Raw genomic sequence first — 103,372 nt, forward strand, 5'->3', positions numbered from 1 at the left:
TTGGGACGAATTCAACTATCGTCTCGATGTTGTCCGTTACAGCAGGTGGAGGGCACATAGAGCATTTATAAAATGGTTAGTAAAACCTGATAACTCATTAAACCGTTCGTAACTTTTCGTGTAATTGTAACATGTTGCCATCGTGAAATATACTGCTTTGAAATTGGGTCCATCTTTTAAAAACACCCTCTATATCTGAAACAAAAAAACATATCAACTATTACCTACAGCTTTCATATCTTTTGAAGATAACGCAATTTCTATGTGTCTTCGGCCCGAGGCTTGCAGCGTGTTCGTCAATCTCGCTTCTTGAAGCAAACACTTTGGGACACTTTCTTGTAAGCGCCCCAAGCCCCTGCTGCTGCTGCTGCTTTACTGTAACTCACGCGTCCAGCGAGAGCTGCGAGGGTGCAGTGGGCAGTGCTCCGGAGGTCACCGGTGCGATCGCATCCATCCGTCGCACAGCAGTGGAAACGGCGGTCCAAGTCTCTCAAATCCCAAACCCACCGCCGCCGGTCTGCCCAACAGCGGTACGAATGGGGTGCGGTGCAGTAAGTCCAAGACAACTGGCCACTGTGGAAGAGTAGACCAAATACGCTCCAGAGTTTGTTCTAGCAGAGGCGCAGCAGCCAGTGGTGGCCTGAGCAAGCGGTGGCGGGTCTGCACCTTTCCCTTTCATAGCACCACCGGTAACATTCCTCCTCACGGCACGCTCAACTTCATCAGAGCGCACACAAATGCCTCGCTGATCTCGTCAAGGAGCGTAAACCATCAGACGGACTCCGGTCATCCTCACAGCAGCAGCGGCTTCTGGTTGGCGATCGAACAAAGACGGTTACTGCGTCGCGCGCTTTAAGATGCGCTTCTCCGGCCGTCTGGAACGCTCTTCCTTCTGATATTAGGAAGTCACTGGAGCAATGCACTTTTAAATCTAGATTGAAAACTCAATTCTTTAGAACTGCTTTTTGTGTTTAGTTTATTGTCCTTCCCCGCATGTCTGATTGGCTATGTACGGTGCGAAATAAGTTCAACATACATACATACATACACACGAGTAAACTTAAACATCGCTGACGACGCAGGGCAGCAGGGCAGCCTCTGCCTGGCCACTGTGGTGGGGCCTTCTCGCGTCTGTTAAAGCCTCGGGACTCGGCGGTGGGGGTTGGGATTCTGAATTGTGTGTTGTGATCCTGAGCAATTGTAATTTTACAGACCATTGCCTCAGACAGGATATCACGCTGGATGAGATGGCACGACTCGAGCCCTGAAGTCACAACATAAACCAAACAGCATGCCCAGCATAAGGTCGTCATCATTGACAGCTTCGTGGTTTGTGTGGTGAGAATTTTTTGTTTCTGTCTCCACCCCTCTTTCTCTAATGGTTTAAACTAAAATTGTATACAAGAGAAGATGAACGATTATTTTAAATGATTAGTTTGTTTAATGTAATTTCAGACATTTATTTGCAAAGTGGGATGTTGTTTAATGCGCTTGTGTTGGTACGTTGGCATGCGGTTTATATTTTACAGATCGAGATATTCGTGAACCCTTCTTGCACATGAATCCCTCCACGCTGACGTCCACCATCGCTTCCCGCTCACCGCCACAGCCATCGCCTCCATCGCCTCTTCCTGTGTTCATAAGCAAAGAGAAATGCGTTCACTCTTAAGCAATCGTGCATCGAATACACTTGATGCCACTTGTAATATTCGCAGTGCCGGCCCGAGCCTCTTGGGGGCCCTAAGCAGAATTTGATTTGGGGGCCCCCCTCCCACCACGCAGACTCATCTGTGCTAGAAGATTATTGACACAAATGTCACACTATAATGTTATAGCGAATATTATAAACGAATACAGTGAGGTTATGTATTAATAAAAAATAAAAACAACACTTAAAATACTTCACTCTTTTATTAAAACTTCTGAATACAAACGGTCACAAAAAACATATTAAATAAATTATTTGCAAATGTGCATTAAATGTGCAATCTTTTAAATAAAACCAAAATAGACAAACATTAATCTAATCAAAAATAGAATGTTACAAAAAAAAAGATACTTAAATAATGAAAGCAAACATAAGAACAGCAAGGGTTCAACAATGTCAACTGTACAACAATGACCTCAAAATCGTTCCTTCCTAGCTTTTCTGGAGGCAAAGTCACTAATGACATCATTGTATGGTATTGCTTGGCCAACTTTGTTATTAATACTAATGACTGCAAGTCCACTTAGTCTTTCCTGGGCCATTGATGATCTCAAATATGTTTTTATCAATTTGAGCTTGGAAAAGCTCCTCTCTGCTGAGGCAACTGACACAGGCAGAGTGCAGGCTATCCTGAGAGCTACCCAAAGATTTGGGTAAAGCTCACACATCTCATTTTGTGAGAGGTATGTGAGAAGCTCAAAGGCAGTCATCATAGTTTGGGGAAGTTCAGGAAGACTCTCTATCTCTACTGCCAGTGCGCTACCATCAATATCAGCCTCCTCTCCACAAGAGAGTTTTTCCCCAAGAAGCTCACATTGTTCCCTCCGGACCTTTTGATCTAGCTCCCTAAAATTGAGCAGCACTCCAAAGTTCTCTTTAACCTCACTTAGAGACTTAAATCTATCCTCCAATGACAGAATACTACGGTCCACTACAGCATTAAAAAATGACACTTCCAGCCTCTTCATAGCGTCCACTATCGGCTCATCTGCAGCCTCATAGGCAAAGTGCCTTTTTGTAGAACGCAATCGCTTCTCTTTCAGCACTGCTTCTGTGTTCATCCGCTCACAAATTTCTTTAGCAGATGTCTGTGCATCACAGAAGCCTGTTTTTCGGTAACTGATAAGTTCGCCTTTGTTCTTTTTTACAAGGTTAACCGCTACATCAAGCTGCATGTTGGTTGACTGTAGAAGCTTGCTCGTGATGTTAATTTTAGACAAAATGTCACACCAGACAACACAACAAATCTGAAACCTAAATGAACCTATCTCTTCCGCAAGGGAGTTGGCTTCAACAGCCACTACAGGGTCAGTCGCTTTACTTCTCAGTTCTAGCAGGGCTTCCCTCACCTTCTCTGACTGGTAGCGCAAAGCTTCAATACTTTTTATCCGGCTTTCCCAGCGTGTCTCACTCCAGGACTTGAGGGTGATGTCAACAAACTTCCGTAAGATGGCCCACCTTTGAGTGGACCCAGCGAACAAATTGTACAGCTTCTCCACATTTCCAAAAAAACAAGAAGCATCCGTTGATGCTTTAGCCGCATCTGAAACGGTCAGATTTAGTGTATGAGAACTGCAAGGCACATAAAAAGCTCTTGGATTCTTAACTAATAGCCTAGCCTGCACACCTTTGTTTTTTCCCTTCATATTAGCCCCATTGTCATAGGACTGCCCCCGACAATCCTGAAAAGGGATGTTCAATTCCTCAAGCCTGTTAAGGATTAGATTGGACAAACCCAGGCCAGTGGATTCTGGAGCTATCAGAAATCCTAAAAAGTGCTCTTTTATTTCTGGTGTTTTGCCCAGAGTGACTGTGCGCACCACAACAGACATTTGTTCATGGTGACTAACATCAGGTGTACAGTCTAAAATAATTGAATAATATTTGCAGTCCTTGATTTCTGCCACCATTACCTCAATTATTTTGTCACTGACACACTCTATCAGCTCATTCTGGATAGTCTTACCCAGGTACGTGTTGTGCTGCATTCCACTATCAATTCGTCTGATGTGGTCTTTTAACACCGGGTCAAATTTTGCCATCAGTTCCACCTCTTTAAGGAAGTTCCCATTGTTGGCCTGATGCAAAGTATCGACAGACCCCCTGAGTGCAAGATTCCTCTCCGCCAAAGACTGAATGATACTAATCAAACGAATGAGAACATCTCTCCAACGATTTCTTTCTGCCTCCAAAAGGGCCATTTCTGTTGCATCAATAGTCTTCTGCTTAGAAAGACGGAGGGCAAAGTCTTTCCACTTCACCATATTACTGCAATGATCTTGACTATTCTCATGCTGTTTCAGCAAAGCACCTACATTTACCCAATCACGCTGTCCCTCTGTTGACAGTTTTGTGGACTTTCTTGTGAATAATTTGCAACAGAAGCAGTAAACCGCATCTTTTTGCTTTGAATAAATTAGCCAGCTTCGCTTGATTTTTTCCCCATTAACTAACTGTCTGTATGTGTAGTGGTAGTGAAAGCTTCGTCCATCTGATTTCTTGGGGAAGGTAAAGGTGTCACTTATTGGCACTGGCCCTCTTCTTACCAGATCAGTCCTTTCTGAGTCTGACAGGAATGCTGACCATTCAACTGGGTCAATTGGAGGAGCTGTTGATCTATCTTGATAGCTGGAGCTTGTTGAGGGAGTAGATGGGAAATCTATTGCAGTGGGTGGAGATGTAGAAGGACCTGTAGGGACATTAGATAAAAATAAAAAATAGAATTATAAAATAACATAACACAGAATATTTTATAGTAAAGCCAACACAAAACAAAAACTTTTAGATTAACTGACCTGTCATGCTGGCTGAGGTTGAAACCGATGTATCAGTGAATGTAAGTGCTTGTAACTGCTCCTCGCTTTCAGTCGCTTGTAACTGCTCCTCGCTTTCAGTCGCTTGTAACTGCTCCTCGCTTTCAGTCGCTTGTAACTGCTCCTCGCTTTCAGTCGCTTGTAACTGCTCCTCGCTTTCAGTCGCTTGTAACTGCTCCTCGCTTTCAGTCGCTTGTAACTCTGCAGTGGATGAACCTGCAATGATAAAATAAACAAACAAACAAATAAATACATAAATAAATAAAAAGCTAAATGTGTCATGTCATATTAACAGGCTATGTAACCATTTGCCATCAAGAAAAACCTCACCTGCTGTATCATCAGCTGTGGAGGCTCTGACACTCGATATGTCAGTAGGGGCAGGTAAAATTGGTTGTGCTCCAAAGTACTTCAACAGTGTTCCTGGAAAAAAAAAATAGCATTGCATAAATGCATAGTTGATCGAGCAGAATGAGTTTATTTTTCCATCATTACTAAGCAATTCCACACCACACCTAACAATTCATATTCTATTGGCAAATGAGGCATAATTGCAGTATGGTGAAAAATTAACATGGTGATCTACTGCAGCCTATAAATATGAGGATAGCACTGCTACATCAGTTGCCACCATATTAATAAAATTGAAGTCTATTTTCATTACAGAAGTCTCCCCACCTAACATGGCTTTGGTATATTTTCTCATAAAGATCAATACCATCGCTTGCCAAAGATCTTAAAGCAGAGACCGCACGTGCTTTGCCTATGAAGCTGGAATATTCACTTCAACACAAACAGCAATGCTAGCTAAGCTTGTCATCGCTGTTTTCTCCAACTTAAACCGATATCTATCAACGTGAAATACACACCTACTACCTAGATAAATGTATATTAATAACATTTCACTGTTGTGGCGGGGATTTAGCTCTGGTGCGTTATATTACCACTTTTATGGCTTATAAAAATATCATGAGTCATGACTAGCTAGCTGCTTCCTCAAGTGACGTGAGCACAATTTGTGCTGCTGCTGCACAAAACATACTGTAAATAATAATGCAAACATACCTTTATCTCGCTCTTTTTTCTCCTCCTCGGTCCTTTTCTTTTTTCTTTTTTCGGCACCAGAGGGATACGTCCTTTTTTGTGACATGGCTTAGGCGTATTTATTATCGTGACGTACAATTGCGCGCACCTGCCCGCGCCCGCGCCCACGCGAATTGTCAATGAGCCGTGACATCCGTGAGCCGTGACAAAGCAGCAGTTGTCGACAGAATTTTCTTGTCTTGAATCATTTATTCATTCATTCATTAATTCATTTATATCACTTGTTTAAGTTATTTAATTGTAAAAAAAAACGATTCGGGGGCCCCCTGGTGGCCAGGGGGCCCCAAGCAGCCGCTTAGTTCGCTTATGCCTCGGGCCGGCCCTGAATATTCGGCCATAACAAACGATGCCGCGATCGGCCAACGAACGCGGTGGACATTGGACGGCAATGAAAATACTTTCGTGACACAAGACAAAACACTCGATGGGAAGGCATCACGGGTACGCACGTGCAGAGCAAGGACAACTGAAGCCGGTCCTCCCAGCACACCTGCGCCTGTACACCTACCTGTACACCTGCCTGTACACCTGCCTGTACACCTACCTGTACACCTGCCTGTACACCTGCCTGTACACCTACCTGTACACCTGCCTGTACACCTACCTGTACACCTACCTGTACATCTACCTGTACACCTGCCTGTACACCTACCTGTACACCTACCTGTACATCTACCTGTACACCTGCCTGTACACCTACCTGTACACCTACCTGTACATCTACCTGTACACCTACCTGTACACCTGCCTGTACACCTACCTGTACACCTGCCTGTACACCTGCCTGTACACCTACCTGTACACCTGCCTGTACACCTAGCTGTACACCTACCTGTACACCTGCCTGTACACCTACCTGTACACCTGCCTGTACACCTGCCTGCACACCTGCCTGTACACCTAGCTGTACACCTACCTGTACACCTGCCTGTACACCTGCCTGCACACCTACCTGTACACCTAGCTGTACACCTAGCTGTACACCTACCTGTACACCTGCCTGTACACCTGCCTGTACACCTGCCTGTACACCTGCCTGTACACCTGCCTGTACACCTGCCTGTACACCTACCTGTACACCTGCCTGTACACTTGCCTGTACACCTACCTGTACACCTACCTGTACACCTGCCTGTACACCTAGCTGTACACCTACCTGTACACCTGCCTGTACACCTACCTGTACACCTACCTGTACACATGCCTGTACACCTGCCTGTACACCTGCCTGTACACCTACCTGTACACCTACCTGTACACCTGCCTCCCCGCCGGGCTCCTGCTCAGGCTGCCGAGCGCAGCGTGCTGGCGGCCGACTGCACGGCGTAGGTGGCGGCCGCCAAGTGCTGCCGCACGCGGTCCCAGGAGCCCGAGCCCGCCAGGATGTCACCCACGGCGTCCACCACCCCGGGGAAGGCCTCCACCCCGGACGAGCGTGGAGTCCACACCACGTGTCTGGAGTGACATGGAAGGTGGTGACGCACTGGGGTGGCGGGACACGAGCTTCCAGGGGATAAGGGGCCCCCCGGGGGGGAAGTGGCTCTGACCGCGCTGTGGGGGACCTCTCGGCATGGCCGGTGGGAAATGACCCAGTGGCGGCAGCAGCAGTGACCGGTGGCAGGTGGGGGTCAATATCTAAGACGGACAATGTGTGCCACGCAGGAGTTGTGCAAAGATTGCTGTACAAGCAAAATCTGTAAATTACGACAAACCCCCCCCCCCCCTCAACGCCCGTTTAACAGACGCCGGTGCCGGTGTGAATTCTGACGGGTCGTCATGCAGGTCACGGCGAGCGAGCTGGCGATGTGAGGAGTGTGCTGAACCTATCAGTCTTTAGAGGGCTGGGGGGCTCGTGGGTGGGCTAGTGGGTGGGCTGTACAGGGTTGGGTGGGATGTATGGTTGGGTGTAAAGTGGTGTCGAGGGGGCTGGGTGGGCTATGTTATCGGGTGTAGAGTGTTGTAGCGGGCTGGGCGGGCTGTATTGTAGGGTATAAAGTGGTGTCGAGGGCTATGTGGGCTATTTGGTGGGCTGTAGCAGGCTGGGTGGGTTATATAGTGGGCTGTAGGGGGCTGGGTGGGCTAGATGGGGGCTGGGCAGGCTGGACTCAACCCCCCACTGGGTCCCATGTAAATGCTTCCCACATAAATGGGTTTCTATGAAAACGGTTCCCATGGAAGCAGCTGCCATGGAAATGGCTTCCAAGTAAAACGTGCTGAACGCTTTAACCCTTTCAGAAGCGCAGAGACTTCATTAACTGCTGACTGCGGCAGCTGCGGGAATTAGAAAATGCAAGGCTGCTGCTGCTGCTGCGTTGTCTGAAAATGTGTGGGTTTGTGCAGGTGACTTATTGGGAGAAGGGGCGTGTGTGTGTGTTTGTGTAGAGCTGTGGGTGTGTGTGTGCTGGTGTGATGGTGGTGTGCTGTTTGCGTCCCTCAAGTAGAGCTGTGGGTGTTAACTTCACATGGGCCTCACTCATTCTGCGTTAATGCCCCGAAAAACGTAGAATGCTGTCACTTTAAAAACGTGCTCGGTTATTTTCCCATTTAAGTCACAATTTGTAGCTAAGCTGTGGATTCTTTATGAAAACCTCACTTGCAGTTGCATGATATCATTGTTTATGAATATATTAGTACTATCGTCACCGTACATCTAATTAATGTGTAATATTACCGTAGCTTAGTTTTCTCATTTGTGCGGTGTTCCGTTTGGAGGTAATCTGCCCGAGCCGATTTGTGCTGCAGGCAATTGTGCTTGCGATATTTTCAATCCCTCATCGTGATGATAGATGCATTCCTTTTTTCGTAATTTGTTCCCGATTTTTTTTTAGTGTTTTGCGCTTTTGTAATTTGTGTGACCCAGCTCACGAGTGCAATGGGACTGCAGCCTGGTATTCTCTCGCTCTCTCGCGGTAAAACAAAATTAAACCCGAAAGTTGCGCGTGTCGTTGCGTGGGCGACGTGCGGCGCGCACCTGTAGTAGAGCTTGTCGGGAAAGGCCACGGGGTCGGTGAACGCTCTCTCCAGGAGCATCAGCTGGTCGTTAATCGCACGCACCTTCATTGGCCTGCATCAACAGATACCACTTTCATCACCGTGCGATTTCAAAAGCGTCGCGGGTACGGCCAGTGAGCGCTAGCGCAGGAGCCGCGTGATGGTGGACCCGCCCGGCACCCAGGGACAGGTTCCCGAGAGAGGAGCTGCCCCTTGGGAGGAGGCCGCAAATCTCTCCCTCCTCAAGCCGGGCCGCGGCGGCCGCGGTACAAGGCCTGGCTGTGTGGCCACCAACTCGCCGCCTGGAATGGAGCCCTCCAGCCAGACACTCGACCCCTTCATTGTTTGTGGCCGCAGCGAGTTTTCCACTGAATAATTCATTCATCGGGATGAGGGAGTTTACTTTGATGGCAATCGTCTTGAAAGTAAATGCACTTACGTGTGTAAAGGTGGACGGAATATATGTGGCAGCTTTGGGAGGCTTTAATCCAGCAGTGGCCGATATGGGTAATATAATATATATTTCAATGTGTACATACAGTGTAATATGTGTAAGCTGCATTTCACTTGTGGAGGTAGTTTCAATAGACCGTGCATATAAGTGGTGGTAAACCGATTGAGAGCGTGATGCTGACGGGAGTCCCAACAGTGTTGCTGTTGGGCTCACTTTGCAGTCCTATCTGAATTGGCTCCTTGCGCACGTGAATGAGAGCGGTGTCATTAGGGCTTGCTGATCTTAATGATATTTTTGTGTAATAACCGAGTTTGCCTTTAAATTTCCCTTCATGCGTGTCCCATTTTATGAAAACATGTTGACAGCACCGCACGCGCGCGGTCACCTGGCGTGAGACGCATGCACAATCGCAATCTTTACTCTTTGGTTTGTTCGGTAAAGTCACGGAGGTGAAAATAAAATAAAAATGAAAACAACTAAATTAAATCACGACGTTTCGGGCGCAACACAAGCGTCCGTCACCAGGTGGGGACAACCACGGCGAAGACAGTTGCTATGCCAACAAAGATAGCTTTGACAAGGGTTTATATTTAACACGTAGGCTTTCGCGACCAGTGTTATTCATAATCAAGGTTTTTGGGTCAGATCGCGTTATTTATAAATGTGTCGTAACCCTCCACCCCCCGACACGGCCAAACAGTAAAAAATGTGTCACGTTTTTCAAAGGACAAAATAATTCACTTCTTTAGCCCACCGGTGTTTTGAAGAGATAATCTAATTATCACTGGCCAAGACTAATTAGATAATCCATTGAAATTGAGAGAAACAGAAATAACTTCAATCGCTCTGACGTCTACAGGCTTAGTGCGGCCTGGAAGCGTATTATTAAATAAATACAATTACAATTCCTTATAAGGGAAACAAATACCAATGAATAACAATTGCATGATTACCAATCTATATAATTACAATACCCACCCCCTCTTTGCCTCGAATCCCTGCACCAGATTGAATTAAATGATGACGTCACCCTGCTGCTCTATTTAAGACCGGGAGCAACAGGAGAGCTTCACCATTCTTGCCCGATGAAGCTGATTGTAATAACCAGCGAAACGGTGTACTCACATTTTAAAATGCTGTTGATTCTCTCGTCAACACACCGGTGGGCTAAAGAAGTGAATTATTTTGTCCTTTGAAAAACGTGACACATTTTTCACTGTTTGGCCGTGTCGGGTGGTGGAGGGTTACGACACATTTATAAATAACGCGATCTGACCCAAAAACCTTTATTATGAAGGGTTTATATAGCTGAGGAGGGTGGGGGGGATCTTTATTTAGACTGGAGGTTGGAGGAGGAATCCGATGAGCTATGAAGCTCTTTTTCACAGGTGTCCGGTATGGGCGGGTTCGCGAGTTAGAACAGCGAACGATACACAAACACACGAGAGGAGTGCAAAAATCGAGAAAACGATCAGCAAATCACAAAAAATAAGGGCAAAACGCATCGTTTATGAAAATTATAGAAGGGGCCGTCCATAAATGACGTCACGCGATTTTGGACGATTTTTGACCCCCCCCCCTTCGTCACACGGCGTCACAAAAAGTCAGACCCCACCCCCTCAAATATGACGTCACAAAGCTCTGCCCCCCCCATCGCCTTAAACTATTGTCATTGTAGTGCGTATTTAATGGCGCTGCACTCTGATGTTGTAGGAGAAAACATTTATTTAAAAAAAATATTTAATTAAGTGGAACGTGTTGTCTATATTGATTTAAAGTTGCGCATTTTGATGTGACGTCAAATTTCTCAAACACCTTCGTCACACATCGTCACAAATGTCTGACCCCCACCCCCCCTAGGTGCGTGACGTCATCTATGGACGGCCCCTAAGTCCGATGTATGAACCTTGGGCAAGGCAGCAAATACAACAACAAAAGCAGTCCCAGACCACAGCAAGGCAGCACCACGAAGTAGTCCCTCAAGGCGAGGAGGGAGAACTCACTCCGTGTCGGGGTTCACCGCGCTGATGAGGATGTTGAGCTCCTTCGCGGCCTTTGATAAATCCTCGACCGCCGACTTGAGGTCGTCTGTCGATCAGGAGCTATGTTAGGAACTGTGGATGGTTAACATTTAAACTCGCAATAAACTCGTTGTTTCTATTTTACCAAGTGAGGCCCACTGAGCTACATAGCTGTTTTTTTTCACAAGCGATCTGGCCACAAATGACAGCTCAATGAAGTCGCTTATCACGTGGACATTTTTAGCAGGCAAATAACCTAAATGCATGTTTCTAAATGTGGAGGGAAAAAACCGGAGGACCTGGAGAAAAATCCACACGACCAAGGGGAGAGAGAGACACGCCAACTCCAAATATACAACAGTCGTCATGATTGGGATTGAACCCACGACCTTCCTGCATACTGGGCGAGGTAACTAACATCTCGCCATGGCTGCTGGACTCAAGTTCAAGGTTTTGTTGCGTTTGTTAAAACAGGTGAGGACTCAGGAGAGGTCAGGATAAAAGTCTTCTTTGCTACAGGGACGTGTGTCAACAAAATTACAAAAAGCAAAAACGATCAAGTGCAGCGTAAAGCAACGGGGTCGCATGGAAAATCTAAAATATTACCGAAACAATAAATCGCTGTTAAAGAATGAATTACCGGACAGATTATGTTTAGACTGATCAGAGTACAATTACAAATATACTAAAGCTGAACTGCTGTGGACTTAGAGGCCACAGGCCCACAGCCTCAAGACAATTTGACTTGAAATATTTTACACCTTTTTTTTGTCTTTCATGCAGTCACTGCATATTTATAACGGTTATTCACTGTAATGTGAGAGAAAAACTTGTCTTACACGCCTGAAAAACGGCGTTTTCTTTGCACTTCTCAACAGTAGCCGTGTCCAGCTGCGGCTACTGTTGCTGCTCACGATGCTGGGAACCTTCTGTGCTGCCCTGGTCATAGTTGTGGCCAGGTCGCTTCTCAAAAATGTATTGATACCTCAGTAGGCTTTGCCTGGTAGGATGGGGATGGTTTAGTTTCATTTGTATGTGTTTGGGTGATTTATTCTTTGGTTCTTTCGGTAAAATCACATGAATAGAAAGTAAAAAATAATAGATTTTTATATAAAAAAAAAAGATTTATATTTTATTATTTTATGTCTCCGTGACTTTACCGAAAGAACCAAATAATATGAATTCCTGCAATCAAGAAAGTTGAAAGTCAAAGATGTGGGTGATATGTTTACCTTCCTAGCACTTTGCACAACTATCATGTTGTTGTACTGTTCGTTGTCGTAACGTTCTGACCCGCCCCGACCGGACATCTGTGAGACATTGATTGATCGCTCATCAGATAAATAAAGATTCTGATTCTACTCTGGTCGTGCTGCCTTGGCACGCTGACCACGTGCCTGCCGATCGCGCTGCCCCCGCTGTGCAACCTGCCCACCCTCCGCGCGACGCTCGTGCACCAACCGAGCGAGATGCCCTGAGCGTCGAGCAGCTGCCCGTGATTGGAGGCGAGCGTGGCGTGCATGGCGCGCAGAGTCTCCACGTAGTCCGTGCCATTGTAGGGCAGCAGCCGGGAGTCGGCGAGGCGCAGCAGGGTGTAGGCGGCCGTTCGAGCCACAGCCTGGTGACTCGTGAAGCCTGCGTCGGGGGGCAGAGGTGGTTCAGGGATGTGCACGTGGAATCACGCGCTGGTATATGCAGGGAGTGGAGAACGGAAAGACTGAATCCGGTACAGAGTGGGTTTTGATAGACGTTGAAGACATCGTACCCGGGTCGATGAAGGTGGAGGCATAGTCGAACGTGTCGTAGCCGGTGTGGTACGCCGGATATATGCGAGCCTTGGATTTACTCTGTGAACAAACAAAATAAGAACGCAAAGCTGTTTGGTTGAAGGTTCATAAAATTGCGGTTTCGAGTGCGTTGGCTGAGCGTTGTGTCGTCGCCGGCGGGCACGTACGCTGTCGTACGTGTACGCGAAGTCGATGCACGGCACGCCCAGGTAGTGGATGAAGGGCCCGTAGTCACTCCCATCACCGATGTCCAGCAGTCTGCACGGGGAGAGAGGGGGGCAGTGCCGGATTATCCGAGCAGCAAAAGTAGCTACATAATGCTCCGAAGCCCCGCGCTTTCAAGGGCCCCGCACTAAATGCTCTCAAGCTATCAATTCCGTTTCGATTTAAAGCTTTTGTGACTGCAGGGATTCATCTTCTTGGTTCTTTCGGTAAAGTCACGTATAAGGGAAATAATAAAATAATAAAAATTTTACATAATAAAATAATTCTCACGACGTTTCGGCTACAACGCAAGCAGCCATCCTCAGGTGAAGAATGAAACACCACCAAGCTTGGAGCGTATATTTAAGCTGGGTTGGAGGTGGAAGAAGAGCAAATTCTTTTGTCAAGGCGCTCTTCTTCCACCTCCAACCCGGTTCAGTAATTCTGCACTTGCTTTATTACTATAGTACTATACCACCTTCAACTTTTACGAACGACTGGGTGTTCAAGGTTAGCGATTTGTCATAATATCTGGCTGTATAGCAAATGAAAAAAAGGCAATTACTTTACTATGCAAGTAAACAAATTTGTGTTTAAATATTTACGTGTTTAAAAAAAAAAGAATTAGGGCCCCTTTATAACAACATATGCTATAGGCCCCGCACCGAGCTTCATCCGGCACTGGGGACAGTGCAGGCTCAGGCCAAGTTGGCAATGCCCTCCTCTGTGCCACGACGATGGCTTGCCTGCCTGCCTGCACCACACGCACAGCAGCTCCACGCCGCTCGCCTTTGACGCGCGCAATTTGTTCTGCACGGAGAAGGAGTCAGCTGCCACTCGGCCTGGGTTCCTGTTTTGGAATCTCACCAATTATCCACAGGGGGGGGTGGGGAGTCGTTTAAACGTGTGCGTCTGTCGACACGGCGAGCAATCCCAGGAGGGATGGCAGAGATCCCACGCCCCACGATTACCTGTCACCTCTCTTCTACCCTCGTACGCTGTTGTCCTTGGTGACACTGAACAAACACTGGGCCATGCCCGCCAAGATGAGTCCCGCGTGTGTCGGTGGTGGGTGGTGGTGTTGGTGGTGGTGTTGGGGGTGGTGGTGGTGTTGGGGGTGGTGGTGGTGGTGTTGGAGGTGGTGGTGGTGGTGGTGGTGTTGGGGGTGGTGGTGGTGTTGGAGGTGGTGGTGGTGTTGGGGGTGGTGGTGGTGGTGTCGGTGGTGGTGGTGTTGGTGGTGGTGGTGTTGGTGGTGTTGGGGGTGGTGGTGGTGGTGTTGGTGGTGGTGTTGGTGGTGGTGTTGGTGGTGGTGGTGATGGTGGTGGTGTTGGTGGTGTTGGTGGTGGTGTTGGTGGTGGTGGTGTTGGGGGTGGTGGTGGTGGTGGTGTTGGTGGTGTTGGTGGTGGTATTGGTGGTGGTGGTGTTGGGGGTGGTGGTGGTGGTGGTGTTGGTGGTGTTGGTGGTGGTGTTGGGGGTGGTGGTGGTGTTGGGGGTGATGGTGGTGGTGGTGTTGGTGGTGGTGGTGTTGGTGGTGGTGTTGGTGGTGTTGGTGGTGGTGTTGGGGGTGGTGGTGGTGTTGGTGATGTTGGTGGTGGTGTTGGTGGTGGTGGTGTTGGTGGTGGTGTTGGTGGTGTTGGTGGTGTTGGTGGTGGTGTTGGTGGTGGTGTTGGTGGTGGTGTTGGTGTTGGTGGTGTTGGTGGTGTTGGTGGTGGTGGTGGTGTTGGTTGGTGGTGGTGGTGGTGGTGTCGGTGGTGGTGGTGTCGGTGGTGGTGGTGTTGGTGGTGGTGGTGGTGTTGGTGGTGGTGGTGGTGTTGGTGGTGGTGGTGTTGGGGGTGGTGGTGTTGGTGGTGTTGATGGTGGTGGTGGTGTTGGTGTTGGTGGTGGTGTTGGTGGTGTTGGTGGTGTTGGTGGTGGTGGTGTTGGTGGTGGTGGTGTTGGTATTGGTGGTGGTGTTGGTGTTGGTGATGTTGGTGGTGGTGGTGGTGTTGGTGGTGGTGGTGGTGTTGGTGGTGGTGGTGTTGGTGGTGGTGTTGGTGGTGGTGGTGGTGTTGGTGGTGTTGGTGGTGGTGGTGTTGGGGGTGGTGGTGTTGGTGGTGTTGGTGGTGGTGTTGGTGTTGGTGGTGGTGTTGGTGGTGGTGGTGTTGGTGGTGTTGGTGGTGGTGGTGTTGGTGTTGGTGGTGGTGGTGGTGTTGGTGGTGGTGGTGTTGGTGGTGGTGGTGGTGTTGGTGGTGGTGGTGTTGGGGGTGGTGGTGTTGGTGGTGGTGTTGGGGGTGGTGGTGTTGGTGGTGTTGGTGGTGGTGTTGGTGTTGGTGTCGGTGGTGGTGGTGTCGGTGGTGGTGGTGTTGGTGGTGGTGGTGGTGTTGGTGGTGGTGGTGGTGTTGGTGGTGGTGGTGTTGGGGGTGGTGGTGTTGGTGGTGTTGGGGGTGGTGGTGGTGTTGGTGGTGGTGTTGGTGGTGGTGTTGGTGGTGGTGGTGATGGTGGTGGTGTTGGTGGTGTTGGTGGTGGTGTTGGTGGTGGTGGTGTTGGGGGTGGTGGTGGTGGTGGTGTTGGTGGTGTTGGTGGTGGTATTGGTGGTGGTGGTGTTGGGGGTGGTAGTGGTGGTGTTGGTGGTGTTGGTGGTGGTGTTGGGGGTGGTGGTGGTGTTGGGGGTGATGGTGGTGGTGGTGTTGGTGGTGGTGGTGGTGTTGGTGGTGTTGGTGGTGGTGTTGGGGGTGGTGTTGGTGATGTTGGTGGTGGTGTTGGTGGTGGTGGTGTTGGTGGTGGTGGTGTTGGTGGTGTTGGTGGTGGTGTTGGTGGTGGTGGTGTTGGTGTTGGTGGTGTTGGTGGTGTTGGTGGTGGTGGTGGTGTTGGTTGGTGGTGGTGGTGGTGTCGGTGGTGGTGGTGTCGGTGGTGGTGGTGTTGGGGGTGGTGGTGTTGGTGGTGTTGGTGGTGGTGGTGTTGGTGTTGGTGGTGGTGTTGGTGGTGTTGGTGGTGTTGGTGGTGGTGGTGTTGGTGGTGGTGGTGTTGGTATTGGTGGTGGTGTTGGTGTTGGTGATGTTGGTGGTGGTGGTGGTGGTGTTGGTGGTGGTGGTGGTGTTGGTGGTGTTGGTGGTGGTGTTGGTGGTGGTGGTGGTGTTGGTGGTGTTGGTGGTGGTGGTGTTGGGGGTGGTGGTGTTGGTGGTGTTGGTGGTGGTGTTGGTGTTGGTGGTGGTGTTGGTGGTGGTGGTGTTGGTGGTGTTGGTGGTGGTGGTGTTGGTGGTGGTGTTGGTGTTGGTGGTGGTGTTGGTGGTGTTGGTGGTGGTGTTGGTGGTGGTGGTGTTGGTGGTGGTGTTGGTGGCGGTGGTGGTGTTGGTGGTGTTGGTGGTGGTGGTGTTGGTGGTGGTGGTGTTGGTGGTGGTGGTGGTGTTGGTGGTGGTGGTGTTGGTGTTGGAGGTGGTGATCAGCTCACTTGGGGATGAGACCCAGCGAGGGGCTGGTTCTGTTGTAGTGCGAGAGCCACACGTCGTACACGGACTTGTGGCTGCCCGACAGGTCCGGGTGCTTCACCTGGCAGACAGAGACAGAGAGCGAGAGGACGGCAACGCGCACAATCTCGATCGACATTTTCGTTTCTGCTGCGGCAACGAGGCCCTCTTGAGCACGGGGGGGGGGGGGGGGGGGGGCTTAAACCCGTCAACGAAGGCAGCAGCAATTGCTGGCAGCATCTTTTGCACGGCAACATAATTCTGGTGACATCTTATTGGGTATGATTTGACCATAGAGGACGAATCCGTTACACAATCACGAGCACAACTCTTAGCTTCACCGATTTGGAATGCAATTCTCAAAAGTGCGAGAGACAATTCCGCAATTTGCCAAAAAGTGTCATGCCTTGCGGGCGTTTTTTAGCCCAACTGATAATGCGAGATGGGGGCAGTGGTGAGGCACTTTGCGTGGGATGGAGCGTGCATTTGCGTGAGTAGGAGGCGGGATGAAAGAGTTTGTGAGTTATGGGGAGCGGTCGCGTAGCGGTTAGCGCGCCGCGCTACGAACCCGGCGAATCGAGTTCGATTACCCGCTCACGGCCAACACCCAGTGACGATCATCTGAACCGGTGCCTGGGCCTCCCCTAGGTCGACTCAGCCTCAAACGAGTGTAAAACATCGCCACTGGGGGAGACAAAGGCGGCCGGGCGTGGTGTTGTCCACTCACCCCCTTTCGTGTTGTTAATAGGTGCTGCTCGCGCTAACAGCACCTGCCCCAACAGTCTGTTAGGGCTACACGCTGGGGGGGGGGGATGGAGGTGGGGGTGTCTTTGTTGTGTGCGCGTGGCGTGTCCATCCCTGTGCGCGCGCGCTGCCATGCGCGCGCGCGTGCGCGTGCGTTTACGTTGCGTGCTGCCTCCATGGCGACGCGCTGCATGGGCGGAGTTCCGCGCACTCGCAAGGTCGCATTGGCTTGTGCGGTCGGGGGAAACAACAAGAAGAAGAGGAGAGAGAAAGAGAGTCTCGTCACAACGTGGCCGGGGGCTGCTTGCGATGGAGGTGAAGAACGACCGTCAGCTTGTCTTCCGACGAACCGCTCGTTACGTCCCGAAATTTTAAAAAAGAAACACGAAACAAACGAACAAATCGAGGAACGCCGTTGTATTGCAGCTGCACGCCTCCGATTAGCGCGCTCGGTCTACGTGCGGCGAAAGTTCCACGTGCACGACGCCCTCGTGATGGGAACCGGTATGGGGTCACATTTAACCTTGAGATGATTCTCATTTGACGCTCAGAGGGAAATGTACGCGTTGCTGCCTTAAACAGCCGTCAGCATCCGAAGATGAATTGCAGTTTGGCCATGACAGTTTAAAGGCCTCTTATTCAAGGCTGAAGAAAATGACAAACCCGCAGCCCGCTCTCTCGGGAGAGGGCTGCAGGGATGTCCTCACCGAACACGGAAATGTCAACGTTGATGTAGCCCACGGCTCTCTCCATGAGAGTCTTGTAATACTCCTGTGAAAAGAGAGGAAGGCATTTCGGCTTGCGGACAAACACGTGTCTCCGAGTCTGCTCGTTCACACGCGGACGCATCAAGGCGCCACTCGGCTTCCCCCAAGGCCATTGTGACCTCAGCACGATGCGAGCGACTGTGGCGGCACCACACGCGGTGTCAGGGCCCCTCGGAATAAAGCATCCGTGAAAAATACCCCGCCTCTTGATGTGGAGCCCTTCGGACGAGGCTGAGGCTGACTCTGCTATGCCGCCCGATGTTGTGTTGGCTATTGGCCACACGAAGAGGAAGTTACATTAATTAAAATTACTCAATTTTTTTTTACTTTACCAGGTAAGGCCCCACTGAGCTAAGTAGCTGTCTTTCAGAAGCGACCTGGCCACAAATGATAGCTCAATAAAACGGCTTATCACGTGGACATTTTTCCGAGTATTTGTAAATGCAAGTAGGCCGGTAAATGCGAGTCAAGCTTTTTGTAGAGGATGCTAATCAAACTCTCGCACGTCCAAATGAGGTGCATCTCATTTGCGAACGTCTCTGCCCGGAACGCAGCGCCCAGTGACGGGCTCGGAAGGACTCTCTTCCGAGGCGTGGGCGGCTGCTGGGAACGGTGACAGCGGCAATCACTCACGAGCCCCAACCGAACAATGTGAATGATCAATTTGAAAGGGGAAAAAAAAGCTGTGGGGGAAATAGATTGTTACAAGGCTTTTAATATTTAAATAAGTGTCGTGACTGAAATGTCAGACCACGTTGGCCCTCACGCATTTAATCTGCAGAGGTTTCAAAGGGGTCGGCTTCCGGCTTGTAAAGCATCACGGCTGATGGCATGGGCTACATTTTTATAACGTTATCAGATAGACCTGAGGTTTTGTATTAACATTCATCAAAGTGACATGGAATCTATTTCCACGAGCTTGGATCTGGCTCCATAGAGCCCCGTTAACAATTTAAAACGTGACGCACAAGAACGATAAACTCGTGGCCACATTCGGGTCGGCGCGACCATTGTTGCTCGCGATGTGCAAGTCTTCATCGCTATCGGGGCAGTGCTTGGTTCAGAGGGCATGGAGGCAAGACGGCGGTGTGGATGGTGGGGCGAATAAGGGGGTGGCAAGGGGTGGGGGTGGTCGGGGAGGGGGCTCTGTCGTTTGTGAAACCTCGGTCCACTCGACGGAGCCGATCAGTCCGAACTCCTCCGCCCCCCAGCTGCAAAACACGATGGAACGCTTGGGTCTCCACTGGCCTGGGAGAGCGAAGCGGCCATGGGGGGGGGGGGGTAGGGGAAGGAGCACAATGGTTACACTGGGGGTCACACGGAGATCGGGGATTAGAGATTAGGGTCAGAGGTCGTGGGTCGGAGGCTGGGGCTGTGCAGCGAGTGGTGGAGGCTGACCTTCCTTGACGATGCTGCCCAGGGCGCGCGTGATTTCCAGCATGACGCTGGTGCCGCTGCTGGGGTCGATGGCGCCGTGCACCCAGCTGTCCCGATGGTTCCCGTACAGCACGTAGCGGTCTGCACGCCACGGCATCGGCTCCCTCGGTCAGCCACGGCTCGTGCTCCCCCCCCAACGGGTTCGCGTCCGCGACCGAAGCAGGGCGCTTCATGCCGCCTTCCCCCCCCCCCCCCATCGTCTAAACATTAAACCCCTACGCCGGCACGATGGATTTTGAGTTTTTTTACGAGCAACCACAGACACAGTTGAGGTATGAAGCCATGGCGATGTTGGCTTCAGGGAGGAGAATGCCCGCGGACGTGCAGTTTACACTCGCGTGTTCAATTTGTCCTGTCGTGGTCCGTGCGCCACGGTTGTCTCTGCGGCAGGGCTGCTGCCAAGAGTTTCCCTCCGCAACGTGTCAGGTTTCCCCTGTGCGGACACACCAGCTGATGTCTGGTGAACGCTGCTTCCACTGTTCCCCACCTCTGATGCGGCCGATTTCGACAATTTGCAAAATTCTGGTGTGGAGTGACATTGTACCTGGCTCTGTGCTTCCACGGATGACCCCAATCACGTTGTAGGATGTCTTGATCACTCGCTTATTGAAGGAATTGATTTGCACCTCACTGTACGGGGATATAAATAACACATTTTCTGAGGTGGAAACGCACTCTTGAAATATGAATGTGAAGCTGCGTGCAATGTGTACAGTAATAAATCTGGCGATGAGGATGGTGGAAGTGGGATCACTTCAGAATGTGTGATCAATGTCCATCACGTAGCCACGCTCTTTAGCCGGTGTACGTGGAGACTGGCCAATAATGTATCCCTCTGCCTTGGCAGGACAGGCAGCAAGGGGGGCTTCACCTGTTTTCCTCAGGGGCGGAGAAGCCGGGCCCGATGTTGTAGGGGCAGTCCAGGGCCCCTTTCCAGTCAACTGGAGCAGCCTCACCCGCCAGCTTCCTGGAGGCACACGATCATCGCGAGGGGGTGAAGTGGCGCTGCAGTGTTGTAAAAAATCCTCCACGATGCTCTGCTTGAGCATCCCATCATCAGAATCATCGTCTTCCGCAGACGGCCATTGGCAATAAGTGCCGCGTGTTTAAATACAGCACTATATCATTTTGAGTCTTTGACACCAGGATATGAACATTTGACTCCCAAGAAGTGTACATATTATAAATCATAACTTTCATGGATGAATACGATTAATATGGTTAGAAGCAGTGGCAGCCCAAATCAGCAGAGGTGGAGTCAAGATCCTGCCGATGCCATGGCTGAGATCAAAGAGACACTGCTTCACTAAAATCCTACATAGAACGCCCATGGATGCGTCGGGTTCACCCACAAGCCTTGGCATAGCGAGTACTGGAACGAATTCGTGGAATTCGATGAGCTTCCATCTCGTTTGCGAGCATTTCAGGGTGGCTCAGCAAGAGTAGCTTAATGAAGCTTCAGCCAGTTTAACACGTAGGCTTTTGCGACCAATATTATCATGATGCTAGCTGTAATTACTGGCGAAACGTCGTACTCGAATTGCAAATGTTGTGGATTTACTCTCCAACGCACCGGTGTGCTGTACTAGTGACGAATTGGCATGTTTTGTTTACGTGACAAACCTTACTAATTGGCCGTGTCGGGTGGTGGCGGGTTTAACGACACATTTTTACTTACGCGATCTACCCCCCCTCCCCTCCATTATGGAAGCCCAAGCCATTAGCGTGTCAGTGTTAAACGTGCAACGTTGCCATCTGCTGCACGAATGGTCGAGGTGAAGCATTGGGCGCCGGTGCCGCTGGAGGGGAGAAAGTGTCCCGCGATGGACTTCGAGCTCACCGCGCTCACCTCATGAGGAGCTCGGCATCTTCATAGCCAATCGGCTGGGCTGGGATGGGAGGGAATGACTTGATCTCGCTGTCGTTCTTTCGGAAGGCGTAAGCTGTGACACAACGTGGGTCACGCTGGTGAGAGACGGGCAAGCCCTATGGAGCCACACTCAAAACAGAACGCTTTCCCCCAAGACACGTCCAGCCAACGTGAGTGAAACCCATTCACCACCGACGGGTGTGCGTGAATTTTCACTTTGCTTGCAAACCTTTTAAATGGTTTAGTTTAAGTTACACATCTCCCTTCGTGATCCCCGTGTTTTTTTCTTCGTGACAATTCCCCTTGTTGTGGCCCCTCGGCTTTCAAACTCAGATCATGCTTTGATGTTCCGCGTGGCGCGGGGAGTCACAGCGTGAGGCATGAAAAGCACGTTTATTAATTCTCAGAAACGGCCGCCGTCCACGACTTTAGCCGCACGCACGGCACACGCAGCGCTGCGCTGAAACTCTGCCAGCACCTTCGCTGGTGCCAAGCGTCTGCCCACTGTCACATGTTACAATTTAAGCAGGAAAACATTCAGGAGAGAAAAACTACATTTGTAATGTTCTAAACGGATACATGCCCTCTTATATGTAATTTGTTATTTTGTCAACTGACACCCTGGACAGCCTTGCAAACAAGACGGTCCATTCTCAAGGGATGGTATCCTGGTGAAGCATATTTACAAACAGAATAAAGTAAGAACGTGAGCATCAGGATCTTCACTCACAACACGTCGTCCCGAGTCGGTTTGAGCTTTGAAGCATCGATGACTTACTTCGGGTGCTCAGTCTGCCAGCGAGCTGCGTCCATTGACAGGCAGCGTTGCCTTTGTGTGTGCCTTTGTCTCCACTGTGTGGGGAGCGGTGGTGTGAGCGGTTAGCGGCACTGCGCAACGAACCCGGCGACTCGAGTTCGATTTTCGCCCACGGCCAACACCGATGACGATTATCTGAACCGCTACCTGGGCCTCCCCTAGGTCGACTCAGCCTAAAATGAGTACCGGCTGTGGTGTGTACAAATCGGTACTAGGGAGACAAAGGCGGCCGGGCGTGGTGTTGGCCACCCACCCCCTCGTGTGCCGTGCCGACCTTCATAGGTGCTACTCGCTAACAGCCACTTTGCCCCAACAGTCTGTTAAGGCTACACGGGGGATCTTTGTCTTCGTTGATCTCCACTGCGTGGCGAGGGCGTTCCAGGTTTAAGTGAAGGGGGTGCGAACCTTTTGCTGGGTAGTACGGGGTCAAAGGGTCACCCATGTCCTCGAAGTAAGAACCCCTCTCCACGCCCGAGCGAGGCAGGCCCCAGGATTTGGGGTAGGCGTTGTCGACATCCCCGTCGTTGATGTCGGCCGGGTCGGTGTACACCAGAAGGCCTACGACGCCCACGCTCTCCGCGTTGATTGCCTGCGGCAACAGCGCGGCCGTGCCCATTAGTAGTGGGACAAACGCTGACGAGCGCTCGCCGCACACTGGGGCAGTGCACAGCATGCCGTCGATGTCGCTGTAATTTCCAAGCGTGTGTTGCCCGATGCGCTCCGCCACACAATTGCTGTGCTAGCGTTCTCTTAAAATACATGGGAAATTGATTTTGTTTTTCTCTTCCAATGGAAAGAATCGTTTTTATTGAGCTGGCCTCTTTTGAAATAAACATAACCTTTTCTAGTCAGTGGGAAAAATCCAATATGAATCCTCTTTCATTCCCTTAACCTCAGTAATGGTCACTGATGTGGCAGCAGTTTATTTTCCAAACCTGAACAGGTCATCTCACTGTCTGCGTTGGTGATTTGGACCAGCAGAGGTGGCATGGCCCATCGGTAGCCTGTTCGCAGTTTGAATCGGGATGGCCGTCCCGGTTAATACTGCGGGTGTATTAACCGTAAAATTACACGTCGTCTGCTCCACAGTCGACGTCGAAGATCCCGTGACATTCATTCGAAGAAGAACAGGCCATTGTGTGCCAGCATCGTGGTAAAAAAAATGGGCAAATATGAAAAAAACCCCACTCCGCTCATTATTTCATTGGGAAACACACAGCGGCTTTAATCGTCACGCTCTACTTGGAAAGCCTCGGCAGGACCCTGCTGACAAGCGAGTGCTGGCGCTCGGTGAGGCTTTCCTGGGTAGACAAGCCGTCAAAATAAGAGTACTGTAACAACACCAAAATGTATTACAGTAATTGCAACGCGAAAACACGAATGCTCGTTTGGCGTGTTCGTGGTGTGGCCGGGGCACCAGGGGGTCACGTGACGCCGCTTTCCACCTTTCTCGCGCGTCCCGCTTTGCCGTATTTGCAGATGGCGATGGTGCCCGTGAGGTTCACGTTCCTGGATTTCAGATGCTCGAAGTCCTCGGCTCTGCCGTAGTTTGCGAACACGAGCTTGCCCTGCGCACAGCACACAGCAGCATGCGAGCGCACCAAAGCGTGCGACGCTCAAGAAAGCCCCGCTGAGTTCTCTCTCTCTCTTTCTCTCTCTGCAGTGGTGGGGTTTCGTTGGAGTGATGCGTGGAATATTATTGGACTAATGTGACGTATAACAGCAGCACGTTGGGAAGAATGATTGCGGGCTCAATTATAAGTGAGGTGTTGTAATTACAGACGAATGCTCACCGACCCATGGCAAGGTGTATGTGACTCCACATTACACACTACAGTGTGGCTCTGATGGGAGGGGAGTGGGGCCACGCGTGGTTTGCTGCTGATGCAGTGGTGTGTGGAGCGGTGGCGCAGCGGTTAGCGCACTCTGCTAGGAACCCTGACTACACGAGCTCGATTCCCGCTCACGGCTAATAGCAGTGGCGGATATTTAATCCGGTCCTGGCCTTCCCTTAGCTCGACTCGGCATTAAATGAGTACCTGGCGCGGTGTGTAAACATCGCCACTCGGGAGACAAAGGCGGCCGGGCGTGGCGCTGGCCACCAACCCGCTCGTGTGCCGTGTCGGCCTTCATATAGCCGCCGCGTTACCCGCTAACAGCACTTGCCCCAACAGTCTGTAAAGGCTATACGGGGGGGGGGTCTTTGTATTTTGTGTGGGCAGAGAGTGTGGTGCGGGTCAAGCGTGGGTCATGGTCCGTCCCGTGGGCGTTGCGAGCTACGGGTCTTGTGTGGGAACAAACGAACAAACAATCGGTCAATATTAGAGGGTTTTTTTCGGTGGCGGGGGGGGTGTCATCCAAAAGAACCTGTCAAAGGGCACTTGTCGCCGCGTGTCACCTTCACCGCGGGCCAGCAGAGGGCAGGAGCAGCAGGGCGAGGCTCGGGGGGAGGCACAACGCAGCCCTCTGGCGACGGCTCAGAGCAAAACCGACCGCACGGAGAGGGAACTCCGCCGTCGATCGATAGCGCCGACTCAGTAGGTCTCCCCCAATACCGCACGAGTGCCGTGGGGCAGGCAGCCTCACTGCCGAGTGGTGGTGGTTCGAACGCTTTCCAATCAGCTTTTTCTGTTCGAACCCTCGTTCCCAACAAAAAAAATGAATGAAACCGAATTGACGAGCGGGCTTGCACGCATGTGAGAACAGTCGTATGATGAAACAAAGTCCACGGGCTGCTCACCTTTGGCCTCCCAGGGGGCGAGTAAGCGGCGTACGGTGGGACGATGCTTGAGTCCTCCTGGTCCGCGGTCACCACCTCCTCCTGCTTTCGGGCAGTGTAGGTCACCGCGCCGCTCGAGTTCACTGGCGTTGCGCGGCCAGGGGCAGGGGGGAGCAGGTGCAAGGTGCAAGGTCAGTCTTGGACAGAGCTCGCGCTAGCTTTGCTGGGGGCCAGGGCATCCACTTCAAAGAGCCCCAGCGGAGACAGATGAGTCATGGGAGGAGCTGTGCCCCCGCAGCGATGAGAGGCTGCTAGAGTCACCCAGGATGGGATGGAGCCGGGTCCGGATGTGATGGTGATGGTGAGATTGGTGGTGGTGGTGGTAGTGGGTTGATGGTTGTCTTGTGGGGAGCAGTGGCCTAGCGGTTAGCGTGCTGTGCCAAGAACCCAGTGACCCGAGTTCGATATCCGCTGATGACCAACACCGGTATCGATTATCTGAACCAGTCCTGGGCCTCCCCTAGGTCGATTCAGCCTTAAATGAGTACCTGGTGCGGTGTGTAAACATCGTCACTGGGGAGACAAACGCTGTCCGGCGTGGTGCTGGCCACCCACCCCCGCGTGTGCCGAGCCGGCTTTCATAGGTGCTCGCTAACAGCACTTCCCTAGATGTCTGTTAAGGCTTTGTCTTTGGTGTTGGTAGTGGGTTCATGGTTGTCTTGCGTGCGATGGGGGTGATGGTGGAGGAAGTGTTGATGAGAGTAATGATGATGAAGGTGATTGTGACAAATGCTGCATATGCTGTGATGTTGATGGGGGTGATGTATCACTGCTGCGCACAGAGGTCACGGCACGTAAAATGTCAGCAGAAGCACATTTTAAATGAACAGCGTGAGAGTCATTCTTGGGACGCGGCACAAAAGCATTCCATACACTTTTGGGAGCTGAGGTTTTAAGCTCTGAATACCATCCCGTTCATTACATGCACCGCGGGAGCACTTTGCATTTCAAATTACAGAAACCTTACGTAAGTTTGCATCGTTAGAGGCAACAAAAAATCACGGACATATGCGTTAATATCTATGACTGTGTACCCTCCCTCCTGTGTTTGTAAGTGTCTGGCGTGTGTCGAGTGCCCAGAGTTCCCCACCCGCTCGTGTGACTGACCACCCTCCTGGCTCCGTGTTCACCCATCGGCATTTGCCCCGCCAAAGTTCGAATGGATGGCCAGCGATTGCTGTGCGCGCCAGTGTCCCGCGACTCACGGCTGACGAAACGTCTCCTCCCTCTGGCCGCGTGGGTGCGTGAGTGTCTGCGTGGTCAGCGCCTGCCCGGCGTTCACGAGCGGCACGCACCGACCGTGACGCTGTTCGCGTTCGTCTCGTCGGGGAAGGAGAGGAGCACGTCGTAGGGAACGAGCTCGGCGTGGTCGAGGCCCTGTGCTCCGTCGGACCAGCGCGACAGGATGAGGTTGGCGAGATTCTCGTCGCCTGCCGTGCTGGCCAGGTGGGGCTTCGCGGACAGAGCCCTGCACCCAGGGAGATATCGCCAAACCCGTTCACACCCCCCATCCCCCCACCTCGGCATGCTCCAGCAGGAGCGAATGCGTCGTTGCCGGATAATTATGAAACTTTTTTTAATCGTATTTTATCCTCCCCGATATTGCCCTGTTTGTTCTCCCAGAGTTACGTCACGAGATAATTAATGAGACAAATAATCCATTCGCAACTCTCGCATAGGGAATTCACTCCCGAATCCCCCCCCCTCATCCGTGTTGGAAAATGGCCCGCGGAAGCGGGTATCACAGCACTACTTCTTAAATCGCTGCAAGTGATCTCTTATCTCCACGAGGGGGCAGAACTTTTCCACCCACCTTGCTTCAGAGTAATGCTCATGGCGTGACAACTAATATTTATCATTTCCAAAGCTGGAATTCGGACAAATTAATTGGAAAACCAAATTTCATATCGTGCGGGGTTTTTTTTTGCGTGCAATCATTGGTGGCTGGATTGACACCATCAACTCAGCTCATTTGTAACCCGGTTTAATCACAAGAGTCTGAACCTTGAGTTCTAACCTAGGATCTTAATAGCACTGCCAACTCAGCGTTCTGACATTTGGGTTCTCCCGGCCACCTCGTTATGAAACTTTAATGCAGTCGCAAGCATCTGCCTAGTCTGCTCTGCCTTCTTCAGCGAATGCGTCTCACGGCTTTACGTCGACACACGCTGATGCATTAGTTCAGGGTGCGAGTGTGTGTCTTTTGGTGCTCGTGATGTGTTCGGAATAGGGGAAAGGATGGAGTGTGTCTGTGTGTCTGTGTGTGCTTGTGTCTGTATGTGTGTGTCTGCGTGTTTGTGTGTGCGTGTGTTTGTGTGTGTGTGCGTGTTTGTGTGTGTGTGTGCGTGTTTGTATGTGTATGTGTCTGCGTGCTTGTGTATGTCTGCGTGTCTGTATGTGCCTGCGTGTTTGTGTGTGTCTGCGTGTTTGTGTCTGCGTGTTTGCATGTGTGTGCATGTGTCTGTATGTGTGTGCCTGCGTGTGTGCATGTGTCTGCGTATTTGTATGTGTCTGCGTGTTTGTGTGTCCACGTGTTTGTGTGTGCGTGTGTTTGTGTGTCCACGTGTTTGTGTGTCCACGTGTTTGTGTGTCCACGTGTTTGTGTGTGCGTGTGTTTGTGTGTGCGTGTGTGTGTGGGGAGCGGTAGTGTAGCGGTTAGCGCGCTGCGCTATGAACCTGGCGACCCGGGTTCGATTCCCGCTCACGGCTAACACCAGTGACGATTATCTGAACCGGTCCTGGGCCTCCCCTAGGTCGACTCAGCCTTAAATGAGTACCTGGTGCGGTGTGTAAACATCGCCACTGGGGAGACAAAGGCGGTCGGGCGTGGTGCTGGCCACCCACCCCCTCGTGTACCGTTCCGGCCTTCATAGGTGCTCGCTAACAGCACTTGCCCCTACAGTCTGTTAAGGCTATACGGGGGATCTTTGTGTGTTTGTGTGTGCACGTGTTTGTGTGTCCACGTGTTTGTGTGTCCACGTGTTTGTGTGTGCGTGTGTTTGTGTGTGCACGTGTTTGTGTGTCCACGTGTTTGTGTGTCCACGTGTTTGTGTGTCCACGTGTTTGTGTGTGCGTGTGTTTGTAGCCGTTCGCGTGCTGCGCTACAAACCCGGTGACCTGAGTTCGATTCCCGCTCACGACCAACATCGGTGATGATTATTTGAACCGGTCCTGGGCCTCCCCTAGGTCGACTCAGCCTCAAATGAGTACCTGGTGCCGTGCGTAATAAACATCGCCACTAGGGAGACAAAGGCGGTCGGGCGTGGTGCTGGCCACCCACCCCCGTGTGCCGTTCTGGTCTTTATGGGTGCTGCTATTCGCTCACAGCACTTGCCCCACTCAGTCTGTTAAGGCGATAGGGTATGGCTGAACGATTAATCGATTTCAAATCAAAATGGAAATTTGAAACAATGCGATTAGCAAATCGCAAAGGCTGCGATTTTTTGCGATTTGAAAAGTCATGTTACTTTCTTATTGGAATAGTTTTATTTTTTATTATTATTATAACTTTATTTATTTAACTTAACAATTGTTAAATGTTTGATTGTTCTATTTCAATTAAACATTCTAATAAATACATGTTGGAAGCAATTCATATCTTTTAAGTTATCATCCTTGCATTAGAATATACAGAGCAGTTCATATTTTGACGGTATCACGGGGTAATGCTCCATCACATGTTTAAAATCTATTACACAGTGAATATTGAACTGAAGCTTGACTTAAGAAATGCAATCGCAATCGCAATATCTGTCAGAAAAATCGCAATGACAAATTTCCCCAAATCGCTGAGCCCTACAATACGGGGGTATCTTTGTCTTTGTCTCTCTGTGTGTGTTTGTGTGTCCGCGTGCGCTCGTGATGCCGCAAATCCCGGCGGGCCACCGAGCACGGAGCCGCCCTCCTAGTCCTACCGGAGGTTCTGCTCCAGGCGCTCGGTGTCGATGTCGGACAGGAGGCGCCCCACGACGTCGCTGTCGAAGTCGCGGCTGTACTCGGCCAGCCATGCGGGCGCCGCGCTCGTCTCCGCGCTCGTCTCCGCCGCCTTGGGGATGGCGAAGTGTCCCAGCAGCACGCCGGCCGTGAGACACAGTGCCCCTGCGGCCACCCCCACCAACGCCACGGTCCAGCTCTTGGCCATTGTCCTGCCGAGTTCTGACTGCGGCCGCTCGCTCGCTCGCTCGCTCCTCTTTAGCGGCTCCGTTTCACGTTTGACCTCGGACAGCCCATTTTGTGATGAGCAGGCGATTTCCTATCCACCTTTGGATCTTCCTAATCATCGCGGTAAGACGAACCGTAGATGTGTCGTTATCATTTGACGACCCGACGTTTATGGCGAGGAAAGCATTTTTATGGCCATCAGGATACAAAGTTTGCTTTAGGAGTTTGGTTATGAACTGTGTGAAAACCTCGCTCGCTGATCGTCGCCTCGGGAGCTTGAGGCCCGCGGGTCGTGAACCCGGCCTAGTGCTGCTGGTGGGACACGAGACATCTGGCGGAGTGCTACTCCAAAGGCCCCCCGGGGGTTGTGTTGCTCTTCGCTTGTTCTTGACGGGTCCTTCATGAGACGCTCTCGTTAACTGCTCAGCGCATTCATCCGACGTGTTGATGCCAGACTCTGCATCGATGGGTGAACAGAAGGAAGAGCTGTAATTACGATTCGTTGGCTGATGCTGATATGGGTCATACACACTCAAGGGGGCTATGAGGGTGTGGTTTTGAGGGCGCTTTTGGGGTCTGGAGGGTTGGTTGTGTATTTATGTTGAACGTCTTTCTCACTGTACGTAGCCAACAGTGCTAAACGGAGGTGCGGGGGAAGGACAACAAACCAGACACAAAACGCAGTTCTAAAGAAATTAGTTTTCAATCCACATTTAAAAGTGCATAGCTCCAGTGGCTTCCTAATATCGGAAGGAAGAGCGTTCCAGACGGCCACAGAAGCGCATCTGGAAGTGCGCAATGCAGCGATCGTCTTTGTTCCATGGTTAGGGAGGATCAAAGGGGTCCAGATTTCAGGCTGGGAGCAGGCTGGAGCAGGGTGGGAGCAGGGTGGGAGCAGGGTGGAGCAGGCTGGCAGCAGGGTGGGAGCAGGGTGGAGCAGGGTGGGAGCAGGGTGGGAGCAGGGTGGAGCAGGCTGGGAGCAGGCTGGAGCAGGGTGGGAGCAGGGTGGGAGCAGGGTGGAGCAGGCTGGGAGCAGGGTGGGAGCAGGGTGGAGCAGGGTGGGAGCAGGGTGGGAGCAGGGTGGGAGTAGGGTGGGAGCAGGGTGGAGCAGGCTGGGAGCAGGCTGGAGCAGGGTGGGAGCAGGGTGGAGCAGGCTGGGAGCAGGGTGGGAGCAGGGTGGAGCAGGGTGGGAGCAGGGTGGGAGCAGGGTGGGAGCAGGGTGGGAGCAGGGTGGAGCAGGCTGGGAGCAGGGTGGGAGCAGGGTGGGAGCAGGGTGGGAGCAGGGTGGAGCAGGCTGGGAGCAGGGTGGGAGCAGGGTGGAGCAGGCTGGGAGCAGGGTGGGAGCAGGGTGGAGCAGGCTGGAGCAGGTTAGAGCAGGTTAGAGCAGGCTGGGAGCAGGCTGGAGCAGGCTAGAGCAGGTTAGAGCAGGCTGGGAGCAGGTTAGAGCAGGCTGGAGCAGGCTGGGAGCAGGCTGGCTGCCCCGCTAGACAAACTGATCTGTAACCGCACCTGTTTCTTTTATCATTCAATGGTGTCCCTTGGAGCTGGAAAAGTGTGTCGCCTCCATCTGTAATCATTGGTTCCACAGTCAATTCCAACCGTGGGCATCAATTTACACGGGCGCCTTGGCCTTCATTCACCCCAAGTTACTCATGGTCCGGGCAGATCTCAGTGGGACGTGTTCACCCCTCCAGGGTATGATTTTTGTCCAGCTTCTTGTAAGTCGTGACTGTCACTTGTAACAGAGGCTGCCTGTGATGTGAGTTTGAATTTACATCATTTTGTGGTATTCTTTGGGTCTTTCGGTAAAGCCACGTAGATAGAAAAATAATAAAACATATCACGACGTTTCAATTGCAACACAAGCCATCGTCATCAGGTGAATAAATATATAGCTATATATTTTTTTGGATTTGACGAAGACATCTCCATGCCATGTGCATTGTTTAATCGTGGTGGCCATGGTCGAGTGGGTTTCAGAACGGATCTGCACCACAAAGCCCCACTACATGCAGGGAAATAACTCAAGTTCAAGATCATTTATTAGGTATCGCCCTGTGAGCCATTCCGCTCTTGAATCGGGTGCAACCGCAACAAACAAAAAACAAAAACATGAACAAAAAACATCTTAAAGTGAATATGTGACTAAGTGCAAACAGAAAATCCAAGAATAGACAGCAAAATATTGCAGAAAAAAACACCGTACACCAACGCTGTGTGCAAAAATCCCAGTGGGATGCAAGTCAAACAACAACAACAACAACCATAAGACAACTTAGATTAAGGCCATCAGTCTAACTCTGTACTACAACAAACAAACATGGCTAAACCAATACACTTTTCGAAATCACCAAAATAAAGCCATGAAAGCAATGAAAAAGCAATCATAGGAACTGTGACGGAATTTTCACAATAAATGGCATAAACAACATGTACTACCAAAACCTTGCAGCCATAGCTGGCTGCATGAGCCACTCCACAACAGCAGGAGCATCAATAGGAGTATTATAATTTTTCAATGCACCTTTAAGATCAGCACACTAAATCAAAACACAGGTCATACTTTGTAGCGATCATCCGGAGCGAAACATTTTATTTTAGGCCACTGAATAGATAGGTCGGTAGTTATTTGGATCATCTTTAGGGCCCTCTTTGTGAAGTGGACGAACATAGGAATATTTCCAATCTAGAGGAACTGATGCTTCTTTGATGGACAGGTTGAAAATATGGGCTATAGGTTTGTATATTAGGTGACCAACAGTTAGTAGAGCAAAGACGGAAATACTATCTGCTCCGGTAGCGGAAGACCCTTTGAGGTAGGACAGTTGTTTCAGAACATTACTTTCGTGGATTGGCTGAAAACTAAATTCGCTTAATGTTTGGATAGGGGTGTAGGAATTTGCATGAGCAGGGGTGACTCCCAATACATTATCAAATAGGGTACCAGCTTCAGAAAAATGAAGGTTAAAATTGTCAACTATTTTTTAGGGATCTGAAAAATATTCCCCATTTCGGTTAAGCTGAACGGGCAGATTATCTGTTTTGGATGCCTTTTCGATACGTTTGATTGTTTTCCAGAAAATCCTGGCATTTCCATGAGATTCAAGGAGAGTGGAAGAGAAGTAGTCATTTTTTGCATGCCGTATTTTTTTGACGCATCTATTCCTTAAAATCCTGTATTCTAGCCAGTCATTGACCAAATTACTTTTCTGAGCACATGCCCAAGCCTTGTCCCTAGTTTTCATGAGCTTTGTAATCAAAGGATCAAACCATGGTGGGCGGTTGCCTTTAGTTTTAAATCTAACCAATGGAGCATGTTTGTTAAGAATTTGGAGAAACGTGTGTACCTGAACGTCTCCCAAGCCGTAGTCAGGTTTGGAATATCACAGACCTTATCAATATCCGAGTGAAGCACATCATTAGTAAATGCCTGAGTGCTGAAGTGTCTCATGGAGTGCTTCTCAACCAATTTAGGGGGGGGGCTTTGGGTCTGGTTGATGATCTCACCCCAAAAATGAAGGAGTGATCACTAAGGTTATTACCCAGAACACCAGTCAGTGTGAAATTGTGAGGGGCATTTGTCAATAGGACGTCAAGCAGAGATGACTGTCCCTGATTTTTTAGGTTGGGTCTTGTGGGGACATTTATTAATTGAAATAGGTTAAATTCATCTGCAAAATTTGTGACCACGGCCGGCGGGTTTAGCCAATTGCAATGTAGATCACCCACTAAAACTATTTCACCTTTAGGGAGGCCCCCAAGAAGCTCTCTCAGTGCAGATGCAGCTTCAACATCCTTCCCACTAGGCGGTCTATAGCAGCACACTACCAATATGTGTTGATTATTAGTGAGAGTTATTCTGTAACTGTGATCGTAGAACGATAGCTGTGATCGTAGAACGATTCTTTCAATGAGCTTTGATATTAGTGAACTCAACAAATTTGAATCATTTCAGCCGTGGAAATTCCTTTCAACAAAGGCCCCATGTATCTACACAAGCGCCGTTAATATGGCTAAACCGATTTGTCCGTAAATTAAGCGTGGAGTGCCCTTAACGGGTCTCGGGACCTTTATCTTCGTTTAAATTGGAAAACGCGAATGTGTGTTTAGGCAGATGATCGCGATCGGCACGCTTGCCTTCGTCGGCCATCAAGGGCGTCCACTTCAGAGGCGCCCGTCATTTCTGCCGCTGCCTGAGTACAGCAGCACGCATTCCCTCTCCTGCCGCTGCCTGAGTACAGCAGCACGCATTCCCTCTCCTGCCGCTGCCTGAGTACAGCAGCACGCATTCCCTCTCCTGCCGCTGCCTGAGTACAGCAGCACGCATTCCCTCTCCTGCCGCTGCCTGAGTACAGCAGCACGCATTCCCTCTCCTGCCGCTGCCTGAGTACAGCAGCACGCATTCCCTCTCCTGCCGCTGCCTGAGTACAGCAGCACGCATTCCCTCTCCTGCCGCTGCCTGAGTACAGCAGCACGCATTCCCTCTCCTGCCGCTAATCACTCTTAATTCACGGCCACGAACATCCACGCTCATTCAGGCTTTCGTGTCACTATCACGTGCTGGGCGTGACGCGCAGAGCCCGCCCCGCTGTCGAGTCTGTACCTTTATGAATTATCCGTAATCGAGGATTGCTTTTCTAGTAATGTCAATAATTAGCTTTGTGGTAGTGTCAGCCTCGTTAAACATCCCCGTGGGTTTTTAATCAGGTTTTCTTGTGGTGTGCAATTTCCGCATTGGGGTTGTTCCCTTCAACGCAGCGCTCAGCAGACATCTGGCTCGCTGGGAGTTACTTAATTATTCCCCGGCCTGATGATCAGGAATCAGCAGTGCACGTTAGCCACAGACTCGTGGCTCCCAGCTCGTGGATTGTGCGGTCCGTGGTGCCAACAGCTGGACATCACAGTCAGAAGGTGGCTTCACACGAGACAGGAGGTGCTCACCCCAGCTTTTGAGGTCTTCCTGGGATCGAGCGTCTGCCTTGTCCACGTGGCTCCTGAGTCAGAGACAGCGGCGGTTTAACGCATCTGGACAATCAAAGGTACGCCCTCTGTGAGTCATGCGCAGAAGATTTGTAAGATAATTGGTTTTTTACCCTTTTATCTGGAAACAAAACCGACACCAGTTTTGTTGCCAGATAAATTGGGTTTTTACCCTTTTATCTGGCAACGAAACTGACACCAGTTTTGTTGCCAGATAAAAGGGTAAAAAAACAATTATCATATTTTTTACTGGCAAATGAGGTTCCAATGGTGTAAGAGTTGTAAGTATGTGCTGCTATCCTGTTTTAAGCCGCACCCCAAATTGCTGCTTTGCTGAGATAATTAATTCTCTTCAGAGGCCATAGTCACGCAGACACTGTTTTATTGACAGAGCCTCGAAGGGAATGCATCGAGGGTGCCTTCTGCCTCTCGTGGCATGACAGCCGCTCGACTGCCGGCTTTAATCACAGCTTTCTTCAACAGCTCTTGCCATTCCTGGCGGCTGGGCATGCAGGTGCCAGTATCCGGGCAGCAGCGCTTCATGCTGATTCCTGCCCAATTACAGCGGGTGAGAGAACCCCATCACACCCGGAACATTGGCTGCCACGCCAGGTGGCGGTTCACCAGACTCGCTGAGCATCGACCACACGCGGCATGTGATCGGCCCGCCCGCACCGGGTGGAGTGCCGTGAAATCGCAGCTGGTGGACTTGGGCTGAGCTGGCTATTGGCCGCACCAATGACGCCAGAGGCAGCGGTGACAGCGGCCTCACTTGGCACGCCGTGGCCCCAAGTGACACATCATCAGAAGGACTCTGCTTCGTTTGAACAGTGATCACATTCGCACGACATCTCTGACAGAATTGCAGTTATTTGTGCACCACAGTGCCTTGCCTCACCCCTCCCTTCTGCACCCCAACCTCTAGCTCTCCCCATCTCCCACCATCCCCTCCATCCTCCCCAAGTCCCCTCCCCCCTCTCTCTCTCCCTTTATGCCCCCCCCTCCACTCCCACATCCTCCCCCTCTGCTCTCCATCTCCTCCTCCATAGCAACGGAGTAACGCGTGCTTCGCAGAACCACAATCGTGCGCTCCGACTCGCTCCTGCCGCTGCATCCCAAGGGGGTCGCGGAGAAGAGACGCTCACAAACCCCGGATCCTTCACGATGCCGCTCGCTGCGGCCACGGCGCTCTCGCTGCACGCGGCTCCGCGGAGCCGCTCGCTGCGGCGAGCCTCCCGGTGACACCGCTGTGAGCGACTCAGTGTTCGCCTCGCCGGATGCCACTCTCCTCCTCGGTCACTCGTCACCCATCTGCCGGCCCGGAGACACCGACCCTGAGCCAGCGATTCCGCCTACTGGAGTAAGTGCAGCCCCCCCTCCCCTTCCCCTTCCCCCGGTGTCACTGCGGTGCTCGCGTGGGGCTCCCCGTGCCACCGCGAGGGGGTTGGCGTCAGCGGCCACCGCGTGGCTGCGAGCTGCCGGCGACAGGACGCTGCCGGGTGTGTTTCTGAATGTCGCGGGCTGCTGCGCACATTTTTGGGGGTTTGTTGCCAACGAAGCGGCAGTGACACTGATGCATCGTCGTGTAATTACGGCAGGTGTGTTTTGTTGTGTCCCTTGAGCACGATGTAATTGGCGTGTGTTCATTGCATGCATATCGGGTGGCAGATCTGCACCGTGTCATTGCATGAAGCCGTATGCTGATGGACGATACATTGTGTGTACGTGGTTGCATGGCTACACTCTTGTTCCGAGCATGCCGGAGGTATTGGTCACTTAACGCAGCAAGGCGCACGAGAAGGGAGATGAGAGACTCGCGTTCACTGAGCTCAGAGTCCCGCGTGGCGTGTGGAGGAGGAGAGGGCGCGAGGGAATGGGTCTCGTGGTGACGGAATGGGTCTCGTGGTGACTGTGGTTAGCGGTGACCCGGTCACGCCGCCTCGAAACACCCAGACTGCAGCTGAGCCGTAGTGGCAATTAGAGGCAGAAATGTAGCTCCATCGTACCTGCCTTTCGGGGACACGTGTGCCAGTGCTAATCAGCACACTGTGTCATGTAATGGGGGCTGGTGGATGATACTGCTGAGAGCAATGGACATATTGCTCAGATTGCTCAGATCCCTGCTTTGCCATTAAAGCCGCCCACAACCGCTGCTTCCGCTCCTCATCGCGAGAGCAACACCCAGTTTAGACTTCGCTTTGCCCGATGCATTTGTGAACGTGATCCATAACATCCGATTGGACAGAGTTCGATTGCAATGATGTTGCCGTAACTCATAAGGTCTAAATATAGATTGAGATATTTTAATCAGCGCAAGTGCATTGTGTATTAGTGTGGTCTGAGCCGTCAACAAGACGGATCGCATCAATGATGCTTCTGACGATACATTATGCATTAATGTCACGATTTTAAAAACAAGCGTGTAAGAAAACTCCCCATTATATTATTTACACACCGAAAATGTTGTCAAGTCGAGTAATTTTTTTAAAAAATTGAGCACGTGGTGCCTCTCTGGCAAATACCAGCCACCCAAAGCGCCGTCGCCACTGAGAACACAAACAACGCAAGGGGCTTTAGTGACCGGAGGGAGGCCACGGCGGACGCACCCAGCAGGCAGCACCGAGCCCTCCTGTCACCTCGCCGCTCTCTGCCACTGACCCCCGTGCCAGTGGAGGTCCCATCATGCAGCAGGGCGGCCCCTCCTCGCCTCTCCATCGACTCGCGCGTGACGGTGCTGACCGCCGGCGAGGATGCGGCCGACGGCGGCAGATCGGGCGGCTCGGTGATGAAGCGCAAGACGGTGCTGGCCGTGTTCTTGGTGGTGCTCGCCTACCTGGTGCTCGGCGGGGTCTTGTTCCGCGCTCTGGAGCAGCCGTTCGAGAGCAGCCAGCAGTCGACCGTGGCGGCCGCCAAGGCGGTCTTCCTGAGCCGCCACGGCTGTGTGCCGTCCCACGAGCTGGAGGTGCTCATACAGGTGGCGCGAGCGAGCGGGCGAGCTGCTGCACGTTCACCGCCACCAACGGTGGCACCACCACCACCACCACCACCGCCACCACCACCACCACCACCGCCACCACCACCGCCGCCAAACAGCTTCATTGCCACCAATAGCTCCGTCACTGGGAGTGCCACCACCAGCAACAGCTCCACCATCGGCACAACCGGCATCTTCGGCCCTACCACCTCCTACACCACCGCTACCACCACCGCCATGTGCACCTCGACTACTGCCTCCACCACTGTCGCCTCCACCACCACGACCTTCATCTCCTCTGTCACCACCTACATATACCCACGTTCACAGCCTAGCGCAAGACACACGGCCGGTCTTTGTGTCATCCGTATTGTCATTCTGTGCAGTGGCAAGTGCGTCACAAGCCGATGTATTGTGCGATTGTGAAGGAGCCGAGACTTAGGAGTGAAGCGCGTGACATTTACCCAGGCCCCTTTCCCTTATCCCCAACAGCAAATCTCAGACGCCATCAAGGTTGGGGTCAACCCCATTGGCAATGCTTCCAAGAAATCGAGCCACTGGGACCTGGGAGGAGCCTTCTTCTTTTCGGGAACCGTCATCACGACCATCGGTACCTCTCCGTTTCGTCAGCTTCATCGTTGCGTCAGCACCGACGGTCATCGCCATCCTTCCTTGTGCCACCACCGTCAGTGCGTCACTACATACCCGGAATGAATCCCGTCCACGTTTCACGACTGACGTTGTGTGTGTGTGTGTCACAATCGGCGTGTCACCACCGACTTTATGTCACTGTTATCTGCGCGTCACTGACATCTGGTGCTGTCTTAGGTCGCAGCAGGGAGAACCGCCCTGTCCGAGATTGTGATACCCAAGATAAAGACCATGGAGCTGGGTTTATGTTTATAGACACACACACACACAGTGTGTGTGTGTGTGTGGGGAGCGGTAGTGGCACGGTTAGCACCTTGCACGATGAACCCGGCAACCCGGCGACCCGAGATTGATTCCCGTCCACTGCGAAAACCATCTCAAACGGCCTCTCCTATGTTGACTCAGCCTCAAATGAGTACCTGATGCAGTGCAGAAACAATGCCACGCGGGAGACAAAGGCAGCCGGGCGTGGTGCTGGCCACCCACCCCCTCGTGTGCCGTGCTGGCCTTCATAGATGCTCGCGAACAGCACTTGACCCAAAAGGGTTGTTAAGGCTATACGGGGGATCTTTGTCTTTTATAGACAGTGTAGGTGTGTATATGTGTATAGACATTATACATGTGTATACAAGTGGAGACGGTGTATGTGTGTATAGAAACACAGTGCAGGCCATAATAGAGGTGTTTGGGGTAGATCGCATAAATATATAAATGTGTCGTTAAAACCGCCACCACCCGACACAGCCAACTAGCAAGGTTTGTCTCGTAAACAAACCGTGCCAATTCCTTACTAGTTCAGCACACCGCTTGTGTGTTGGAGAGTAAACCCACTACAACATTTACAATTCGAGTCCGACGTTTCGCCAGCCATTACAACCAGCATCATCAGGCGGACGGCCAGAGTTGTGGATGAAATCCTCCTGCTTCAGTGCAGGCGTGCGTACACGTGCGTCGACATCACCCAGTGGTGCTGTCTGTGCATGGGCACACAGGGGCGTGCGTTGTGCCCGCGCGTGTTTCTCGTGACCCCGTGCTGAATGCCGGAGAGCAGATTGTCTGTGGCCTTCGCTTGATCTGAGACGGTGGGGGGGGGGGGGCGATGCTGGGGGCTAAGTGGGGAGTAGAGGCGACGAGATGGGATTCCAGGGGGCTCACCGGGAGCGTGATTGAGGAACCGGTGCAGGTGAGGAGGTGTGGGGGTGGGGGGGACAGCGGCGCGGGGCAGTGGTTGGGGGGGGGGGCGAGATTCCGTTTGGGGTGGGGGAGCTTCGCATTCGCTGGCCCCAAACGGAGCAATTCCACCAGTTGGATGACGCTTTAGTACGAAATGTCTATACGGAAGTCCGCAATCGAACGGCGCGTATGTTCCTTACTGCTTGATCTCATATTTCTATTGACATGAATGCTCCCAGATAAGTAATTATGCGGTTTAATGCCATTATACCAGCCGCCACGATAGAGTTTTGTCTATCACCTTAATAATTTATCCTTAGAGATACATATGCATGTCGTGCTAATGAGACCCGGGAACCGTTTTTGTGTTCGTTTAAGTGGATCACTGCGGAGAGATGACACACTTCTCTGCACACTCATCACAGCACGGCTTCACAAATACACTCTGGTCGGATAATGTTTGCTCCATCGGTTCGACACAAAAAGCTTTTCATTTTCCGAGACAAATCCCTGAGTTTTGCCGCTGGGACCCACAGAACAGCCCCGCGTACGGACATGACGGCACATGCCCTGCAAGCTAGCGTTTTGGAGATAGGCGTCAATGCAGTCCGTAGGTTTGTTATACTATTTAACAAATCCACTGGCTTGCAAGGTGGCCAGGCTAATGCAGTACAGCAAATCCGTTCGTGAATCCGTCTGTGAGGATTTTTGAGAAGTGACATCTCCCTCGACGTATATGTGTGAGTTTTCTCCCAGTGCTGAGGCTACCTTCCGTGTGCTAACACCGCTCAAAAAGAAATTGGTCAAACATCACAAACGCAGGGCCTATCCTTACATTGCTGTTATGCAGACTTTCTCTCACAGACACACGTGCCCCATCACGTGACTGGCCCATAATAGCGGTGGTCCTGTCACCCTGGCCTGTGCAGGCTTCGGGAACATCGCTCCAAGCACACAGGGAGGCCGCATCCTGTGCATGGCCTATGCGCTCATCGGCATCCCTCTCTTCGGCATTCTTCTCGCTGGGGTGGGGGACCAGCTGGGCACCATCTTCGGCAAAGGCATCGCCAACATTGAGAAGATATTTGTGGTACGCAAGGGCAGCACTGTGGCTTTAGGTGGTGGCATGGTGGCAGTCGTGTAGCGGTCAGTGTGTTGCGCTATGAACCCGGCGACTCGAGTTCAATTCTCCCCAGTGACGATTATCTGAATCGGTCCTGGGCCTCCCCTAGGTCGACTCAGTCTCAAATGAGTACCTGGTGCGGTGTGTAAACATCGTCAATCGGGAGAGAAATGCGGCCGAACGTGGTGCTGGCCACCCACCCCCTCGTGTGCCGTGCCGGCCTTCATAGGTGCTCGTCAACAGACTGTTAAGGCTACACGCGGTGTCTTTGTTATAGTGGTGGAGGTGATGTAAAACATACTTATTTAAACAATACTATTTTGTCACAACACATTAACAAGGTCGACACTACGTGTACGAATGCACATTCGGCACACACAATAGTTTAATACTGGCGACACATTTTGTACCCATTAACATTCTCTTTGTTCGATGGCGAATGCATAACTGTGCACGCCTTTGGATGTGTCACCTCTAGCCACGTGGATGCCTTATTTGAACACGGCAGATGAGCAGAGTTGGATGCTGCTGTAATTTGTGGAGTTGTGATTTATCAGCAGCTCCATTGGGAGGGGGGTAGGAGGAGGAGGAGGAAGGAGGAGGAGGGGGCTGCCCTGGGTGAGTAAATCACACGAGCGTGGCGTGTGCTGCTGTCCGCAAGAGCTTAAAGAGAAACACAGTGGGGGAACTGGAGGCATTGATTATTCACATTTACCTTAATGAGACATGCATTGCCTTTAGGGGGGAAAGCTGAATCGAAAACTGCACATACAAAATTAAATATACATTGCAGTGAAATAAAAAATAAAAAACCCCGACATTTCATTATGAATGAGCGCAAGACGCATATATTTGTGGCACTGGCGAGAGATGCGTGGATGCTGCCGAGGAGGGGCTCGAAGCAGCCAGTTTGCAGACTCTATCCTGTAATGAGATTCCAGGTTGAGTGGCAGACCCCGGCACCAGGGCAAGGGCCCCCTCCACGAGGCTCCTCGCAGCCCGCGACCCCCCCCCCCCCTGGCAGACGGGGAGGAAGGTGTTGACCCACGAGAAAGGAACATCTCATTCCTTCCTCCACCGCCGCCTACCTCAACCAACCATGTTCAGGGACATTAACACGGTGTACAACATTTGAGAAAGAAATCAAAGATAATTTAAAAAAATAAGAAATGTTTTTTTAATGAAGAATTGAGCTCGCCGCTGGCGGGTCAACACAGAACGACAAGCAGCGTGAGCTCAACATCCCTCCCCTTGTTTTCAGTGTGAGCTCTGCTCGGCAAACTGATGATGTAGCCGAACAGTTAAATATTGAACGTGCGGGGAATAAATGAAGGATGCGAATCCGCTCCCACGTTCTCCTATCTGCCTGACATCGACACAGCCCCATTAGCTGCATAACGCGTGCTTGTGCTTAATCAGCGCTCCTCTCTGAAGTGAGACGAAGGGTAGACTCCGTGGCCCTGACAGCATGTAGCACCTGGCCATCGACTGGGACATCTGGAGGCACTGTCACTGCTCGCTGCTGGAGTGCATATCGGCGATTTGCGACGTCCATAACGGTGCTCTGTTGTTGCCATCTTGTTTCGCTCTTCTGTTTTGCGCCAGAAGCGGAAGATCAGCCAGACGCGAGTTCGTGTCATGTCCACCGTCGTCTTTGTCTTGGCCGGCTGCGTGCTGTTTGTGGCCGTGCCAGCGGCCATTTTCATGCGCACCGAGGGTTGGAGCTCCCTGGAGGCCATCTACTTTGTGGTCACCACCCTCACCACCATTGGGTTCGGAGACTTCGTGGCAGGTGAGTGGTGTCGGCTGGTCTGCTCGCTGGGCGGGTCCGGGTGTCCCTCCCTGATCATGAACTCGGTTGACCCCCGCGTGTGTGTTGGGTCGGCTTGTGCGATACCGCGGCGCCTTGGCAGCAGAAGCCACTTCTGAGGATCCAAGCTGCTCCTGCTTAAGCCGCCCATGGTGCTGGGCCATGGATGTTGCGCTGAGGTGCACATTGTGTGGATATGTGCTGAGATGCCTCTCCGTTCATGCAAGCCATTGTCAAGCTGTGCACAAAATCCGAGGACCGTTCTTAAACTCGAAATGGCTGTATCCTACACAATGGCACCAATTACGGCGACAGTTTTTTTATTCTCATTCTTAAATATTTAATAATTCCTGATCTAACTCGAAAGTCAGCACGTTGCCATGCTGCAAGCCTGGTGCGGTGGCGTTGCATTGTTAAAGTGAGCTGGCTGGAGCACTGGTTTTGTCTGCGCGCACACCGCTTGGGGGACAGAATTTGTCTCGTTGAGACACCCCGTGCCTTGGGAGAGCGGCTGCCATTCGACTGCCAGGGCGGGATGGGCACCCCCTTCACAGTCCCCCCCTGGAGCCGCACACACAAAACGCTCAACGCGTAGAAGTGGATCTCTGATAGCCCCCCCCCCCCCCCGTGCGCTCTGAAGGTTACTTTACGCTTTTAACTCTGCTCCAGTGGCCAAATGAGCCGCTCTGCACCTGATGACGGTTATGTAACGGTAGCCTTGGCCGGCAAGCGGTGCTTAATGTCGTGCATATTTTTCGCCCCCCCCCCACTCAATAACAATAACGTCCTCGTTCGTGTTTGAAACGGCAGCGTCACCCGATAAAAAGACAAACGATTTGACGTGTCCTGCTGTCCTCAAAGAGGCCCGGACGCATTTGACCCCAATCCCACTGATGCGACCCCCCCCCCCTGCCCCCACCCCGAGTGCAGCTGGTTGGTGTTTTATTGATGGGCACTGACTTCAAGCAAAAGCCATCATCATGTTGCTTTATACTACGCAGTTGCTTTAGTAAATATCGTCCATGTCCCGTTTTGTGTATATGTCCGTTGAACTTCTTTCGCACCGTACGTCGCCAACTGTATTCATCGGAGGTGCGGGGGAAGGACGACAGACTCAGCACAACAGTCAGTTCTAAAGAAATGAGTTTTCAATCGAGATGACGATTTGAAAGTGCACAGCTCCAGTGGCTTCCTCGTGACGGAAGGAAGAGCGTTCCAGACGGCCGCAGACGCGCATCTGAAAGCGCGCGATGCAGTGGGGACCGTCTTTGTTCGATGACCAGCCTTTGAAAGCCTTGCGAAAGATGATGACATTTTGAGTCAGGGGTTCCACCAATGATTTTCTTAACCCTTTCCAACCAAGGGTGGAAGTGTTTACGATGCGTCGACTCGGTCCGTTCGTTGGACTGTCCATCCATACACGGTGGGGGGAGTGGGGGCATGACAACTCTCATAAAATGCATTCAATATGAACCCAAACTTTGGTATAAAGTTGTGTCGCTATTAGGGACTTAACCCTTTTGGAAAAATAGCTACATCGATCAGACGGTTGTCGACAACCTAAGAGATACAACGCCGCATTGAGGGGGCCCGCCTCGGCATCCCGGCTGAGGCGCACCTTCCCGGGCAGGGCCACGATCCGAGCCCAGCGGCCTCATCGTGCCCTATGGATGTGCCGCTTCTTTCCCCGCACAGTCTGGCACCTTTATTGCCGCTGGTCTAAAATACTTACGAGGACAACTCCGTTTCGAAAAGCGTCGCGTAATCCGCTGTCATACTGCCGATGAACGTTTCAAACGTTGGCACAGGCGTCGACGTAGCGATGGCTCCCTGCTCGAGATGCCCAGGGGAGAGAGATGGAAGTTGTCCCGCGGCCTGTTTTGCTGCCCTGCCTCTGCCTGCCACCCACCATCGTTGCCGTCTGTGCTGAAACGGCAGCGGCAACGAAGGGCTCCCTCGCCATTCCACGGTGCCCATCCGAGTGTGGGGATGTGACATTGGTCTACGGGGCCCAGTGTCGGCCGCCTCGCTCAAGCCCCGAGCCTCCGATCTCCAGAGATCATCCATCATAGAGGGTTTTTTTGTTGGGTTAGATCGCGTAAATGTATAAATGTGTCGTTAAAACTCGCCACCACTCGACACAGCCAACTGGGAAGGGTTGTCACGTAAACAGAACGTGCCAATTCGTCACTAGTACAGCACACCGGTGTGTTGGAGAGCCAAGCCACATTTACAATCCAGTAATTACAACCAGCTTCATCAGGCGACACAGCCAGATTTGTGGAGAAGTCCACCTGTTTCCCGACAAATGTTTGCCCGGAGGATGTTGGTGGGTCCAGGGTGGTGCGAGGGTGAGAGCCCTTCTCCCCAGCATCGGCACAAGGAGTCACGGATCGGCCCGTGAAGCATTCAAAAGGGCGACATCATGTGGATGCTGACAAGGGAGCGACCTAGCCTTTTTGTTTTTAAGGCAGCAAAGGTCATTCACTACCAGGGCATGGAAACATGACAAAGGTGCCGTTGGGGGCTGTGTGGCAGCCGTGAAAGATGCGACGTGTTTCATGGCACCTGTGGGAACAGATTGTGATGACCTTGCGTGTGAATGTCCCACCAGCGGTCCTCACTGGGGACAGGACAATGCTTAAAATAAAAAAAACAAACACTTAAGGTGATTACATTTACCGGAAAAACGCAAGTGTATTGTTCGCAACACATCCATGCTTCCTGTAACATCTGAAGCTGTCAATTTTTCGTGCCATAAACGTATATTACCGGCCACCTTAGCCTCCAAAAGTCATCGATCATTCCCAATGCGTTTATTCAATTGCACGCAGAAAAGTTGCCTCAAATGTTAATATGCTGAGTGCATTCATGCCAACATTCGGTGCGATGTTATGGACTTTGAATTCCACCATACTTTACTCAGTACACGGTATGAGGATAGTGACGCGTTCTTTCCACACGCTGTTGATGTATCCCTTTGGCTGTGCAAGGCGGAGCACCGGTGTCAAACGCAGGCATGGTTGGGCCTCCCCATCAATAATTAAACACTCTCACATTGGAATCGCACGTAATATCTTGAAATGTGTCGCATTTTGATGCATTACTTCACGTGCGCGCTTAGTAATTGATGAATTCTAATTTGATACTGCGAAATGGCTAGGTGTGGTGTGTAGTGGGGGAGAGTTGCTGGTTCAGTAATCATGAGCCATTCCGTCTCAGCACATAATTAAGAGCCATCTATTATCAGCCATAAAAGCACAGTGTGTTCAGCCATGCCGGCCTCGCTACCAGGGTGGTGGGAACGGGCTGTGGTGAGAGCACTGGCTGTTGTGGTGAGCCCTGAGTGTTGTGGTGAGACCCCTGGGTGTTGTGGTGAGACTCCTGGGTGTTGTGGTGAGGGCCCTGAGTGTTGTGGTGAGCCCTGAGTGTTGTGGTGAGCCCTGAGTGTTGTGGTGAGCCCTGAGTGTTGTGGTGAGACCTGAGTGTTGTGGTAAGCCCTGAGTGTTGTGGTGAGCCCTGAGTGTTGTGGTGAGCCCTGAGTGTTGTGGTGAGCCCTGAGTGTTGTGGTGAGCCCTGAGTGTTGTGGTGAGGGCCCTGGCTGTTGTGGTGAGCCTTGAATGTTGTGGTGAGCCCTGAGTGTTGTGGTGAGCCCTGAGAGTTGTGGTGAGAGCCCTGGCTGTTGTGGTGAGCCCTGGCTGTTGTGGTGAGCCCTGAGTGTTGTGGTGAGCCCTGGCTGTTGTGGTGAGCCCTGAGTGTTGTGGTGAGCCCTGAGTGTTGTGGTGAGCCCTGAGTGTTGTGGTGAGCCCTGAGTGTTGTGGTGAGCCCTGAGTGTTGTGGTGAGCCCTGAGTGTTGTGGTGAGCCCTGAGTGTTGTGGTGAGCCCTGAGTGTTGTGGTGAGCCCTGAGTGTTGTGGTGAGCCCTGAGTGTTGTGGTGAGCCCTGAGTGTTGTGGTGAGCCCTGAGTGTTGTGGTGAGCCCTGAGTGTTGTGGTGAGCCCTGAGTGTTGTGGTGAGCCCTGAGTGTTGTGGTGAGCCCTGAGTGTTGTGGTGAGCCCTGAGTGTTGTGGTGAGCCCTGGGTGTTGTGGTGAGACCCCTGGCTGTTGTGGTGAGCCTTGAGTATTGTGGTGAGAGCCTTGAGTGTTGTGGTGGGACCCTTGGGCGTTGTGGTGAGACCCCTGGGTGTTGTGGTGAGCCCTGAGTGTTGCGGTGAGGGCCTTGAGTGTTGCGGTGAGGGCCTTGAGTGTTGCGGTGAGGGCCTTGAGTGTTGCGGTGAGGGCCCTGAGTGTTGCGGTGAGCCCTGAGTGTTGTGGTGAGACCCCTGGCTGTTGTGGTGAGACCCCTGGCTGTTGTGGTGAGACCCCTGGCTGTTGTGGTGAGACCCCTGGCTGTTGTCTGCTGTAGGTGGAGATGCGGACATTGAATACAGCGAGTGGTACAAGCCTCTCGTCTGGTTCTGGATCCTGGTGGGGCTGGCATACTTCGCTGCGGTGCTCAGCATGATCGGATACTGGCTGCACGCTCTCTCGCGGCGCACCAAGAAGGAGGTGAGGCTGGAACGTGGAGCCGGGGGGGGGGGAGATGAGGGGAGTGGTGAGGTGGGAGGTGAAGTCAGAATGGGGCCTTGGGGGAATCTTTCCTTTAATCCGGGAATATTCCTCCTGCCACAGCAAGACCGTGCCTTGTTGCTCGATCCAGGCTTGTCCTGTTGGCCTGATTTGTGGATAATTGCACGTGTTAACAGAGGCACCATCTTCATGTCCTTGCCTGTTGGACATGACAATAACGTTTACCGGACGTGATCCTAAAACAGGGCAAACGGATCACGAGGAGAATAACCAGTGACGGGCGCTTAATCTCGGCGCTGTCGTGATCGCAGCGTCGCTGGGTGCCGGGAGAGGCTCCGATGGCTTTCTGCAAAGTGTGCGTGGATCAGACCAAATGAGCACGGACACCTCCTGCTGCCGCTTGTTCGGACGGCAAATGAGAACCCCTCGTAGCTCTCGTCGATTCTAATCTCGCCTGGGTTCACTCCTCGGCCCTGGGGTTGACGAGAGCCACTTTAAGCCAATTACAAGCTGCTCTGGAGCAGCTGGCACGAGCTGCGGGAGGACGTCGGTGATGGTCGCGCTGTGTGCGTGGCGCGGCTGGTGGATGAGACAGAAATTCCACTTGCCACCAGATGCGACAGAGCTCATTCAGAGCCAGACGCCGTCTCACTGCTGTGTGTGCGTGTCTATGTGCACGTGTGTGTGTGTGCGTCTGTGCTTGCGTCGGTATTTTGACGTGCGTCTACGTCAGTATGTGTGTGTGTGTTGGGGCCTGTGTTTGTGCGGTGGTGGTGGTGGGTGGGATCCGTGTCTTTGTGTGTGCATGCCCGCCAGGTGGGAGAGTTCACGGCGCAGGCTGCCGAGTGGAAAGCCAGCGTGGCAGCCGAGCTGAAGCAGACGCGCCGTCGGCTGAGCGTGGAGATTCACGAGCGGCTTCAGCGAGTGGGCAGCAGCAGCAGCAGCAGCTCACGGCGGCGAGCCAACGACGTGCTGCGCCGCCACTCCATGGACGTGCTCACGGCGCAGAAGCGCGGCTCCTTCTCGCTCGCCCCCAAGGCCGGCTCGGCCGACGGAATTTCGTCGGCCACGTCGCTCGCCAACGGGCAGGCGATTGGCATCACCCACGGCAACAAGCTTCTGCTGCCAAACGGGCACTGCCTGCCCGGGGCTCGCCTGGAGAAGCGCTACTCCAGGTGGGAGGGCACACGCCCGCAGATGCACAAACGCCCGCACACGTGGACGGGAATGCGCGCGCGCGCGGCTTGCACGCGAAGACAAGCATGCACACACCCACACAAACAGGCGCTACATTCAGAACGCGTACACCGTTACACATAATCACACACACCCATACATGTACAAAACAAAGATAGAGATCCCACGTGAAGCCTTAGCAGACTGTTGGGGCAAGTGCTGTTAGCGAGCACCTATGAAGGGGTGGCCAGCACCACGCCCAGCCGCCTTTGTCTCCCCAGTGGCGATGTTTTTACACACCGCACCAGGTACTGAGTCGACCGAGGTGAGGGCACGATTCAGATACTCGCCACTGATGTTGGCCGGGAGTGGGAATCGAACCCAGGTCACCGGGTTCGTAGCACAGCGAGATAACCGCTAAGCTACCGCTCCCCATATTGTTGTACAACACATGTACACACACAACACGTTCACTACACACCAGCATATGCACTATGACACTCCAAGGACACCACGACACCAAATACGTACATTTGCACATGTATACCATACACTACAAATATACACCACATACCACAGGCACCACACACATGAGCTTATCACACACCACACACACCTATAAGGCATCCTGTTCAAATGCAAGATGACTTTGGATATCAAATTGTGCTTATCATAGCATACTGTGTAAATAGGACGGGCTGTGTTTAAGTGAATGGGTGTTTCAATGTAACTGTTTGTCCTTTCTGCCTGCAGCCCATTCACATGACCTCCAACCTCCAGTTGAGGAATTGACAAATCAATCTATTACTCTGAAGCAAAGGCTGACTCGGGGCTTTTGGAACGCAGTGTCTAAGGGTACAAATAAAAAAAGACCCTGACTCGCAAAGAGAAGTGTACGGAGTCGGGCCGCTCACGTGCCACATCGGGTCAAGCTACTGTGCATGCACTTTGTTGCCAATAATCACTGCAACTACCTGGAGAAAGGACGACAGCTCCTGCGAAGCGCCAACTTGAAGGGTCTTCTTCCACCCCTGCTGCCGCTGCTCACGAATGGACGCGGGTTCCCAGTGCTAGAGGGCAGCTGTGATATCACTGAACCGTTCTGGAGAAAAAGGAAGAGAGGGGTGCACAACGCGAGGGTCTGGGAGGAAGCCTCACCGTGTCGGTTAAAACAAAGACATGATTACACGTTCTGTTCATAGCCATGTATGCAATGTACGCTGTTATTGTGTGCATGAGTCGCGTGCATCGCTGTCACCTGGTGGATGTTCACGTGCGAGGAGGGAAGTTATTTGTATGGAAATCAGGGCTCCCTGCTCGCGTCGCAAGTAAAGAATGCAGCCGAGATGGCTGCTTTGCACTTGCGATGCCCCTTGCGAGGCTTCCAGCGTACCGGGCTGTCTGTGATGCGATTCCTTGGTCGGCTCGGGATTTAATTGAAAGAGCTTGATGCTCTGTTGGTGGACTAGCTTTCAGGCCACAGTACTTCAGAGTGCATCGAATGGACCCGGATGTCGGAGATAATTTTGTTGAAACAAGGTGCTAAATTTGTTGTTGTTCCTGCCATCTGCAGTTGGTGCACGTTATGTAATGCATGAAACATCAATGGCTGCCCCATGCGCAATGTTGGGAGGCAAAACATGAGAATTGTTTGCATGCAAAAACTTATTGCGTTCTGGCCCCATGTCTGCTATGAGCAGCAACACGTGGTGTAGGGCATGGGCCAGAGTCATGGTAGTTTACACAGGGACCACAGTGAACACACGAGCGGTGGTTAACACACAGGCCATGGTGTGCACAAGAGGCCACGCCGGTTATGGTGTACACAACCAGTTGCTGTGTGCACATCATCGGATTGTACATTAGGGCTGTGGTGTATGTTCTTGGCCAAGAAGAGTGTTGTGTCACAGAATTAAATTCTGTCACAGGCAGGACAATACGCCTCGGGTATTCTGTAAATGATCGCTGGCCAGCTAAGTTGTGGTACAAAGGCTAAGGGATCAATAGAGGGACGTTAGCACCCAGGATAACCTGGCACACCTGGGGCGGAGGGCAGAGGTCAATGCCCGCACTCTTATTACGAGTCACACGATGCCGAAATGCAATTAGGCTCATAAATTGCTTGAAGTGCTCGGGCGTAAAATTTTACAGGAACAATAAAATGTGAACTCGGTGGAGGTTCAGGCAGGCGCACATTTTGCTTTTGGCAGAACTGACTTCTGGCTCTTTCCTCAAAGGGGGGGGTGTTCCTTCCTCCTGGCCAGCAGATCTAACCCCTTCGTCCCATAGGGCTTGTGTCTGCACGTGCCATGGTTTGCAATGCTGTGAATAGCCATGCTTTAAACATGAGCGTATTGTCAGGAAAAACAGATAGAGTGTGAGATGGGAAACAATCCTGAATTCCTCAATGTGGCTGATGCGAGCCATGATCTTGGACATGCCAATGCCGCCATCTTTGAGATTAAACAGAATATTTATAGTACTGCACACCAAGTGGCTCTTAGTTGAAACACTGTATATATTACTAACTGACATTGATTGCAAAGCATTGTATCAAACAAAAGAACTGCCGGGATTTTCCATGCTGTAATTTTATGCGAAGTTCTTCAGCTTTTCTAACCGTATAAAATCAGCCCGATTTAAAAAATTAAATATAGAATGTAATCTTAATCACATATTGGCCTCATTGGCCACCGAGCGGCACTCAATGGTCAAAAAGCCCTCTTTTGTGCCGTTAAGCTGAACGGCGTCACCGGGTAAGCTGTGTCAGGAGTCGTTCAGGTTGGGACTTTCGGAACTTGTTTATTAGATATCCTGCCTTGTATCTCCTTCCTATCCTGACGGAAAATCTCCCTGTGTCCTGCTTCTAACCGCCCCTCAGTGACACCCCCTCCCCCCTCCAATGCCTGCCGAGACGACAGGTAACATGGTAAGAGCGGTGCTTTAAAGCCCCAATAGAGATGGAAGCACATTGTGCTCTTTTATATTATACTGTATGCCAGATAAATATGTTAACAGGTCATATATTATACACGCGTAACCGAAATAGCTTGTTATTCCTCCAGGGTCAAGTTATTTTAAAGCAAAAAAACCCTGCTTCTTCAGCACTGTGTGCTGCGATGGATGGTAGCATCCCGAGACAGACAGAAAGAGGCTATACATCCTGAGCTTCAATCGCGGAGCCAGGATTTTCAGGTAAGGGGGTGGGGGGGGGCAACCCCTCCAGCAATGAAAAATGATGGAGGAGTTATAAATAAGTAAGGACTTGTCCCTTGCTTTTTATTCGACGCGTGTGCGGCGATGGCGCAGCCATCGATCGAGGATCGAATTCGAACCGCGTTGTGTGATCGGCATCGCGCTCGCTGAAGGTGAATGCCTTCAGGGAAGTCGTGTACTGGATACGCGACTGCGCACAATTATGTGAGTCACTTATAACCGCTTTGCCGTTACTTATTGCCAATTATGGACTCACACTATTGTCCTATCATCTCATAGAGTCCCTGGACACGTGATAATATGCTACACAGTGGCAGTGGGGTGTCACAAAATGCTGATTTATCACTCCTAAACCCCACTGATCCGATCGAAATTAGGGATTTCGATCGGATCATTGGGGGGGCACATGCCACCCTCCCCCCACCGGCTCGGCTTGCCACCGGAGGTAACGCCCTGGTGAGCGGCAACCATCCCGCTGCGTTCTCATCGATGTTGGTGGCATGGCGAGAGGACCCCGATATTGATTCGGTGGCGCAGAGAGAGAGAGAGAGCGTGTGCCTGGAACCCCGCGGTGTGGGTGCCGAGATGCTTTCCATTTGCAGGGGGCGAGCGCCAGTGCCGATGCAACTGGCTTCACGCACGAGTCGTGGTGACGGTCGTTGGGGTGTACCCGGTGTCGTGCATGGGGAGTGTACACACGTGTGAGGCGGTAACAGGATGCGTTGCGTGTTCGTGTGTGTCGCATCATGCGTGCGCGTGTGTGCGTGTGTTGTCCGTCATTCTGTGCGCGAGTGTGTGTGTGTGCACATAGGCTGGCACAAGCGCCACGATGACATCACCGTCAAATGGGGGGTTGTTGTTGTTATCGTTGTGTGCATTGTATCATGCTGTGCCCGTGCGTTTGTGGCGCATCATGCTATGCGCGCATGTGTGTACCATCATGGTATGCGCGTGCGTGCGTTTATGGCGTTCTTCATGGGGTGTGTGTGAGTGTGTTATTCATCATCAAGTGTGAGTGTACGGTACATCATGATTTATGTGATATGTGGTAAGCAACACTTCGATTCTCCACCATGGCTAACATCACTGGCGATGAGTTGAATCAGCCCTCAACTCGATCGATGCAACCTTTAAAGGAGTATCTTGTGCAATGTGTAAAACATCAGTAATGGGGAGACAAAGGTGACCAGGAATGGTGCTGTCCACACGGCCGCCCGCGTGCCGTGTCGGCTTCAGTAGGTGCTGGCTAGCAACACTTGATGATACAGCTGGTCTGTAGAGTTGGGTCTTTGTGTTGCGTCATGCCGTGTGTGTGTGTGTTCGTAGCTCATCCTGTCATGGTAGCGCAGTGGTTGTAAATCCAGTGACCTGAACAAAAATTCCCAGCTATGGCTAACATCAGTAGGAAGTGATACATGAACCAGTCTGGGCCTCCCCTAGTTTGACTCAGCCCTAAATGAGTACCTGGTGTGGCGTGCAACATCAGCACTGCGGAGACAATGGAAGCCAGGCGTGGTATTGGCCACCATGCTCCTCATTGCTGCGCCAGGCTTCCTAACTTTCGTCTGTTACAGGATATACAGGACATCTCTGCTTCGTGTGTGGTGTGTCATGCCATGTGTGTGTATGGTGTATTATACATGCATTTGTGTGTGCTGTCTGGGTGTGAGGTGCTCACCAACAGCACTTGCCCCAACACTCTGTTAAGGCTATACGGGGGATATTTGACTTCATGCCCTGTGTGTGGTGTGCATGGTGTGTGTGCTGCGTGGATGTGGTGTCATCACAATGTGTGGCGTGTGTGTGCACGTGCGCATGTGTGGTGTGCGGTACCGCGTTAATGTGCTTCGTGTCATTATGCCCATGCATGTGTTTTTTATTTCTTTTTGGGGAGAGGTGATGCCGCATGTTGCAAGGTGGTGCAATGGGACTGCATTGTGGGCCCTGCGTGGCCGGGTTAGAGGTCCTGTCTATTGTGTGAGCAGTGGCCACAATCTCCGGTTAAAAATGAGAATTGCTTTCATGTATGATTGCAACAAGAATGTATCATATATTATGTTTATAATCACAAAAGTATTATATATATAATAGGTTTAATAAAACAAAGTTCAATATTTATCCTTGCTCATCTCCCTTGCCATTATTCTGTGGACTCGCCAAGAAATGTTGTAGCTGTCAGATGCATAATGCCATCGTCGCTCTGTAATGTCAGTCAAGCCAGCAAATGCTCCACGGTATTGCCCAAAGATGCGGGCAGCTGCACACACCACAGGTGGTGCTGAGCGAGGGTCGCATCGTGAACAATAAAAGCAATTCTTATTCAATGACTGCCACGCCATTAAGAGCCAAAAATCCCCACAGCGATAGCATTCTGATTCAGCAGCAGCGTCAGCAATGGTGGGAGCGCAAGGCGTGGGGGTTGGGTGTGGGTGTGAGGTTTGGTTGTGAGGTGTGCAAGTGGGATGTGAGTGGAGGGTGTGGGTGTAAGTTGTGGATGGAGGGTGTGTTGGTGTGAGGCGTTGGATGTGCGTGTAGCGTGTGGAAGTGAGGTGTGGGATGTGGATGTGGACCAGACCCGAGACCCACGTGGGAACAGTCATTATCACTGCAGCAATTATCCAGCTTAACCAGTTTGTGTATGATACTCATCCCTGTTTTGTTTGGTTTAATTAGGGGGTGTGCCAAGGGTTGTTCGGCTTTGGCAGACAGACCAGCCTGGCCAAGAACACAAGCTGCTGTTTTCATGGGCTCCCATCTGATTTAAATAAAGGAGCTTTGGATAATAGCAGGTTGAAACGGTGCAGCACATTCACACTTACACATTTAAATACTCAAACTTTTTAGGTAATTGCCAGTGTTGTGAATGTGTTCTAATGACCTCAATGCCCCCCTATTCATACACGATACGTGCAAAATGAAAAAGATGAAAGATAATATAATTAAAAGTAATTCCTTTGCCTACTCAAATTTAATTGATGTCAACTCTCTTGCAGTGGCACCTTTGTGAAGATTGAGGGAGATTAGTATTCTCGTAAAAGGAGGCCTTGCGCTGGGCTACTTCTGTCACCCACGATGATTTATATTTCTTTTCCTGAATTGCAAGGTGCAGCTGAGTGGGTGGGGTGGGGCGCTGTGGTGTGGTGGTGCTGGGCGCGTTTAGAATCGGCGAGATTTATCGCCTGCCTGGTGAGGATGCTTGTCATGAGGAATCTTGGAAACCCAATGGGTTAAGTGTCTGTGGTCCGAGTGGACGTGACCTCTTCACCGTGGGGTCAGAGGTTCCGACCAATGGTATAAGGGGCCGTCCATGAATGACGTCACACGATTTTGTACAATTTTTTACCCCCCCCCCCTCGTCACACGGCGTCACAAAAAGTCAGACCCCCCTCAAATATGACGTCACAAAGCTCTGCCCCCCCCCAAAACCATATTTCCATTTAGAAAATAAAACATGCTTCAAATCGCTTTAAACTATTGTCATTGTAGTGCGTATTTAATGTGGCGCTGTTCTCTGATGTTGTAGGAGTGTTGTCATAACGATTAGTGTTGTTATAACAATTCTATGTTTATTTACAGTTGCGCATTTTGATGTGACGTCACATTTCTCAACCCCTCCCCTCGTCACACATCGTCACAAATGTCTGACCCCCCCCAGGTGCGTGACGTCATTTATGGACGGCTCCTAACCACAAATCTTGGACTCTCTCAGATCTCCCGTCAAAAACGTGTTCAAGAATTAAGGAATAAAAAAAGACGACACGCAGTTACACTTTAATTTATGCTAACATAGAATTGCTCCTGGAACTAATTTCCTTTGCGTGAATGCTCCTTGAACTATGTACGCCAAACCCTGTCACGTTCCTTGCTTGCTGCACACAGTGCGTTTCACGTAAGCAGCTCTGGCTCAGAGGAGACATCACGAGCTCTGGTGAAGTCAGCCGTGGCAACAAGACGCCTCTCAGGGCTTTGACCTGGCCGGGGTGAGATTTTTTCCACATCACAATTTTTAAATTGGTGTAAAATATCGGCATGGGTGGGGTGGCCACTCGCCGGAAGATGTGATTGCAGAGGCGATTCACAGGATCTATTGCTGACAACGTTGAGGTAAGAGAAGGCAGCAAAACAACGAATCGTCACCATTGCATGCACCCTTCACCATTGGCACTTAACTCACCACACAGCAGCGCGAAGGCCCAGTAAGTAATGCACCATTGCCATTTAATTACTTCTTGTTCTCATCACTGATCCATTAAGTTGTTGAATTAGTGTCATTGGACAATGGCGAGTTCTCGATCCGTGGATACTGTTTCGTATACATTGGGCATATCAATTTTAAACGTTTTCTTTATAAGGATAATTTATGCGGCATATACATTTTTAACGTTTTCTTTCTAAGGATAAATAATGCGACTACATTTTCGCCCAAATTTCAATTGAGGGTGGGATTATAATTAAAAAGCTTTTTTTGTTTGATTAATTTAAACGCTTGTTGCTAATTAGAAATGTATAATCCACGAGCTTAACTTGTCTTTTTTCTTCCTCTGCGAGACGAACGGGGTGTTTTTAAAAGGATTGGGCTCTCAAAACAAATGCAGAAGCAATAGTGCAAGACGGAACAAATGCCGTTTATAGTTATAAAATTGTAAACCAACTACAGAAGCATGAGCTAAACAATAACACATTTATATTCTTGGTTCATTCGGTAAAGTCACGTAGAAGGGATGTGATAAAATAATTAAAATATAAAAAATAACTTTTTAAACAAATATTTATTATTATTTTATTATTTCCCTTCTGCTTGATTTTACCGAAAGAACCAAGAATATGAATCCTCGCAGTCACGAAAGCTTTAAATAAAAACATAACACATTTACCACGACAGGAATACAATACATTACCTACTATAATCAACCACCTACTATAATCAACTATAATCACCCACAAAAAGTCTGTCCGTCCCGCGCGTGACGTTACTCCACGTGAGGGCCCCCCCCGCGTGACGTCACCCCATTAATATTCATGAATGGGTGGATTTTGACACTAACGCAGAGGAAGGTCGTGCTGAATTAAATAATGTATTACGCTAAGTCGCTTCAAAAATTACCTTTCTTTACAGAAAGTGGCGGTAAAAAATAAATCTACGCAGCACAGTACGACATCCGAGCGTGACGTCACTGCAAAAGAGCCCCCCCCCCCTTCATTAATATTCATGTCAGCGTGGAAATTTACACCAACGCACAAGGTCGCGCACTCCACATGCCGCACCCCTCCCCTCATGAATAATCATGAGCGGATGACGTCACTCCACATGCCGCACCCCTCCCCAATAACCATTAGCGGCTGACGTCACTCCACATGGGGCAACCTCATTAATAATCACGAGCTGAACAATTTTTCTCTTGAATATTTCAGATTTACTGCAATATACACCCGTCCTTGGACGGGCAAAAAACTATTATTTTATATTGTGCATCAACTTCAACGTTATAAAGTATAAATACAGAAAATATAGTAATCGTGAATAACATACCATGAGATGGGATGGTAGTTATCATAAGCACCTAACATTCAGATTGATAAATTAATGAGTAGAGTCCGTTCTTTAAACACTAGGAGGGAATGTTTGTTGAATGTGGGAAGGGCATTGCAGCTGGAAGGGCATTGGTCTAATGTCGTGATCTCAGGACATCAGATTGTCGCTGTACATGATTAAGTTACGAGGATTTGCATTCGTATGTAATCAACCAGATAGACTTTGAGATCATTGAGATACACGTGGACCAGTATATATATAGCGTGGCAAGACGCCAGCAAGTGTAGAGACTGCAGTGATGAACGGAGCGATTCTCGTTTCGAATCAGGCCCAAGGCTGAACAGAAACGAACACTGCTCGCAAGGTGGAGGAAATACGGCGGTCGTGAGTGGCTAATGAGACGCACCATTCATTTCTAAAGTGTGAAATGTTGAATTTCGATTTAAAGCTTTCGTGACTGCAGGGATTCATCTTCTTGGTTCTTTCGGTAAAGTCACGTATAAGGAAAATAGGAAAATAATAAAAAGAAATGATTTTATTATATTATTATATTATATAATTTGATTTAATGATATTTTATTTTTTATTATTTTATTATTTTCCTTCTACGTGACTTTACCGAAAGAACCAAGAAGATGTGATTTGTTAGTTTCGAGTGTACATCCCGAGGACATTCATAGAGGCAGGGTCCAGGGTACTTGTGCGATCTTACATCGCTCTATCTCTCGCTTCAGAGGAGATCTGAAGCTGCTCTTACACGCGGCTGCCATCCACCGACGGCGCACCACAGGTTTCTGCGTGTCGAGGCCCAGTTACGTGCGCGGCTTACATTAATTTGCCAAGTATGACTGATGAAGCAGTGTGTATGTTAGTGTTGCATCAGTGCTGCTGGTGGGGTTGATTTGCCATGTAAAGCGATGCCGTTTGTTTAGGTTTAAATGGATACAAATTGCCCTTGTTTATTTTCTTATTTGTGGCAGGAGATTGCCATCTGCTGGTTGTACTAATTTCTTGCAGGATAACACGATGTAACACGATTGTTGTTCCTGGGTAGTAAGTGTAATTTTGATATTGCTTATGCCTCAAAAGTATATAAAACGGCTATTATTACCCACAAACTTTGCTTTTGTGGCCAGGACTTTACGTGAAGGAATGACACACATGCACACCACGTTTTCTCATTGAAAATAGGAACATTTCAAAATATCACTGTCCCGGTCACAAAAGCAAAGTTTGTGGGGAATAATAGCTATTTTCTGTACTTTTGAGGCATAAGCAATTAGGAAATAACACTTACTATCCAGGAACAATTGTTTTTAATAACACAGTGTTATTATTGGAGGGGATTATTAACTTTGCTTTTTTGTCCCGGTCACAAAAGCAAAGTTTGTGGGGAATAATACTAATAGCCACTTTCTGTACTTATGAGGCATAAGCAATTAGACAATAACACTTACTACCCAGGAACAAAAATAAAAATAATGTTGTTGTTACTCTGTAATCTGGTGGATATGGAGCGAGGGCACAACTGCGGCTCAGTCTCCAAGCGCTTCCACAAGAGGGAGCCCTGATGCCATCACAGCTGAGTCACGCAGAGCAGAGAGCAGTCAAACACACACACCCATTAAAGCCAGAACGTCAAAAAAAAAACCCCACAGGTTTTCATGGAATGCTCTTTGCTTTTTCATAGCCATAATTTAATTAATGATTTATAATTAGATACATTTCTGATGTGTTTTTTGTTATCAACGATTCCATCCCAAGGGTGCAAAAGTCAACGCCACTTGGGAGAAAACAAAACCCACCCAGAATTCTTACATAAGAGCAACTCATTGTGTCAGGGAACAAACGGCCTTGTAAAATGGCAACACAGAACTACCTGAACTTCTGATTTTAAAGTGTTTCTTGTGTGCGCACAAACTCACCGCACACGAGAACGTGGTTTAATCACGAAGGACAGATTTGTATCCAGGCTTCCAAAGGTGCTCGCTTCGTGTCGCCGGCACAACCATTGCGAGACAAATGAACAGCAAAGTCATCTCATTACACAGTAATCACAAATAAGAAACGTTATGAAGTGACTATCAATATTTTTTCTGTATAATATAAATTACTAAATTGGAATATACATCGCAATAATCGCCTCCTGCTGCAAAATCTTGGCAAGAACCACGTGGGAAAAAATCGATGAGACTCGGTGAGACTTCCGAGCAGAATCATCATCATCATCATCTATCAAAAAATACTATAAAGGAACAAATGTGAGTTTATTACTCCGTTTGTCCGGATTTCTTTTTTTAAAGGCCATTTTTAGCGCATTACATTCACGAAACACTGCAATCCCATTAAGTATCGAGTTTATGTATGTTTAAATGCCAGTCAAACATTTAATTTAAACTTTGGGATGCATTTCCATCGGGGTTTGCGACAGCCACATTTGCTCCACGCATTTACTACGGCGCCGACATTTCATTTACGACCCATATTTTCCTTCAGTACGCCCCCCTCATTTTGTTATATTTACACGTTTCTTTGATTTTATAGGCAGGTAGGACAACCTTCGGTTAATTTATACCGTAAAGTATTGCGATGCCCTCTTTTTTTTACTCCAACGAATTAAAAAAAATGAATCTTGCAGCACGACTGGACACATCTGATGAACGGCGACGTCTCTCCACGTGCAGCGTCGTTGAAAGTCAGCGAGGTTATTTTTTTACACGCTTCCATTTAACTCACTCTGTCTGTTGTTGTTGTATCCTCAAATCTTGTAACTCAATTTTAACCAACTTCCCAATGTGGTATCGACTGCAAACTTGGTATACTTATGTCATACTGGTGACAATACTATATTCTATCATTAAAAATATATATTTTTAAACAATCTTTTTTATATGTTATGTTTCGGCTTGGGTCTAATTGTCTACGGTCAACTGACGTTGGCTGTAATTGACCACGGTCCCTGACGTTATGGCAAGCTTCAGGGCCACTTCCTGGAGTCGTGGAGTTTTTCCATTACTATTACATTTCATAAAAGCGTGTTTAAAAAAAGTTTTTAAAAATATTACTTTTGTTTCCCTTCGAAAGGTCAAGTTACTTAAGCAGAGGAAGGAAGAAGACAAGGTCAGGAAAAATATTTGTAAAGATTTATAATACAATTTTTAAAAGTAAATTTCGGTTAAAAAAATTAATTTTCAGTAGTCCTGCACACTGAACATTTGAGCTATCGATTATATAGCACGAGGTATCTGTTATCTAATATGGTATAACATTAACAGTGATTATAATACGTTGATTTTGATATACAATTCTTCATATTATCGTCTGTTCATTTCTTACTTGGAGTAGTTTAGATTTCACTAACCTTGAATTGAAGCCCGAAGGCCCTTCTGCAGGACCTTGGATATGAAGGTTCAACAAGGGCCTGGACATTTTCTCGTAATAATGTCACCAAGAAAACAACAAACGCGTCTTTATTTATTGGACGTAGTAATTTAGAAGCGATAATTTCAATCATGATATATATTTTTTTGGGGGGGTCAGATCGCATAAGTAAAATGCGTGTCGTAAAATCCTCCTCCACCCCTACATAACGTCACCAAGTGGGAAAAATGCTAAATGTATTCACTGCTTCAGCACACCGGTGTGTTGGGAGAGCCAATCCAGAACGTTGAACACGTTGACCCTCTATGCCCTTTGTCGAGCGGTGCCACTGTTGCCGAGAGAGGAGAGAGGCGAGTCCAGGGTCGGCGTGACCGAGCACCTTGGGGGTGTCCGTCTCCCCCTGTCCTGAAGCCTGCAGCCGACGGCTTGTCCGGCAATTGCGATTTGATTTGCGATTAAAATGTTTAAGTCAAGCGTCAGTTCAATATTCAGTGTACCGTAATCGATTTAAAACACGTGATGGAGCATTACCACATGATACCATCAAGATATGAACTGCTCTATACTAATGCAAGAATGAGAACTTAATAGATATGAATTGCTTTCAACATGTATTTATTAAAAATTGTAATTGAAATAAAACAATCAAACATAGAACAATTGTTAAGTTTAATAAGTAAAAGGACTTTTGAAATCGCAAAAAACCGCAGCCTTTGCGGTTTGCTAATCGCATTGTTTCAAATTGCGATTTAGATTTGATATCGATTCATCGTTCAGCCCCAGTCTACGCCTCACAGGCACAGCCAGGCCTGTCCCCCCCACCCCCACAGCACGAGGTAGTCAGCGCCGTGGCTGCTTGGGACCCACTGAGAGGGCCTCACACAGTGCATCGTTGCACGTGGGCTGGAACAGAGGGCACCGCTGTGTCCTGCGCCGTAGTGAGATGAGACCACCTGATGCCCTGCACGCAGCAGGGAGTGTGTGGCACAGAGGGCACCACTGTGTCCTGCGCCGTAGTGAGATGAGACCACCTGATGCCCTGCACGCAGCAGGGAGTGTGTGGCACAGAGGGCATGGTGCCCGAGCCATGGCCAACCGCTGTAACTGCACAGGGAGCTCATTCTTTAGTTTCGCTGATTTGGCTCAATTTTTTTTTAACACCGGTGAACTTGTGGCAAGTTCTGAATTTAATGAAGGCGAATTTCTCTTGAATAATCAGGAAAAAATAAAATCTAGGGTATTACAAAGAAACCGTGCCATTTTGGCCTTCATGATAGCCAGCAAGGGTGTTGTGTGTGGTGGTGGGGGCTGGGTGGAGAAAGTGGGGAGCGATGGTGCAGCGGTTCGTGCATTGCGCTACGAACCTGGTGACCCAAGTTTGATTCCCACTCATGGCCAACACCGGGGACGATTATCTGAAGCAGTCCTGGGTCTCCCCAAGGTCGACTCAGCCACAAATCAGTGCCTGGTGCAGTGTGTAACATCGCCACTGGGGAGTTCAAGGCGGTCAGGCGTGGAGCTGGCCACCCCCCCCCCCCGTGTACCGTGCCGGCTTTTATAGGTGCTCGTTAACAGCACTTGTCCCAAAAGTATGTTCAGGCTATACGGGGGATCTTTGTCTTTTGAAAAGACGCATGCATTACTGACGCTGTTTTACAAAAAAAACAATTTCACGAAATGTAAAAATTTTGCAGGAATTAAACATTTTCTATATCTATATTTCCAGCATGTCTGCATTATATATTTTAATGACACGTGGAGAGAATTATTGGCCAACAAGATGTAAACGATAATGCATCATTATTGATTTTCTGTTTACAACACCCCATTTCCATTTTAAAATGTTGCAAACCCATTAATAATTTTCAATCTAAGGTAGCCCAGATATGCACCATCAGGGATTTGTCGGAAGCCGCTGGAATGAGCAGGGAAACACCGAGGGGTATGGATGTTGACGCAAGCGTTTGAGTCGTATTGAGGTCTAGGTATCAGTGGCAGCAAGAGCGTTTGACGGCAGAGACAGAGAGATGCAACCGCAATGCCTCACACTCGCCACCGCCAGCTATCCGTGTTCGCAGTTGGAGGCTGCAAATTAGTAGGTATGTTTGTTGAACTTTCTTCACACCGTACATATACAAATGTGCGGGACTCGGAGGTGCGGGAGGCCAGTGTACACCAGTGTTCTTCATTGCAAGGCCACCGCCAGGGGCCACCGGCGTTTAAATGTGGCGGTCCTCACACGGGTGATGTCTTATCGGCGAAAGTGGGCCCCCCTCTAGAAATTCGTGAAGAACACCGGTATATTTTTCGATTTAAAGCTTTCAGACGCTGTCTCCCCGACAGACCTGGTCTTCACCTGAGGACGGCTGCTTGCGTTGTGACCGAAACGTCGTGAGAATTATTTTATTGTTTTATTTTTTATTATTTTATTATTTCCCTTCTACGTGACTTTACCGAAAGAACCAAGAAGATGAACACCGGTATAGACACCGTGCTAAACACCACAATCCGCACACTCCGGTCTACTCAATAATAGTGTTTCTGTTCGAGGAGTAGTCAACAGGTTTACTGCACGACAACATTGAGCGTTCACACCCACGCAATCTTGACTCAACAAATAAGCATTTGAGAGAATAGATGCTGTTTACACTTTCGGTTTGTGGAACAAAGCGGCTATTTTAGGGAGGCCCTGGCTGCCGCTGGCAGCGCCGATGTAGATAATGGTTGCCGCCAGGCGCTTCCTGTGCCGCGTGCACTGCGTCTGGGCCGTCACACAATCTGCCCCGTGGCTGTTTCCCTCCAGCTCCTGCATGGAGAAAACAAATCACAACAACACTCAGAGGCCGTTATAAGGGACGGCACAAACGTGGAGAAAGGCAGCGCGCTGTTTTGCTTGGCCAAATCTATCCGCTTCAATATTGACTTGCAACTCAGAAAGCTGATCCCGTCTGTGTGTTGTATTCACTCGAAGTTATACACCAAACGTACACGTGAGTTTTGTTCAGAAACAATGCAATGCCGAAACGTTCAATGCTAAGCTCGATTCGGGTTATCTTTTAACAAGCGACCATATCCCAGCTATGGCAACGCATGCCCGTTGGTGGATCGCATAAACATGTTTAAGGCACACGAGACAATTGGCAGCATTTGAAGCATTCCAAACAAGCTGATGTTTTTTTGAGAATGTGTTTGAGGTATATGCAGTTATTTAATCAAATGTATGGTTTTATTCGATTTACTTCATGTGCACACATACCCCGCAGAATTGGGTAAAACATTCCCACGAGGACCCTTTTCCAAAACGTCTTGAAATTTAGTGCAGCTTGTATAGGTAGAGTTATATTTTTTACGTGATTCATAGAACTTTATACATTTCCCAACATTTTTTTTCCAGAAATAAAGGCAATATATAGAAAATAACCATATCGTATTTTAGATGTATATGATCATCGTAACTAATTGTTCACAGGAAACGACTGAAGAAACTTATAAAAGGTAAGGCTGAAAAGTTGGAAAAATAAAGATACCTGTTGGAGGGACACAACGGAAAAATACATCGAGATACGAACTCCCAGGGCAGTTATCGAAGATGGAATTGGATCCACATAATGGACAGGCAGGCAAGCGCAGGACGGAGTGCATTTTTAAAAATTATCTTGATGCAAAACAACATACAAATGTGCCAAAAAGTTGAACACGTTTAAACCAGTGCACATTGCCTGCTATGGCGTATGCGTCACAAACATGGACGTTAACAAAAACAATGGAACAAAAGCATGGAGAGATGCATGATTGGAATTGCACTGAGATGGGAAGAGAGACACGCATGCATCGGAGATCAAACGCAAGTTCGAGATATATCGACTGCTAGGAAAAGTGAGTTTCGCCAGGACACATTGCTAGAAGAGAATGACGGTCAAAGGAAGGAACACACGCCCAAGAGGCTGTGGACCGCACAGTTGGAGTGATGAGATCAGCTTGCGGGCAGCAGCGAGACGGATTGTTGCGAAGGATGGCGAGATCTTTGGGAGGCCGTCATTCGTGAGTTGAAAGATCATGGCTGAGGATTTCTGCTTACACATTTCAATTCAGTAGATTACAATGTAAGACCAGTAGGAAGACACTCTCAGAGAAACAACCTTGCCGATATTCCGCAGTCCCAACTTCAGGTCTGAATCCACGTGCTGGGCACCGGTCTCTCTTTTTATAAACAGCACTTCATAACTTCAAACGGCTTCACATAACCCTCCCCCACCTCTACCGCCATGCTTCCTGCAGGACCTGTCGCGTTTGATAAATGTAAGGAGACTTTTTGGAAGTGTTTATGATCTATTAGAAAAACAAAGCCCCTGTGAATTGTTTAAAGCTTGAATATTATAACGAAAACCAGCCTTCATACACACATTATTTTTCAGAAATGCCCGTCATTTTCAATAAAAACACTAAAGCAGTACATAACAGGCTACGTGCTCATAATACTTGGAAAGAGCTCCTGTAGAATAAGAATACCCTGTGCTTGGGTCACTTCACAGAACTTAACAGGCTTCATTTATTTGCCGAGCCTGGGAAAATCGACTGGACCTTCACCAAAGCCTGCCCAGAGAAACACGCTCTCCCATTGCTCCACTTATCGTTGAACAAAAAATTGCTTCCCACATTGATGAGTGTAAGCGGCATGCTCAGCCAGAGTGTTGGTGGTGCTGTTGCTGCTATGTGAGCAGCGGGACATAGATACGCAGACTTGAATTCTGACATCTCTATATCCCGTCTGTGTAGGGTTGTTTGCCTGTTAGTTTCAATGTTAAGGGTTTTTTTTTACTGGGATTATGTTGTAATTCTAGATTTGAAGCTTTCGTGACTGCAAGGATTCATACTCTTAGGTTTTTTCGGTAAAGTCACGTAGGTAAAAAAATAACATTAAAATTCATAAAAGTTAAATAAAAAATAAAAATGTTGTAAAGCGATGGAGCTATATAAAACTGACTTTTACTTACACAATTTGGGATTCTTGGAGTACCGTGACGGGATGAGCGTCTCACCAGACACTGCTCCAGGACATTAAAGACGAGGCTTGGCCGCCTTTCATACGGGAGCACCAAAGGCAGCACTTGGTGACGCGCCTGGCGTCGCTTTGGTTGACCCTGCCCACAAGGCTTTCGACGCGAGAATGGCTGCTGGTGGGTGGAGGAGGCCAGGGGACGGCCATGGCTTCTTGGCTCCAGCTGCTGTTGTCGAGCACTCGGGAGTAGCAAAGGGGTTTGTGCCAGGAGGGATCCCTTGGGTTGGTGTTCGAGGGTGAATGCTGATCATACGCTAAGCTTCTTCTCTCTCACTCTGCTTGACCTGTGATGTTGCTGCTCTCAGGTTGCGTCTCCGAGCTTTACATGACAATGTTCCGCTTTGAAATCTTGACATTTAAATCAACATTAGCCTTCACCCAGTGGTGAAGGTCTCCTCATGCTGGCACACCTCGTGGTTTCGTGATACAACTCCAACTTGCTCCCGCACTGAGCCAATTTCATTGCTCAATCTCCCCGCTGAATGTCCTTCCAGGCGCCATTCCCTCAGTTGGCCACCACTACATCGTCAGTCTCAAACGGACGACGTTTAGTTTGTCCTTCCCCCGCATCTCCGATTAGCATGGTTGGCTCCGTACGGTGCATAATAAGTTAAACATACAAACACCGGCCATCATCTTCCCTGTAGCGATATGTCCTGCTCAAGCTTTCTCTGAATGCTCAATATGATGCGTCTAACTTTTGTAAGTTATCTGATCCATGTGTTGCTCTCACAGACCAAACATGCATCTCTCCTTTGAACACTTTTCAGATAGTAAAATGTTGTCAATGTTTATGCTTCTGATCCATAAGTCATTGCTTGTAATGCACATTAATTTAAAAAGTTATTTTTCTTTATGGGGCATTGGTATGTTACTTTTCCTTATTAAAGAAAAAAATATTTTACAAGTTTAATTCAGTTAGACTACACAAGCCATTAAGTTCAGATATACTACACAAGACACATAAAAAAAAACAGGTGGTGGGGAGTGGTCGGTTAACATGCAAATAAATGACAGATTTAAGTTTAATATAGAACGGTAATATAAGCCCTATAAAATTTCTCTCAGCCTAATAAGTGCCTGCTTTAAGATCAATTTCTGGAATAGTTATTAATAGTGTATATTTTATTATCGCGTGTATTGAATGTTTTTCTTAAACCTGCAAAAAAGCTCAAATGAACGTGTACGCAAATATTACAAGGCCAATTTACTTAAAAAAACCACAACTCAAAAGACATCAAGGCATAGAGGACAATATAAACTAATAAAAAATTACAAAATAACATGCATATCAGCAAAGGGCACACAAGGGGAGGACATATAAAGTGGTGCCAACAGCTGCGATGGATCAGGGAACGAATGAGGCGTTCACGTGGGAGTGGGGCTCATGGCGGAGAGGCCGCACACACGGCAGGCAACAGGCTCGGCATTTACATACCCCATCCAATTGCGAGCGCATCCCACGGCCGTACCCGCTTCAGCGGTCGCCACGGATTGCCAGGTCATTGTGGTCGCGTGTCATGGTGCACGGTGGCTTGGACAACAAAACCCTTGAGGCCACGTGGCAGCATGGCTGCCCACGGAAGGCCATGTCTCGCTCAGTCCATCGGCTGTGACGTGCACACAGCACACACATCCCCCGTGTAGCCTTCACAGACTGTTGGGGCAAGTGCTGTAAGCGAGCACCTATGAAGGTGGGCACTGCACACGAGAGAGTGGGTGGCAAGCACCATGCCCGGCTGCTTTTGTCTCCCCGGTGGCGACGTTTTTACACACCGCACCAGGTACTCATTTGTGGCTGAGTCGACCTAGGGGAGACCCAGGACCGATTCAGATATTCGTCACCAGTGTTGGCCGTGAGCGGGAATCGAACTCAGGTCGCCGGGTTCGTAGCTCGGCGCGCTAACCGCTGCGCCACCGCTCCCCACACGCGCGCACACACGTGGGGCACCCGGCCAGCACAAACATCCATGAGGACAGCCGCATGATTGCAGCAGGCTCCAGAGAGAGGGGGTTTCACTCTGAGGGCGAATGAGCACCTGGCACTTTGCCACGACGTCATTGAACGTGAACGCGCCGATATTTGGTTGCACCAAAATAAAAATTCTCGAAAATCAGTGAAGTGACCTGAAGAGATTTATAAATGAAATTGCAGTACATGGAGCAATTAACGTGAATGTTGTAAAAATTAAGATTAAAGTTATAAAGCCTCACTGTACCTATTTTGCAGTGTTTCTTATAGAAGTTATTGAAATCATGCGCATAAAAGCGAAACATTCAGAGCTCACCAATATCCCCGTGATTTCGTGTAATTCGAATTAATATTAGTCTCACCAGAAATTACGAGGCACAATATCACCGTAGCGTTTATATATTCGTTAAATCTTTGCACGTCTGTGTTTGAACTCCGGGCACCTACACGTGGGTGTGCACATGGGGTGTGTCTGCACACGAGGTGTGCGATCGCCCACGCTCATGCAGAGACGCCCGTCCCACGGTGCTCTTGCCGCTGTAGGGCACACGTGTCCCAGCTCAGCCGTCCGTCGTCGGTGGCAGCTTGGCCACAATCCAGTCCTGCACCAGCGCCAACTCGACCGCACTCATGTCGTGCGTCAGCCGGGGGAAGTCGTGCTGCTGCACTTTCACACCCAGGGCCCGCAGCTCTTGGGCGGTGCCCTGGCCCCAGGCGTGCGGCACCAGCTCATCCCTGCGCCCGTGGCACTGCAGCAGCTCGGGAAACGTCTCCCCCTGCGCCTCCCGAAGAGCCTGCTCACACGGCAGCAGTAGCACCCACCATGCGCCAAATTCAGACGCCGCATATCATCCCAGGGTCGTGGACTGGGCAATAATAACCAGCTGTGGGGCAGTTGCACGGCAAAGCCATCAATGCGTGCATGGAGAGAACATGCGAGCTGCATCCGTTGGTGCCCCATTTTTATAAATGAAAACATCAATTTGACGAGTGTGTCAAAATGACAAGGAAGATGGGAAAACTACGTGCTTTTAAAATCTACTGCTACCTGGCACATCTTGAGCTTGCCTCGACACAAAATGTAGTGCTCTGTAAAATGGGCTGAGGCAGCTTGCCGCGACCATGCAGGGCGAGGATTTCTGATAGAGCTCAGTGCGTCAGCAATCTCTTACCAACCTTGACCGCTGTTTGTCAAATCAGCGGCGAGACTGGCGCCGTTTGCGCTGCGCTCGTGTGCCCATGGTCTCTGCAGACGCTTACACTGGTGGTGAGGCAGTAAAGCGAGGTCGTTGTATTCATTTCCCATATATTTATCTGGAGTACCCTCTGCATTGAGCAGTACACGGTAATTACATACTGGAGAGAAAATGAGGCCAACGATGTTTGAAGTGCAATTACTGCCAAGCGTGCGGCATATTAAAATACATTACCTGACAAACAGCATGTGAGTTTGCTGCTTACTTTAATTATTCTAAGTTAACACAGTCTACCTGTAGGCATAATTAAAGTACATTATAAAAATGCAAGACTAACCCAAGATGGCAGGGATGGAGGAGGGGATGGCGGGTGCTAAACGTGCCTGGAAATCAGCAGTTTGCGCTGCTCTCAAGCATGGAGATTGCAGACAGAGCAGGGAGACACGTGCTCCACTCTTACACATCGCATGCTGCCCTGCAGGAAGCTCTGCGCTTCACTTGTGACTTGTGACTTGGCACGTCTCTCTCGTCTAACCAAATTATAGAGCTGATTACACTGGCTACTTAGATGCCATTCTTGGAACAATGAATAGATGAATGCACCGATAGAGCTCTAGGGGATTGTAAACGACCTGTATGAAATGACCTACAGGTCTTGCAAACTGGACACTAAATGTACCTCGGACATGTAATGAAATGAGAATAAACCCGTCGTGAGCAGTCGCCAAGAGGGGTTCGGTGCTGTAAGGGAAGCCAACGGGGTCTCCAGATTGTAGCTGCCAGTGTGAGTTTAACACACAGGGCAGCTGCTTGCTTGCCAATTACTGCCCTTCCTGCATGCTATTTGCTCGCTAAAATCTGACTCGACTTATTTGAGCGCGTTTTGACGAGGACCGTTTCACCAATCCACAACTCCCTTCTCTGCATCTCCTGTGGCTGTGGCCAGCAGCCAAGAACTTTGTGGCAGGAAAAACACGTCGAGGCAAAACGTCGCATCAATTAGAGATCTATTTCCAGAGCGTACCTGAAAAATGTAAATCCTGAATGACAGCAGCAGCAGCAGCAATGAAGTGGCCAAGTGGAAGTTTGTCGTGTGCCTACCTGCAACCCTCTACCAACTAACCCATAGGTGCAACCGCATACCTGCCAACCGCTCTATGCAATCCCCTAACTCCTACAGACCACGTGTTATCCCCAATCAGCAGCCCTCTACCCTTACCTATTGCCATCTAGCTGTTCCCTCTGACACCCCCTACCTGCCCATTGGCACGTCTTGCTTACTGTGTACACTGACGATCCTTTGTTGAGGAAGCTGGACAGAGCGAACACGCCTGCCACGTCACGGTGGCACCTGTAGGCCAGCAGCATGGCCATTGCGCCTCCCATTGAGAAGCCACCTAGACCAAATACAATGTAACATTCAACACATTTGGCAATAGCAATGCCTTAAGTTTAAAATAGGTAACGATTTGGACAATTGTCCATCTTTATAGCACATCAACAGGAAGGCCAGAGAGAGAGAGAGAGTGGATACGACTTGGAGACTGCACTTTGCACCATGGAGTATGATGAGAATTACATTTTTTTAATGTTTCCGAGTGAGCAGTTTTTTAATTGGCACATGCATAGTTACCCATTCAAAGCTACTGAGTAAGAATGCTATCAATCAAGTTATTATAAAATACATTAATTTGAATTAAAAGTAAAATCATCAAATGTTATTGGCACATCACATGGGTAGAACTGATGGTTCATGAAACTGCAATTAACATAATCCACTTAAAGAAAGATGCAAATGCAAAGATGATCTTCTTGGTTCTTTCGGTAAAGTCACGTAGAAGGGAAATAATAAAATTAAAACATAATAAAATACAATTCTCACGACGTTTCGGCCACAACGCTGTCTTTCCGACAGACCTGTTCTTCACCTGAGGACGGCTGCTTGCGTTGTGGCCGAAACGTCGTGAGAATTGTATTTTATTACGTTTTATTTTTATTATTGTATTGTTTCCCTTCTATGTGACTTTACCGAAAGAACCAAGAAGATGAATCCCTGCAGTCACGAAAGCTTTAAATCGAAATGCAAAGATGATCTTCAGCCGTTACCTATGACGATCCTGTTCTTGGAAATACCGGACTGAACCTCCTTCTCAATGACCTGGTCCAGAGAGCGGCAGGCAGCATCAATCGAGTCCTGGTGTTCAGGCACATCCCATGAGATCTTATAGCGGTCGTACCACACGTGTCTCTTCTCCCCGTTATTGGCTGTGTAGGGTCTGGGGGCCACAAAAAAACAAACACCACACTTACCAAACGTGCCATGGCATGTGCACTAAGGGTATGTGCATTACAAAAGGTGGATTCATCTAGTTTTACAAGGTGTTCGTAAAATTCTGCTAAAGTTTATGCTTCATAACTGCCAAACAGAAACTGCACTGAGGGCAACGTGACATTGGATGAGCAGGGGGCCAAAGGATCTTGAGGGAACACCCTTTGGGAACACGTTTAAATACCTTCAGCTCCACAAGACATACTCCTCCAACATGAACACCGTTTGTAAAAGTGGACAACTCTGCAAGAAGCTTATTAAAGCGTGCCGGTGGCAGGTTCCAGGTAGAACACTGATGGCGCGTGCTGTGTGTTCTGTTTCACAGGCGGTGCAAGTTTATACTCTATCGCCTGACTTTACAAAATTCACATCGCACACTCTTGCTGAGAATGCCTTTCACATTGGCACCTCGAAATGAGCATATTGAACTACACTGTGTCATTCATTTGTAAAGTGAATGCATGGGTGTATACATATCAAGCATTAAAACACTAAACTGTAAATACAAAAGAATGACCACACTGTTGCAAAGGCATCAGCGATGGCAATGAGAAACGTTTAAACTTACTGGAAAGGGGCAGTGGGGTAAGAGACACGGATGTGTGGAGAAGCCAGCTCCTTCTGGAGGAGGCTCTTCACCCATGCCTGAAGTCCCTGACCCGTGTCACCTAATGTCACACCATACACACCGTCAACCGCACACACCACACACACCGTCAACCGCACAGTCTCCCCGTCTGAATCAGTCTTCCTTCCTCATCGCGATCATTATACTTTTCTAATGATTAACACATTCCTCCTGCGGAGGGAGCTGGTAGGAACGTTGGGTTGCTCGGTCAATGGCCAGGGTCAACGGCGGCGTGGTGTATTCTGCAAATATGGCCGACTGTGAGGGCGGGCACAAGCCGGCGTGAGTAGGTTAAACGTTGAGTTTTATAAGGGCACCACGGGGTGACCAGCCCCTCCCCACCCAGCCCCACCCCTCCCACCCAGCCTCTCCCCACCCATCCCCTCCCCACCCAGCCCATCCCCTCCCCACCCAGCCCCACCCTCCCCACCCAGCCCCTCCCCACCCTCCCCTCCCAGCCCCTCCCTGCACGACGGACGGACAGAATAATCCCCTGTGGGCTGGTGGAACCAGTGGGTTCCTACCATTATAAACTAATCCATCAATTATTTCACAATACTGTAGTAACGTTTTATTTGACTTCACAGGTCAAAGTTTCATGAGGGGGCAACTTCAGGAGCTTTCATCGAGCCCAGGGCTAAGGTGAAAAAATGATTAATAAAACAATTCAGAGAATTGGTCGGTTATGACTCTTTAGGCAGCGGTGTCAGGTAGGATGTTGCAGACAGAGTGGTTAGGTTGTGTGGTGGCATACAGCAAGACAGGCACAGGGATATATCCCCATGTTCGTTTGGATGTTGGGATTACAAAACCCTCTATGTTCATGTCTCTCCCATTTGCCAAGATTCTACACACTGAACTCATTATTTGCAACGATATCTTATTTTGGCCAAAAGATCAAAGTCCTACAACCGTTCACTTAAATGGGAAACTGGTTCAACGTTGCTGGTGCTTACAGAGGATGCAGCCACACAACACCGTGCGGCCTGCGTTGCTGCCAAGATGAAAACTATGTACTTGTGAGTTATAAACCAGGATGGCTCAATTTCATAAAAAAACACCTACATTTAACACTGCATTTCAACTTCACACACAGATTGCATTGGCTCAGGGCACATAAGCATGAATCCCCGAATCTGGTCATGCTCACTCACAAGGCAATCAGAGATCGTGTTCTCTTGCACTATTACACATTCACGTGGTGGAAACCTTGGGGTAAACGAAGGTTGCGACCTTTTCCACGGACCAAACCCGGACATAGTTCTCAGTCAGCCGAGGTCAATTTAAATCTCTGCAGTTTACTGTTAACGAAGCTCAACAAATAAACCGGTACCAGATCTCGATACAAATCGATTCCTGCCACGATAACAGATGGCAATTCCCGGACTACTGTCCTAACAGGTGGTAACCCTAGATTTGAAGTTTTCGTGACTGCAAGGATCCATCCATAGGTATGCCAAAGCCATCTCTTTAGCATACATCAGCAACTGTTTTCGCTGTGGTGGTCCCCCACCTGATGAAGGATGCTTGTGTTGCGCCCGAAACGTCGTGATTTAATTGAGTTGTTTTCACTTTTTTATTTTATTTTATTATTATTTTCACCAACGTGACTTTACCGAAAGAACCAAAGGGTATAGGTGGTAACCCTCGGGTGACGTCCACAGGGGACGTTAAGAAACAAAACTAAGTGGAGGGTGACCTCACCGCGAAATGGGGGTGTTAATGTAACGGAGCTATGGCAAAAGCACATTTTGCTTTAACTTTACCGCGTTGAAATGTGTAGGGTATCCGTTGTGGTTAATGCTCTGAAACTCCCGAATGGTTTTAACTTCCGATCGAAACTAATTATTGTGCCCATCACGAGAAAAACCCATCATACACGCGAGTGTGAGCATCGCATTTGTAAAAAGTCCCCCCCACCACGCGACCGCATATTTTGAGCTTTACCCAGCCAGAGTCACACACACACAAGACGGGTGATGGGTGATCCTTGCGAATGATTAAGAATGCAGCATTGGCCTCCGACACTTCAGGCCGCCGTGTGAACATCGCGATTCGCGAGCGGAACGCGGCTTTGCCCTTGGCGCTTAGTTGCTGCTTAAGAGACGTAGCGTGCGCCAACCAGGGCAAGACGACGAGACCGCTGAAACACAACACCAGGGACATCACGGGGAGACCGCTGAAACACAACACCAGGGACATCACGGGGAGACCGGGGAAACACAACACCAGGGGCTTGACGGAGAGACCGGGGAAACACAACACCAGGGGCATCACGGAGAGACCGGGGAAACACAACACCAGGGACATCACGGGGAGACCGCTGAAACACAACACCAGGGGACATCACGGGGAGACCGGGGAAACACAACACCAGGGGACATAACGGGGAGACCGGGGAAACACAACACCAGGGACATCACGGGGAGACGGGGGAAACACAACACCAGGGGCTTGACGGAGAGACCGGGGAAACACAACACCAGGGGCATCACGGAGAGACCGGGGAAACACAACACCAGGGACATCACGGGGAGACCGCTGAAACACAACACCAGGGGACATCACGGGGAGACCGGGGAAACACAACACCAGGGGACATAACGGGGAGACCGGGGAAACACAACACCAGGGACATCACGGGGAGACGGGGGAAACACAACACCAGGGGCATCACGGAGAGACCGGGGAAACACAACACCAGGGGCATCACGGGGAGACCGGGGAAACACAACACCAGGGGACATCACGGAGAGACCGGGGAAACACAACACCAGGGGACATCACGGAGAGACCGGGGAAACACAACACCAGGGACATCACGGGGAGACCGGGGAAACACAACACCAGGGGACATCACGGGGAGACCGGGGAAACACAACACCAGGGACATCACGGGGAGACCGGGGAAACACAACACCAGGGACATCACGGGGAGACCGAGGAAACACAACACCAGGGGCATCACGGAGAGACCGGGGAAACACAACACCAGGGACATCACGGGGAGACCGCTGAAACACAACACCAGGGACATCACGGGGAGACCGGGGAAGCACAACACCAGGGGCATCACGGGGAGACCGGGGAAGCACAACACCAGGGGACATCACGGGGAGACCGGGGAAACACAACACCAGGGACATCACGGGGAGACCGGGGAAACACAACACCAGGGGCATCACGGAGAGACCGGGGAAACACAACACCAGGGACATCACGGGGAGACCGGGGAAACATAACACCAGGGACATCACGGGGAGACCGCTGAAACACAACACCAGGGGCATCACGGAGAGACCGGGGAAACACAACACCAGGGGTATCACGGGGAGACCGCTGAAACACAACACCAGGGGCATCACGGAGAGACCGGGGAAACACAACACCAGGGACATCACGGGGAGACCGCTGAAACACAAAACAAGGGGCATCACGGAGAGACCGCTGAAACACAACACCAGGGGTATCACGGAGAGACCGGGGAAACACAACACCAGGGGACATTACGGAGAGACCGGGGAAACACAACACCAGGGGACATCACGGGGAGACCGCTGAAACACAACACCAGGGGACATCACGGAGAGACCGGGAAAACACAACACCAGAGGACATCATGGAGAGACCGGGGAAACACAACACCAGGGACATCACGGAGAGACCGCTGAAACACAACACCAGGGGCATCACGGAGAGACCGGGGAAACACAACACCAGGGGACATCACGGGGAGACCACTGAAACACAACACCAGGGACATCACGGAGAGACCGGGGAAACACAACACCAGGGACATCACGGGGAGACCGGGGAAACACAACACCAGGGACATCACGGAGAGACCGCTGAAACACAACACCAGGGGCATCACGGAGAGACCGGGGAAACACAACACCAGGGACATCACGGGGAGACCGGGGAAACACAACACCAGGGGCATCATGGGGAGACCGGGGAAACACAACACCAGGGGCATCATGGGGAGACCGCTGAAACACAACACCAGGGACATCACGGGGAGACCGGGGAAACACAACACCAGGGGACATCACGGGGAGACCGGGGAAACACAACACCAGGGACATCACGGGGAGACCGGGGAAACACAACACCAGGGGCATCATGGGGAGACCGGGGAAACACAACACCAGGGGACATCACGGGGAGACCGGGGAAACACAACACCAGGGACATCACGGGGAGACCGGGGAAACACAACACCAGGGACATCACGGGGAGACCGGGGAAACACAACACCAGGGACATCACGGGGAGACCGCTGAAACACAACACCAGGGACATCACGGGGAGACCGGGGAAACACAACACCAGGGGACATCACGGGGAGACCACTGAAACACAACACCAGGGACATCACGGGGAGACCGGGGAAACACAACACCAGGGACATCACGGGGAGACCGGGGAAACACAACACCAGGGGCATCACGGGGAGACCGGGGAAACACAACACCAGGGGACATCACGGGGAGACCACTGAAACACAACACCAGGGACATCACGGGGAGACCGGGGAAACACAACACCAGGGACATCACGGGGAGACCGGGGAAACACAACACCAGGGACATCACGGGGAGACCGGGGAAACACAACACCAGGGGACATCACGGGGAGACCACTGAAACACAACACCAGGGACATCACGGGGAGACCGGGGAAACACAACACCAGGGACATCACGGGGAGACCGGGGAAACACAACACCAGGGGACATCACGGGGAGACCACTGAAACACAACACCAGGGACATCACGGGGAGACCGGGGAAACACAACACCAGGGGACATCACGGGGAGACCACTGAAACACAACACCAGGGACATCACGGGGAGACCGGGGAAACACAACACCAGGGGACATCACGGGGAGACCACTGAAACACAACACCAGGGACATCATGGGGAGACCGGGGAAACACAACATCAGGGGCATCATGGGGAGACCGCTGAAACACAACACCAGGGACATCATGGGGAGACTGGGGAAACACAACACCAGGGGCATCATGGGGAGACCACTGAAACACAACACCAGGGACATCATGGGGAGACTGGGGAAACACAACACCAGGGGCATCATGGGGAGACCGCTGAAACACAACACCAGGGACATCATGGGGAGACTGGGGAAACACAACACCAGGGGCATCATGGGGAGACCGGGGAAACACACCACCAGGGACATCATGGGGAGACTGGGGAAACACAACACCAGGGGCATCATGGGGAGATTGGGGAAACACAACACCAGGGACATCACGACGAGACTGTTGAAACACAACACCAGGGGCATCATGGGGAGACCGCTGAAGCACAACACCAGGGGCTTGACGTGGAGGCCGCAGTGCCGCACGGCGTGGTACCTGAGCCGTGCAGGAAAATCACGGAGGCCGTGACCCCGCGCCCCGGTGCCGCGGCCATCGCCTCCCTTGACCTCGTGTGCTTCGCGTCCAGCGCGTTCACTTCCGGGCAGCCGGGGACCGCGCCACGTGACCGGCGACCAATGAGAGCGCGTCTCCTCGCGCCGCAGAAGCCATCGCCATAGCAACGGCTCGCGGTGGAGTTCCCGTGTCAGCTCACCACCAACTCACACTCACCACCAACTCACACTCACCACAAACTCACACTCACCACCATCAAACCACACTCACCACCACACTCACACTCACCACCAACTCACACTCACCACCATCCCACACTCACCACCACCCCACACTCACCACCAACCCACACTCACCACCACACTCACACTCACCACCAACTCACACTCACCACCAACCCACACTCACCACCAACTCACACTCACCACCAACTCACACTCACCACCACACTCACACTCACCACCAACTCACACTCACCACCATCCCACACTCACCACCAACTCACACTCACCACCAACTCACACTCACCACCATCAAACCACACTCACCACCACACTCACACTCACCACCAACTCACACTCACCACCATCCCACACTCACCACCACCCCACACTCACCACCAACCCACACTCACCACCACACTCACACTCACCACCAACTCACACTCACCACCAACCCACACTCACCACCAACTCACACTCACCACCAACTCACACTCACCACCACACTCACACTCACCACCAACTCACACTCACCACCATCCCACACTCACCACCAACTCACACTCACCACCAACTCACACTCACCACCAACTCACACTCACCACCACCCCACACTCACCACCAACCCACACTCACCACCATCCCACACTCACCACCAACCCACACTCACCAACTCACACTCACCACCAACTCACACTCACCACCAACTCACACTCACCACCACCCCACACTCACCACCATCCCACACTCACCACCATCCCACACTCACCACCAACCCACACTCACCAACTCACACTCACCACCAACCCACACTCACCAACTCACACTCACCACCATCTCACAGTCACCACCAACTCACATTCACCACCATCCCACACTCACCACCAACTCACACTCACCACCATCTCACACTCACCACCAACTCACACTCACCACCAACCCACACTCACCACCACACTCACCACCAACCCACACTCACCACCAACCCACACTCACCACCACACTCACCACCAACTCACACTCACCACCAACTCATACTCACCACCATCTCACACTCACCACCACACTCACCACCATCTCACACTCACCACCACACTCACCACCATCCCACACTCACCACCATCCCACACTCACCACCACCCCACACTCACCACCACACTCACCACCACCCCACACTCACCACCACACTCACCACCACCCCACACTCACCACCACACTCACCACCACCCCACACTCACCACCAACTCACCACCATCCCACACTCACCACCATCTCACACTCACCACCATCTCACATTCACCACCATCTCACACTCACCACCAACCCACACTCACCACCATCTCACACTCACCACCATCCCACACTCACCACCATCCCACACTCACCACCAACTCACACTCACCACCAACTCACACTCACCACCAACTCACACTCACCACCACACTCACCACCATCCCACACTCACCACTATCCCACACTCACCACCATCCCACACTCACCACCAACTCACACTCACCACCAACTCACAGTCACCACCAACCCACACTCACCACCATCCCACACTCACCACCAACTCACACTCACCACCAACCAACACTCACCACCACATTCACCACCATCTCAACCTCTCCACCAACCCACACTCACCACCAACTCACACTCACCACCAACTCACAGTCACCACCAACCCACACTCACCACAAACCCACCCTCACCACCAACTCACACTCACCACCATCCCACACACACCACCATCCCACACTCACCACCAACTCACACTCACCACCAACTCACAGTCACCACCAACCCACACTCACCACCAACTCATACTCACCACCAACTCACACTCACCACCATCCCACACTCACCACCACCCCACACTCACCACCACCCCACACTCACCACCATCCCACGCTCACCACCAACCCACACTCACCACCATCTCACACTCACCACCACCCCACACTCACCACCAACCCACACTCACCACCATCCCACACTCACCACCACCCCACACTCACCACCATCCCACACTCACCACCATCCCACACTCACCACCAACCCACACTCACCACCAACCCACACTCACCACCACCCCACACTCACCACCATCCCACACTCACCACCAACTCACACTCACCACCAACTCACACTCACCACCAACTCACACTCACCACCATCCCACACTCACCACCACCCCACACTCACCAACCAACCCACACTCACCACCATCCCACACTCACCACCAACTCACACTCACCACCAACCCACACTCACCACCAACCCACACTCACCACCAACTCATACTCACCACCAACTCACACTCACCACCATCCCACACTCACCATCACCCCACACTCACCACCAACCCACACTCACCACCATCCCACACTCACCACCACCCCACACTCACCACCACCCCACACTCACCAACACCCCACACTCACCACCAACTCACACTCACCACCAACTCACACTCACCACCAACCCACACTCACAACCAACCCACACTCACCACTAACTCATACTCACCACCAACTCACACTCACCACCATCCCACACTCACCACCACCCCACACTCACCATCAACCCACACTCACCACCATCCCAGACTCACCACCAACCCACACTCACCACCAACTCATACTCACCACCAACTCACACTCACCACCATCCCACACTCACCACCACTCCACACTCACCACCAACTCACACTCACCACCATCCCACACTCACCACCACCCCACACTCACCACCAACCCACACTCACCACCATCCCACACTCACCACCACCCCACACTCACCACCACCCCACACTCACCAACACCCCACACTCACCACCAACTCACACTCACCACCAACTCACACTCACCACCAACCCACACTCACCACCAACCCACACTCACCACCAACTCATACTCACCACCAACTCACACTCACCACCATCCCACACTCACCACCACCCCACACTCACCACCAACCCACACTCACCACCATCCCACACTCACCACCAACCCACACTCACCACCAACTCATACTCACCACCAACTCACACTCACCACCATCCCACACTCACCACCACTCCACACTCACCACCAATCCACACTCACCACCATCCCACACTCACCACCAACCCACACTCACCACCAACTCATACTCACCACCAACTCACACTCACCACCATCCCACACTCACCACCACCCCACACTCACCACCAACCCACACTCACCACCATCCCACACTCACCACCAACCCACACTCACCACCATCTCACACTCACCACCACACTCACCACCAACTCACACTCACCACCAACTCACACTCACCACCATCCCACACTCACCACCATCCCACACTCACCACCAACTCACACTCACCACCAACCAACACTCACCACCACATTCACCACCATCTCAACCTCTCCACCAACACACACTCACCACCAACTCACACTCACCACCAACTCACAGTCACCACCAACCCACACTCACCACCAACCCACACTCACCACCAACTCACACTCACCACCATCCCACACACACCACCATCCCACACTCACCACCAACTCACACTCACCACCAACTCACAGTCACCACCAACCCACACTCACCACCAACCCACACTCACCACCAACTCATACTCACCACCAACTCACACTCACCACCATCCCACACTCACCACCACCCCACACTCACCACCAACCCACACTCACCACCATCCCACACTCACCACCACTAACTCACACTCACCACCAACTCACACTCACCACCAACTCACACTCACCACCATCCCACACACACCACCATCCCACACTCACCACCAACTCACACTCACCACCAACTCACACTCACCACCATCCCACACACACCACCATCCCACACTCACCACCAACTCACACTCACCACCATCCCACACACACCACCATCCCACACTCACCACCAACTCACACTCACCACCAACTCACAGTCACCACCAACCCACACTCACCACCAACCCACACTCACCACCAACTCATACTCACCACCAACTCACACTCACCACCATCCCACACACACCACCATCCCACACTCACCACCAACTCACACTCACCACCATCTCACAGTCACCACCAACCCACACTCACCACCAACCCACACTCACCACCAACTCACACTCACCACCATACCACACACACCACCATCCCACATTCACCACCAACTCACACTCACCACCAACTCACAGTCACCACCAACCCACACTCACCACCAACCCACACTCACCACCAACTCATACCGACCACCAACTCACACTCACCACCATCCCACACTCACCACCAACCCACGCTCACCACCAACCCACACTCACCACCAACTCACACTCACCACCAACTCACACTCACCACCATCCCACACTCACCACCATCCCACACTCACCACCAACTCACATTCACCACCAACTCACACTCACCACCAACCAACACTCACCACCACATTCACCACCATCTCAACCTCTCCACCAATCCACACTCACCACCAACTCACACTCACCACCAACTCACAGTCACCACCAACCCACACTCACCACCAACCCACACTCACCACCAACTCACACTCACCACCATCCCACACACACCACCATCCCACACTCACCACCAACTCACACTCACCACCAACTCACAGTCACCACCAACCCACACTCACCACCAACACACACCACCAACTCATACTCACCACCAACTCACACTCACCACCATCCCACACTCACCACCACCCCACACTCACCACCAACCCACACTCACCACCATCCCACACTCACCACCACCAACTCACACTCACCACCAACTCACACTCACCACCAACTCACACTCACCACCATCCCACACACACCACCATCCCACACTCACCACCAACTCACACTCACCACCAACTCACACTCACCACCATCCCACACACACCACCATCCCACACTCACCACCAACTCACACTCACCACCATCCCACACACACCACCATCCCACACTCACCACCAACTCACACTCACCACCAACTCACAGTCACCACCAACCCACACTCACCACCAACCCACACTCACCACCAACTCATACTCACCACCAACTCACACTCACCACCATCCCACACACACCACCATCCCACACTCACCACCAACTCACACTCACCACCAACTCACAGTCACCACCAACCCACACTCACCACCAACCCACACTCACCACCAACTCACACTCACCACCATCCCACACACACCACCATCCCACACTCACCACCAACTCACACTCACCACCAACTCACAGTCACCACCAACCCACACTCACCACCAACCCACACTCACCACCAACTCATACTCACCACCAACTCACACTCACCACCATCCCACACTCACCACCAACCCACGCTCACCACCAACCCACACTCACCACCAACTCACACTCACCACCAACTCACACTCACCACCATCCCACACTCACCACCATCCCACACTCACCACCAACTCACATTCACCACCAACTCACAGTCACCACCAACCCACACTCACCACCAACCCACACTCACCACCATCCCACACTCACCACCATCCCACACGCACCACCATCCCACACTCACCACCAACTCATACTCACCACCATCCCACACTCACCACCACCCCACACTCACCACCAACCCACACTCACCACCAACCCACACTCACCACCAACCCACACTCACCACCATCCCACACTCACCACCATCCCACACGCACCACCATCCCACACTCACCACCAACTCATACTCACCACCATCCCACACTCACCACCAATCCACACTCACCACCATCCCACACTCACCACCAACCCACACTCACCACCAACTCATACTCACCACCAACTCACACTCACCACCATCCCACACTCACCACCACCCCACACTCACCACCAACCCACACTCACCACCATCCCACACTCACCACCAACCCACACTCACCACCATCTCACACTCACCACCACACTCACCACCAACTCACACTCACCACCAACTCACACTCACCACCATCCCACACTCACCACCATCCCACACTCACCACCAACTCACACTCACCACCAACCAACACTCACCACCACATTCACCACCATCTCAACCTCTCCACCAACACACACTCACCACCAACTCACACTCACCACCAACTCACAGTCACCACCAACCCACACTCACCACCAACCCACACTCACCACCAACTCACACTCACCACCATCCCACACACACCACCATCCCACACTCACCACCAACTCACACTCACCACCAACTCACAGTCACCACCAACCCACACTCACCACCAACCCACACTCACCACCAACTCATACTCACCACCAACTCACACTCACCACCATCCCACACTCACCACCACCCCACACTCACCACCAACCCACACTCACCACCATCCCACACTCACCACCACTAACTCACACTCACCACCAACTCACACTCACCACCAACTCACACTCACCACCATCCCACACACACCACCATCCCACACTCACCACCAACTCACACTCACCACCAACTCACACTCACCACCATCCCACACACACCACCATCCCACACTCACCACCAACTCACACTCACCACCATCCCACACACACCACCATCCCACACTCACCACCAACTCACACTCACCACCAACTCACAGTCACCACCAACCCACACTCACCACCAACCCACACTCACCACCAACTCATACTCACCACCAACTCACACTCACCACCATCCCACACACACCACCATCCCACACTCACCACCAACTCACACTCACCACCAACTCACAGTCACCACCAACCCACACTCACCACCAACCCACACTCACCACCAACTCACACTCACCACCATCCCACACACACCACCATCCCACATTCACCACCAACTCACACTCACCACCAACTCACAGTCACCACCAACCCACACTCACCACCAACCCACACTCACCACCAACTCATACCGACCACCAACTCACACTCACCACCATCCCACACTCACCACCAACCCACGCTCACCACCAACCCACACTCACCACCAACTCACACTCACCACCAACTCACACTCACCACCATCCCACACTCACCACCATCCCACACTCACCACCAACTCACATTCACCACCAACTCACACTCACCACCAACCAACACTCACCACCACATTCACCACCATCTCAACCTCTCCACCAATCCACACTCACCACCAACTCACACTCACCACCAACTCACAGTCACCACCAACCCACACTCACCACCAACCCACACTCACCACCAACTCACACTCACCACCATCCCACACACACCACCATCCCACACTCACCACCAACTCACACTCACCACCAACTCACAGTCACCACCAACCCACACTCACCACCAACACACACCACCAACTCATACTCACCACCAACTCACACTCACCACCATCCCACACTCACCACCACCCCACACTCACCACCAACCCACACTCACCACCATCCCACACTCACCACCACCAACTCACACTCACCACCAACTCACACTCACCACCAACTCACACTCACCACCATCCCACACACACCACCATCCCACACTCACCACCAACTCACACTCACCACCAACTCACACTCACCACCATCCCACACACACCACCATCCCACACTCACCACCAACTCACACTCACCACCATCCCACACACACCACCATCCCACACTCACCACCAACTCACACTCACCACCAACTCACAGTCACCACCAACCCACACTCACCACCAACCCACACTCACCACCAACTCATACTCACCACCAACTCACACTCACCACCATCCCACACACACCACCATCCCACACTCACCACCAACTCACACTCACCACCAACTCACAGTCACCACCAACCCACACTCACCACCAACCCACACTCACCACCAACTCACACTCACCACCATCCCACACACACCACCATCCCACACTCACCACCAACTCACACTCACCACCAACTCACAGTCACCACCAACCCACACTCACCACCAACCCACACTCACCACCAACTCATACTCACCACCAACTCACACTCACCACCATCCCACACTCACCACCAACCCACGCTCACCACCAACCCACACTCACCACCAACTCACACTCACCACCAACTCACACTCACCACCATCCCACACTCACCACCATCCCACACTCACCACCAACTCACATTCACCACCAACTCACAGTCACCACCAACCCACACTCACCACCAACCCACACTCACCACCATCCCACACTCACCACCATCCCACACGCACCACCATCCCACACTCACCACCAACTCATACTCACCACCATCCCACACTCACCACCACCCCACACTCACCACCAACCCACACTCACCACCACCCCACACTCACCACCAACCCACACTCACCACCATCCCACACTCACCACCAACCCACACTCACCACCAACTCACACTCACCACCATCCCACACTCGCCACCACCCCACACTCACCACCAACCCACACTCACCACCAACTCACACTCACCACCACCCCACACTCACCACCAACCCACACTCACCACCAACCCACACTCACCACCAACTCACACTCACCACCACCCCACACTCACCACCAACCCACACTCACCACCAACTCACACTCACCACCATCCCACACTCACCACCACCCCACACTCACCACCAACCCACACTCACCACCATCCCACACTCACCACCAACCCACACTCACCACCATCCAACACTCACCACCACCCCACACTCACCACCAACCCACGCTCACCACCATCCCACACTCACCACCAACTCACACTCACCACCATCCCACACTCACCACCATCCCACACTCACCACCAACTCACACTCACCTCCAATTCACACTCAACACTACCCCACACTCACCACCATCCCACACTCACCACCAACTCACACTCACCACCATCCCACACTCACCACCACCTCACACTCACCACCAACCCACACTCACCACCATCCCACACTCACCACCAACCCACACTCACCACCAACCCACACTCACCACCATCCCACACTCACCACCATCTCACACTCACCACCATCCCACACTCACCACCATCTCACACTCACCACCATCCCACACTCACCACCATCTCACACTCACCACCATCCCACACTCACCACCATCTCACACTCACCACCACACTCACCACCAACTCACACTCACCACCATCCCACACTCACCACCAACCCACCCTCACCACCATCCCACACTCACCACCATCCCACACTCACCACCACACTCACCACCAACTCACACTCACCACCATCCCACACTCACCACCAACCCACCCTCACCACCATCCCACATTCACCACCATCTCACATTCACCACCACACTCACCACCAACTCACACTCACCACCATCCCACACTCACCACCAACCCACCCTCACCACCATCCCACACTCACCACCATCCCACACTCACCACCAACCCACCCTCACCACCATCCCACATTCACCACCATCCCACACTCACCACGCTTCATAAAAAGCCCAACAATTGGTCAATTGACACTTTGCACACATTTCATCATCATTTTATTGGAATACACTTCACATAGAAAATGGTCCTCTGTGTTATGCTGTTAATGTGTTTTGCACATGGCTTGTTGGTATTATTATTGCGCAAGCAATGGAATGTCCTTTCACGAGAAGTGCTTCTCTGCACATTGCTTTGTGTGCTGCCTGGTCTGTTCAGCGAGACCAGCGACTTCCTTCCTCGCCGATGACTTCACTTGTTGTCACTGCCATCCTGGAATGAATCCTCATTGTTCCACTGGCAAATGCAGTATGTGAGTGATACGAATTCTCGCAGTTCTGTTTTCAGAGTGCAATTGCATCATTTATAACTGATGTCTAAGGAAGTTCAGAGCTCGGAGGTTCTGCATACGCCGGTATTCTGGTCCACGGTTCGTAGGATTTATGAACTATTTACATATAATTCTATCTTCTGATGCTCTGACGGTTGTACGGTACTGGGGGTGGGGATTTCTCCAGTGAATTAAGTTTTATCTTTATGACTCTCCCGGTAACTCGTCCACCAAAAACGTTCCCCCTCGTCCACCCCATCGCCTTCTGCCTCGGTCTCGCCCTCTCTTCGCTGCCCTGACCATTTCCACGTTTGCCCTTTTCTTTATACTGGTAGGAACCTCCTGGTTACACCAGCCCACAGGGGATTATTGTGTCCGTCCGTCTGTCGGTCGTGCATCCAAAAATGGGAGGAGTGGGGCTGGGTGGGGAGGGTGGGGAGGGGCTGGGTGGGGAGGGTGGGGAGGGGCTGGGTGGGGAGGGTGGGGAGGGGCTGGGTGGGGAGGGGAGGGTGGGGATGGGCTGGGTGGGGAGGGTGGGGCTGGGTGGGGAGGGGAGGGTGGGGAGAGTGGGGAGGGGCTGGGTGGGGAGGGTGGAGCTGGGTGGGGGGTGGGAGGGGTGGGGCTGGGTGGGGAGGGGCTGGTCACCCCGTGGTGCCCTTATACAACTCAACGTTTAACCTACTCACGCCGGCTTGTGCCCGCCCTCACAGTCGGCCATATTTGCGGAATACACCACGCCGCCGTTGACCCTGGCCATTGACCGAGCAACCCAACGTTCCTACCAGCTCCCTCCGCAGGAATGTGTTGAGCTCCGAGCTCCCTCTGCTTGGTCTGGCATCGCCATGCACTCCTCACCATCTCTCGCTTAGCAGCTTCTCATCGGGTTCATGGGGGCTTCTCCCAAAGCCGTGAGAAGAATTAGGTGCAGGTGGTGAAAGCGGCGTTTCAACTCATATAGGTCACGACGCAAATCTATTTTCGAATCCTGCGCAGAATGCTGAAAAGTGCTGAGTTTATGGGAAATTATTCTTTAGTAAAAAAAAACTTCAACTGGCATCTGTGCTATATTTGGATTTTTCAAAAGGGACATTTATAAAACTCAACCGCGTATTCTATTAGTAAAACTCTTTTTCCACTTCCAGATATGCTCCTTTCAAGCTAAACAAATATTTCCCTTCACCCCGCGCTGACATGCTAGAACTATTACTGGTTGCTTTTAATAAGAAGACAGACGATACACCGGTGATCCGTCAAAACCTACTTCACTCACCCTTCCTGTTTGATTTCCTGTCCATGACGAGAACATTCTTCAACAGTCGCCACCCAGCACCCACCAGAGTTACTTCTCTTTAGAATGCACATTCATTGGGGGTCTTGCTTGACTCACTTTAGACATCGATGTCGACACCAATGATCGTACAAATCCGTATTTGTGATGAAACCATAATGGCAAAGTGGTGGGGAGGGCTGTTTGTTATGTTGATACTTACACGACAAACCGGGTCATTGGTAACCAACAGAAGATCAATTTTCCATAATGGACAGCCAATTAGTAAGGTTTGTTACGGAAACAGACATGCCAATTCGTTATTAGTTCAGCACACCGGTGTGTTGGAGAATAAACCCACGACATTTACAATTCGAGTACGACGTTTCGCCAATAATTACAACAGGCATCATCAGGCGAACAGCCAGAGATGTGTTTGTTCTGATTACGTGACAGCCCTTACTAATTGGCTGAGTCGGGTGGCGGCGGGTTTAACGACACATTTATATTTTCGTGATCTAACCACAAAACCTCTATTATGGATAATATTGGGCGCGAAAGCCTACGTGTTAAACAGAACATCAATTTGCATACGTTTTTTTTCAATGAAGGTAGTTAATAGTTTCATGCTGTGGCATGCTAGAAAACAAAAGTTTCGCTGGCTGGCTTCGTGGCTGGAGCGCGTGCTATGAGGATGCCTGTGGGAACGTCACCGAGCACACGTGCGTGATGACGTCACCCACAACGTCAAGCCGGGTTCGTGCGTGCTGACGTCACGCCCCCCGCTGCCCGTACCTGCCCTGAACCCAGCCCTGTATCTCACGGATATGTGCGGGTGGTGTCAGTGCCGGATGATCGTAGTAGCAAGAGTAGCTACATGTGTAGTAGCTACATGTGTAGTAGCTACATGTGCAGTAGCTGCACGTGTAGTAGCTGCACGTGTAGTAGCTAAGGGCCCGCACTTTCAAGGGCCCCACGCTAAATGCTTTCAAGCTATCAATTCCGGTTCAGTGATTCTGCACTTGCTCTATTACTATAGTCCTATACCGCCTTCAACTTTTATGAACGACTGGGTGTTTAAGGTTAGCGATTTGTCGTATTATCTGGTTGTATAGCAAATGAAAAAATACAATAACTTTAGTATGCAAGTAAAAAAAATTACGTGTGTTAATATTTACGTGTGCTTTTATCTTTATTTTAGGGCCCGTTTATAACAACATATGCTACAGGCCCCGCACTAGTTTAATCCGCTACTAGGCAGTGCTAGTATGTTTTTTTAATATAACAAATGCAGCATTCTTGTTATTTGGAAAGTCCAAATATATACTTGATAATTCATTCATATTTTTTCAGCGGCCAAATAGTTGTTGTTAAAGTAAAAAAACTGTTAATTGCAAACAAATATCTGGAGAAAAGTAATGAAAATCCATTGTTCCGTAGGCACCACATCACCTCTGGACTCTAAGGAGCTCAATCACTGGGAGTGTTTTTGTTTTCTAAGTGTGTCACCTTCGGCACAACAGTCGAGGTCTACTCCACCACACGAGCCCCCCCCCCCCTACTCAACATGGGATCATTCTCCACACGAGCCCCCCCCCCCCTACTCAACATGGGATCATACTCCACACGAGCCCCCCCCCCCTACTCAACATGGGATCATACACCACACGAGCCCCCCCCCCCTACTCAACATGGGATCATACTCCACACGAGCCCCCCCCCCCCTACTCAACATGGGATCATACACCACACGAGCCCCCCCCCCTACTCAACATGGGATCATACTCCACACGAGCCCCCCCCCCCCTACTCAACATGGGATCATACACCACACGAGCCCCCCCCCCCCTACTCAACATGGGATCATACTCCACACGAGCCCCCCCCCCCCTACTCAACATGGGATCATACACCACACGAGCCCCCCCCCCTACTCAACATGGGATCATACTCCACACGAGCCCCCCCCCCTACTCAACGTGGGATCATACTCCACACGAGCCCCCCCCCCCCCACTCAACGTGGGATCATACTCCACACGAGCCCCCCCCCCCTACTCAACGTGGGATCATACTCCACACGAGCCCCCCCCCCTACTCAACGTGGGATCATACTCCACACGAGCCCCCCCCCCCCCACTCAACGTGGGATCATACACCACACGAGCCCCCCCCCCCTACTCAACGTGGGATCATACTCCACACGAGCCCCCCCCCCTACTCAACGTGGGATCATACACCACACGAGCCCCCCCCCCCTACTCAACGTGGGATCATACTCCACACGAGCCCCCCCCCCCCACTCAACGTGGGATCATACTCCACACGAGCCCCCTACCCCTACTCAACGTGGGATCATACTCCACACGAGCCCCCCCCCCTACTCAACATGGGATCATACACCACACGAGCCCCCCCCCTACTCAACATGGGATCATACTCCACACGAGCCCCCCCCCCCTACTCAACATGGGATCATACACCACACGAGCCCCCCCCCCTACTCAACATGGGATCATACACCACACGAGCCCCCCCCCCCCTACTCAACATGGGATCATACTCCACACGAGCCCCCCCCCCCCCTACTCAACGTGGGATCATACTCCACACGAGCCCCCCCCCCACTCAACGTGGGATCATACACCACACGAGCCCCCCCCCCCCTACTCAACGTGGGATCATACTCCACACGAGCCCCCCCCCCCCTACTCAACATGGGATCATACACCACACGAGCCCCCCCCCCCCTACTCAACATGGGATCATACACCACACGAGCCCCCCCCCCTACTCAACGTGGGATCATACTCCACACGAGCCCCCCCCCCCTACTCAACATGGGATCATACACCACACGAGCCCCCCCCCCTACTCAACATGGGATCATACACCACACGAGCCCCCCCCCCCCTACTCAACATGGGATCATACACCACACGAGCCCCCCCCCCTACTCAACATGGGATCATACACCACACGAGCCCCCCCCCTACTCAACATGGGATCATACACCACACGAGCCCCCCCCCTACTCAACATGGGATCATACTCCACACGAGCCCCCCCCCCTACTCAACATGGGATCATACACCACACGAGCCCCCCCCCTACTCAACATGGGATCATACACCACACGAGCCCCCCCCCCCTACTCAACATGGGATCATACACCACACGAGCCCCCCCCCCTACTCAACATGGGATCATACACCACACGAGCCCCCCCCCTACTCAACATGGGATCATACTCCACACGAGCCCCCCCCCCCTACTCAACATGGGATCATACACCACACGAGCCCCCCCCCCTACTCAACATGGGATCATACTCCACATGAGCCCCCCCCCCCCTACTCAACATGGGATCATTCTCCACACGAGCCCCCCCCCTACTCAACATGGGATCATACTCCACACGAGCCCCCCCCCCTACTCAACATGGGATCATATTCCACACGAGCCCCCCCCCCTACTCAACGTGGGATCATACTCCACACGAGCCCCCCCCCTACTCAACATGGGATCATATTCCACACGAGCCCCCCCCCCCACTCAACATGGGATCATTCTCCACACGAGCCCCCCCCCCCCTACTCAACATGGGATCATACTCCACATGAGCCCCCCCCCCCTACTCAACATGGGATCATTCTCCACACGAGCCCCCCCCCTACTCAACATGGGATCATATTCCACACGAGCCCCCCCCCCCTACTCAACGTGGGGTCATACTCCACACGAGCCCCCCCCCCCCCTACTCAACATGAGATCATACACCACACGAGCCCCCCCCCCCTACTCAACGTGGGATCATACTCCACACGAGCCCCCCCCCCCTACTCAACGTGGGATCATACTCCACACGAGCCCCTCCCCCTACTCAACGTGGGATCATACTCCACACGAGCCCCCCCCCTACTCAACGTGGGATCATACTCCACACGAGCCCCCCCCCTACTCAACATGAGATCATACACCACACGAGCCCCCCCCCCTACTCAACGTGGGATCATACTCCACACGAGCCCCCCCCCCCTACTCAACGTGGGATCATACTCCACACGAGCCCCTCCCCCTACTCAACGTGGGATCATACTCCACACGAGCCCCCCCCCTACTCAACGTGGGATCATACTCCACACGAGCCTCCCCCCCCTACTCAACGTGGGATCATACTCCACACGAGCCCCCCCCCTACTCAACGTGGGATCATACCCCACACGAGCCCCCCCCCTACTCAACGTGGGATCATACTCCACACGAGCGTGTGCTGCGAGACTGCCACAAGTGCTAGACCTGCGATCTAAATGCCACCTTCTCAATGTGCCATCCTGCGCCTAGTAAACACACAATGAGTCAATTCAGCGAACAGCCTCATGCCAGCGTTGACTTTCCAGCAATATGCATCTTTCAGCGTGAGATGGCTGTTTCACCTTTGCTCACGAAACTGCTGACAAGGAGCCCCCCTGTCTTAGAGAGGCTGAAAGCAGTGCAGTGGAGAGAAGCTGGCTTAAATTGAGTCCCATACGCTTAAAAATTACCGCTTTGGATTTCAGCTTAATCAATAACTTGGCTGTTTTAGCCACCTAAATGTCGCCCCATTGATACGTGTTTGCTCAGCAGCTGCGTGTTAAAGGGAACAAACGTCTCATTTAAACACACATTTTCAAATTGCCGCTCCCTTATGGGATATTTTTAGTTCGCCACATTGCATGGTGTGTCCCCCCCGCCTCCAAAAACCCTATATCTGTAACGTGAATATTGTAGTCACAGAGCACAAAGACACGAAGCACAAACAGACATGGCCATGAACACGTGGGAGCACACAGACATTCGGCACAGATGCAAGTGGCACAGGTACAATCTAAATGCAGCTTCTACTCGGCTGGCCGAAGAGAAATGGAGCACTGAGACCCATAATGTATGCAGACGGTGAACAGAATGCACAGTGATTTTTAATTGCTAAGAACTTTTTTTTGCTTGTAAAAGCGCTATTTATCCATGCGTGTTAAATGCTCGTGACCAACTGGGTAAAGATGGCTGCTGTTTATATGTTTCAGTATCGGTGATGCAAGTACAGCCCAGACACTGTCCATGCTCAGCAGGGATGATTGCGGGAAGTTGAGAGCTCGGCGAGACAAAGAGAGGTGAATTAAGGAAGTTATGTGAATAATTTTCCATTTTGTGAGGCACCCGATCATTAGAAGTGCATGCTTGACACGTAAATTGAAGAAGCCTTCATGTGCTTTTGCTCTGCATTTGATGACATATTATTAGAGCGTAATGGCAAATGAGTATAGTTTGACAACATATTTTCAAACATTCCACTCGGATTAGGACAGTTCTGAAGCATTCGGTGATAGTTTATGAGGCGAGGCTTTGTGCGCCAATAGCTGAGTATAGAATTACTGTAATCACAAACTCTCTACCCCTGTGCACCATATAGTATTAGGTGCACCAGCCTCCACCCCCAGCAGATGCAGCACCTACAAACTACCATACAAACAAAAAATCAACACATTTGTCAATGACACTTCCTTGGAAGAACATTACACATAATAAGTGACGTTTCAGGCAATGGCCCTTCTATACATGACATTCGTTTTACATGAATCTGCACAAATGGCAAATACTTTAACAAGCGTTTACAGGAGGTAACGCGCATGCTGACAAGCAACGAGTGTGCCCGAGTTCCGCCTTCATGTGCTGCTGCATTCTGAGGGACTCACTCTCCCGGACACTTTTACAAATCCCAAGGTCATCGGCGCAAAGAGGTCAAAAATGTTGAAGGTCCTTAATCCGGGTTGAGACGATCATATTAATGGCCGCTCAGACAGACGGGAGTTATGCCCATTAGAAGTGCCTCGATGTGCTGCTCCCAAGAAGCCGTTTGATTGTTGTAATTATTTGGGTGCTCATTACATGCCTTCTTTGATTCTTTAAAATTGACTGGAGCGTGGAAACAAACAAGGCAATGTGACTGTTCACTTGCCAAGTCCGGCGAGGTCATTTCAGCAGGGAGCATTTGTAGAATGTGTGATAAATGTGTTGGCTACAAAGTGCCTGTCTGCTGTGGGAGAGTCACGTGTTACAGCACATTAATCATTCTTGAATGAAACCCAGCAATGGCATTGGACTCATTGAGTTTTGGCAGAAGTGTCAGCATTCTGAGAAGAGAAATTTATACAGAGATGTAGAAAACCACTAAAGCGTTAAAATATGAAATTGCTTGGAGTGTTTTATTATCATAAAGCAAACACGAGCATGATGAAATCCAATTAGAAAAAAATATATACTTTTACATGAACATTTGTTTTAGATATTTGCAATGAATGTACTGTTCTTTAAAAGGAGTGGTGGTGCAGTGGAAAGCATACTGTGCTGTGGGTTCAGTTACGTCAGTTCAATTCCCAGCTACGAATAGAGGCTTACATCAACACATCAACGGTGAGTGACGTATCATCTGATTCTGCATCACCCCCACCCCCAAGTGCGTTATCCCAACCTGCTCTTATCATATTCCTTTAAACTAAATTAAATAATTAGCAATTTGCCATACATATTCAGTACCAGTCATTTCCCCATAATAATGCAATCGTGTAATGCATTTCCATTGCAAGGCCTTCAATTGATCCTCGCTGATAATGATGATGAATTGTGCTGTGCATTGTAATTTATAAATTACTTTTTAAAAACCCATGTGTGCTGTTGAGAACCACGATTCAAATGCTACCGTTAGGCGTCCACTACTGCCCTCCTGGCAGCAGCAGGAGGAGGAGACTCATAGTCGGGCCGCTTTGATCTCTTGCCAGCCGAGACCCAAGGCGACAAGAGACGTCTCAACCGCCTTAATAGCTGCCCCGCAAAGGGGCATATTGGGCGCAGCTACTCCCAACAAAGGAAAATGTTACACAAAAAAATGGGAATGAATACCATTGAAGTTAGAGCACTGGCGTGGAAAGCTGCTCAAAACCCACAAGTCTTACACGAGGCAGTGGCGCGACACTCCAAGAGGCAGCAGAATGGATGGTGTCAATATTTCATGAAGCCAAGCAAAGGCCCCCGTGCCCCATCGCGACAGCCTGCTCATCTTGCCTCGCGGAAACTGTCTTTCGGAAAATTCTGGAGCATATGCAAGATTTATTTATCCAGTTGCGTTCACAAGCACCGTAGTTTCTCGGAGGAGGAGAAAAAAAACAAGGGACCGGAAGAAGTGGAATGAATTCATTGAAGCAAATTTTCCCCGCGTGCCGAGGCCGTGCGATCGAGCCCACGTGCAAGTGCCTCGGCTTCTGATGGCGAGCGCCGCTGCGAAGTGCGTGAACCTCAAGGACACGTCGAGCCAGCGGTGACCACGAGGGCAGGAACTCGTGTCCCGTGTGGCGGCCGCGGCCACATGGCAGCAAGTCACAGGACGCCGAGGGACGAATCTATCGCGCGCTCTCCACGTTTCTTCCCACGAGGAGGAACTCACACGGCGACCACCCGCGGATTTGCAGCAGGCCCGACTCACAACACCCACGGTAACAATGGGAAAAAGAAATCAAGGAAAACAAATCATTGGTGGCAATTACCATAATGACCCTTTTGCTGCACTTAGAGAACGGGAAAGCGCGGGCGAGCGCGTTTTAGCGCGAGCCAGTGCACGACTGTGTAAGTGGGACCTCTCCTCTGTCTGTAAGGGCTTGCGTTTTGCTTAGGGAATTCAAGCTTCCTTCCAACATAAATAGAGGTGAAGTAATGAAACGCACATGGATCTTCACAGTGAAACCCATTTGAAGGAGGGTTATTCCCTCGACTACTTATAAACAACAAAAAATTAGGGTACTTTTTCCCCTTCTTTGTTGTATTCTTATAATTGTAAGGAAAATAACTTTGAAAATAACAGGGGTTTTTTTGTACGAAGACCACTTTTGTTTATGCAGCGAGGGCGTAAAACAGCTCTAAATGCGTGAATGCTAAAAAAAAACCCGGCTCGCATCACACGGACAGCTGTCGTCCTACGGACGGGCTGATAACGCACGTGCTTCGTGCAGATGCTGCTCATGAATATGCGGTGCGGTGAGCAGAGAACGGGACCCAAGGCTCTCCGCTCGCGTTCGCGATCCTCGTCCCTTTCCTCTCGAAGGCTCCGCCCGCCGCCTGAGACCTCATGCCGCCACGGGGGTCGCGAGGCGTGGGGAGATGCTGGGTCCGTGGGCGGCATGAAGCGGAGAAAGACAAATTCATCATCCTTTAGTCCTTCAAGTGAGCGCATCACCCATTACGGCGATACCATCAGTTTGGGGCAGTGCGCCAGGGGCCCCAGTGTGAATTCGCTTCCTGCAGAAATTGTGGGAAAATGTCGAGAAGACAAAAAAAAGTCACATTTTTTTAAGCAGTTACAGTAATTGTAGTGGCCATCTGTAATGGGCCCTGGCTAGGGAAGGGGGGGGGGACTGCGCTTGGCATTGAAGCACATTCCTTGCAGCCACTTGTGCACTTTCATGTAGAATAGCGCGAGCCTCTACGCAGCCCTGGCAGGGCTTGTGGTGTGCGAGCGCACGGCCAGGACTCGTGAATTCACTCGGTAGCTGAAATGTCAGGAAATCTGCACGTTCGAAAAAGAAAAAAAACCCCACATCAACAAACGAACGTAAATGCTTCCACATGATTGTGGAATACACTCTCTAAATAGGGCATTGGCAACCACAATTAAACGGTAAACAATGGCAGAGGCTCTTAACTCGGGGAACCGCTTTGCAATTTTCACATTGAGGACGCACAAGAGCCACTGTGACATGGGGCGATGTCACGCAGTTCTTTACAATTTCTGTGAGTGGCGTTCCACCACTACGCTCGTCCGTGTAGTGTCCAAACCATGCTTGCCCTAAGTGGGTACTCCATCAGCTCATGGCTCCATCTACAATTGTGCGTGGCGCAACAGAGAATAAAACCTGTTGTCAATTCAAATCAACGTGATCTCATTCCAGCAGAAATTATTGCACGTGGTGGACACACCGGAATTCTGTCGAAAAATCTCTCGCTGCAGCTTAACAATATAATGGGGCCTGTGTTCGCAATGTTCTTGAACCATTGCACACTTTCCTCTTAGGTAAACATTTGGAGAGTAATGCAGACGCTCTTTTCAGCGCAGCGTGAGCTGAAGGTCGCGCATCGCAGTCCCGCGTGGCTGTACCACCACCCCCCCCTTCCACTGGACTCTGGGCCGTGAGGTCCCAGCGAAGGCCAGTGAAGGCCCGGCCACTCTGCATGGCAGCAACCAAGCTCCAGGGAGCAGCGCTGCCCACTCGCAGCCTCCTCCCATGCCTCTGGGCTGCTCCCAGTGCCCCATAATTATTGCCTTTGAAGCAGCCTCGTATTTGTTTTTAAAAGTACAAAGCGGCAAAATAACGTAGGTACTTTGCTAAAATATTTAACTTATGACTTTCCCTTCCTACTGACATAAAACTAACTGCAGCGACAGCTTTACTACTGGCAAGGCAATCAGCTCGCAACCAAAGTGTTTGATTTACTGTGCTCCTCCCCGAAACAAAAAACCCTTTTTGAATGTTGCTAAAAGCCATTTTATGTGGGTCGTCAGGATGTTATCCCTGCATAAGTGTGCAGTTTGCTGCCAAAACTCTGTACTCTTTTGTGAGAGACCAGCCAATACATCCAACCCATTACACAGACTGGCTGCCTGAGAGACCAAAAGTATTAGGCACTGAGTCTTGCAGAGCAGTTTAAAGACATTTGTCAAGCGGCTGCTTAACATTTTTTTTAAACAATTACTCTTATTGGTGTTTTATACAATTACTCTGAATTGTATGTACAGTGAGTGACGGTGGTGTGTGAATTATATAACAGCGTATGTGTGTACAGAGTGCCCGCTATGACTCAGTCGACCCTTTTGAACACATTTAACTTTCTAAATCCCATTTAATTAAATTACGCGTGTCGTACGTTGATATGAAAGGAAATTCTGAGGCGAGATACAGATTGTGGAGACGGTGTTGGGATGGATGCTGGCTGCATCGTTTGGGTGCAACCTGAACGGGGTGCGGGATGGAGGGCAGCAGAGGGAGAATTCACTCACCCTGGACACGAGTCGGGGTGCCGGGGAGAGCTTGGCCTGCGAGCGGTACACATTACAAGTAAACACCCCTCGGTTTCCGTTAGTCCTCAGTGGAACAAGGTAATGACTTTTTTTTACTTTCTTCTCATTACAGGAAATTTGGTGAATTCACGTATTTTTAAGAAAACAAGGTCAAATATTTGTTTCCTCAAATGCCATTCAGGGCCGGTTTTGCTTGTTCCGAGTGCATAAACGAAGCCTGTTAGAGTAAACGTGACCCAGCTGCCCATTCCTGCCCTGTGCCACTCCACGCAACCCCGTGCTGCCCTGTACCACTTTACGATGTCTCATGCTGCCCTCGTGCCCTGTGCCACTCTACGATGTCTCGTGCTGCGCTCGTGACCTGTGCCACTCTACGATGTCTCATGCTGCCCTAGTGCCCTGTGCCACTCCACGATGTCTCATGCTGCCCTAGTGCCCTGTGCCACTCCACGATGTCTCATGCTGCCCGAGTGCCCTGTGCCACTCTACGATGTCTCATGCTGCCCTCGTGCCCTGTGCCACTCTACGATGTCTCGTGCTGCCCTAGTGCCCTGTGCCACTCCACGTTGTCTCATGCTGCCCGAGTGCCCTGTGCCACTCTACGATGTCTCATGCTGCCCTCGTGCCCTGTGCCACTCTACGATGTCTCATGCTGCCCTAGTGCCCTGTGCCACTCTACGATGTCTCATGCTGCCCTAGTGCTCTGTGCCACTCTACGATGTCTCATGCTGCCCTAGTGCCCTGTGCCACTCTACGATGTCTCATGCTGCCCTCGTGCCCTGTGCCACTCTACGATGTATCATGCTGCCCTCGTGCCCTGTGCCACTCTACGATGTCTCATGCTGCCCTAGTGCCCTGTGCCACTCTACGATGTCTCATGCTGCCCTAGTGCCCTGTGCCACTCTACGATGTCTCATGCTGCCCTAGTGCTCTGTGCCACTCTACGATGTCTCATGCTGCCCTAGTGCTCTGTGCCACTCTACGATGTCTCATGCTGCCCTAGTGCCCTGTGCCACTCTACGATGTCTCATGCTGCCCTAGTGCCCTGTGCCACTCCACGATGTCTCATGCTGCCCGAGTGCCCTGTGCCACTCCACGATGTCTCATGCTGCCCGAGTGCCCTGTACCACTCTACGATGTCTCATGCTGCCCTAGTGCTCTGTGCCACTCTACGATGTCTCATGCTGCCCGAGTGCCCTGTGCCACTCTACGATGTCTCATGCTGCCCTAGTGCCCGGTGCCACTCCACGATGTCTCATGCTGCCCGAGTGCCCTGTGCCACTCCACGATGTCTCATGCTGCGCGAGTGCCCTGTGCCACTCTACGATGTCTCATGCTGCCCGAGTGCCCTGTGCCACTCCACGATGTCTCATGCTGCCCGAGTGCCCTGTGCCACTCCACGATGTCTCATGCTGCCCGAGTGCCCTGTGCCACTCTACGATGTCTCATGCTGCCCGAGTGCCCTGTGCCACTCCACGATGTCTCATGCTGCCCGAGTGCCCTGTGCCACTCCACGATGTCTCGTGCTGCCCTCGTGCCCTGTACCACTCTACGATGTCTCATGCTGCCCTAGTGCCCTGTGCCACTCCACGATGTCTCATGCTGCCCGAGTGCCCTGTGCCACTCCACGATGTCTCATGCTGCCCGAGTGCCCTGTGCCACTCTACGATGTCTCATGCTGCCCTCGTGCCCTGTGCCACTCTACGATGTCTCGTGCTGCCCTAGTGCCCTGTGCCACTCCACGATGTCTCATGCTGCCCGAGTGCCCTGTGCCACTCTACGATGTCTCATGCTGCCCTCGTGCCCTGTGCCACTCTACGATGTCTCATGCTGCCCTAGTGCCCTGTGCCACTCTACGATGTCTCATGCTGCCCTAGTGCTCTGTGCCACTCTACGATGTCTCATGCTGCCCTAGTGCCCTGTGCCACTCTACGATGTCTCATGCTGCCCTCGTGCCCTGTGCCACTCTACGATGTATCATGCTGCCCTCGTGCCCTGTGCCACTCTACGATGTCTCATGCTGCCCTAGTGCCCTGTGCCACTCTACGATGTCTCATGCTGCCCTAGTGCCCTGTGCCACTCTACGATGTCTCATGCTGCCCTAGTGCTCTGTGCCACTCTACGATGTCTCATGCTGCCCTAGTGCTCTGTGCCACTCTACGATGTCTCATGCTGCCCTAGTGCCCTGTGCCACTCTACGATGTCTCATGCTGCCCTAGTGCCCTGTGCCACTCCACGATGTCTCATGCTGCCCGAGTGCCCTGTGCCACTCCACGATGTCTCATGCTGCCCGAGTGCCCTGTGCCACTCTACGATGTCTCATGCTGCCCTAGTGCTCTGTGCCACTCTACGATGTCTCATGCTGCCCGAGTGCCCTGTGCCACTCTACGATGTCTCATGCTGCCCTAGTGCCCTGTGCCACTCCACGATGTCTCATGCTGCCCGAGTGCCCTGTGCCACTCCACGATGTCTCATGCTGCCCGAGTGCCCTGTGCCACTCTACGATGTCTCATGCTGCCCGAGTGCCCTGTGCCACTCCACGATGTCTCATGCTGCCCGAGTGCCCTGTGCCACTCCACGATGTCTCATGCTGCCCGAGTGCCCTGTGCCACTCTACGATGTCTCATGCTGCCCGAGTGCCCTGTGCCACTCCACGATGTCTCATGCTGCCCGAGTGCCCTGTGCCACTCCACGATGTCTCGTGCTGCCCTCGTGCCCTGTACCACTCTACGATGTCTCATGCTGCCCTAGTGCTCTGTGCCACTCCACGATGTCTCATGCTGCCCGAGTGCCCTGTGCCACTCCACGATGTCTCATGCTGCCCGAGTGCCCTGTGCCACTCTACGATGTCTCATGCTGCCCTAGTGCCCTGTGCCACTCCACGATGTCTCGTGCTGCCCTCGTGCCCTGTACCACTCTACGATGTCTCATGCTGCCCTAGTGCCCTGTGCCACTCTACGATGTCTCATGCTGCCCTAGTGCCCTGTGCCACTCCACGATGTCTCATGCTGCCCGAGTGCCCTGTGCCACTCTACGATGTCTCATGCTGCCCGAGTGCCCTGTGCCACTCCACGATGTCTCGTGCTGCCCTCGTGCCCTGTACCACTCTACGATGTCTCATGCTGCCCTAGTGCCCTGTGCCACTCCACGATGTCTCATGCTGCCCGAGTGCCCTGTGCCACTCCACGATGTCTCATGCTGCCCGAGTGCCCTGTGCCACTCCACGATGTCTCGTGCTGCCCTCGTGCCCTGTACCACTCCACGATGTCTCATGCTGCCCTAGTGCCCTGTGCCACTCCACGATGTCTCATGCTGCCCTAGTGCCCTGTGCCACTCCACGATGTCTCATGCTGCCCTCGTGCCCTGTGCCACTCCACGATGTCTCATGCTGCCCTCGTGCCCTGTGCCACTCCACGATGTCTCATGCTGCCCTCGTGCCCTGTGCCACTCCACAATGTCTCATGCTGCCCTCGTGCCCTGTGCCACTCCACGATGTCTCATGCTGCCCTCGTGCCCTGTGCCACTCCACGATGTCTCATGCTGCCCTAGTGCCCTGTGCCACTCCACGATGTCTCATGCTGCCCTCGTGCCCTGTGCCACTCCACGATGTCTCATGCTGCCCTCGTGCCCTGTGCCACTCCACGATGTCTCATGCTGCCCTAGTGCCCTGTGCCACTCCACGATGTCTCATGCTGCCCTCGTGCCCTGTGCCACTCCACGATGTCTCATGCTGCCCTCGTGCCCTGTGCCACTCTACAATGTCTCATGCTGCCCTAGTGCCCTATGCCACTCTACGATGTCTCATGCTGCCCTAGTGCCCTGTGCCACTCCACGATGTCTCATGTTGCCCTCGTGCCCTGTGCCATTCTACGATGTCTCATGCTGCCCTAGTGCCCTGTGCCACTCTACGATGTCTCATGCTGCCCTAGTGCCCTGTGCCACTCCACGATATCTCATGCTGCCCTAGTGCTCTGTGCCACTCCACGATGTCTCATGCTGCCCGAGTGCCCTGTGCCACTCTACGATGTCTCATGCTGCCCTAGTGCCCTGTGCCACTCCACGATGTCTCATGCTGCCCTAGTGCCCTGTGCCACTCCACGATGTCTCATGCTGCCCGAGTGCCCTGTGCCACTCTACGATGTCTCATGCTGCCCTAGTGCCCTGTGCCACTCTACGATGTCTCATGCTGCCCGAGTGCTCTGTGTCACTCCATGACATCCCATGCTGCCCCGTGTGGCTCTATGCCACCCCATGCCACATTGTGTAGTTCCATGGCACCTTGCGTCACTATGATGCCGCATGCTGCTCTGTGCTGCCCACATCTCTTGCTCACAGTGCTGTTCAGCAGCTCTCCCTGCCTGAGTCCACGGCTCTGCTTTGTGCACTCACACACCATGCGACGATGCTGCGTAGCTTCGCAAACGATCTACACTCTCTGAGCATTTACTCGAGTTTTGTGGATTGTGAATGTAAATCGCAGAAGTGAGGTCTCCACGCTATGGTGGGGGTGCGATGTTGCCTGGCACGCCGGTCGGGCTGCAGAGCTGGCCGCCTCCCAGACATGGAGCAGAGACACCCACGGTGTGGTCACGCCGCTCTCCGGCGTCCAGGCCAAGCCATCGTCACCTTTGGCAAATGTCACGACTCTGTGTGGAGTGTAGAGAGACAGAGAGGCATGGCCATGTCTTCTCGGCTGCCGTATGCCTCCGAGGGGATCATGCGGTCATTGTTTTTCTTTCTTTAAATAATTCCCTGATTGTTTATTTGAGCTTTCCGGCACAAGCTGCGAGAGTCATTTTTATCAACAGTCATGCGGGCAGTCAATGACCCCCCGAGGCTGGGCACGCTGACCCTACCGACACCGGCTCCACGCACCCACCACTCCATGCTCCCTCTGGCTGTATGATTCCACCGGCTTCCACGCTTCCTCCAGCTCCACCTTTACCTCCAGCTCCACCTTTACCTCCAGCTCCACCTTTACCTCCAGCTCCACCTTTACCTCCAGCTCCACCTTTACCTCCAGCTCCACCTTTACCTCCAGCTCCACCTTTACCTCCAGCTCCACCTTTACCTCCAGCTCCACCTTTACCTCCAGCTCCACCTTTACCTCCAGCTCCACCTTTACTTCCAGCTCCACCTTTACCTCCAGCTCCACCTTTACCTCCAGCTCCACCTTTACCTCCAGCTCCACCTTTACTTCCAGCTCCACACGTCCTCCAATTTCACCTTTCCAGATCGACGCTTTTTCTAGCCCTCCACTATAACCAACTCCAGCCTTTTCCCGGCTGCAGGGAGGGTCAAGCCTTTGAGCCATGAGCTTGACCCTCCCAGCATCGTTCCTGAACACTCACAACAAGATCAGCAGAAGCAGCATCGCAGGGTCCCTCTTTCGAGCTGGGAGTGCTCGACCCGTAGCCGTGACGTGCGGATCAGCTCTCCTGCGCCGAGGAGACGCGAGAAACCCGCTTTGCAGTGACTTCCAAGCAGAGCCGGAAACACGGCACCCCTGCCACATGAAACGGTGGCCCTTCCAAGCATAACATTCACATAATATGATTCTTTATTTGGATACTTAACTTCATTGTACTTTGATTACTTTCTTGTTTGGTGGCACACGATTCCTCTGGTATATGAATTACGTAAAGAAGAAGGAATAGGATACTTTTTAAAAGACGTGCG

At 51.3% G+C, this 103,372-nt stretch overlaps 3 protein-coding genes and 1 long non-coding RNA gene across 9 annotated transcripts; 2 read left to right on the top strand and 2 right to left on the bottom strand.

The window, feature by feature from the left end:
* Window positions 1-1,418: 1,418 nt before the first annotated feature.
* On the bottom strand, window positions 1,419-29,102 carry NAALADL1 (N-acetylated alpha-linked acidic dipeptidase like 1). The gene is made up of 20 exons (XM_078858141.1): window positions 28,854-29,102; window positions 26,235-26,407; window positions 24,901-25,022; window positions 23,606-23,728; window positions 22,566-22,749; window positions 21,323-21,416; window positions 20,345-20,440; window positions 20,018-20,103; window positions 19,435-19,554; window positions 19,199-19,284; window positions 17,977-18,040; window positions 17,430-17,497; window positions 16,510-16,607; window positions 13,046-13,136; window positions 12,857-12,938; window positions 12,553-12,726; window positions 11,074-11,158; window positions 8,597-8,689; window positions 6,878-7,080; window positions 1,419-1,631 (listed from the first exon to the last, which is right to left on the bottom strand). The coding sequence occupies exons 1-19, from the start codon at window positions 29,078-29,080 to the stop codon at window positions 6,909-6,911; spliced, it is 2,238 nt and encodes a 745-aa protein (XP_078714267.1). The 5' UTR covers window positions 29,081-29,102; the 3' UTR covers window positions 1,419-1,631; window positions 6,878-6,908.
* LOC144933419 (uncharacterized) lies at window positions 28,909-35,094 on the top strand. 2 transcript variants are annotated; one of them, XR_013637053.1, is made up of 3 exons: window positions 28,909-29,021; window positions 33,992-34,139; window positions 34,564-35,065. It is a non-coding gene; the product is annotated as an uncharacterized LOC144933419 (long non-coding RNA). The 2 variants fall into 2 exon arrangements; XR_013637054.1 differs by having other exon boundaries at window positions 29,005-29,021; window positions 33,211-34,139; window positions 34,564-35,094.
* A 223-nt stretch (window positions 35,095-35,317) lies between these two features.
* LOC144933417 (potassium channel subfamily K member 10-like) lies at window positions 35,318-52,888 on the top strand. Of its 4 annotated transcripts, none has more exons than XM_078858142.1 (8): window positions 35,318-35,440; window positions 36,750-37,054; window positions 37,547-37,739; window positions 39,808-39,968; window positions 41,607-41,793; window positions 46,215-46,357; window positions 47,195-47,553; window positions 48,308-52,888. In XM_078858142.1, coding segments are annotated over exons 1-8 (1,362 nt in total). In that variant the 5' UTR covers window positions 35,318-35,439; the 3' UTR covers window positions 48,321-52,888. The 4 variants fall into 4 exon arrangements, with proteins under 4 accessions (XP_078714268.1, XP_078714269.1, XP_078714271.1 ...); XM_078858143.1 differs by having other exon boundaries at window positions 41,610-41,793; XM_078858145.1 differs by having other exon boundaries at window positions 37,547-37,664.
* A 12,799-nt stretch (window positions 52,889-65,687) lies between these two features.
* On the bottom strand, window positions 65,688-76,412 carry LYPLAL1 (lysophospholipase like 1). Of its 2 annotated transcripts, XM_078858147.1 has the most exons (5): window positions 76,258-76,383; window positions 70,809-70,908; window positions 70,018-70,187; window positions 69,193-69,308; window positions 65,689-67,509 (listed from the first exon to the last, which is right to left on the bottom strand). In XM_078858147.1, exons 1-5 carry the CDS (start codon window positions 76,313-76,315, stop codon window positions 67,276-67,278), a joined length of 678 nt encoding a protein of 225 aa, XP_078714273.1. In that variant the 5' UTR covers window positions 76,316-76,383; the 3' UTR covers window positions 65,689-67,275. The 2 variants fall into 2 exon arrangements, with proteins under 2 accessions (XP_078714272.1, XP_078714273.1); XM_078858146.1 differs by lacking the exon at window positions 69,193-69,308 and having other exon boundaries at window positions 65,688-67,509; window positions 70,070-70,187; window positions 76,258-76,412.
* Between the last annotated feature and the right edge of the window lie 26,960 nt (window positions 76,413-103,372).

The sequence above is a fragment of the Lampetra fluviatilis genome, chromosome 7, assembly GCF_964198595.1.
Source record: "Lampetra fluviatilis chromosome 7, kcLamFluv1.1, whole genome shotgun sequence".
Taxonomy (NCBI): Eukaryota; Metazoa; Chordata; class Hyperoartia; order Petromyzontiformes; family Petromyzontidae; genus Lampetra; species Lampetra fluviatilis.

Coding starts and splice junctions, on each gene's coding strand:
- LOC144933417 (XM_078858142.1), top strand. Junction 39,969..41,606: donor ACATTGAGAAGATATTTGTG/GTACGCAAGGGC, acceptor GTTTTGCGCCAG/AAGCGGAAGATCAGCCAGAC. Junction 46,358..47,194: donor CGCGGCGCACCAAGAAGGAG/GTGAGGCTGGAA, acceptor CATGCCCGCCAG/GTGGGAGAGTTCACGGCGCA.
- LYPLAL1 (XM_078858147.1), bottom strand. CDS start 76,315: ATGGCCGCGGCACCGGGGCGCGGGGTCACGGCCTCCGTGATTTTCCTG. Junction 70,909..76,257: donor GATTTTCCTGCACGGCTCAG/GTACCACGCCGT, acceptor GTGTGACATTAG/GTGACACGGGTCAGGGACTT. Junction 70,188..70,808: donor TACCCCACTGCCCCTTTCCA/GTAAGTTTAAAC, acceptor TGTGGCCCCCAG/ACCCTACACAGCCAATAACG.
- NAALADL1 (XM_078858141.1), bottom strand. CDS start 29,080: ATGGCCAAGAGCTGGACCGTGGCGTTGGTGGGGGTGGCCGCAGGGGCA. Junction 21,417..22,565: donor CCCGTACTACCCAGCAAAAG/GTTCGCACCCCC, acceptor GTTGTGTCACAG/CTTACGCCTTCCGAAAGAAC. Junction 7,081..8,596: donor CCCGACAAGCTCTACTACAG/GTGCGCGCCGCA, acceptor ATGTCACTCCAG/ACACGTGGTGTGGACTCCAC.